Raw genomic sequence first — 144,179 nt, 5'->3', positions numbered from 1 at the left:
TTGGTGTTGATTTTATGGAATACATCGTACGAAGTATTATCAATATCAATGAAGAGACCCATACATTTATCTACATTCATGTATTCTTTTGGTGGTCTCCTCAACCAACAACACCCTTTTTGGACCATAGACATTCCGACTATTTTCCTAGCACTTAGGAGTCTAATCTCTCACATGATATCCTCTAATGCATTTCAAAAAAATAATAATAGGTAAAACAATTTTTTTTATTAATAAAATAAATGTTGATTTTCTTATAAATATTTACATTTTACTTTTTGGTGTTTACAAGGGGTATTATATAATTAACATTGAAATATTTTATTTATGATTCACACTCTCTACATTAAAATGTTATTATATGTCTATTATATTCTCTCTTTGTATATATTTATATTTATATTAAGAGATTTTATTCAATACACATTTTTTTAAAATTTAAATTATTTTATTTTGTATATATAAAGTTGATATAAAACTATGTTATTTAGTTATTTAATATGGGCATTTTCTAAATATTACATGTGCACTGAAATTAGAATGAATTACACTTAATGTAACTTCAATTATGTCATTTTTCAACTTAATATTTAAAGGAGATACATATTTTCTTTAAACTGATTTTTATTTTAAAATTTTTTATCTCTTTATATAAAGTTGTTTTAGAATTAAGTTAACTTGAATATTTTATTTATAACAACATTAATATCAATAATAAGCATCAAAACATTTATGTCATCATACATCTCAAGTTGTTATAATTGAAATAATAATAAGAATTAACTAAATTATAGATTTATTTAAAATAATAATAAATATTATTATTAAGGACAATAAAATAAAATAATTAATATATATACATATATTTAAAAAAACTTCTCAATCACTAGATTTTATCATGAAATTTCTTAGTTTATAAATAGGCCGTGTTACAATATTATAGGCCAATACTAAGGCTCGGTAAGACCGTAACTCAATTAATGTAATACTTGTTAATATGACATTTTCATTAATTAATAAATTTAATAAATATAAAAACAAAAAAAAAATTATTTTCTAAATAAATATATTTTTATTTGTATATTTACAAATATTCTATAAAAATTAAATCACTATCATTCACATAATAATTACCGATAATTAAATTAAAACTATAAAAAAATCTATTCATAAGAAAATAATCATTTTATCATTTTCATATATTATTTTAAGAAAATTAAAATTATTTAATATTGTTAAAGCACTTTATTAATTAAATCATTAAGAAAATTAAAGATTTCACTTTGGTCCACTGTCTTGCACCGTGCCAGCTTGCATGGCTCCGGAGATGATCAGTATCATGAAAGCAGTAGTGCACATTCTTTGCATTATTAGTCCTGGGTGGTATGACAAGCAATCATGTACATTTTCTGAGTGGGGAAATTGTATATTCAAGTACCCAGTAGCAGGACACTGCCTTCCCCAAAGGATATGGAGTTCCATGTGATAATCAGCAGGTTATTGATGACAGTTTCAATTATTTAGCCAATAGTTATTAAAAAAAGGATACATCAAATATATAAATAAAGCAATGAAACCGACTTTAAAGTAATGAAACTGATTCTAAACGATTGCAAATTTTTGAAATTTCACATTCAGAAGAGAAAAGCTTTATCGATTACAGTTTCAATTATTTAGCCAATAGTTATTAAAAAAAATACATCAAATATATAAATAAAACAGTGGAACAGACTTTAAAGTAATGAAACTGATTCAAAACGATTGCAAAATTTTTAATTCTACATTCGGAAAGGAAAAGCTTAATGGTTAGACTCTCATTCAATTTTTTCTCTTTTAACCATCAAATTCCAAAATATCGTTAAATCTACATAAAGTTATGACTTAGAGAAAGCTATGTAAACCACACCATTAATATATGTTAAGATCAAAACCAATCAACCGACGATAGTAAGGAGTAGGGCCTGACGATAAGATGCACTCTGGTTTTTCTGAGAAATTCAGTTTTCACGTCGATAACTGTTCGGATTTATGTTATTCTCTCCTCACAGGTTTTTCTGCCCCGTCCCTCCGTGACTTGCAACTTGCAAAGACTTTTTGAGGAGCTTTTCAATTAATGGGTTTAGTTGTATCTATCTAACTTCACAGTGTACTCTTTATTTTATTGGAAGCTCATCTTTTTTCTGACAATTGACATGCGCTTGATTCAGAATGATTCACCTGTCTTTCACTGAAATGTGGGCGCCAGCAGTGGAGAGAAATATGCTGCGATTTCATGCCGAAAGCTGCAGGAATATTGGTGGCAGGTGATCAAAGTGTTTGTGATCAGTAATGATTACAGAGAGTTTTTATATTTTTTTGCTGAAAATATGGAGAAGTACAATGAGATGGTGACCGTCAAATAAAAATTAAAAGAATATTAGCCACCTCTACAATTTTTTTAACAACAAAACTCATTAAATTGCCAAAATAATATATATATATATATATAATAATAATAATTTTTAAATTTAATTGTTATGTATATAAATTTTATACGTTAAATCCGGCCATGCATTTACCCACAACATTGAAGTTCGGCCGTGATAATATGATATCATTACTTGCAATTGTAAACGAAGGTGGGATATTTCTGAATAGCTTTGAATTTGGTCTTTTACTCAATATATTGATGCTCCACCCATGAGTTGTGGGATGAGATTTTTGCTGTGAATTCTCCAATTCACCCCCTCAACATTGCTATTTAAGGAATTGCTTAGCACTTTGTTGTTAATGAAACATCAACAATTAGGACAATGGAAGTGCTTGAAGCTCCACCCATGAGTTGTGGGATGAGATTTTTGTATTGAATTTTCCAAGTCACCCAATCAACATTGCTCTTTAAGGAATTGCATAGACCTTTGTTTTTAATGAAACCACAATACTTAATTGATTAGCACTTTGTTGTTAATGAAACATTAATACTTAAGTCAATGGAAGTGCTTGAAGTTTGGGGTTTAGGTATGGTAGAGCATATTTGTGATTTTTATATATTGAGTGGTATATTTATTCAATATATATATTAAGTTTACAGTGAATTATAAGGTGGTATTAAAATTTAGTTTTAAATAGTTTCATTATAATTTTATTAATTATATTAGTTAGTTTTAAGAGTAAAAGATAATTATTAGTTAAGGATATTGAAAATTGTTTTTGAAATTTATTGATGATATTAATTAGTTCTATGAGTACAAGATAATTTTTAATTATGAATATTGAATTATTTTTTTTTAACAAAGGAAATAAATTATAAAATTTGTAAAATAATGTAACAAATGAAAATAGTAATAAATTGATTCCCATAGTGGTGCATTGGTAGGAGGGTGAAAAACGACAAGAAGGAGTAGAGACGGTGCAGAGAATAGCAGAGACAGACTCCAATGGAGGGCGGTAGAGGAGGGAGCTTTACTCCCTCCTACAAGGATGTGGTTTCCACCAAGAGCAAAGCAACGGTGATAAACAATAACGGCGTGGCTGGGGAAAAAATCAGTGATAATGATAAGGGGATAGAGGGAACTAAGACCAAGGTTAACAGTAACACAAAGGACAAGGAGGAAGAAGACAAAAATCATGGATCACGGGACCATTAACAAAAGAGACCTTGCAAGCCTAGAGCTGAAATCACTCCCAGAGTAATATTAAATGACTCTGCTCTACAAGCGCACAGACAACACATGGGGAACTATGCCATTATCTGTAAATTCATGGGACTATGGCCCACTAAAAAATCTTTACAAACGTGGATCAAGTATCATTGAAAACCCAAAGGAAGCATTGACCTACATCTTGGGTCAAAGGGATTCTTCACAATAGTGTTCTCAAACATTGAAGACAAAGACAGAATATTCGAAGGACGACCCTAATTTTATGCAGGAGCTGGTCTCTATATGAGGCCTTGGATGATGAACTTTGTCCCAGAGCGGGAGACCTTCACCTCAGTTCTAGTATGGGTAAGGCTATATTCTCTTCCTCTTGATTATTGGCAAAATGAATCGCTAGCATCTATTGGTAATAAACTATGGCATTTTGTCAAAGTTTCTGAAGCCACAAGAAGAGGGAAATATACTTCATTTTCAAGGATAGTGTGGAAATGGATCTTTCAGAAGATCTTCCAGATGAAGTTATTTTGGAAGTTTTTGATGAGGAGTGGGTGCAAACAGTGGACTACGAGCACATCCCATTCAGATGCCATAGATGTCATGAGCATGGAAATCTATTCAGAGATTGCCCTCTTAGTAAAACAGACAACAAAGGGTACCTTAATACTTCGAAGGAGACAAAGAGCTTTCAGAAAGTGGTAAGAAGAGGTAAAGGAGGAAAAAAAGGAATAAAGCAACAACAGAACAAAAGCCAGAAGGCTAGTCAGAACAAGTTTCAAGTGCTCGAAGAGAATGAAGAAAACATGAAGGAAGACAACTCTCAGGGGAAAGTTCCTAATGAAAGAGAAAAGGAAGAAAACATTAAACAATCTCAAGATATGGGTCATCAAAATGAAACTATTACGAATGAGACAGAAATGGAGATGGACTAGGAAATGACAGAAAGCGACATAGATCTGGAAGATCATGAATTACAGGAAATTCTAGACAAGGAAAATCCTGATCTAGAATGATTCCTGAGGTAGGGAACCAAGGGAGGAATAGAATCAATACCTCCTGAAGAATGCTCTAGAATACAACAGTTATTTTTGTGGAAAACCCAAGAAAGAGGGTCGGATAAAGGTAAAAGTATCCACTCCAGGATTAGTAGCTAAAAATCTAGGAAATAGAAGGGGCAGGAAAAAGCAAAATGAGCTCGTGATGGAATGTGGAAAGCTAATGATAGATTAAGGTAAGATGAAAGACCTAACCAGTTACTCTTTCACAAATCTTTAATTATGAAGTTCATATTTTGGAATATCGGAGGTCTAGGCAATAAAAGAAAACAAAGAATGTTAAGTAATAGAATGAAAATAACAACACCAGATATAATCTTTATTCAGGAAACTAAATGTTCAATACAAAAATTAAAGCAAATCCACAGCAAATAGATGGACAAATTTGAGTTTCTCAAATTGAAAGTAGAAAACACAGCAGGAGGCATCCTCACTCTATGGAACCCCCAAAAAATTAGCATATTAGATGTGGAGGCTTCAAGAAATTATTTATATGTAATTCTTCAACTAGTGGGAGCTGTGGATACCTTCCTTGTTACAAATGTTATGGTCCACAAAGAATAGATGAGAAACTAAGACTATTAAACTCCTTGGCAGAGCTCAGAAGCAAACATGACGAAATACCGTGGGTCCTAGGAGGAGATTTTAATATGATCAAATCACTTTCGGAAAAAAAAAAGGAGGCTCCAGATTGCTTAATAAAGACTCAGAATTGTTCCAAACCTTTACAGATGATATGAATCTGGTTGAGTCGGCAATGCATAGTGGCCTTTTTACTTGGAACAATAAAAGAGAAGGTGAGGCTCAGGTCGCCTCCAAGTTAGACAGGTTTTTGATCTCAGAGGAGCTTATGCTAGCAAATAGAGAAATAACAACTAAAGTTCTCCCCTTTGGAGGTTCTGACCACTGGCCAATCCAATTAGAACTCAAGGGGTTTGATTCTCCCAGGAATATACCCTTTAGGTTTGAGAAGATCTGGCTCTCCAACCCAGAATTCATCAGCAACATTGAAAAATGGTGGGTAGAAGATCTGCAGATCCAGGGAACTAATATGTTCACCCTACACAAAAGACTTTAGCACATTAAATTCAGACTCATAGAATGGAACAAAAAGGTTTTTAGCAACATTTTTGTGGACAAAAAGGCAGTGGAAGCCAAACTATAGGAACTCAATCAAGCATTGATCACAGAGGGTTTTGATAAAGTTAAAAGTCAACAAGCTGATAAATACCATCAAGAATGGGAGAAATTATGCATACAAGAGGAAATCTTTTGGAGACAAATGTATTGAATTCAATGGCTCAAAGAAGGTGAACGTAATACTAAATTTTTTCATAGATCAACCATAGCCAATAGAGCTCACAATAGAATCTCTTCAATTTTGAATGATAATGGGCAGCTCTAGGCCTCTCATAAGAACATCGAAGATGTGTTGGTTCAACATTTCTGAAGTATCACTAAGGAAAACAATCCAGAGAGAGAGAAATGTACCAAAGAAATTACCAAACATATCCCAAAGCTGGTGTCAAGAGAGGACAATTTTAACCTGAACAAACCAGTTACCGAAGAGGAAGTCAGTGAGGTTATCAAGGACATGCAAAATGGCAAAGCTCCAGGTCCAGATGGTTTCAATGTTGATTTTTTTAAGACCTACTGGAACATTGTCAAGCAGGACATCCTGAATGTAATGGAGGATTCCAAAATAAGCAAGACTATTCTGAAAGCCCTCAACACCTCCTTCATCTCTATGATCTGCAAACAGGATTCTGCCCTGACTGCTGACAAGTTTAGACCCATTGCTTTATGTAATGTGGTTTACAACATCATATCCAAGGTATTGGCTAGTAGACTCAAACCTCTTCTTTCTTCTTTAATTTCAGGTGAACAATCTGGTTATGTGGAAGGCAGACAAATCCTTAACAATATCATTCTAGCCCATGAGACAGTTCACTTTTTAACTAGAAAAAAATAGGCCAGTATGATCATGCAGTTAGACATTTCCAAAGCCTATGACAAGGTAAATTGGATCTATATCAAGAGAATCCTTGTTTCTTTTGGGTTTGATCACAGCTGGGTTAGATGGGTTATGGCTTTGGTTACGTCTTCCAGCTTTTCTATTCTGGTGAATGGATCTCCCACAGATATCTTCACTCCTTCCAGAGGTCTCAGGCAGGGCGACCCTCTCTCTCCCTTTCTCTATATCCTCATGATGGAATCTTTGGGTAGAGCCATTAAGCAGGCTAAAGCCTTGGGAAAAATTAAGGGCCTTCAATTAATGGAGAATGGTCAGACAATGACTCACCAACAATTTGTGGATGATACAATGCTGCATGGAGTTCCTACAGTCAAAGAAGCTTCAGCGTACAAACAAATCCTAAATAACTTTTCCTTGGCCACAGGTATGGAAGTCAATTTCTCCAAATCAATTTTTTTTTCTTAAATACTAACATTGCAATTCAAAGAAATGTCGCAAGAATTCTAGGTTTTCAAAGGAATTCCCTCCATTCAAAGTATTTGGGAATTCCCCTTACAGCCAGGCCCCTGCACATAAGTATTTTGGAACTGGTACTCAACAATATGCAAGATATAGTTAAAAAATGGACTATCAGATCTTTGAACTTGGCAGGTAGGTTGATACTGACAAAAGTCATTCTGCAGTCAATCCCGGTTTTCTTTTTATCAGCTCTCCCAGCTCCCAAAGGGGTCTTACAACAATTCAGGAATATCTAGAGAGACTTCCTCTGGGGCAAGGAGGAAATAAGGAAGAAATGGGCCCTTGTTTCTTGGGACAAAATCTGCAAACCCAAGAGTCACGGGGGCCTAGGATTAGATGATCAGGAAATTTTAAGTAATGTTCAAGGTGCCAAACTCTGGTGGAGATGGGTTAAAGAACCAAAAGGTCAATGGATCAAAACCTGGAAGGAAAAATATGCAAGTTCATGGCAAACTAGTGATCTTATTAGAATGACTGGAAACATAAAGGGCTCTTACATCTGGAATAAAGCCTGGGAAAAGAGAAGCCTAGTACAAGACCACAGTTTCTGGGAAATCAAAGCAGGAGATCTTGCTCTCTTTTGGGAGGACAAATGGCAGCAAGAACCAATGTTGTTAAAAGAGGATTATATAAACCTCATGTAGGAAACAAATTCCCAGGGACTAACCAATGTTAAAGATTTCTGGAATCTTCCTCACAACTCTGGAAAATGGAGAAATTGGAGGAGAATAGACTGTAGAGATGATAACACTCTAAAAATAAAAGTTGAGGAAATCATGAGCATGCTAAGACAAAGGAAAATCTTGGTAACAGAGTGGTAGTATCAGTTAAGATGGGGCCTCAATAAATAAGGCTCCTTTAATCTTAAGGAAGCTAAGAGGATTATCGTAAACCTATATTCCAACAATGTAATGAATTCTTGGCAACAACTTTGGAGCCACCAAGGGTGGATGAAGATCAAGCTATTCATGTGGTTAGTCCACCACAAAAAAACCTTTACTTGGGACAACATCAGGAAAATAGGAGTTATTGGGCCTTCTAGATGTCAGCTATGTGAAGCTCAAGAGGAAACAATGGAGCATATTCTTAACAATTTCACCTTTACCACCTGGTTGTGGGATTCTTTTGCCACCTTTTTTCAACACACAGACAAAGATAGAGGAAGTGTCACTAACACCCTGAGCAAGTGGAGAAGGAACTTTTCAGAGAATGAGATTCTCAATTTGGCCTGGCCCTTTGCGCTAAGCTTCATTATCTAGAATGTTTGGAAAGAATGGAATAAAATAATTTTCAAGGATGAAAAAACTAGTCCTTTGTGCTTGATGGATCTGATCTTGAAATAGATTAGGGAGACAGTTAGCACCACTGTTCGCAATTATCCTAAAAACCCTCCCACAAAAAATGAGATGAGAATTCTCAGGAAACTAAAAATACAAGAGATCAGTATCTATGGACTAAGTAGAAGAGATGGAAATTTGGGAAAGGACAGGGATTTCTAACAACCTCCTCCAGAAAGATACTTGAAATGCAATATTGATGGTGCTTCAAAAGGCCACCCAGGGATAGCCATATACAGAGGGGTGTTAAGAGTGGAAGTATAAGATTCATTTTCCACTGCCACTTAGGTAAAGCCACAAATAACATGTCCTGATTAATGGCCTTAGAACAATGTCTAGAACTACTGAAACTAAATGAAAGCTCAAATATCATCATGGAGGCAGACTCAGAGATCTCTATAAATGCTGTCAAAAGAATAGGTTGTGGAGAAAAATCGGAGAAAGTCTCAAATCATTGGAGACTAATACAAGTGTATCAAAAAATACAAAAGCATCTCCTGAGTCTTAGAACTGTTAGTTTCAGACATGTTAGACGTGAAGCCAACAAACTAGCAGACACTTTAGCCAACCAAGGAGTGATGAATTCAGAGAGCAGATTTGAAATGAAGTGGCAGGAGATGACTTAGGGTTGAGTTAAAGATCTTTGCGAGGAACAAGCAGCAGAAGATAGAGGAATATTTTATCATTGGGTGAGAATCAAAGATACGGTTTAATGTTGTCTAAACAAGTTAATTCTCAACTCTCAGGGTGGCTCCTGGTAGATAGACATGCACAAAGTAGTCCTTTAACACCCTGGTGGAAAGCAACCAGGTCCCTATCCCTTAAGATCACTCTTCAGGGTTCTATACACAATCAACGGTGGTTCTTGTGGCATACATAGGGTTATTGTTTCCCAGTGCAAGCGGTTACACTTCTTTCCTCTAACTCGTCGGAAAATCAAACTCAAATGGTTTTCAGGTGTTCGCACAACTTTGGTATGGTAAGTGGTTTAACTCTTTTGGGAGCGATTCCATTAGGCTCCTGACACGTGGATAGGGAGGGGCAATTAAACCACCATCCATCGCGCATTAAGTATCGCACATATTATGTGGTGCGATATTCTGTTGTGCTATCTGATTTCGTGGGTTGATCTAACGGTTAGTGTTGCAAGTACTTTTGTGGGGCCATGGGTCTTTTTGGGCTTGTCGGGTTTAAGACGTGGATGGTTAGTGTAGCCGCGGATTAGGTTTTTTTCTTTTTTTGTTCCACATAAAGTTTGATTTGAGAGATTAATAGTGTTTGTTGTAGAAGGGTGGTGCTACACTATGGCAGCACACCCTTGGTTTTCCTGAATCCATTCAGAAGTCTTAGTTTTTTGTACATTCTGTAAATTTATTTGTGGTTTAAGGAAATAGAAGGAACTACTCTTGCTTAAGAAAAAAAGAAAATAGTAATAAATTGGTCATGTGTTTAACATGAAGTTCATAATTCTAAATAGCAATTGCTCTATAATTGAGGATGTTAAGAAAGATGGCTTTATTTCTCCATGAGAGAAAGGGAATGTTTATACACAATAAAAACATAGTGAGGCAAATGGTAACCATATATAGAATTTTTTAATATATTTTTTTTATTATAATTTCAAGATAATTATTATTCATAGCATAATAAAATTATATATTTTTAATATATATATTTTTTAATTTTATTTTATATATATATATGTATATATATATATATATATATATATATATATATATATATATATATATATATATATATATATATATATATATATATATATATAATTAAAATAATATGAAAAATAATATTTTAAAATATATATAAATATGATTTAATTTTTATCTATTTAATATATGAAGTGTTTATTAAATATCTCTATTTTAATAAAAATAAAATATAATTTAAACATATTATTATTAAACAAACAATAAGCTGGTTTTGATGTGTGTTGTAGTGTTGCAAATGTGTTGATGGTTGACATTGATGTGAACATGGTAGCATGGGTTCCAGGACCGTGGGTTAGCTCTTGCATGTTTAGTTACATGTGGCTTGTACATGGTTGATGTGTTGCATTCATTTTGACATGTCTACTAGTATGAATATGTGAGGATCGAGATGTGATTTCCCGGTACTGCATAAAGAGTGTCGCAGAGGTGACAGTAGCTTCCAGATTTCCTACAGAGACTTGTCAAGCTTTGTAAGAACTTTGGGAAGGATCTAAGGCAATTTCATTTGTTTTCTCCCATCCTCTGCCCCAACCGCATGGAGTTATGCTTGTGCATGCGGTTGAAGGGATCCAACTGCATTGAGATAGGCTTATCCATGTGGTTGCAATCGAGATTTGGCAATTTTGTGCATGCAGTTGAGAGTTTAGCTAGAATTTATTCGGATTCCTTGTGCATCTCAACTAATTTTGGTATTGTGGCGATGCTCTTGATCAAAAATTTCTTGTATATGGTCAAAAAAGGTAAGGGAACTTCTAGAGGTTGGTTAAACTTGAAAATATCCATCATTTAGTGGAGAGTGTGGCTTGTTCAAGTGAAGGAGTTGGATCTAATAAAATTTTGGTGTGTGAAAATAATTATTGATCACTCCATTACTAGTAGCATTTACTGAGTTAACTATCACACAAAAATGATAAATAGAGGAACATTTTGAGTTCATTTGTTCAGTCTTCTTGAGAGTGTGAGAGCATGCCGTTGAGAGGAAATAGAGAATGAGTATAGATTACAACATCTTCTGACACAGTTTTGCAGTGTTTTATTAGAATTGTGTATGCGGGATTCAAAGAATGATTTGAGGAGAATTTCAAAGTTTCTGTGTTGCATATCATAGTGTTTTAGAGAGGAGAATAAGTGGCATCTTATGGTATGCTAGAAAGAAGAGTTTATTTTGAGTAGAATAGAAGAAGTAACCCCATTCCGGGTAGAGTTTTTGATTCATATTATATGTACAGAATGATGCTATTGTTGGGTTTCTCATGTTGAGCAGATTGGAAAACCAGTCTGAAACATTTATGAAATGTGGTTCACATGGACGAAGTGAAGGCATGGAGGCTTTAGAGTAGAAAATAATTCAACATATTAAGTACAAGGAAAAAATTTCTCCATCCAATCGATGTTGTATAGTCCAATGGGTGTGGGGCAAGGATTGTTGATCATGGGTGCTTCCAATGGATAGATTTTTCTTAGATCTATGAGAGAAATAAACTTCCTAATTGATAGGTCCCTGCATACTGTAATGTAATCAAAGTCTTATGGCCTATTGGTGTAAGCTAATCTGTGTAAAATTTGGTTCCACAGATTAATAGAAAAAATGATCAGCATAGGAGCAGCAAAGTACTTTTCTCTCGAAAGTGTTTCCACGAGAAATACTTGTGTCTTCATGTGTTATTATTTGTGTTGGTGTTTTCCATGCCTATTATTCTTTGATTTTATTGTTTCTTACATGCTTTGATAAGATAATACTATGGATGTGTGTTGCAAATTCTTAATTCGGAAAAAAAAGTTATAAAATTGATATAAAGGCCATCACTATTGATTTACCCTCTGTCCCCGCGTGCCCCACTCAGTAGTGCTCCAGTTTCCAAAAATTGGTATCAAATTTGGTTCTCTTTAGTTAAGCTTGACCACTTAAAGAGTAGATCATGGATCATGGCAAAAAACAAGAAGAGGATGTCACAAAATATAAAGAACCCAAATCAGGAAGAGAAATAGTTCATTGCAAGAGGAGTAGCAAATTGGGAAATCTCAGAAAAATGGATGAGTTATGAGGTAACATGTTGAAGGAAATTTTTAATTATGATTCTTATGGTTCTATTGAGTTACGTAGTGAAGAGGATAATGATGTTTCTCTTGTTAAGGATGAATATGAATCAACAATCGTTGTAATCAAAGAATTAGTTGTTGAAGTGGATAGACTAAAAACTGCATGTAGGGATCATGAGAAGCTATTGTGGATTTGTGATGAAAAGGAGAAAAATATCAAGGAGGAGATCACTACCTTGAGGACCCAGCTGGAAGAATAAAAAGAAATGAAGAAGTAATGTGCAATAAGAAAAAGGGAAATAAAGACAATGTAGAAGAACTCAAATGTAATAGACAAATTGAGAAAGAAACTTGAAGGTAATGAGAAACAACTGGAAATATTTAAGAGCAACATAATAGTGAACAGATCTAACCCTATCCTTCGAATAGGAGAGAAAAGTTCACATGAAGGAAAGATCTACAAAATATAACCAAATATGCTTGCAATGAAGGTTGTGAGTAGCCATGACAATATTCAGGAAAGGAGGCAACAAATTCATCACGAGCAACAAAGAAGTGAACTAATAGGAACTTTTATGTCAAGAAAATAATAGGCTCCAAGAGTTGATGGTAATAGAGTTCAAAGGAGTCATAATTCATTTTCCCCCTTGATGAATGAGATTAAGTGTTTCAAATCATAATTTTGGACATGTGGCAGCAATTTGTAGGAGTAAATTTGACACATCTACGCGACATCTTGGACAACAAGGAAGAGGATTATCTTTAAGGTATAAAATTTTTTCTAATGGTTTATGTTATGCTTTTAAATTATTTTTCCAAATGCCCATTGATTGCAGATATAGTACATGAATATGGATATCTAGCATCAACGACAAAAGATCACATCATTTGGCTTCATATCTTGGTCATATAGTGTTATATGTGTCACGATTTTGGGCACATGGAAAAAAATGATAAGACACAAAGATATCTTATGCCATTTGGTCAAAATTAATAAACATAAGATAGATCTCAACTAGGGAACCAACCAAGAACTATATGGAAGAAAAGGGAGGAACTGTTAGGAAAGTGTGTTATTTATCTTTACTCACATGATGATGATGATAAATGGTATATTGATAGCAGATGTTCACACCATACTTTAGGAGATAGGAGAAAATTTGAGTTCTTAAAAAAAATCAAGGGTGGTCATGTTGTTTTCTAAGGGAGTGAATCAACAACAGTGTTGGGAATTGGTAAGGCCAACCTTGGTGAAAAGAGGACCAATGCAGAAGATGTATGGCTCATTTAGGGTATAGAGCACAATATTCTAAGTGTGGGCCAAATGGGGTATGAAGGTAAGGAAGTGGCCTTCAATTCAAAATGTTTTTTCATATGGAACAAAAGTATTAAAGAGTGTGACTGCTAAAGGATTCAAGACACGAGACAATGCTTATGTGTTGAAGGTAAGAGTACACAAAGAAATCAAATCAAAGAAGTATTGTTCATCATCATATTATAAGTAGAAGAGATCAACACATATTGCATTCCACTCTTACATGATAGATTATTTTGACTACAAAATGAATGTGAGGCCTTCATAGGCATAGGGGGAGTATATGGAGCATCTTGTTTTGCATGTAGTTAGGATGTGATGTTAATGATGCTTATCTCTTTTATTATGATTTCTTGATGATGCATTTTTTATACCAATGTTATTTTTGCTTAGGTTATTGTGATCAGGGAGAAGGTTGACAAAGTGTGATGGCACATGCTCAGAGGGAGAATATGATATGCTTGCAATGTTTTTTAGTGATATTTATGGAATCATGGTTCCTTGGAGGAGCTTACTATATGTTCCATGCTATGTGCTTATCTAACATGAGGTTGTTGTAGGAGATTGTAATTTGGTTTTGCATCGATTATATGTTATCTATATGAGTTGACATGCAATTGGCACGTATTAAGCATCTTGGCTTGATGATATTATGCATGTGATGCTACTACGAAGATTAGTATGATGGTGAACGATGTTTATATTTCTAAGAATGGTTGCTGATGTGATATTGTTGTTGTCACTACATCTTGTTGTTGCTACTAGTTCAATTTATATTGCAGATGGTCATGTTCCATATGATGATTATTGTTGCTACTATGTTTTTCTATAGAGAGCTAATATATTCTATTAATTGGTGTGCTATATTTTTTATTTATGATGCTGATATATGTTGTTGGTTATTGATGTTGCTACTATAAAGTGTTACATGTTGGAAAGAGGTTTCATGATGTTGTTGATATATGCTTTTTGTTAGGCCACTATGCGTTGTTATAAGTTGTTGAATGCTACTAATGAGATGTTGATTTGTGGGTGGTTAATTGGAGAGGCTCACACATGTATCTATAAGATATATATTGTCATTATCTTACTACTATGAAGAGGACATGTTGTTGATCATATGCTCTATGTACATGTATTGTGACATCTTAGTAGACATACATTGATGGGAGTATTTTATGACATTCATAGTCTCATTTTTGTAGGTGTCATGCATAGAATTGTGAGCCATGATTGACATGTCTATAGTGACTTATGATAGTTATTCCAGCTATGTATGTGTTATTAGTAGTGTTGGTACAACCATGTATTTCATGTATTATTCATATACACTCTCATACTTATCATAGTGGGGCATTGAGAGAGAATCATGTGATTCATGGTTCAACCATATGTATAGGATTATTGATGTCATATTATAATCATGTATCACATTTTATAGCCATGTAATAAGTATATGAATCCATGTACTCTATTGCATATCATTTGGCCATAGTCATTGGTCCACATGAAGTAGCCTCTTGCATATGAAAAGGAGGCATTGGCAACGATATATATATCAGTACACATTCATCCATGGAGATGTTTTTATTTAATGGAGTGTGGATGCTTACGTTGTTGTGACTGTATCATCATGTATCTACTACCATTAAGTTTTCCTCAAAGGACGATATAGCTAGTCATTGAGATAGGCATCAGAGATGTTGTTTCTAGATAGTCATTGTTGTTGTTAACATATGAGTTTTGCACTACTTAATAGTATAGTGTCGAGATGTAGATATAAGATGGAGAAACTATCTATGTGTCTTTTAAAGAGTTCATCAGAGTTGTTTCTGCTAGTTGGTCATATTATCTTGTTTTTGCTATGTGTTGGTGTTTTGATCTGCTGCTACTATATGACATGGATTTTGTTTTTGATAAGTTATGTATACTATTGCTTTAATGTATTGTTGATCATGCATGGCTTGTGTCTAAGGGTATTTTATTATGCATCTTTTTCACTTATGTGGAGGAGTGTTGTTATTATTCTCATCTTCTAGTATTGTATTTCATTGTTAATTATTTGCATATTATATTGAGTGGAGTTTCTATTTTTATTGACCAAGCTCATTGCATGGAGAGGAACATATAGAATTTTTCCTTGATATGTTTATCTCTTTTTCATTGATTTCAAAGGGGGAGAATGAGAGAATGGATATAAGTTTTTAGAGGAGAGTTTCAGATGGTCATTTTAGTTGGGGTTGCCATTAATGCCAAAGGGGAAGATTCTTGGCATTGATGTGTGTTACAATGTTGTAGATGTGTTATTGGTTGGTATTAATGTCAACCTGGCAGCATGGGTTGCAAGAGAGTCAGTTAGTTCTTGTATGTTTGGTTACATGTGCCTTGTACATGGTTGATGTGATACATTGGTTTTGGCATGTCTATCAGCATGGAGATGTGATTTGGAGGTGTTGCATATAGAGTGTGAGTAGAGAATTTCATGTTCCTTATGACCATGTTGGTTTTTTCAATGGAAAATTTAAGGGGCTAATATTCTTAGGCAGACTAACATTCCATGGTTTTTCCAAAAAACGATTCGCCAAATTCCATTTTTCTAAAAATAATTCACCCAAGTTTTATAATATAAAATTATTTTAACTTAAATACCACCAAAATTATATACAGAGTATATATAAAAACATAATCAATTTTAATATATTGAAAGTATATATAAAAACATAATAAATTTGAATATTTTTACAAATATATCACCAAATATTTTATAATTTTCATATTAGAGATTAGAAATATTTGCTCACGTTTCTAAACTTTAAGATAAATTTCCACCCTTAAAATGTTCTTTTGTTTTCCATGTATACTAGCATGGGGATGTGAGGATGTAAATGTGATTTGTAGGTGTTGCATATATAGTGTTGCAGACGTGACAATGGCTTCTAGAGGTCCTATAGAGGCTTGTTAAGCTCTGGAAGAAGTCTGTGTTGGACCAGACGTGATTTCATTAGTTTTATCCCATGGTGTGCCCAACCACATGGAGATAAGCTTGTGCATGTAGTTGAATGGTTCCAACCACATGGAGACATGCTTATCCATGTGGTTGCAACCGATATCAAGCAATTTTGTGCATGCAATTTAGATTTTAACTAGAATTTCTTGTGATTCTTACGGTATATCAACTAATTTTGGTATTTTGGTGATGTTAATGATTGAAAATTTCCAGTATATGATCGAAAAAGGTAAGGGAACTTCTAGAAGTTGGTTAAACTTGAAAATATCTATCAACTGACCTCCACGACCTGGTGAAAACAGGGGTTTGTAGTTCACGGACTCATCAAATCTAGGGTTCGAAACTGGAAAAGAACAACGTCAGAGTGGAAAATCTATATAGAAGAGGATAGATCCTGACCCGACAGATGGAAAACGAGGGGTCCATAGGGACCCCATCTTATAAACAAATAATGATGCACAAACAGATAGCACAGGAAGGTGTGCAAATAGCTGGGTATGAAAGGTCACAGAAAGAGGACATGACCAGCAAGGGAAGGAAAAGATATGAAGGCAATGAGGATCACAATACTCAAAAGCTGAAAGGAAAGGAGGATGGTAGTCGTACAGAAAACAGAGGCAGGGAGAAGCCAATGCAAGCACATCCCGCCCATGAAAATAAGCAAGAAAAGAAGCAGACAGAAGAAGAAGAAGGGGCTCTGAATAAAGAGAAGGAGGAACAAGGAGACAAAACAGGAACATTCAACGGTAAAAAGACTCAAGGCCCATGTAAACCTAAGGTGGCAGAAACCCTAAGGGTGGTGATAACAGACCCAAACATTCAAGCCTACCGGGATCACATGATCGAACATGCAGTGATCTGCAAGTTCATGGGACTCTGGCTAACAGAAAGGGTGCTATGCCAATGGATAAAGCAACAATGGAAACCCAAAGGAGATGTTAGACTGCACTTAGGAGCCAAAGTTTTTTTCATTGTTGTTTTCTCAAAGCTAGAGGATAAGCATAGAATATTTGATGGCAGACCTTACTTCTTCACTTCTGCGGGCCTATACATTAGGCCTTGGAAGCCCAATTTTGTGCCGGAAAAAGAAACCTTCAAGTAGGTGCCTGTCTGGATACGCCTCTTCTCCCTGCTAATAGACTATTGGGGATATGCAGCTCTAAAACAAATAGGTGATAAATTAGGGACCTTCATCAAAGCTTCAGAAGCTACTTTGCAGAGAAGATACACCTCCTGTGCCAGAATTTGCGTGGAAATGGATGTGTCGGGGGCACTGCATGAGGGACTGTGGCTGGAATATAGGGATGAAGACTATTTCCAAGCCATTGATTATGAGCAAATTCCATTCCGATGCAGAAAATGTCATGAGCATGGACATTTAATCAGAGAATGCCCATTAAATAAAACAGCGGAAGACCTTAAGGTAGACAAGGCAGAGAAGAACAGGGAATTCTTTACTCGACCAAGAGCAAGACAAAGAGCTAACAGGAAACGCCCGACCAAAGCAAGCACATCACAAGGTAATACTAGCAATGCTTTCGAAGTTCTGGAAACTGAAACCGAATCAGAGGACAACAATAAGGAACAAAACACCTCGGAAGTAAAAAAAATTACAACAGAGCCTGAAACTAAAACAATGGATAAAAATCCTCCATGCATTATACTACAGAATCAAGAGGTAACAGAAGGGGTAGATGAAGACTCATAAATGCTCATAAGTGACATCGGAAGTGATGAGATTGAACTTAATGAAATACTAGAGCAAGAAGGAGTTAATTTACCAGACATGGTGGAAAACTGGAAAAAGAAGGGGATGGAACACATATCGGAAGAGGAAGTCAGGAGAATTAATGATATACTAATAGCACGACAAAGAGCAGAAATAGAAATGCAAAGCAAGAACCTGGGCGTAGCCAAAGGAATGGGACTCCGAACAAAAGGACTACTTCAAACCTCCACAAGTTCCAAACAAAGGAAAAAGAGAGGACGTAGAACCAATAATGAGGCACTGCAGGAATTGGGACAAATGCTCTTAAACTCTGGTAAGATGAAAGCTCTAGAAGCCTTTTCTCTAAACTACTAAATCTTGTTTTAAAATGAAAGTCATCTCTTGGAATGCTAGAGGGCTTAATAGCCAAATAAAACAACGACTTTTAAAGAAGAAGGTCCAAAAGGAAAAACCAGACATTATATTTGTGCAAGAAACCAAATGTGCAAGTAGTACTATTCATAATGTAAGCAAAAAATTAGGCAAACACATGGAATACCTGGAAACTACCAGCAATGGATGGGAGGGAGGCTTAATCACCCTGTGGGATCCGCAAGTAATCAAAATCCTCTCCTCTGAAGCGACCAGATCTTTCATAGCTGTAGAAGCTCAGGTGGTAGGAAATTCGGAAACCTATTTGTGTACTAATGTCTACGGGCCTCAGAAGCTAGAAGAGAAGTTTCTTTTTCTGAGAACTCTGTTGAATCTGAAGCTAAGATATCCCAGAGCAAAGGCAGTCATAGGAGGGGATTTCAATATGATAACTACCCTCATGGAAAAGAAAGGAGGGATAAGGAAACTCAACAAAGATTCTGAAGCTTTCTTAGATTTCATCAAAACAGCTAATCTAGTGGATGTCCACCCCAAGAGCAGGGCTTATAGATGGAATAACAAAAGGGGAGGTGAAAGACAAATTGCTTCTCGACTAGACAAATTTCTAATCTTCGAAAGTGTTTTGTTGGAGGGAGTTATAGTAGAATTAGATATACTCCCTAGTGGAGGGTCAGACCATTGGCCCATTTCTCTGATTGCTGCTATCCAGGGCACTCCAAGAAACAAGCCGTTTAGATTTGAGAAATTTTGGCTTACCCATCCAGACTTCATTCAACTTATTGAAAAATGGTGGAATGAACCAATGGGCATCAGAGGTACCAAAATGTACAGATTACAAGGCAAACTGAGATATATCAAAGACAAGATCAAAATTTGGAACAAAATAGTCTTTGGAAACATATTCAAAGAAAAATCCAAATTAGAGGAGCAATTAGAGCAGATACACAAAGGTTGGATCACTGGGGATATTAATCCAGAAACAATAAACAAAGAAAAATGATGATGCAGCAATGGCAGCTTCGTTGCCAACAAGAGGAAACCCTATGGAAACAAAAGTCCCGTATTTAGTGGCTTAAGGAAGGGGAACATAATACAAAATTCTTCCATAGATCAGCAATGGACCACAGGGGAGCTAACAAAATCCTTAGTCTAAAAAATGAACAGGGAGCCATTCTACAGACACATCAAGAAATTTCAACCCTTCTTACTACGCATTTCAGCAGCATAGCTCAAGAGCCAGAGGTTGATAGAACAGAAGCAATTGATGAACTCATCAACTCCATCCCCAAGATAATCACTAATGAGCAAAACCTGGCACTGACTCGAGAAATTTCTTTGGAAGAGGTGGAAGAAGCGGTGAAGGATATGCCTAATGATAAAGCTCCTGGGCCTGACGGTTTTACCATCAACTTCTACAAGGCTTGCTGGGACATTGTTAAAATAGAGGTCTGGGAAGTTGTGGAAGACTCTCGGCGTTCTGCCTCAATCCTCAAGTCCCTCAACTCTACATTCCTTGCCCTGATTCCAAAAGAAGAGGAAGCCAACACCCCTGCAAAATTTCGGCCTATAGCTCTGTGCAATGTTATATATAAAATTATCTCTAAAGTCATAGCTAACAGAATGAAACCCATTCTTCCAGGCCTCATCTCTGAAGAGCAATCTGGATATGTTGAGGGGAGACAAATTCTAGACAATATTTTACTAGCTCAAGAAATGATTCATACTCTTCAATCCAGAAAGATTGCAGGTATGATGATGCAACTTGATTTGTCAAAGGCTTATGACAAGGTCAACTGGAATTACCTGGAAGCAATTTTAAAAGCTTTCGGCTTTGCTAGTCAATGGATAGTGTGGATTTTAGCTCTGATCAAATCTACTAAATTTTCTATTCTAGTAAACGGTGCCCCTTCTGATCAATTCTCCCCCTCACGAGGGCTCAGGCAAGGTGACCCATTATCACCATTCCTTTTTGTAATCCTGATGGAAGGTTTAAGTAGACTCATTCGCAGCGCTAAAGAGGAAGGAAATATCAAAGGATTGCAGCCCCTGCCTTCCATTCCAGTGACCACTCACCAACAATTTGTTGATGATACGATGTTACATGGTACTCCCACAGTCAAAGAAGCCTTGGGTTACAAAAGGATCCTCAATCTTTTCAGCAAAGCTTCAGGTATGGAAGTTAATCTATCTAAATCCACCATCTTCTTTTTCAATACTCATTTAGCAGTGCAAAAAAATCTTTCTACTATCCTAGGCTTCCGGAGAAGCAGCCTGCCCTCTAGGTACCTAGGAGCTCCTCTAACAGATAAACCCTGGCAAAAAATCCATTGGGAAAAGATCCTAGCAAACCTGGAGAAAAGATGCCATCACTGGACCCATAGGGCCCTCAATTTTGCTGGTAGGCTAGTCTTAACCAAAGCTGTCCTTCAAGCTATTCCTCAATATATGCTCTCCATAATTCCTGCTCCCAAAGGAGTCCTTCAGCAAATGAGGATAATTCAGAGAACTTTCTTATGGTCAGGGAATTCAGAGAAGAAAAAGTGGGCACTAGTGGCATGGAATAAAATGTGTAAGCCCAAACAACTGGGAGGGTTAAACTTGCAAGACCCCTCCACCATCAATAGGGCTTGTGGTGCTAAGTTGTGGTGGAAATGGCTGAAGGAACCCAAACTTCCTTGGGCTAGACATTGGAAGGAAAAATACGCTCCAATGCATAGTATACAGTACCTGATCAGAATGCAAGAGAACCCAGAAGGCTCACCGATCTGGAACCTAGCAAGAAAAAACCGACACATTATACAGGAGAATAGCTTATGGGAAATTCGCAATGGAGATGCTGCCCTTTTTTGGCAGGATTCCTGATAACAACTCTCTAAGTTGGAAAGGCCTGAGTTTGCAGGTCTTCAAAGAAATTACCAGGAGCTTGGGAGAATGACGGTGAATCACTATTGGAATCCTAATAATAGGGACCAGGAGTGGAGAACTTGGGTATTCAATGAAATAGAGCACATGACCGAAGCAAACAATGACATTAGGAACTTACAAACTTTGTTAAACAAAAGAAGGATTAGAATTGCGGAAGACAATGACCAGCTAAGATGGGGAAAGCAAGGAGGGGGCAATTTTACACTCAAAGAAGCCAGAAACTTCATTGAAGATTCAGAGCAAGAAGAAAAAGTTAAATGGAGCAACAAGGTTTGGGATTCACAGTTCTGGCCAAAAATTAAAACCTTCCTTTGGCTCCTAATGCACAGGAAAACTCTCACTTGGGAGAATCTCCAAAAGAAAGGATTCGGTGGCCCATCTAGATGCCCCATGTGTGGAAAGGAAGAAGAAACAATGAATCATCTCTTCAACACATGTGATTTGGCAGACCTTCTGTGGAATTGGGCGGAAACCACTTTGCAGCAAACGGACAGAAGAAGAGATTCCATTCAAGAAACCATCGAGAATTGGCGAGGCAATTTCTCCAGCAATCAATTGGTCAACATCATTTGGAAAACCATGCCAGGATTCATTACATGGTCAATCTGGAAGGAAAGGAATAGAAGAGTATTCTTAAACGAAACCAGAAATATAAATCATTCTATAGATATTATTATACAAAATATCAGGCAATTGGTTCTTGTCAAAGGAAGACCAAAACAAGATACTAAAGCATCAACTGGGGACTTACGAATCTTGAAAGCTTTCAACCTAGATAAAGGAACCTTCACGACCACCATGAATCACCAATATGAGATAAATACCACCTTAAGCATCTAGAAACTGCCACCTTTGGGCTTCCTTGAACTAAATTTTTATGGTGCTTCTCGGGGTAATCCAGGTCTGGCCGGCGTCGGAGGCATTCTCAAGGACAGTGAAGGAGAAATTCAGTACATCTATAGCAGAGCCTTAGGGGAAGGAACCAATAATGAGATGGAGTTCGCAGCATTGGAAAAGGGTCTGAGAATTCTTCGGAAATTACAGGCGGGCGCAGCAGTGGTAGAAGGGGACTCTCAGCTCGCAATCACAACAGCGAAAAGGATGTATGAGGGAGCCAAAGCAAGCAAAGTCACTCAGCATTGGAGACTGGCCAAGGTGACAGAGAGTATTGCCGAACATCTTGCGCGTTTGAATGGTTTAATCTTTCAGGCAGTTCGCCGCAAAGCTAACACCGTAGCGGATCATCTGGCAAATTATGGTATAGAGAACCCCACTATCATCATGGACAGCTGTTGGCAGGACGTCACCTGCCCGGAAGTAAGAAACAAGTGTACTCTGCTCTCGAGGCAGGACATGGTTAATGAAAGATAGGCCAGAGGGACGACGCTCTTTGCAGATATTGGGATATGATTATTATCAATCGTACTGCTGGGAGAATTAAGGGTCGGCAGAAGAATGAAGGACAGGCAGGAAATGGGCATTCAATGTACAAGCAGGCGGGAGGTACTCCCTTCAGCTCCATGAATGAAAAGTATGAGTTCCGCCGGCACCCATTTAAAAGTATGGACACTTGGCACTCATCGAAGAGGTTCAAGCGGGGAAAACTTAAGAGCAAAAATCTGATACATCATCGAAAGTGTGAACCACGAAGCAAGGATAATTATGAAAGGATTTGCGGTCAGCAGGTGACAAGATGGAATGCAGCAAGTGACCCACCCGCTCTCTCCTCTATATCTTCGGTCCCCAATAACAGTAGCACCACTGTGGATTCTGTTAGTCTGCAGAAACTCATTTTCTTGGCCCTTAGAATACGATGTTGTTCGGTGCTAAATTTTAAGACAATGGCGGGCAAGGGCAACAGAAATGCTTCTGCCAACCGAGATCTCAAATGAGCTCAGGATACTTATGAAACAAGGACCTCTCAGAAGGAAAAATGTAAGATTGAGGAGTTGGAGGCTATAGTGGCTGAGGAAGACAAGAACTTGGAGGAGCATGAACTGGAAAAGGATATGGAGTGGGTCCAGGACCTTGAAACATCTACAACTCGAGCCACCCACTATGTCCGCACGGAAGCGGAAATGTGGTAGATGAAGATGATGCTGGCAAAATCCATAAGCATGCAAGGTGATTATATCAGCCAGGCACGATAGGCTCAACATACTATTTCTGTAACTAATGAATAGCATGTGGCGATCTTGGAAACCTTGGAATTTAAAATCAGTGGTCTGGAGCAGCAATTCAATATAATTTCTAGAAAGATAACAATCTTGATCATCCTTCTATGTCATTCCATTTGTCAGGAAGCTGTGAGTTCTGGGGAAAGGGCGGAGGAGAAAACGGGCACCAGTCAGGGCACACGCTCATCACTACCTCAGGTGGGCAGAGCCAAGGCTCCGACTGGTCAGGAATCCTCCAAGAATTATGTGGTTCTCGAGATGTAATGGGTCTTTGCTGCAAGCACTGGGTGAGTTCCTGGGGCATGGGTCTGTACACTCGATCACTGACCTTGGAACTTATCCGTTTTGTCAGTTTTCTGGTTTTTTTCTCTCAGTAGTTATCTAAGGCTCTATGTGGGTCTCAGTGAGCCTCGGATTTGGATATACTATGGTTTTGTTGTTATTCTGCTGGTTCACTGTTTGTTTTTGTCAACCCCTGACTTTCTCTGCCGCCCTGCGTGGTGTGCCCTGGGGTTCTTTAGGAGGTCATTTTGGTCATGATTGGGTGTATTTGGACTAGGAAAGTAGTCTCATGTATGCACGAATAGACCTTTTGTAAATATGTATTATTGTCTTAATATAAAATGCTGATTTGCACAAAAAAAAACTTGAAAATATCTATCATTCAATGAAGAGTGTGGCTTGTTCAAGTCAAGGAGTTAGATCTGAGAAAATTCAAATGTCTGAAAAGAATTGTTGAGCACTCCATCACTTGTAGCATTTACTGAGTTAACCATCACCGAAAAATGATACGTAGAGGAAGGTTTTCAGTTTATTTGGTTGGTGCTCTTGAGAGTGTGAGAGCATGCCATTGTGAGGGAATTGAGAGTGAGTAGAGATTCCAAATTTTCTCACATAGTTTTGCATTGTTTTATCAGGATTGTGCATGCATAGCTTAGAGAATGATTTAAAGAGAATTTCAATGTTTTTGTGTTGCATATGGCAGTTTTTTTAGAGAGGAGAAGAATTGGTAGCTTATGGTGTGTTAAAGAGTAAATTTTTTTGTGAGTAGAAGAGAAGAAGTAAACTCCTTTGGATAGAGTTTTTGATTCAAATTTTATGCCTAGAACAATGGGATTGATGGGTTGCTCATTTTGAGCAGATTGGGAACCCATTCTAAAACATTTATGAAACATGGTTCGCATGGAGGCTTCATAGTAGAGTGATTCGACGTATTTAGCAGAAGGAATAGATTTCTCCATCCAATCAGTGTTGGATAGTCCAGTAGGTGTTGGGAAACGATTGTTGGTCATGGGTTCTTCCAACAGATAGATTTCCGTAGACCCGTGAGAGAAACAAATTTTCTAACAGATAGGTGCCAACACACTATAATGTAAGCCAAGTCTTGCATCTTATGGGTGTAAGTTAATCCATGTTAAATCTTTTTCTACAGAATAATAGAAGAATTAAGTAGAACAATAACATGGTGGTTTTCTCCCAAAAAGATTTCCAAAAGAAATAGTTGTGTCTTCTTATATGCTTATTTTTGTTGATACTTTCCATAATTATTATGCTTTGAATTCATTTTTTCTTTCAAATTTTGATAAGATAATATTGTGAATATCTATTGCAAATTATTAATCTTGCAAAAAATTATAAAATTAATATAAAAACCATGAATACCAATTCACCCCAATAGTAATCAATTTTCTAACCCAATATTATTTTTGAAATATTTTTTTTAATATCATTTCAAAAATAAAATAAAATAAAACAAACTAATTATTTTTTATAATCATACATCCAGCATCATACCAGGTTCCTACAAAATCAATTTTTCCACGGTTTTCATATAGAATCATACATAAAATGAAGGCATTATATCTCAGATATCAAATACGAAGAAACAATAATAATAGTTATAATTGAACAATGCTTCGTCATGTTCACTTGAGTTTCTGTTTGCAAGTGCATTCTTTAACATATTCTTGAAAGACTCTATTTATAAATATGTATTATAATGTGTTTATAAAATTTTTGTATTTTAAAATTTGATATCCGGAAAAATTCGACAGTTATATATATATATATATATATATATATATAATTAATTTTAAAAAACAAAATCAAATGAGTTTTTTACTAGTTTTTTAAAAACTTATTTAATAAATTATATATTGTAAATTGAATATTTTAAATTGCATTTGGGTTGTTTTTCTATCAATAAAAATTCACATAATTTAAATAATTCTCCATGTGATTTCTGGAAAATCTTATTCATGATATTATGAATTACAAAAGCATCTAATCTGAAAATTTGAATAGTTAGATTATGTTTATACCAGAAGAAGAGTGCCAAAGTTAAAAAGAATTCACCACTGAAGGAGTAGACAAGCACGTTTTTTTATGAGGATGGTGGGCAAGTGATTTCAAAATTTGGTTCTGGTTGCAAATTATAAGTGAGTCCAACCCGAATGATTTATGATTCGGATGTAGATCTTGATCCATAATTTTCTTATCCTTAATAAACTTTAGTGGGGACCACACTGAATACCTTCGTGTATGCCTTAAAAAGTTGTATTTGGTTATAATGTTATCTAAGGATCATCTTTATCACTTAAAAGTTTGTTGGACCAAATCTATTTTATACCCAAATTCCTTCTCTGATTCAAACGAAGGAATCCACGATGGAATTCTAATTTCATGTCTATCAATTGATTGACATTTTTAGATTACTGTAGCCAAATACCTATGCCACAAACGTAAGATTCAAGTTATAAATTTTGATCTTAGACTTAGAACCGTTCAGATGGAATAATCAATTCTTCTTGCAATAAATAAAGAAAATAATATGTCTATGTTTAAGAAACTCAAATTCACTTACATGGAGATAGACACAATTTGGTGCATGTGGATGTATAAATTCAATAATCGAGGAAGGATTACGAATTTGCAGAATTGTGTACATACTTCCTCTATTCGAACATGCACTCACTCTTCCACCTTAAAAGAACTCTCATCCCCTCTCTCTAACTCTTAATTACATGAAATTTCAATTACATAGGCTTCTCATACAAATTAACATTTTGAATCTATTTTGTTACATAATCTAAAAAACTCTTAATTTAGCTAAGTTTATTCTTTTACATATAAACTAGGTGACACTCATATAACTTCCAAACAACATAGGTTCTTCTAGATTACAAATAGGGAAATATTACAAATTAAGTAAGATAAGGAAACCAACTTCCTTTGGTATATGGGTTTCTACTTAATAAGGTCAAAAGTCAATTTCATTTGTAGATGCTCCTACCTCAGGCTTGAGAGGAAGAAAAAAATTAGTCATGAGTTGTTTAATGCTTGTGACATACTTTTAAGTCTTTGTTGTTTTTATCCCAGTACCATGTTATGTTGGTTGGTGCTTCCATTAGACCAAATATTGAAATTATTCTTTACCTTTGGTTCTTTTAACTTGATCCAATATTAATTCAATCTCTTTCTAAACTACTTATGGTAGTTGTTTCTTCCATCCGTTGGTCTAATTTTCATCACTTACAAGATGATCTCTTGTAACGCCCTTTGTCTCCTTAAAGGGATACAAATATTCAACATTGAAAATTGAAGAAATCTGAAATAATTTGGGAGTTCTAAATTGTAAGCATTAGAAGAAATTTTCTGAAAATCTTACATCGACCTATTTTCCTAAATTTTAGTTTATTGTATCTCCCCCATGAATCCTTTCCTTTCTGAGATATGCCATCACTATGTCACCAATATTAATGTCCAACTTTCTTCTTTTCATATCTTCTCTTTGCTTTTCGTTTTCTTGCAACTATTGTTTGACTCTCTCTTGTAACTCCTACATTCTTATTGCAAAATCTTCACCATCAACACTCATTTCATGCTTTCCCAAATTTCTCAACTCATAAATTCCTCTCGGATGCATTACATATACAATCTGAAGTGGGGGTATCATTTTTCTTCTATTAGGTAAATCGTTATATGAAAATGCAGTCTGAGGAGATACTTTATCCCACTCTTTGGGATTCTCACGCACTAAGCTTCTCAAAATATTTCCTAGGCTCTTGTTTACCACCTCTCTTTGTCCCTGAGCCCATGAGTGATATGTTGAAATTAAATTCAAGTTAATATCTAGTTTTTTCCCCATATTTTTCTAAAAATGGCCTAAAAATATGGTATCTCTATTTGAAACAATACTTCTGGGAAAAACATGTAAAATAACAATTTCTATAAATATTAGTACAAATTTACTACCTAAGATATAAATAGACTTTGCCAACTAAGAGAGAAATATACTTTTGTATAGAGTTAATACTAAGAGTAGCACACATGTTAACGGGACCTTAGTGGATGAGTGTATTGGAATTAATGGAGTTTAAAATGTAGATACAAGAACTATTAAACAAAGGGTGCATTAGGCCTAGTGTGTCACCATGGGGTGCACCAGTTCTATTTATCAAGAAAAAAGACAAAACATTTAGGTTGTTTATTGACTACCAGAAACTAAATAGCTTCTCTATTAAAAATAATTCTCTCCTTCTTGGAATAGATGATTTATTTTACCAAATAAGGGGAGGAACTATGTTTTCTAGAATATATCTCAAATCTAGTTATCACTAGCTAGGATTAAAGAAGAATATATTCCAAAAATATATTTTTGAACTTGTTATCGACACTATGAGTTTACAATGCTTCTTTTCAGGCTTATGAATGCACCTTGTGCCTTTATGTGCTTAAATTCATAACATGTTTAGTATGTTTTTGGAAAATTTTGTGTTAATATTATAGATGATATTCTAATTTATTCAAGAATACTAGAAGAGAACAAATAGCATTTCGAAATATTGCTATAGAATTTATTTGAACATCATTTATATGTTAATTTCAACAAATATGAATTTTACCATAATAATATATTGTATCTCGGGTAGATATTTAAATATGGGATATAATTATATCCCAAAAGGGTAAAGGTCATTCTTAATTGGCCAATTCCCAATCATGTGGTAGATGTGAGATCATTCATGGGTATCACTAGATACAATCATAGATTAATAGAGGTATTTTATAAGTTACCATACCTTATAACTTCTATGTAGAAAAACAGGGTAAAAATTTAAATGGACACAAAAATATCAGTAATTGTTTGAGCAATTAAAGAATTTAGTTATTGTTGCACATGTGCTAAAAATAATAGACCCAATAAGGATTTTTTATTGTTTACAAACACTTGTTTGGAAGGTATAGGAGGTGTGATCATGCATGAAGATCTTGTGGTTTCTTATGAATCATCCACACTAAAAGAGCATGAAACAAATTATGTAATCTACAAACTTGACTGAGTAATGGTTGTCTACGTGCTTAAAATGTGGAGACGTTGCTTCTTTGGTAAGAAATTTACCTTACTTAGTGATCATGTAAGCTTAAAATTTTTTTATAACCAACCTGACAGGAATGCTAGGAAAGCTAGATGGATGGCCTCCCTGAGTGAATACAACCTTGACATCAAGTACATAGCGAAAATGAAAACAAGGTAGTGGATGTGCTAAGTCAAATATTAAAAAACATTTTTGAAGTAACAATAAGTAAATTTGAAGTGGATTTTATTGAACTGATTAAAATGGAAACAATAGAAGGATAAGATTTGTATTCAGATTAGTGAAAATATGAGAATTATCACTAATCAAAGAAAATGGCCAAATTATGGAATTAATGAATGTGGATAATTAAAAAATTAACATAGTATTTATGTTGCAGATGTGGCCAAAATTAAATTATTAATATTGGATGCACACCACAGAAGACCCTTTTTAGCTCACCCAGGTTATGAGAAAATGATTATCTCTCTCGAAAAAGAATATTTCTGGCCTGGAATGAAGAAGGAAGTAGTCGAATACATGGCCAAGCGCCAAGAATGTCAACATGTGATAGTTGAATAGTAACACCCAAGTGGATTATTGAACCCCTTGCCTATACCAAAATGGAAATGGGAGGTGATCTCATTAGACTTTCTTACTAGATTACCCAAGACTCTAAGAAAACATGATTCTATTATGGTTGTGGTTGGAAAGTTGTCTAAGAATGCTTAGTTCATACATGTTTAGTCTACTTATAGAGTTGTGCATGTAACATAAGTTTGTATGAAGGAGAATTTCCGACTTCATGGAAGACACAAGTCATTGATAGCAAACAAAGATGTAAAATTTACTTCAAACTTTTGGAAAGAATTCTTTATCGGGATGGGTACATAGCTAAGTTTCAATACTGCACGCCATCCTCAAACTAATGGGAAAATGGAAGGGGTTAATCAGGTCCTTGAAGACATGTTACACATGTATGCAATGAACCATCCCATAAAATGGGAGGACTATTTGCATTTGGTGGAATTTTCATATAACAATAGCTATCATGCACCACTCTAGATGATTCCTTTAAAAGTTTTGTATGGAATGAAGTGCCATATTCTTATAAGTTGAAGTCAGCCTAAAGACAGGAATATGCTAAGATCACATCTACTACAAGAAATGGAGTATATGGTGACAAATTTAGATAAAATATAAAAGCAGCACGGGACAAGAAATAAAATGTTACACAAACTTAAAAGGACACATAAAGAATTTCAAGTGGGTGAATGTGTCTATATTAAAGTATGACAAGATACGAGTTCCTTAAGGTTATTAATTCTTCTAATCTAGCCCCTTCATTCTAGAGTCCATTTTAGATACTAGTCAGGGTAGGGCTAGTGGCTACCAGCTAGCACTACCAACCGACATTAAGGTTCATAATGTATTTCATGTGTCTCTTTTTAGAAAGTATATTCATGATTCTACTCATGTTTTATTAGAATGTTGTATAGGTCAAACGAGAAGATGAGTTCGTATCGAGCCTCTAAAAAAATTGGAATGAAGGGAAACCACACTCTAGAATCAAGCAATTGCCTAGGTTAAATTGTAATGGAAGAAATTTAGGCCTAAAAAGGCCACCTAGGATATTGAAGATGAAATGAAAGCACATTTTCCTATGTTTTTCCAAGGAAAATGGAAGCATGAAAACACCAGAGACAATGTTCCCTTTTAAGGGGAGGGGAGATGTTATATCCCTTGGTAAATTTATCCTCTAACTTTTTATACTGAGCATGTGATTGAAAAGTCCAAAAGGGACAAGACATTATCTAACTATGTAAACATTTATTTTAATTAATAAATTAGAAAAACTATTTTTGTGTGTTATCATTGTTGAAAATTTATTAAAGGATATCATGTGAAATTAGACACTTAACATCCAAAAAAAAGTTAGAATCAATTATGCTAAAGAAGTGGTAGGAACAAAAGAATAAAAATCTTCCTTTTTTCCAAATTTGAACTGTTGGTTGTGAATACCACCAACAAAACATATGACTAGAGATAAATGTCATGGGTGGCACTGACTAAGAAGGGCTATAGGAGATAAAGGTAGTTAGATAAAAAGAAAAAGGGACAGTGGGAGAGAAAGACCGTACCTATACCAAAAAATTAGTAGGATGCTACTAAGGTCCAAGGAGGTGTCAAATATAAAAAGAAATACTAATTTATTCCGCTAGAAGGAGTTAGAGCTCGAGGGGAACTACTAAGAGCATAATTCATGTTTGGGAGGAACGTGGTAGCATTTAATTTATTTCCAAGAAGAAAATATTAGATGAGTCTATGATTATCATGGTAAGTTGGTGTTATTTATGTTGATATAATCTCTCAGATTTAAGAATGTATATATTGAATCTTTTATGACCCTAATTTTTTTGAGTATTATCTAGAAATGATTGGATAATTTTACCAACATTATGTGAGAAATTATGTAAATGAATGTAGGGATTCCTTGTACTTGGTTTTGTTTTGTGTTGTAGGAAAAAAATAAAAAAAACTAAGTTACAGGTGAAAAATAATCCTTTCACACTACTGAAGGTGTTGGGCAAGATAATTTTTAGTTGTAAACCAATTCTTGTAAATACATGCCAAGGGGATCCAATTATTAATTGAAAAAAGTGTTGCTATAGTTAGTATGTCTCAAGTCAAAGACAAGGATGAGAACCCTATTGGCTAGCAAAAGGACATTTAGTTTGTGGACATAAAAATTTATAGGGCCGAAATAAAATGTTAGGTGGTCTCCCAAGGCAGGAGTCCACAGGGGTTTATGGACTATTTGGTTTTTCGAGAAAGAAAGGAATATACTTAAAATGTATGCAGAAATGAAAAAGGACATCATATAGTAAATTATGCTTTAGTATATATATATATATATATATATATATATATATATATATATATATATATATATATATTTATATATATATAACACACAATAATTGTCATTCACATGTAGAAATATAAGTTACTAAGTTACTATACGTCTTTCTAGAAAAGAACCATTACAAGAATAAAAATAAATTTAAACCCACGTTAGCTTTCCATAGGCCAAAGGGTTGGAATTGTGTCAATTGGCCACGTAACAAGTAGTAATGGGAAAAGTAATAATAGGGCCTAGAAGAGAACCTTCGTAAAATCCCATGATAGGAGCTCAAAAAGCCCATGGCCTAAATTATGTATCTTATTTTTGAAAACAAATGATAGTAATAATAATTATATAAAATGATTATGCATAAAACAAAATATAAATATTTTCACAGAGATAATCGACATGTATGCATAGAGAACATATAGAAGACATATAATAGTATTGTAAACATTTGATGGAATTAATCATTTTACACATTAAATAATAAATGAAATTATATATAAATTGTTCTTAGGAATAAAGGAAAGAATTGCATTGTTGGGGTTGTAATATGGTTGAAATCATTCTTCCATATCATAAGAATTTCGACAATGAAATAAAGGTAAAACCCTTAAATACCAATTATATACATGGCATATTTGAATATTAGGCTTGCAACCAAAGTCTTTAATTGAAAAACCTAAATAACTACATCATAAATTAGATTTGGGGAAAAACTCCAGCTAATGAGGGTTTTTTCTTTAAACATAACTAACAATAAATTATTTTGTCACTAGGAACAAGTGAAGCTAAAATTTGAATTGAACCCTATAAAGAAGAAGTCGTGGATAAGTACCTTAAGTTCATAGCAAATTCAAGAAAAATGTGCATAATTTATGGGCCCAAAACCACGTTGCAGGATAACCCAAGCTAGCCATAGACAATTTGCAGTAATTTTTTTATGCACTTAAAAATTGAACCCCTTAGTTTGTATTGGATTTGTGTTAAAATTAATCTTGTAAAGAACATTATGAAGGGATTGAGTAAATAGAGTCTCACCTTAATAAGATAATTGATGACCTCCAGTCTGATGTCCATTTTAAAAAGGAACAATATTGTTAATGTAAATATATGTTGATACAAATAAAACCATATGAGGATGAGAATCAAGTTAGGGTTTAAACTATGACTGAATATTTTTGGAAGGAATGGTTACATAAGAGAGACTCCATGCATGAAGGATATTTTTGTCATGAAATTATGGAGGAAAACATATTATACATCGAAACCCTATAAGCGAAACATAGCCAACTTGTGACATATCACCAGCATGAAATTAGAAGTTGAAGCTTACAACAAATACTGAAAATGAAAGAATGTGTATACAATAACAAATAGAAGTGAATGTAAAAGTTGAAAAAGGGTTGAATTCAATAACATATATACAAAATTATGTTCCAACTGAAGGGCAATCCTTGTCTTCAAAAAAAAAAACATAACGATTGTGCCATAGCAGTAAATATTTGAAGGAAGAACATCAAAACTCTAAAGTTGCGGAGCTAGAATCTCAACTTGAGCCAAATTTAAATGAGATTGATTTGGTAAGGGACTAGGTTAGGTATTTTCCCCAATGGCATAATACCACCCCAATGTTCATTTAAGGTAAGTAAATGACCATTGTTCAAGCATGAAACCTGGATAGGGATTTTCAGACCTTGTTTACCCCTTTCCACGTACTAAATTTATGTGAACAAAGTTCCGTATCACTCCAAGTGTTTGTAAATTCCATGAGGGTCTCAAGGTCCCAAAACTTCAATAGAATTCAACACATATATGACCATAGAAGTTAACTTGCTAAGATATATATGTGGGTGTGCGTTATACATGTTGATCCAGGATATTTTGTTCACCGATGTTAAACACAATTTCTTAGAGATGATGAAAATACCATAAATAAAAAATCCTTGAAGAAACGACACAAAATGGAGACAACTTAGACAATGCACCAAGATTTTTTCATGGATTTCACTCTCAATGTCTGAGCTACATCTATGGGCCCAACTTCAAAATCAAGATGCCTCTATATTATCTCAACAAAATAATGGAAATTCCATGGAAAAATACATGGAAATGCCTCACTTCTAGGAGTGACCTAAAAAACCATTTCTTAAATCCAAATTATTATTGCACTAGTCGATTCCTCATGAAATTTCGAGAAAAATAAGTATAAAACTAACCAATTTTTTGTACTATCACCTTCTCAAAATTCATGCCAAAACAAATCAAAATAAACTTGGAATATTCCCCAAGAATACTCAATGGAATATATTGCAAAATATTCTCAGAATTTTCCTCAAGATTTGTGCATATGCGGGACCCCTTCTTAATTTGCCACCCGTGTGAATGTATATTCCTTCCTCTTTTCCATCACAACCTCTTTCTCATAGGAAAATGAAACGGGTTTAAATAGACCTGCATGAGAATACCTTTCAACGTTAATTGGCTGAAAATATTGGTTAGCAAAGGTTTAATATAGGAATTTGTTGATTGGGTGTACTTGGGCCAAAAACAATAGCCTCATTTTCGGTTTGAAACAAAATAAAGTGTACAATTATATGCGCATTGGATATAATTAAAAATTCTTATGGTTGGGTGTAATGGTTAGTCTATGGATTTCTTTCCATTGAGGTTAGGGATTCGATCCTCGATAGTTGCAACCAATTTTTGTTTTAGTAGGTAGACATGGTGACCAATCATCATATGCCGTGTGGTCACCGCATGTTGATTGACCACACTGCCATGGTGCGCTTGCATGTCCAAACAAATCTTTTCCATGTGAGTGTATCATGTCACCCACTTATTGATTGTACTTCCTCATTGGTTTTCCACATAATATCCTATGGGAGTGCCACATGGAACCCTTCGGGTCCAACCTGCATAATATTTTTCTTGCTTATGTCAAACTCAATTGGACATACTTTTTTCATGTAGACTTAGATTGAGGTGTCAGTCACACCATTGGAATCATCTCAACGATATATACGACTTTGTGTTGGTTATGCTTAGATTTGATAACTTCAAATTTTGAGCCTTTTTGCATCCTCCCGAATCATTCCTCCCCATTGAGAAGCTTTTGGTCGTATAAAATTATTATCAATTAGTAGGTTGGTGAAGTAATTTCTCCCTCATTCTCTCCTTTTAAATCCATCATGCCTTTCTAGCATGCATTCCTTTGAAACCCACCTGAAGGTACTCCACATATCTCCATCACGAGGTCCTGGTTCTTCTCTCTAGGATGATGTCTTCGGGTAACTTGTCCAAGTACTCTAGAGAGAAATCATGCACTTATGGAACTCGTCCACTCTCCTTTATATACATGATCATGGGAGGTTCATAAAGTTTCATGTTCTTAATGTTGACTACGAAATACATCTACATATAGGTTGGTAAATGAAGGCAGTAGGCATTTGTTCCAATCTTTCCTAGGATGGTGAATGGACCAAATATTATTGGTTTCAACTTCTTGACTTACCCCTTAACTCGTCCTTGCTAATGTGAAGCCATACTCGGTCTCCAACCTGGAACTAATGATCAACCCTCTATTTTTCATGTCAGACCTTATATTGCACCTGACTCTTCTCCAAATGTTCCTACACTACTTGATAAATCATCTAGATCCTCCAAATAAACTTGTGAGCCTTGTCTTCATCACTTTATTCATTAGAATCCTTATCGTTCCAAAATATCAATTCTAAACGTTAATTTGGCAGGTACTCAAAGCACGTCTCAAATGATGAAATTTGAGTAGAAGAGTGAAAAGCCTAGTTGTATGCATGTTGAACAAAATGTATTTGTTCATCCCACAAATTAGGATGATTGTTGCAATTACCTCAAAGAAAATGGACCAATGTTCTATTGACTACCTTTATTTATCCATCAGTATGTGGATGGAAATTTATACTCCTCTTTATCTTGGCTTCCATCATCTTCCATAAGCTTTTCCAAAACTCTCGAAGGAATCGAGAATGGCGATCCAACACAATGGATGTTGGTAATCCAATATGGACCCATACATGCTGAGAGAAAAGTTGAGAATCTTGTTCAATAGTAATGTTTTTATACATGGCATAAAGATACACATCATGTTAATCCTATCCACTACTACATACAAGTTGCCATGACCCTTTTTTGACAAAGGAAACTGCCCTACAAAATCCATAGAGATACTCTCCCAAGGATGAGAATGAACAAGGAGTGGTGTGTACAACCTCAATATTCTATTAGTCAGCTTAAAAATAGATCACATCACACACCCATTGACATTATTGGTTTTAATTTCTTTCATCTAAGGCCAATAACAAAATCTTTGCAAATGAGTCGAGGTTTTTCCTACCCCAAAGTTACCAGACACAAGAGATGTGTGAGATTCTTGAATTACATGGACTCTTTCACTTGTAGGAATACATAATGTTCCAAGATGGTAGGGTAACTTGTCCTACAAATGATAGCTATCCAACTATGATCCATGGGTTACCCTCTTATAAACATATTTAAAATATTCATCAGTAGCATATTGTTCAACACAACTATCATCACATAAATGGACATAATTTAAAACAATAGATGTAGAAACATGAAGTCTAGTAAACATATCTACCACTTTGTTACTTGTACCCTTCTTGTACTTAATTACCAAATGAAACTATTAAAGGAATCCCATAAAGTGACAAGCTTGTTCCAACTTTGTCTATGACTGGAGATACTATCTAGGATGAGGTTTGTATGTATGATAGCCTCCTTCCCATTAATTAATTCTTCCATTTATTCACACTTTGAACCAAGGCATACAACTCTTTTCGATAAATGGGATACTTTACAACAACTTGAGAGAAATTATTTGAATGGTAACAAACTGGCTGATGTTGTTGCATGAATAGTGCACCCATGGCATATCCACTAGAATTTGTCTTGATCTTGAATGGATGTTGAATGTATGGGAAGGCTAGTAGTGGTGTTGTGTTGATATTTTCCTTTAAGATGTTGAAATCCTTCTACTACATTCATTTCCATTGAAATATTTACTTTACACTAGTTAGGGTATGCAAAGGAGATGCAATGATAGAGAAGTTAGCTATGAATCTTCTCCAGTACTGAACTGCTCTCAAGAAGATTCTCACTTCTGCTACATTTGCAGGTTCATGTCATTTGATAATTACGTCAACTTTAGGAGGATCAGTCTTCAGTTGACCTCCTCCAAAATTATGACCCAAATACACAAAATAAGTTTTTCCAAATTCACGTTTAGACAATTTTACATACAATTTATTCTTTTGTAAAGTATTCAATACCTGTTTGACATGTTTTACATGATTATCCCATGTTTTTCTAAATACAAGTATATCATCTAAGTATACAAGTAGAAACTCATCCAAGAATGGTCAAAATACATCATTCATTACCCTCATGAATGTAGTTGGGGCATTTAAAACCCAAATTGAATTACCAACCACTCAAATAGTCATTTTTTTTGTTTTGAAAGTAGTTTTCCACACATATTTTTCTCCAATCCTTACTTGATGGTAACCACTACAAAAATACAACATAGTAAAATAAACAAAATTCTTCAATTCATCAAGAAAATCATATATGATATGGAGAGGATATCTCTTTTTTACCGTAATCTAGTTGAGAGCCTGATAATCCACGCACATTCTCCACATGTCATATTTCTTCGGAACCAACATAATTAGTGAACACATCAAGATAAGTTAGCTATAATGACTCCTTGATCCAATAAGTCTTACACCAGCTTCTTGATTTCTTCCATTTCAATAGTGGACATCATATACATGGATACATTTTATAGAGGGAAATCTTCTTGAGGACGAGTTTCATGTTGAATTTCCCTCTTAATACCAACCCACCTGGTTCATGAAAAATATCATCACAATTAGAGACAATATCAAACATTTATTTCCTATGAAAAATACTACAACCATTAAAAGCATCTGATGCTTTAACATTTTCTTGCTTCACAACCGTAATTATACACTTCTGTTTGAGTTGATCAGTCCCTTCATCTATGTTTTACTAACAAGGGTTGCATTGAATTTCATGCAGTGAGCTCTGATAATATATTACACCCCATATTTGGTGAGATGTTACTTGTTCTCATGTTTGAAAAAAAGATTGCTTTCCTATCATACAAGTATTCGCTTCCCAACATTATGTGACAAATTTCAAGTGGGAAAACATCTAAATCAACCTTATATATTAATTTTGAAGTAATAATAAACCTAACCTTACACTACTTGGTGACATTGAGTTTTTCATTGTCATGGACCCAAGCAAGAGTATATTGTTTTGGATGAGGTCTCGTTTCCAAAACCAACCTATTAGCAATTGAATCTAAGACCAAATTAACTTGAAAGCCATGATAAAAGAAATTTATTTATTTTTTGTGTGTTCAAATACAACTATTATATGGAACAATTAACTTACTTTTCTTTCATTGATATGAGCTTTACTTTCAGAACTTGAACTAGCATGAAACGAAGTTTTACTTTGTATCACAATGGTTGTGATCCACCTCTCATAACTAGAATCAGAACCAAATTCTTGTTGTATTGTAGAAATTATCTTCTACTTTCCTTTTTCCAACAAACTTCTTGGGCTTTGATTCTAGATGTACCTTCCAACAATGCTCCTTATCATGTCCAACTTCTTTTACAGTGAGTACTAGAGGGATTCTCTTCTTCTTTCTTTCTTTCTTGTTTCCCTTTCCTTTCCCTTTGAACGTTTTGTTATAAGGCTTGGGTGAAGGCTTCTTTAGATCATCATCTTGTTCATGCTTTCCCTCGCTTTCAATATGAATTTCTTTCACACTAGTTTCATTACTGGGATCAAACAAAAAAAATGAACGATGAAGATAATTGTGTAAAGCACCAATGTATTTCATTAAAAAAATGGTGAGTCTAAAGGTATATTAAATGTCAATGATTTCTTCCTAAACTCTATAAAAAAATGAACATTCTAACCTTTAACCCATCTCAAGTTTTTCCATTCCATCATGGACTTTTTCTCCTAACCTAACGGATAAAATGTCCCTCATAATTCAGAAACAGACTCAGATCATGAAGAAAGGATTTTACCATTATACTGACTACCTTTCTCAAGCTTACTCTCCCACCATACAAGAGTTTTTTCACCCAGTCGAAGAGATTCCAACTGGCTCTTTTCTTCATCCTCTTTGATCTATTGTATATGGAAATACACATTGAATTCTCTAATCTAATTGTTTATATTTGATGCATTAGATTCTCCATTAAGCATGGTAAAATCAAATTTCACATGTAACTTTAAAAATGGCTTTTTATAGGCATTTCTTTCATGACTATTTGAATGAAGAAAATTAGGCGAAGAGGAAGAGTTTAGGAGGTTCTACTCCACCTCCTCGATGTACTAACACATTATCATCTACTAGAGATCCCTCTTTATTGCCCTCTTTTTCCAGTCTCCTTTCATAATCTACAAACTAATTTTCTACTCGATGTGCCATCTAGTAGAAGGCCTTGTGAAAATCCCACTCATTCCATGTGGGCATGTCATCATCCTCCATTTTCATTATTTGAGTTGTATGTCCAATCTTGGAGTTAAAATACTTGAGTTTTCCTTCACCCTTTTTGACATGGGCCCTGGTAAGCATCCAAACTCACAATTCACATCGAAGAAGACTGCTTTGATACCAAAATGATTTGATATATTTTCTTCGATGATGTTAAACAAAATTGCTTAAATATCATTCAAATACCATAAATACAACATCCATGAACAAATAACACAAACTGAATAGAACACAGATAATGCACCAAGATTTGTTAACAAAGTTCACTGATAATGTGTAAGCTATTTCTTCAAACACAACTTTAAAGTAGAGAGGCCTCTATATTTTCTCAACAAAATAACGGAAACTACATGGCAAAGTACGTGGAAATAGCTCACATATGGGAGTGGTATGAAATCCACTGCTCAAATCCCATTTCTGACTGCACCAATGAATTCCTTGTGAAATTTCAAGAAAAATGAGTGTAAACTTGACTAGGTTTTGCTACAATCATCTCCTCCTCAATTCGTGCCATGAAAAATTATAATATACCTATATGTTCCCTTAGAATATTCTTTAGAAGATACTATACAATATATTTAAAATCCACCATAGGATTTGTGCATGTGTTGGACCCCTTCTCAACCTACCACTCATCCCAATGTATATGTCTCCCTCCCTGTTATCGTGGCCTCTTCATCATAAGAATATGATACAAGTTTAAATTGATTTTCATGGGCAGACGTTTCAATGTTGGTTGGTTGGAACTCTTGGTTGGAAATGGTTTTATATAGGCATTTGCTGAATGGGGGTCTTGGGATCAAGCCTCATGGACCCTCTGTTTTGAGATTTAAACACAAACATGTCTATAAGTATATATGTGTAAGATATAATTAACAATTCTTATGATTAGGCATAATGGTTGGTCTATTGACTTTGTTCCATCGAGGTAATGGTTTGACCCCTCGCAATTGTAACATTTTTTTTATAGGTAGGCATGGTGGGAAATTGTGGAGCGCCACATGGTGAACACGAGTTGGTCCACAACCCTGTCATGGTGTACCCGCATGTTCAACCATCTCTTTGCCATGCGAACATGCCACGTGACCCACTTCTTGACTATGTTTATTCATTAGGCTGCCACTTGGTAGCTTGCTAAACCTACACAATCTTTTTTATATTTGTTCCAAATTTCGTATAGGCATAACTTTTTTCATACATAGTTAAATTGAGGTTTCACTTACATGATTGGAATTGTCTCAGTGGCATTTACAACTTGGTGTTGGCTTTTCTGAGCTTTGAGGACTTCAAATTTAGAGTCTTTTTGGATTGTCTTGGATCACGTTGGGCTTGGTATAGCCAAGGTAGATATATATATATATATATATATATATATATATATATATATATATATATATATATATATATATATATATATATATATATATCACCAAATCCTCTTTGAATACATATGGTGAACAACTCTACTGGTCCCTAGATGGAGAGGGGAATGGTAGTAAACTAACAATATTAAATCAAACTTGAAAAGATTTTTTGGTATATTACCAGAATTTTGAGTCGAGATCATGAGGACAAAAAAAATAGAAAGAGGAAATATCAATACCATGTTGCAAAGGAAAAGGGGAGGTGGCCTACTTATGCATCTAAACCTTAAAAAAAAAAAACTAAGGTCATCATCTTGGTATCGCTATAAAGTACATTATTAAATAAAAGAAATCTAGTGATTTTGTGTTAATTATTAGTTATTTTCTTAGTAAACATAAAAGAATGTTGCAATGCATAACTCATTTAAAAATAAAAATATTTTTTAAATATTTTATTTTATAACATTTTTTAAATTAAATGTAAAGGAAAAAAAAATTGCGCAGATGTTGTAGTGTTGTAAATATTTGTAAATATGTATGTGTCTGCTCAATTAAAAAAAATAAAAGATTAAAAATATTTTCTCAGAGAATCACTCTCCACCTCAAGCGCAATATGTAGAGATCCTATAATGTACCCTAAATGATAAAAATAGAATAAAAATAGAATTAATGAATATATAAATCAATAATGATAATTCAATCAAACGTTTGATCTTGGTGAAATTACATAAAGCTTAAAATAAAATATAAATATAAATACAGTTAATACTTAGATTTATATTTATAATTATAGTTAATAACAAAACTAGTTTAAATGAGAAATATATCAAGTCCCTTGAGATGATTTTTTTTAGTTTGAAAAGAGAATTGATCCCTCTTGATGCTTGGTAAATCCGGAGTTAAAATAGATCTAAACTGGTATTTAATCTCAACTCATATTTCAAGTGAAACTTTCTCTCACATTGACTAAAATTTCCAAAACTAAAATAGAAAATGAACATGGTTAGAAAAAACCCAACTAGCAACATTATACATAAAATATGTTTGTTTGGTTTTCAAAAAGCCATTCAATATCGTGGATGATTGTACAATATATTTATGCATCTTTTAAAATGTAAAGTATTTTACACGCACTTTGGACGTTGTATACATATATTTTATTATTATCAATATTTTAATATATACTTACCACTAGAGCACACTCACACTAAATGTAAAGTGAGTGATCTTCTCCGACTTTACAAAATAATAAAACAATCTGGCAGTATGTGTTGTAAAGTGTAACTCAAATTTTATTGGATGATTCATATGTTTCTTATGTTATACTCAAAAGATGTACATTTGCTTGAAAGATGCCCGGTGAAGTAGGCTCATGACATGGAAGTTTCGTTACATTTGGTTCCTCTGTGGTTTGCCTTTTTCTTAGAAATACGAGGCCACAATTTCCTTTATATCAATCCAAACCGACCAACAACATACTCAGAAGTATGGAGATCATAACAAATTCATGACGATGAAAGACCATAGATCATAGAAGAATTTGCGAATGGCATCTGTTGAGATTTCATATTGCTATTATTATTGCCTGTTTTGTTTAGACATATGCATCATCAAACATTACATTTCTCTTTCAACATAGCATTGAATAATTCTACTCTGCGATTGTATGGTTTATCATCTTCATCCTTACCTTTGTTATTTGTAGTAATGACAATACGCAGCAACATAAAAGAATAAAAAGAAAAGGTGAATTTATCTGGGCAATCATTCCTGTGTAGAGATGAGAGGAATTGCAAAAATAAGACGTTTAGGGTTATGAAAAGATGGTATTGTATAGCTTTTTATAACAATATAATAACGACGATAGAGGACCGCACAAAAAGTACGAATATTTTCTTTCGGAAAATTATGTGTGACAAGAGATCGCAACTAATCTTTATACCGACACAACATTCAAGGTTCATAATTGGAAATAAACACAAGAAAATCCATTTATGGTCCAAGTGGATTGAGTTGAACTATGGATTGAGTTGCATAGGCGTGTTTCTGTAATAAGTGGTCAGTCCTTTTGTGGTCTATTAGTCCCCTCTACGGGAAGACATCCCACCGGCTGGTCACGGGGACGTCGCAGAAAAGATAGCAAAATCACAAGCGTTGCTTTTGAAAGATGTCGTCTTGTATTAGGATGTCGTGGACACGTGTTGTGAGGGTGTATGCAGTGCCCTCACCAAATTACCATTTGAGAAGATAGAGGTTTATCAATCACATGCATAACTAAAATGCGTATGAAAATGATTTAATATTAATATTAATTAGTATATACTTATAATAATAATAAATATAATGGTAATTATGATATTATAATATTAATTTTAAGATTTAATTTATTAAATCTGTTATAAATCTTAATATATTATTATACATATAACTTTAATGAAATAATAATGTGAATTTTTACGACTTAATATTATAATATCCTAATGATTATATATTTATTAATATTATTATATTATAATTATTATATATTAATATTATTATATTAGTATTATAATATTCATATTATTTAATAAATAATTAGAATATAGTTATCGGGTTTTAGTATTTGGTATTAAAATTGGGTGTTAACATAACGATAAATTAAGTATTTAATTAAGTAGTTTCAAATTAGCATTCAAACACTATTATAAAGTTAATATTATAAACCTAATATTATACATTTTAGTATTAAACTTTAATATTAAACTTGATATTATAATCTTTAATATTAAAACGAATATTTTAAACTCTAATATTGAATAAATTGCAATGTAATCTATGATTTTCTAATTGAAGGTCACTTAGGAACAATGTTTGTTACAATGTAACGTTGGATAAATTTCCGTACCATTCCAACTCACAATATTAAACCCTAATATTAAACCAAATTTTGTAAACCCAATATTAAACTTAGTATTGTAAACTGTAATATTAAACGCAATATTGTAAACCATAATAATAAACCAAATATTATAAGCTATAATATTAAATGCAATATTATAAATCCAAGATTATAAACCTTCATATAATAAACCCAATATTAAAAACTTTAATATTAGACAATAATTTTGTAATGTCACAATTTGATGTCGAACAAATTACAACATAATGTAACATTGGGATAATGTTCATTATTATAAACCATAATATTAAATATAATATTATAAGTTCAATATTAAACTTTAATAATAAGTACAATATTATAAACACAAGAGTAAAGTCAATACTATAAACCCTAATATTAAGCTGAATATTATAAACTCAATTCTAAACTCTAATATTGAATAAATTGCAATGTAATGTAATAGTATGACAATGATTGTCAAATTGATCGTCACTTTGCAACAATGTTTGTCACAATGCAATACTCGATAGATTTCTATACCATTCCTACGTCACAATTTAAACCCTAATATTAAAATCAACATTATAGACCCAATACTAAACCATATATTGTAAATCGAATATTAAACTCAATATTATAAACACTAATATTCAACCCAATATTATAAACCTTAATATTAAACATTAATTTTGCAATGCCACAATGCAACATAGAATAAATTGCAATGTAATGTAACATTGTGGCAATCATTGTCAATTGATTATGACTTTGCAATAATGATTATAACAATGTGACATTGGATAGATTTATGTACCATTCTAGCATCATGATATTAAAGCCTAATAAACAAAATATTAGAAACCCTAACATTAAACCCAATATTAAACTTAATATTATAAAATCTCATATTAAATCAAATATTCTTAAATCCTATGTTATAACTGTAATATAAACAGTAATGTTTGTCACAGTACGATGTTTGAAAGATTTATATACCATTCTAACATCAAAATATTAAACATTAATACTAAACCAAATATTATAAATCCTAACGTTATAAAATCTGACATTATAAACCCTAATATTAAACCTAATTCTATAAACTCTAATATCAAACCTTATTTTTGAAATGTTGCAATAATACATTAAATAAATTGCAATGTAATTTAATGTTGTAACAATGATTGTCACATTGATTACAATAATTCATGTCACACTATGACGTTGGATAGATCTTTGTACCATTCAAATGTGATGATATTAAACCCTAATATCAAACTAAATATCATAAATCCTAACATTATAAAACCCAATATTGTAAACTCTAATATTAATATTATAAACCATAATATTAATATTACAAACTCTATCACTAATATAAAACCTTGGAATTAATATTATAAACATACGATTATAAACTCTCAAAATTATATTATAAACTAAATATTAAACCCTGATATTATAAACCCTAATATTAAACCCCAATTTCAAAATGTCGCAATGTGATGTTGAATAAATTGCAATATAATGTAACGTAACATTACAACGATGATTTGCAAATTGTCTATCACATCGACACAATGTTTGTCACAATGCGATGTTGGATATATTCATATACCATTCAAATGTCACAATATTAAACTTTAAAATTAAACCAAATATTATAAACTCTAAATTAATATATTAAACCCTTATATTAATATTATAAACCCTAAGAATAATATTAAACCCTAGTATTAATATTATAAACCATAGAGCTACAAACCCTAGGATTATAAACCTTAGTATTAATATTAGAAACCCTAATATAAACTAATATTAGATGCTAGGATTAATATTGCAAACCCTAATATTAATATATTGATATTGTAAAATCACATCATTTTAAAACCAAATATCATGAACCTTAGGATTAATATTATAAAACCCTAGAATTATAAACCCTTATATTAACATTAAATCCTAAAAATAATACTATAAACCCTAGAATTAATATTATGATATCATTGATTAATATTATGAATTGTGGGATTAATATTATGTAATATTCAAACTAGGAAATAACAATGAAAATCAAGAACATGCATTAAAATACAATAATTAAAATTTAAACATGTATGTACTATCGGTAACTCAATAAACTGAGTCATTTTATTAATATTTGGAAACTCAATACATATTATAGAAAGGGAGATCGAACCTGGGCTTGCTACTGCAAGTTATGAGAAACGCGAGTTAGAAAGTGATGGCTCAGGTGCTAGAAATGTTTCCCTCAAATATCTATGAATTACCCATTAAATACTCCTACTACTATGTGATAAGAACGAGAATTTTTTCCCTTGAAACTGCTCAAAAAATTCTGGAGATTTAGCGTGGAGCTCCTCACACCAAACCCATAGACTCAGAAAAATATAGGGATAATTCTAGTTGACCAAGAAAGCCCCAAAAAATGCAAATTGTCGAGAAAATATTATTGCTCCTGATGGACAAGAACTTGAATTCTTTCCCTCAAAACTGCTTAGAAAATTCTGAAAAAATAACCCTGAGCTCCTCACACCCAACCCACAAAGTCAAAAATAAATATTTGACTAATTCTAGTTCACCCGAAAAGCCCTAAAATGTGTAAATTACCCAGTAAATATAACAATTCGACCCAACAAACAACCTCCACTTCAGCCTTGCAAAATGGTACTAATCTCTGCTTTCAATCAAGGGAAATACTCCTATAAATTCCCAAATTCTCTAAGCAAAGGAAACTACTCTAATAAACTAATATGAACTACCTTTTACACCCAAAAGAACACACATAAATGAGTGTAACTTCCTTAATTCAGCTCAACGAAAGCCCTAAATTGGACTCCCAAATTCCTGACTCGAGACACACTCGAATTTCTTTGAAATGAGGGTGGAATTTCCATTTGGAATTCCTATTGCTAAGCAGCATTTCTCTCATTGTGCTCACCAACTCCAAGAGAGTTCAAGTTTTGAAGATAGATAGAAAAAAATGATGAAAAATGAGTCCATCCTCCTCTTATAATTTCTCCCCTTGCTTCTAGATTCCTTATTTAATATTATTTTATTGGTGGAAGTCATTTTCCACTTAGTTACTTTTGTCATCATTTTAATAAAACAATCATTTTCGTCCCTTTATACCAAAAAATGGCAAAACTCCTTAGTGGTTTTTCACTCACAAGATTGGGAACATTACATATTATAAACCATTGGCTTATAAACATTAGGGTTAATATTATAAACCCTTATATTAATATTAAACCATAAAACATATTAAACTCTATAATGAATATTATCGACCCCGTGATTAATACTATAAACCTTGAGATTAATATTATCCTTAAGATTATAAACCCTAGGATTAATCTTATAAACCATAACATTGAATTATATATATCAACAAATTACATAGAGGCTTATAATATAATACAAGGGATTATATGGATGTGATAGTGTGAAATTCAACATAGAATATTCATCATTGACATAATTGAATATAGAACTTTCAAGAAACCCTAGGTTTGATATATTAAACCCTAACATTATAAATCCTAAGATTAAATTATAGACCATTGTATTAACATTAAACCCTAAAACTAATATTATAAATTCTAGGAGTAATGTTATAAACCATGAGATTAATATCATAAACACTTCGATTAATATTAAAACTGTAGGATTATTATTATAATTTGTAGGCTTATAAAACATAGGCTTAGGGTTATATATATGAATATGATTAATCTTATATATATAAACATATAATGTATACACTTATAATATAATTCCATAGATGGTATGAATGTCATAGAGTGAAATTAAACAAGAATCATCGTCATTGACATAACTGAATATAGAAGTTTATCAAACCCTAAGTTTAATATATTAAACTCTTGCATTATAAGACCTAATATTAATATTATAAATCCTTAGATTAATAGAAAACCCTAAAAAAAAATATTATAAACCCTAGGATTAATATTTAACCCTAATTTGAAAAGGTTGCATTGTGACATTGAACAAATTACAATGTAATGTAATACTATGACAATGATTGTCACATTGCAACAATGTTTGTCACGCTCTAATATTGGATAGATCTCTATAGCATTCTGTTAGGCCCCTATACTACTAGTGTAACCCCTTATTGTTACTAGTATAACCCACTTATTATATTGACGTACCCATGTAGTGCCCATATTGTTACTATTGTGCCCCATAGAAGCCCACTATTGTTATTATTATGCCCTTACATTATTATTGTTATGTCGGGTCTGATTATGTTATAACCCCTTAAACTCTTATATATAGAAAGGAGGCCTTTTCATTTGTATAATCCAAGAATTGTTCATTTATGTAATGTAAATGAGGTTGCCCCCTTGAAGAGGCTGAATTCTAAGGCATTGATCTATCTTTTCTATCTTTTCTTGAGTTGGTTTCATAACATTTGGTATAAGAGCTTTGGATTCTAGGGTTTCGCTGCTCCAAACAAGTCATCATGGCATTTTCGCTATAACTTTTTTTCTGTGACATTTCAGAATTCGCAAAACAAAACCCATTTGAGAAGAATTGACGCTGAACCTTGGGTCCGAATTTCAGAGATTTTTACGTGATATTTTTTGAGATATGATCTGAGGAAGTTGGTATTTTTGCAGACTCCTGAATTACACTCAAAATAGGTGACCTGGGGAAAATCGTCATAACTTTATTTCTGAGAATCGGATTGAAATTTCGTAAGAAGGTACATAAAGAGGATGGATTGTAGTTTCTGTTTATATATTTTTCAGAGTCAAAGGTTGAAACAGTGACACGTGGCATTTCATACAAGTTCGCTCTACTGAACTAGTCTATAATCAGGTCACTGCGGGAGATTGTGCATAACTCTTTCTTGGAGAATCCAATTTGGATTAGACTTGTGGCATTGGAAAGACGACACAGAGGGCTACTACAGGTCACAATTTCAAAAGTTAAAGATCTGAAAGTACACAGTTACAGTCGTTGCAATATAGAGCTCCTAAAATCAAGAAAAAGCAAGATGAGGAAGTTTGATGGCAAGGATCCGGTAAATTGGATACTTCAGATGGAGCAATATTTTGATATACATGGTGTACAACTGTTACAAAAGGTATGTATTGCATCTTCATATTTAGAACCAGATCAATTTTTATGGTACAAAGGGCTTTGTTCTCGTAAAAAACTTGTTACGTGGTCGATTTTCACGGAGGAAATGATAGCACATTATGAGGATACAAAGAGCAACACCTTCTTTAGAGCAACACCACAACAATTGGAAAGAGTAAAAGGGCTTTGTGACATAATGGAAAGCAAAATTATGGAAACCATGAAGCATACCCCTCACAACTATAAACATGGAAGTGTTGTTTCTCCCAGCCTTCCACAACCTACAAGGGTTACACCACAACAATTGGAAGAAAAAAGAGAAAAAGGGCTTTGTTACAATTGTGATAAAAAATGCACTAAAGGTCATAGGTGTGCTGAGAAGAAATTATTTTACATAGAATATGAAGAGGAGGAAGAAAAGGATCAAGAAACATCAAAAGAAAAGGATATACGTCAGGACACCACCCCAGAGAAAGAAGAAATGAATCAGACCATATCTTGCAAAGCATTGGCAAGAATTACCACTCCTCAAACTCTCAAGATAGAAGGACATATCAAGAAGAAAAAGTTGCAAGAAGTGAAAGATCGCATCGAGAAAGAAGAAATGAATCCAACCATATCTTGTAATTCAATGGATGAAATTACCACTCCTCAAACTATCAAGATAGAAGGACACATCAAGAAGAAAAATGTTCAAGAAGTGAAAGATCACATTGAGCATCAAGAAATGAATCTGACCATATCTTGTAAAGGATTGGAAGAAATTACCACTCCTCAAAAGATAGAAGGACATATCAAGAAGAAAAAGGTTCAAGCAGAGAAAGATCGTATCGAGCATCAATAGCAAGTTCTCCAACTTTTAAAGGATAACGCCACTTCGGTGCAAAATCAAATGAAACAACAGGATGAGGATGTGGAAGCATTGTTTTGTGCTATTTATATTATCCAACCAAATTGGATAAACGAAGCAACAGATGAATGTAAGAAGAACGAAGAAGTATGGCCACTTATTCAAAAGTTGCAAAAGATCCCAATTCAAGCAATATTGCCAGAAATTTAAGAGGAAGGAAAATTCATATTGGAACTTGGAGCAGTCACAGAAACAAGAACCCGACAGCTACAAAATCGATCAATTTTAGAGTATCTCATCAAGTGGAAGAACTTACCCGCTGAATATTCCACATGGGAGGACAAGAATTTTATATGGAAGCATCAAGAACTACTGAAGCGTTGAGGACAACGCTTTTTGAAGGAGAGGGGCATGTTAGGCCCCTATACTACTAGTGTAACCCCTTATTGTTATTAGTATAACCCACTTATTATATTGACGTACCCATGTAGTGCCCATATTGTTACTATTGTGCCCCATAGAAGCCCACTATTGTTATTATTATGCCCTTACATTATTATTGTTATGTCGGCTCTGATTATGTTATAACCCCTTAGACTCCTATATATAGAAAGGAGGTCTTTTCATTTGTATAATCCAAGAATTGTTCATTTATGTAATGTAAAGGAGGTTGCCCCCTCGAAGAGGCTGAATTCTAAGGCGTTGATCTATCTTTTCTATCTTTTCTTGAGCTGGTTTCATAACACATTCTAACATCACAATGTTAAACCCTAATATCAAGCCAACTATTATAAATCCCCAAAACCCTAAAATTAATATATATATATATATATATATATATATATATAAACTTATAATATAATGTTAAAAATTATATATAATGATATTATAAACATGAAATTAATACAAAACCATAAAATTAGTATTATATATATGTAAAGTTATAATATAATGTTAAAAGTTATATAAGGTGAAATTAAACATAAAAATTTCATGATTGACTTAATTGAATATAGAACTTTCATCACTTAGCTAATTTTACAAATAATGTATTTTATTGAATAAAGAATTTTCATCACTTACTTGATTGTATATATAATTTACTTCAAACTACCAAATGCTGGTTTGATTATTTACTAGATAAAACTCTTTAAACTACGTATTATTTGTTATTAATATGTAAATTTCACTTCAAAATTTAAAAGCATAATGTTTTGTCTAAAAAATTGTGTATATGTTATATCAAGTGAAGAGATTCTATTGTACATTTCATGTTCATCGTATTCATCTATTTTATATAAATAAGATTCGATTTCTATTAGCTTAAGTTTTCCATGAAACGATATCTGTGTTATCATTTTTGTTTAGTAAGGCACACCAATTTATACTCTCTTTCACAACTCACGTATCCTCGCTAAGTTTTATTGCATAAGTGACGTATCATAGTAAAATCGAAGTAGCTAAATCTTAGAGATGCTACAAATTTGCGATATCATTTCCGGCGTTACATAAGAACAATCAATATAAAATTACCAAAATCCACGAGTACTATCTATATTCATTTTAATCTTAAACGGAGAAACCTTAATTTGAATAGAATTAAAATATCTTTGTTTTTTTTTTTTTTAGCTTTGGTAAGGCCTTCTTTCATTTTACAATTTTTTTTTTTTTACAACCTCGCAGGATTCGAACTTGGATGGGGTGTGAAAGCCATCCACCCCAGCCATTACATCATGCCTATCTTTGTTTTAATCCAAGTACATTAGTCAAATTAAGTATAAATACATGAAATTTTCCGTTTAGTTTAATCTGATTGTAGGTAATTTTATTACACAGTCCAAAATATTTGGAAACTTTATCAATATGAGTAAAACAATTTTCTTTTCACTTAAATTTTAAATATATTCCAAAATTTACGAGAACCAAACTCTCTTTCATATTACAATACATAGGGTGTGAATTTTTGTATAGGGAATTTGTTAACTAAAATTCATTATAAAATTTTTGAAAGATGTTTAAAATTTTATGAAAGCAAAGTTTTGTAGATGTCGCCCATTGTATTAGATAATTAAAATTCCTCGTGACACTTAGCATGTAATTTTATGTTGGAATTAGATAATTAAACACTTCCAGTGTTTCATGACATGTGTTTAACCACCTCTCTAGAATTAGATAATTCTCATGATGTATATGTTTACTAACACTTTTATGTTTTGGTTTAATGGAAAATGTGATTCTAACAAGTGGTATTAGAACTAAAGGTCTCGAGTTCAAATCACACCTCCTCGTACTTAGGGCAGATTGTTGGCCATTGGGGAATCCAAGACTCCCCATGTGTTTCATGGCATGTGCTTAACCGCCTCTCAAGGATCCATTAACTCTAGTGATGTTTCCATTTTACTAACACCCGCAGCTCTTAGGTTAATGGAAATCCCTATTCCAACAATCTATTGAATCGATTTCATCATTCAAACCATATAAAAACAAAATTTAATCAAATTCCAACCAAATAATGAGAATGACAAGATTTCAATAAAGGAAGACTAGAAGGTAGGAAAGAACAAGGCCAAATTTTGTTAGCAAATCTATGGTTTTGGTGTAATGGAAATCCTGATTCCAACAATCTATTGAATTGATTTCATCATTCAAACCATATAAAAAAAATTTAATCAAATTCCAACCAAATAATGACAATGACGAGAATGCAATAAGGGATGACTAGAAGGTAGGAAAGAAGAATGTCAAATTTTGTTACCAAAACTATCATTTTCAGATTAGAAATAATTGAATCCCATTATCCTCCATTATATTAATTGTATAAGACGTTATTAGAAGCCGAAATGGTATTATGTAATATAGTGATGCACTGAACTATTATCTTCGAATTCAAATTTTTATTTATCTTGTATATCAATTCTTTCCTATAATAAAGGGTGCTTCATTATTCTCTGAAATCAACTTTAATGTGGCCACGGATTTCTTCTAAAATAAACGCAATGAATTTTATTGTCAGAACCCCTATGCGAAGAGTTTCCATGTTACAAGAAACAAAACTAGTCATTTTTAGAGATTGACAAAAAATTTAAATATGTCACTAACCTCACAAATAACATATCTCCAACTACTTTCTAGTTATAATTTCATTGAATCAGGTTAACCAAACTAAATACATTATTCTTTTTGTTAGAAAAATAGAGAAAACAAGAGAAAGATTGTTCACACAACATAAAACACACAATATCTGATTGATTTCATGGCCATTACATGGTCTTTCTAGATTCTAAAATGGTGGATCTAGATTACTAAAAATAGCTAGTACACATATTAATCTAGGAACTCACACAATGCAACTCAGGACAACTTGGAAGTCATGGAATCATTACTTCCAACACCCTCCCTTAATGCTTACATGTAGAAAATATTAAAAAACCACATTATAACAATAAATAAACCTTTATCAGATTTTTCTGATATGGTCATCATCAGCACCCACATCCACTCTATAATCTGGAAAACATTGCTCTTTCACCACCACATATTCGAGCTATCACTTGACCTCCATTTAAAATGTAACCACCTCTAACTTGCAGAATTGATGCATCTCAACCACCCAGAGTGTAATGGGTCAGTATTGATATTGAACCATCCTATGGAATTGCCACCATCTGTGAATCCATGTTCCTTCGCAACCTTCATCAGTTATCTAAGATAACATTCCAGGTATAGAATGTCTTTAGAAGGCAATTCTACAACTTGACCTTGTATGAATAACCTGTACTGAGGCTTTCAGAGCACAATGGGTCACACCAGCTTGACCTTATTAAGAACTATGTGTGACTAATGCTCCAGGAGCACGACAAGACACATTAATTTGTTGAATAATTGGCCTGTTCTTTGTGGTTATGTATCATTTGATTTTTACCAAAAAAAAAAATTGTTACGTACCAACTAATCACCACAACTTTATTTCACGCAACATAAAAAAAAGTTTTTCACCACAAAAAAAATTTACCATAAAAAAAATTTAATCTTTAATCCCTTATGTCTCCTTAAACCATGCACACATTTGTCTTCATAAACAAAAAAGAAGGCTATCGTGCATGCCTTTACAAATTTAGGCTATAACAAACTTAGACAAAGCACCCTTCTACCTGTAAAGAAGCTATTACCCACACCAATTTGTTTAGTTCTTTATTTATAACACTGAAATCCATACACTAAGTGTCACACCCCCAAGCCAGCGGTAGTCTTTCAACTGCTCTTAGCGAGGTGCGGCACCACCGAACACTTTCTTTTCACCAATACTTATGTTCGTGGACTACGCCTAATTCACTTTCTCTTACTTAGTTTGTGTTTCGCAACCAAGTATTATTATGTTTAGCCTCTATAGCAATGAACACTCATACTCATTCATTATCAACAACAATTATAATAAGAACACAATTGCACAGTATAAAGGGAGGGGAAACTCCCTGAACAATGAGTCTGCCTAAATCAATATATTATATAATCTTCACCTTTACAATGTACAAGATAAATCTTGGGAAACCCCAAATTTACACTTAGTCAATTTTACAATCAAGGTGAACCTCCGTTCACCTTCATGCACACCTTGCACGATGGGCGTGTGTTCACTCGAGCCACCAAGACACCCACGCCAAGTCTTGGCACAAACCGGCACTTTGCATGACTGTCGTGCACACCTCAACTGATCACCGGGCACACCTTACCCAACACCTTCACCCAACTCCAAGTACGACACTTCTCTACTGTGCGGCTAAACCAAGAACCAGCACATGAGATATGCGCCCTCCTTCCTTGTCTTCTGCGCACTTAGACCTGCACCCTTCTTCTTGTGCGAAGATGCGTGTGTTGAATCAATGGTTGAATGCTCTCAAAACGCATCAATATATATACACTTCGTAAGTGTGGGTGGGGCTGCCCAGCCGACCACCTAATACTCCATTTACACACCCCTTAAACGCCTTGCAAATAGGTCGGCCCACCCTACATGTGTGTCGGTCCTCAAACACCATCGCTAAATGTTCCACCGTGTATAAACTTCCCATCGCAATTCATTTGTCATATTGTTTCATCGCAAGTGTCATCGAAAATTGTCGCACCTCCGTGTGCCTTAACTCGCTGTGTGGCCGCATCCGCGCCCGTGTGCAGCCCAACTCGCCTACGCGCCTGCGCCCTCACCCGTGTGCATCCCAGCTCGCCTGCACGCCCGTGTGCAGCCCAACTCGCCCGCGCGCCCGTAGTGTGGCTCGACTCGCCCGTGCGCCCGTCATGCGGCCCGACTCGCCCACGCGCCTGTCGTGCTGCCCAACTTGCCAGTGCCTACGCCTGGCTCGCCCGACGCCCAACCGTGTGTGCGCCCAAGGACATTACATCCTCCTCCACCTGAAATCATTGTCGTCCTTGACAACATACCATCTCGGTAGCCATCCACCAAGATCATCAATATCTATGATGTCAACTCCTCCACATACTGCAAACATCCTTGCAACATATGTAGAACCATCGTCTCCATCATGTGTCGCCCCGGTAACCATCTGTCACCAAGATTACCATACCAAGGCATACACCTCATCAGTATGTCATACATCAGAGATCATCTCAATCCATGATCATCGATCACCTTGTCACAATCTCCACATGCTGCTCTCCACCAAGGAAGGTTGGTCCTCCCAACTCGAGCTACATGCCCACTGCAACATCTCGTGTTGACCTCATCATGTGTCATCATGTGAACTGCTACCATGATACTCCAACACAATGTTAACACATCTCTGCACAATGTTAACCCCCATGTCTGAACTAGTTGGGTGATCAGTCCAACTGTCACACTCAAACCATGAGAATGCACATCCTCATGTCACCATCAGTCGTTTCTCAAAGCATCCTATCACATCCTCAACTCGATCAAAAATCCATCTCCATATAAGTATAAGCCATGCTCAGGTCCATGAAGTAGTCCTCATATCAACTGCAACATGTTGTCCATGATGTTTGGTGTCAGTGTGCTACATGAAATAAACCACATCTATCCCAACATCATCCATGTGTGTATCTCTTCCATATGAAGAGATAATCTCATCAATCTCCAACTCTCGGTGTGCCACATCCAGGTCCATGAAGCAACCTCCATCATATCCGCAATCTGTCATCCCTCAAGTCTTCCATAGAAACAAGTATACACCTGTTTCATCTATCCATGTGCTGCCCATGATCATAGATCAATCAGCTCCCATGTCAAAATATGGTTGAGTCTCGGCTCAACCCATGCCCAAGTGTTGCCACCAAGTCATCATCATCGTTGTAACTCCATCACTTCAAAGTGTCTCATATCGATCCTCCACATCAGTCACTCTTTCAAGCCATACCCATGCATGTACTTGAAAGTATGCACCTGCATCAAAGTCCCTGACCTCAGCTCCTCAATGCATTAGATCCTCCATGTCCACCATATATGAAGTCTCATAAAAGTCACAACAATCTCATGTCATCATGAGCTCCATAAACCATCCCCAACCAACACCCTAGCAAGCATACAAGTCTCGGCCCAAAGCTCTCTGCAAGATGCCTCAGCTCTCCATGTAGTATGAATGCTCCGCAGTCTACTCACAACTCCATCCGAGTCCATGGCCTTGTTTTAAATAAGTGCAAAACCTCTCCAACGCTCATAAATAATAAGTCTCCATGTCACACTAGCAAATCCATGTGCACAACATCCTTGCCTTGGCACTCCTCATTGGATGTCCATAAGTGACACCTCTACAAGTGCTCCTGCATAATGTCCCTGCATAAGACTGCCATGCTCCATGTCTTCAACCTGATGTCCATGACTAAGTTTCCAATGTAGCCCAACCAAGTAGACCCACCACAACATTCGGTCATCCTCATCCAAGTCTGCAATCTTTGGTCTAGTGAACTCGGTCACCCAACCATATCATCATCCTCACGAGTCCCTTCCATCATAGCTCCCCCACTGAAGGTTCCACCAAGACTATCTCTTAGTCTCGGCCATGAGAAGTCCACCCAAGCAACTCAAGTGTGTGCCCTTCAATCTACCATGAGTCATGCCAGGCACTTAGCCAAAGTGGCTAAAGCATGACCCAATCCTCCACAACGATCATCATGTGCCTCCCTTGTCACGGGCCTTTGTACCTTCTACCATAAGGTCACAAACAACCCCAACAAGTCCTGCAACAATCAACACTCCTTGCTTCTCCATACAAGGTCTCATCATAGACATCCATGGTAAGATCCTCCCTAGCATCGGCAAACTGATTTTACCCTTCCCTGCATACGGTCCATCTACCAAATGCTCAAATGAAACACAAGTATCAATAGTACTTGCATCATCATCATGAGGCTCCTCCATGTGAGTCTCCTCAACCATCCATGTCTGCAAACTACATGATCCTGGTTCCACTTGATCATCCTCAAGTTCATCCTCCATCGTCGTCACATCTGCAACATCCTCAATCATCACGGCTTCCTCTTCCTTGATAGCACAATCTGCAACTTCATCTTGCTGCATTGTCCATCCAAGTTGAAGAAGTTCATCTTCAACATTTTTTTCTGATATTTCAAGTTCCTTTCGAATCCGGGGATTCTCTTCTTTCAACCTCTTCAACCTGTATAAGGTCAGCAAGAGCTTCCCTTCGCATTCTTCCAAACCTGCCATGTCTTGTCGTTCAGCTTGGCCCAAGCACTAAGCTTCACCCCTGCTAACCTTGTTTCACCATTCACCAGCTTCACCAAGTTCCCTGCAACCATGAACCAGCCCTTGTTCCACTTGTATGTGAAACTAGCTTCCTTCACCTGCAAGTACCTGCTTCCACTGTCACTTCGTGATGAGAAACCTTGCTCTAACAACTCCAACCGAGCTCTGATACCACCTGTCATGATAACGCAGTGGGATCAGCACTTCATTGTCAATCCGGTCATCAGCCTGCTCTGATACCAACTTCACTTCGATGAATTTGTGTAGCAGCTTCAACCTTCAATGCCCGAATCAACTGCTCTGATACCAACTGTCACGATAGTGCAGTGGGATCAACACTTCATCCTCAACCCGATCATCACCCAGCTCTGATACCAGCTGTCACACCCCCAAGCCGGCGGTAGTCTTTGAACCGCTCTTAGCGAGCTGTGGCACCACCAAACACTTTCTTTTCGCCAATACTTATGTTCGTGGACTATGCCTAATTCACTTTCTCTTACTTAGTTTGTGTTTCGCAACGAAGTATTATTATGTTTATCCTTTATACCAATGAACATTCATACTCATTCATTATCAACAACAATTATAACAAGAACACAATTGCATAGTATAAAGGGAGGGGCAACTCCCTGAACAATGAGTCTACCCGAATCAATATATTATATAATCTTCACTTTTACAATGTACAAGCAATCTTGGGAAACCCCAAATTTAAACTTAGTCAATTTTACAATCAAGGTGAACCTCTGTTCACCTTCGTGCACACCTTGCACGATGGGCGGGTGCTCACCCGAGCCACCAAGACACCCACGCCAAGTCTTCGCACAAACCGACACTTTGCATGACCGTTGTGCACACCTCAACTAATCACCGAGCACACCTTGCCCAACACCTTCACCCAACTCCAAGTACGACACTTCTCTACCGTGTGGCTAAACCAAGAACTAGCGCATGAGATATGCGCCTTCCTTCCTTGTCTTCTGCGCACTTACACCTTTAATTTTACGAAGATGTGTGTGTTGAATCGATGGTTGAATGCTCTCAAAACGCATCAATATATATACACTTCGTAAGTGTGGGTGGGGTTGCCCAGCCGACCACCCAATACTCCATTTACACACCCCTTGAACGCCTTGCAAATAGGTCGGCCCGCCCTCCATGTGAGTTGGTCCTCAAACAACATCGCTAAATGTTCCACCGTGTATAAACTTCCCATCACAATTCACTTGTCATATCGTTTTGTCGCAAGTGTCGTCACAAATCGTCGCACCTCCGTGTGCCTTAACTCGCCGTGTGCCCACATCCGCGCCTGCGTGCAGTCCAACTCGCCCGTGCACCCACGCCCTCGCCCACGTGCAGCCCAACTTGCCCGCGCGCCCGCGCCCTCGCCTGCGTGTAGCCCAAATCACTCTCGTGCCCTTCGTGTGGCCCGACTTCCCCGTGCGCCCGTCGTGTAGCCCAACTCACCCGCGCGCCCGTCGTGCGGCCCAACTCGCCCGCGCCCACGCCCGGCGCCCAACCGTGTCTGCGGTTGAGGACCCTACACTAAGGGTTCTGACTTTGAAAAATTGTTGCGAAACATGAAACTTCATATTAGATTACCAATTGTATTGCGTGCATCGAGTGATGGCAGGTGCTATCTCATGGTTGTTTAGAGATCGTTGGCTTGAATAAGGAAACATATGTTGTTCCTCCTCTAATATTCAATTGGAAATGCTTTAGTTCTGTTCGAAAATTATATCTAGATCTAAAGCATATGGACTTCTGATCTAATGGTGCACTCAATACAAAACTCCTCTCGGCGGGCTCCTTCACACAAAAATACTTTGTAGCACTTGGTGAGTTTTCTTCTCCAAATCCGCAGCTCTGATTTGGGATCAATCTCTTCAACTAGATACGATGAGCAGAGATGAAGAGTAACCAAAATGACCGCGATGAAAGACTTTATGCCACATAGAGCAACAGAGCAAACATATGTATAAATCCATACAAACACTTCACACAACATAATCTCCTACCTTAATTTATTTACAAAGGAATAAAATTTAAGGATCTCTCATCTTCCTCGCTCTCCCTTGAGGGAGTCAAGCCAAAACAAGGTCTGGTACCATGTTAGAAAAATAGAGAGAGTGAGAGAAAGATTGTTCACACAACAAAAAACACACAATATCTTATTGATACCATGGACATCACATGATTTTTCTAAATCTGAAAATGGTGGATCTAGATTACTAAAAATAGCTAGTACACCTATTAACCTAAGAACTCACACAATACAACTGAAGACAACTTGAAAGTCATGGAAGCATTACTTACAACACTTTTAATGATGAGAAATTTGGATCTGAATTTTTGGTTGTTTGAGTTACACTCGAAAGAGTACATACAACAATGAACACAAAAGCCACTATCCGTAAAAAAAAATGATGGTGTGTAAAACCGCCAGAAATTATAAACCATAGTCGAGAGTAATATCCAACAGAGAAAATCAATGCATGCATGTATTGACAATTTTGAACAATGTATTTAGGAATATCACAGTATTGAGTAATATTTTCAAGCATTTCATTATCACATACAATAAGCGGCAATCCATGGCATATGTATTTGAATCATGTTTTTTAAAATTTGACAAACAATCAATGTGCCCATTGAAATACCTATTCTTAATAGTCTGCAATACGGAGTTGAATGAGCAATACATAACCAGATGAACGTTAATGTCCAGAACTTCACCTTTTTTTCGTGCTACCAATGCAATGGAAATGGATTAATATCTGAAAGGCCCATGAAATCGTAATGAATTTCGTAACGTGGACACCTTGGGTAGTCGAGAGGCCACCCTGTTTGTTGATTCAAAATTATTATTTAAATATTTATTAAACTCTTTGTAACGTGCAAGAGGTAACTGAGTGAGGGAAATCACAGGTAGGGAAAGGTTTGATGAAGAATATTCCACTCACATGCAATTGTTCATTCATTTAAAAAGGAAAAAGAAAATATCAAACACACATCTATTCGTTTAAGTTGAAATAGTTATGCCTATAGGTGTAATAATCCACGGAAAGGTGGCTTTCTTAGCATACCTATCATAATTGACTATTACTTCATCCAACAATTATCACATCAACTAGTCCATTTGTGCCATGCAAAGGGAAATTGTGGGAGCTAGATCTCGCGGGAGGATGTGATGCACATAAATATAATGCAATCGCCTGAAGGTATGAATTTAGAGACTCATTGTTAGCGCATTCGTTCTGCAAATTGTGGTTAAGTTGTTTCCTTTGTGTACTCCACTTTCGTTTGGAAAGTCTATGCTAGCTGTTTTTTCATTACTTTCATAGTTTAGGGAAGAAGAAGAAGAGGGTGGAGTGTGGTCCCTCTCTGCTGGTTCTCAGTAATGGAAAACACTATGTTTGCGACGTATTAGTTAATCGAGGCCTTTGAACTTGGCCATCCCCATGCGTCATAAACGTGCTCATTATGGACCAGGGGCAACGTACTACATCGATTTGCTCATTGTGGACAAGAGCCAGCGTACTACAAAGTATAGATGGGTTTCAGAGCTTAGTATCGGGTTGAATCATCCAGACGTATAGGGGGTTTTAGAGGATAGTATCGGGCTGAATCATTCGCTTTTATTTTGATCACACTCCATCCGGCATTCAACGAGAAATATGGGATAGGGAGGAGACGATGGTAGAGGAATGTGATATACGTAATATGCATAACCAATTAATATTTGTATGATAAATTTATATCGGAAAATGAAATTTTTATTGGCCAAGATGTTGTTGGAGCAACATAAATGCAACGTATGAAATTTGGTAACCAAACAAATTCCTCTCCAAAGGACTAGCAAACCATAAATTTTTAACTTGAATTAATTATATATATATATATATATATTAATTGATTTAGAAATCATATTTTATGTCTAATTTGTACATATTCAAAGAAAAATGATGATTAAATGATAACATTCATTTTTACAAATTATAAATTATATCAAATTTGGGTAAATTTAAATAGTGATGACTAAATGATAGTACAGGTTAATTGATTTAGAACCTTCGTGAATGTTTTCGAATTCCATGGATATGCATGTAAGATATACTACGTTAGATGTGTTTTCGGGTTTATGTAGTCTGTATGACTGAGTGCTTTGACATGGAAATAACTCCGTTATTAAATTAAATATTATATGTTTTTAATAAAAAATAATAATTATTTAATAAAATATAAAATTAATAAATAATATTAAAAATTATCGAAGTTGTAAAAATATATAGTTATAAAATTGATGATATTAATATTATCATTAATTTTAAAAGCTATTTAAGAAATTAAATAGCTATGGATTGGTAATTTGGAAAGGAGTATTAAAAAATATCTATAAATTATTTAAGATTATATTTTTATTTATTTATTTTTGTTTTTTTGGTTATAAAGTTGAAAATTGTATATTAATTAAGGAAGTTGAAATATATAGATAGATTTATATAAGTAGAAGGAATTTTAGTGGAACACCTCCACTTGTGCCATATATACTAATTTGAACTAAATGCATACATAGTGAAATTAATAAAAGATTGCAGTGTTAGATTTTCATATTAGACATCGTTGACAACAAAAACATTTATTTATAGTATTTATTATGAAATTTTTAAAAGTTAAAAAGTATAATCATTTATTTGCAAAATATTGAATAAAAAATATATTAAAATATGTATTTCAAGGTAAATATGAGAAATTTAAACAAGGAATAATACTTGCATCAAAATTGTGTAATATAGATTTTCTAAAATTTTTATACTTTTTTGTAAAAATATATATTGCAAACAATGAGAATAGATTTTTTGGGTTTAGTCGAGTATTGCCCATTTTCCTTAGGAGCTTGAAGAGTAACACATAATTTTAATTTTTCAATGGAGTTTTATATAGCATATTTTTCAAGGCATCAAAGAACTACTAAGAACTTAAAATTCCCAATGCTTTTTAATAAAAGTAGTAATGTTTCATAGATCTAACCATTATTGGAAGTGGTTGAGATTATATATATTCAAAGAAGTGACAGTGAACAAATAATTGAATGACAAATCCATATTTTCAAAAGCTTAAGGAATATTATTATTCATGGGCATATTTCGAGTCTAACATTCATTACACAACAAAATGATTCTTCTTTTGTGCAATTTTTTTGAAATAGTTATATGAAAAGCATATGTCTCCACATGGTTGTGATCAAAATATAATAGAGTCATTGTTTTGGGATTTAGGGGGGAATACCTTGGAGAAAAATATGATTTTGGTTAATAATTTATGGTTTTAACCCTAACATTTTATGCCCCTTGTTTTTTTTATTTTGATTAAATAATTAGGTTTTCAATATAATCCAAGTTAATGTATACACTTTTTGGATTCCATATAATCCTATATATTGTATTGTAAATGGTGAGACCTAAAACTTTATTGCTTTTCACGACTAATGGTTTCATTGGTAAATTTCTACGTATTGTGTGTAAATGTCATTGTTTTCTCCTTGTTTTATAAAAAATCCAAGCCAACAGGCTTGATTGGGCCCAACCCCTTTAGCACAATTCATCAACTTCCTTTGTTATCTAGGTTATTACAAAATATGGTGCATTCCCAAAATTCAAAATTTTAAATTGGTTAGATTCCTAGACTCTTGGATACATCCGCCAGACGACATCTTATCTGACTCTACTACAAGTGGGCCCCACACTAGATTTCACCCTTTCTCACATTCCCTGCAGAATATCCTCATTGATTAAAACTAGGTGCATTCCATAAGATGCATAAGTGTAACCTCACAATATTCTCAGACTCTCAGGCATATATGTTAGGTACTACATACATCCAGCTTGGATACACTGTCAACAAATGATAAGGGATTTGGTCCTAGATACAACTATGGATTCCTATAGTAATTAAACTTAGAATGTTTGAGGATTTCAAGGGCTTATCCAAAACTTTTCCTTGAAGCTTAATGTTACTTAGAACACCAATCCTATGAGAATGACACATTTATTCACACACCAACATTTTAGAAATTTCAATGGAAAAAATGCACTCAAAGGACCTATTGACATGCCCACTAATAGGCACTAAAATTAACCATGCTATGGCTAACATTGCACTATAAATTAACATAGAGTAGCATCAGATCCCTCCATAGATGGGATCCCAAGAATTCTACGAGGCCCACTGATACATCATACTTTATGATATTAATAGTTCCTTGCTAGAGAAGATAATCAATGGCCTCAATGTTACTCATGCACTATAAATAGTTTTATTAAGCACATCAAGAATCCATACATAGCCATATAAATAGATTTCCAAATTAGGAAACTAACAATAATCACAAGAATTTGTGAACCCCTGAAAACCATGAGAGCATTAACATAAGATTTTCATTGTAACATAACCAAGAATAACCCCTCTATCAACAATGCTTCTACATACATTGTTTTAATACATAACAACATTTTTCATTATTTATAGTGAAACACAAGAAAATACACTTATCGTATTAGTTTAAAAGACTCAAAAATAAGGGAGGGACTTCAACTCTCCACCCTACCGTAAGCCAACTACATTGCAATATTTATTGAATTTGACCTCCCGCTAGATGGATTTACTTTCTTAGAAGTAAAGTGTTAAAGGGAATTCACACCAATGACAATCATTGCAATCACACAAAACTCCATAACTCATAGTGACTCCACCCACTTATAGGGAATATGGCACCTATAATGTCTACACTTACTAATTTCTATAGAAAACCATATCCCCTATGTATCCATCCCCTAAACAGGGATCTAAATCACACAAAACATCCATTTTCAAACCCTTGCAGGTATCCAAATTCACAGAGTCTCCACTTTTCCAAACAGGAATATAAAGAACCTAATTTTCCACCTGCTAACCCACATATATATGGAAACAAAGTGTCTACACCTATATAATTTTCTCTCACACTCATGTGGCTCATTGAGTTTCTTCCTTTTGCAAGTTTAATTCATAAATCTTGTATGCCAATCCCCACATACTCCCTATAAGTGAACTTCCCTTCTCTAGTTGGACCTATGTCATTATGTCTATGATTCCTTGTCTTTTTCAGAGTACACCAACCTTTTATCTTCTTTTTTTCCATTTGTTTCCATCCACTACTATGTGTAGTTTATATGCCTCCACCCATATAGCTTGCATATTCCACCCCCTCACACGTGGACTTCCACAACAAGTCTCGTGAGATCGGAAGGTTGCATGGGCTTTTGTTTTTTATTTTCAGCTACCCATACACCCTCCAATTCTTACATAAGAAATCACATGAATTCATTGGAGGGATAGGTGATAAAATAAATGTGGTGGCTTGGTTTTACAACCAACTCCTCATTAGATCACTAAATCCGTGTCCACTGCTGATCTAGTCATTAATTGTAGCTTTTCTACATTATTTAATAATTTTACAATTCATAATGGCAATAACAACCTCAATAGCAAAATGGGTTATAAAAAACAAATTATGTTGGTGTGTATATCTTATATTTTCTTTTATGTTTAGGAGAGGGCAATAATGTCCATTTATCTTGTATATGGAAGTGGGTTGACATTACTAGAAAGAATGGGATGAATTATTTTCTTCGTCCTTTTTTTTTTTAAAGATTAAGCGTACATAGCCATTAGTTGATGTCATTAAGTGAGTATATAAAGTTTTTGTGTTGAGGTAGATGTTTTATAGTTTTAGTGAGAGGTAGATGTATATACTTCTGAATTCATAGTTCTAGTAGAGTTAATATATGATGATATGTATATACTTGTGAATTAAAGTGAGAGTTAATCTATGATGGTATGTATATAATTATGAATTAATTTCTTGTTATAATAAAAGGATAACCATTGATTTTATTTATAGAGAGAGAACATCTCACTATTAGCTCAATATCTATTTGTTTTTTCTACTGCAAGAAACATTTTAATGTGTCTCCATTCTCGAGTCTTGCTGAAAACCCAAAACTAAGATTTGATATTGTATATACGCTATTATCACCCACTCCTTAGTTCTCAAATTATTTTCAACGCTATCTTCTTAGACTCAAGGTCATGGCTATGCAAAGGCATTGACATTGCACAAGTTTAAAAATATGGTCTAAGGGTAATTATTGTTATATTTTTTTTTATTTAATATACTTCATATATATATACTCAATATGGTGACCTTATATTAATTATGTCATTGTGCACCATATATCATTGTATTCGACTTATATGAAATATTATGTCGAACACAATATTGTTACTAAGTTTACATTGTTTCCATATTGCAATCGTTTATATACATATATGAAATGTATTAAATAGTATAACATTGGAAGTGCCCTCATGGAACTTTGGCCCTTAAGTGGAGCTTACAGGGTGATCAATCCATGTGATGGATCCAAGTTGTAAAAGTTTGCATGTCGGACCACGTCCAACCATGTGCTCTTTCCCTATCAACAATGGTGATTGACTTGAATTAATCAATCGAAGGGATGAGACTTCGTACTATTGGGCTCGCTGTCTACCCTCTGCCCCTCCACCACATTGTGCCATTTTCATTTTGGCTTGTTTGAGAGTAGAGATCTACAACAATGAGGGGAAACATGGAAAATAGAAGGTATGGTCATGCATGTACAAGGTTGTCTCCATGGGTTGTTTTTCTTCGAAGGCATTTTTCCAAGGACAATGTTTATGTCTGTCGATAGACCCATGGATCTTCAATCCAAGTTAAAAACTAACTTTATCCTCTCCTTATTTACCTTAAGGTATAGATATTTTTGCTTGTTTCTTACATGATTGTCATGCAGAGAAAATTTCTAATTCCCATTGGATAAATTTCTTGAAGAGAAAAATGTAGACTTCTTTCAAATATTTAGTTGTGACATCCAAAACCTTTTTCAACATTTTTGGCTCAACCTTCTTTCCCATGGCTTCATGGCATGTAACATTCTTGGCTGGAAACACTGACTTAAAACCAAATTTTATTTCCCTTACAAGTAGGATTTTTCTCTATAATTTAATATGTTAATTGAGTGTAAAACCTATTCCTTTTTTCATAGCAATGTAGAGAATTTTTGCTTACCCTTCTCCAAGGTAAGGCATTAGTCTGAACCATAGTTTAATTTATAATTATTCTAGTATATATTTCTTCATGACCCAAAGTATAACAAAAGGTTTGTGTGCTTACAAGTTATCCCTCGATCCTAATTTAGGCTTTCATGTGAAAATCATGTTTAGGGTTTATTTGCTTACACATTTTCTCCTTTCTGTCTTACCTCTTCTAGGTACTCATCTTTCTTGGTGCCTCTCGTAGGTACCAAATCCATTATGTGTAGTCCTGTGAGTTGTGTCAATTTTATAAGGGTTTATAAAATGAAATTCCTTACCAAGCGAAGGTTTTTTCTTATTTAATTTGGGTAGCTTAATTGAGGGTTCTGCTTGGATGTAGGGAAGAGAGCCCAACTGATGAAAACGAATTCTGGGGTCTCTTCGTTTTCAATATTTTTACGGGCTCGATCTTGGGACCTATGGGTTATGGGTCCACAAAGCCTTTCAACATCAATAACAGATCCTTCTGTATGCACTGAATTAGCCTCCAAATTGGAAACCAGAACTTCCGCAGGCTTCACAACTTGAAAATTCCGCTTGTCTGCAATATTAGTAACAGTAAGCGATATATTCTGACCACTCTCCATGAAGCATTTTTCTGCTCTCTGCAGGGAAATCTCTGCGTCACTTATACGCTGAGCAATCTCGACTTCCAAAGCAACTGCCTCCTCTGCCAAAGCCGTTACATTTGCAACATCTTCATCTACTTGTGCCCCCTTCATTTCTGCCATTATTGTATTTCCATTCAGAAACTCTGCCCTTGCTTGCTCCTCCAGCTTTGACTTTTGGATGTGTAGCAAATCTGCCTCGCAATTTGCAAGCATAGCTTCGCATTTCCTCAACTCCTGCCGGGCTTCTGCGACCTTGTCCCTTGCCACAATCGTTGTCTCGGAAATATTTTGGGCCTTTTCCTCAAACATGGAGCTGTTATGTCGCGCTTCTTCTAGGTCCTTAGAAGCATTTTGCAGGAACTCTCGCATTGCCTCCAGAGAAGGGCCCTTGCCTTTACAATCAAACTTACTCCCTTCCAAATCCTCATCTGACACTTCAACATCTCTTCCAAAACCCTTGATATCAGAACCCATTAAATTTAAATCCGATGGCTTCACTGTGTTCGATGAGCTAACGTTTTCAATCAACTCTATGCCGAAGCCGTCTCCGGAAGAACTTTCACCACTTCCTTCCCCGGATTTCTCTCTGGAACTTTCACAGCATTGGCCGACATCACAAAACGCCAACAATTCAAACAAAAATAAAATACAGAAACACATAGAGTTAAATTCTCAAACACTCGTTCCGGTATAAATTCACAAAAACACATTTTCATTATTTACAACTCAGATTACAATTTTAAGGTAGTTCAACCTTAACCAAGATTTCCCCAGCAACTACATTTTGCCCTCTCTCACACGCACAATTTTTATTTTTCCTCTCCTTCCTGATTCTCTCATGAATCCTTCATTTCTTATTACACATACATTCAGTTTTAACTGATTTTTTAACTAAAATTAGTTCATTAACTGAATCTTGTTCAAGGTTGGCCTGGCTGTCCATGTGGTTGTCCACCTGTCCTCTTTCTCTAATTTTTTTTTCATTGAGGTGTCCGGATGCTCCTGCATCAGACTCCCGAGGTACAAAAGTTATGACCTCCTAGTCATATTCGCCCGAGGTACAAAATTATGACCTCCTGGTCATATGCTCCCGAGGTACAAAATTATGACCTCCTGGTCATATGTGTTTCCTTCGCAATTCGCAATTTTACCCACTGTTTCACTTCGTCAGTGGAACTGCCTTCTGTGAGCTACAACCAAACCTCTGCCATAGCAAGTCCTCCCTGCTACCAGATGCCCTACCAAGCTTCTCTGTTGAGCTTAGTCCTCTCGGCATCTCCGCGGTTCTCTCGTCTCGAACCCATTGAGCACTCCTCCTGGTTTGCTGCAATCTTCTCACGTTCACAAACAAACTGTACCTCTTTTTTCTTCGTACCTCCTTTCTTTTCATGCAAAAAAAACTTCCCTCCATAGGAAATCTTTTCCCGCTCTGATACCACTTGATGAAAACGAATTCTGGGGTCTCTTCGTTTTCAATATTTTTACGGGCTCGATCTTGGGACTTGTGGGTTATGGGCCCACGAAGCCTTTCAGCATCAATAACAGATCCTTCTGTATGCACTGGATCAGCCTCCAAATTGGAAACTAGAACTTTCGCAGGCTTCACAGCTTGAAAATTCTGCTTGTCTGCAATATTAGTAATAGTAAGCAATATATTCTGACCACTCTCCACGAAGCATTTTTCTACTCTCTGCAGGGAAATCTCTGTGTCACTTATACGCTGAGCAATGTCGACTTCCAAAGCAACTGCCTCCTCTACCAAAGCCATTACATTTGCAACATCTTCATCTGCTTGTGCCGCCTTGATTTCTGCCATTATTGCATTTCCATTCAGAAACTGTGCCCTTGCTTTTTCCTCTAGCTTTGACTTCTGGATGTGTAGCAAATCTGCCTCGCAATTTGCAAGCATAGCTTCTCATTTCCTCAACTCGTTCCGTGCTTCTACGGCCTTATCCCTTGCCGCAATCTCTGCCTCAAAAATCTTTTGGGCCTTTTCCTCAAACATGGAGCTGTTATGTCGCACTTCTTCCAGGTCCTTAGAAGCATTTTGCATCAACTCTCGTATTGCCTCCAGAGAAGGGCCCTCGCCTTTACAATCAAACTTACTCCCTTCCAAATCCTCATCTGACACTTCAACATCTCTTCCAAAACCCTTGATATTAGAACCCATTAAATTTAAATCCGATGGCTTCACTTTGTTCAATGAGCTAACATTTTCAGTCAACTCTATGCCGAAGCCGTCTCCGGAAGAACTTTCGCCACTGCCTTCCCCAGATTTCTCTCTGGAACTTTCATAGCATTGGCTGACATCACAAAACGCCAACAATTCAAACAAAAATAAAATACAGAAACACATAGAGTTAAATTCTCAAACACTCGTTCTGGTATAAATTCACAAAAACACATTTTCATTACTTACAACTCAGATTACAATTTTAAGGCATTTCAACCTTAACCAAGATTTCCCCAGCAACTACATTTTGCCCTCTCTCACACACAAAATTTTTCTTTTTCCACTCCTTGATTCTCTCATGAATCCTTCAGTTCTTATTACACATACATTCAGTTTTAACTGATTTTTTAACTAAAATTAGTTCATTAACCGAATCTTGTTCAAGGTTGGCCTGGCTATCCATGTGGTTGTCCACCTGTCCTCTTTCTCTAATTTTTTTTCATTAAGGTGTCGGGATGCTCCATATTGAGGTACAAAAATTAAGACCTCATGGTCATATGCTCTCGAGGTACAAAATTATAACCTCCTGGTCATATGTGTTTCCTTCGCAATTCGCAATTCTACCCACTGTTTCACTTCGTTAGTGGAACTGCCTTCTGTGAGCTGCAACCAAACCTCTGCTACCAGATGCCCTACCAAGATTCTCTGCTGAGCTTAGTGGTGGGCTCCAGTATTGTTGCAATAATGCTACAACTCCTGGAGCTTCCTATCTCTAATTTTATCAACCCGGTAGTTCGTAACAAACTTGGAAGCGACGGTGCTGTATGCACAAGTACTAGCTCTTGTCGCAGCTGTCACTTGGTCAGCTGGCACAAGTCCACTAGGGCTCAAGCCAACTTCTATATGCTCTCAGAAGAAGCTTTCTAAATGATGGATGAAGGCTATCTCAAAGGAAATTAACCTACTTTGCAATAATGAACTGAAAGCCAACAAAACAGGGAAACCCTAGTAAACCCTAATCTGGCTAGTCTAATCTCTATGATGCAAAGGTGAGAGTGCAAACTTCTAGAAATGATGCCATTACTTCTGGTGATATGAGATGCATGAAACTAAGCTACTTCTACTGAAAAGAACATTGTTTTTGTATTTTTGCTTAAGTGGTTTGGAGTTATTATGATTTTGTTTCTTATTAGGGTTTGACTGCGCAGGGGTAGTTCGAAGGGAAGGAAAGCTTGGGAAAGGTCAGGAGGGCTAGGAGAGGTTCCAGGGGATCCAAAACATCATTCCGCAGAAGCCCACAACGTTCAGGTGCTCGGTAACCGAGGTTACAGGTTTCTATAGGATGTCTACAGGGGATCCTACAGGAAGCTTGGGATTTCTACAGGAAGTCTGCTAACTTCTACAGGATGTTCTGTGGTTGGAGTTTTGGGTGATGGAGGAGTGGAGGAGTTGTATGGGTGGATAGGTAGCATGGAAAGGGAGCTTATGATGGCTCAAGGACAGAGATATGAGATGAGGAAAGAGTGCTTGCAGCTTGTTGGTGAATGAAAGGGTGGAAGCAATGAAAAGTCCAAAAATATGGAGCTACGTGAACAGTAGAAGTGTTGGAAGGAAAACGATCTGAACAGAGGTTGGGTAGGTGGATTTAGACGTGGTTGAGAAGAAGAAGAAGATAACAGAGTGATGCAACACAGTGTAAAGGAAACAAATCTGCACAAAACCGAGAATTCATCAACCTATCCTAACTGTGTTATTAAATCAACGAACAACAATGTATACTTCAGAGAAAAATCGTGCATGGAGTTGGAATGAAGAAGTACTGCTCAAGATTAGAACGCATGGATGGATCTACAATTGAAATGACTGTGTTGTAGCTTGAATGAAAGTATAAGACTGCGTTTTTTTGGTAGTTGGTACGGTCTTCACCCCCAATCTCTAAACAGAGATGGTAGTGAGTGCATTGTCAACCTTTTCTTGGAGCTCTAATGAATGTTGATCCTCCTACTCTAATCTAAGCAATTAAAAGCACTTGAACTGTAAACTAATCCTATTCAATCACATAAAAGAAATCAAATCAGCAGACTGTAATTTCTAAATGCATGTCAAAACAGAGGAATAAAGTGCTGAAAGGAAAGACAAGTAACAATACAAGGAAGAGGAGGTCTATTGCTCTCAGGTTGGGCCCTAACCTGAGAGCTATAGCTCCATTAAAAACTCAGAATTGAATCCAAAGCTTCCTCCCTTTATTGAATAATCATGAGTCTAATATCATGACAAAACTGAGTTACAAAAAGCAAAAACCGAGCTGTAGCTCGTGCTTAGAAATTGCAATAGTAGTTCAAAAGTTTAAAAAGCTCCTATCAAAGGCTACGGCCTTAATATTTATACATGATGAGGATCCAGCTGGCTTCCTCAATACGTGGAGCTTGGCTGTCCAACTGAAAGTTAAACTGCTGTAAACTGTTGTTCCTGTAGAACCCGTTGGTTGCCTTTAAGCTCGGTGGGGAGAGTTGTTGGAGCTCGGAGTTAGGGTGGAGATCACGAGGGAGGTCATTTAAGGCTGTAGAAAACCTCCCTATAAACCTGCAATGCCACCTTTGTTGTCTCCTTGTCTCCTTCTACGTGGTCTTTGCTCCCTTTAATGCCAAAAAACCTGAAATCATCATGTATTAGCCACATAGATATAATTCCTGCCCTTCTTCCTACAAATAACACGAATATACCAAGAAATGAATGCATAAGTGATAAAAGATGAAGGGTTGAGCAAGGTCAGTAGGCCAAATGAGCCCAAATTGTTACCAAAAATTGGGGCTCATCATCACCCCCCAGCTAAAATATTTGCTCATCCTTGAGCAATTTTGCCCCAGCTCCTTGTCCTTGGCCGAGAACTAGGCTCCGGAATACGCTCTTTCTTTCCTACTCTTGGTGGTTCTGCCTGTTCTGCCCTTGCTGGCGATGAGGGTGCCGCTCCTTCCATCTTCTCTATTTCCTTGACCTGGAGCCGAGCTTTTGAAGCTGATTGTTCTATCCTTCTTTTCCATGTAGTTGTTTTTGGGCTCCCCTTCTTGTAGGTGACCGATATCTTCGAGGGGGACCTCTCACTGGGTGAAGTAGGGGCATCCCCTATAGTGACTTGGCTGCTGGATGGGGGTTGTGGCTTGCCCGTCTTTATTCTCGAACTTCTTCGAACTTCAAAGTATAGAGGGGTCTCCCTCTTTCTCTTTTCTTTTGGCTTAGGTGGCGTGCTGAGTCCAGCCAGTACAGCTGCTGCCTCCCTTTCACGAATATCAGCTTTCTTCTCCTTGGGTTTCACCTTTTCAGGGATTCCTGTAGAAGACCATGTTTTAGCCAATTTCAGGCTTCCTGTAGAAGACCTTGTTTTGGTAATTTTCGGGCTTCCTGTAGAAGACCCTGTTTTGGTAATTTTCGGGCTTCCTGTAGAAGACCCTTTTTCTGTTTTCGGGCTTCCTGTAGAAGCCTGTTTCTGCTTTCCTCTAGACACAGGTGTCACCACCTTGGCTTGCTTTGCTGCATGGGTTTTTCTTTTTGGTTTGGTTGCAGGTGCTGATGAGGTACTTGTGCTAATGTGGACCTTCTCAGCTTTGTCCATTCTGCTCTGCAACCTTTTCTCTCTTGCTGACAAGATGGGTGTGTCACCTTTTTCTTTGTCATCTTTTTTCTCGTGCTTCCTCCTCTGTTCTTTCTTCTGCACTGTGGTCGGGGTCTTCTGGCCTGTTTCTTTCTTTCCCGCGGCCACTGCTTCTTTTTCCTCACTGCTGGAGGAACCATTTTCTTCAGTCAACATCCTTATGTCTCCATCTCTTGTCAGATTTCTGAATGCTTCCCATGAGAGGGGATCCTTAAATTAATGAAGCACATCCTCCATAAGAAGTTTGATCAATCCATGGTGGGCTACCTGATCTGGTATGCCTTCTTTTAACTTTGTGGCACACTCAATTAGAGAATGTAGCAGGAAATAAGGAATGCTCAGTTTATTTTGTACAGGAAGATCAATCTGGTGTCTCAATTCAGTGAGCAACCTGAAGTGATACCCGTACACAATGCTGAAATGGCCTTCACAGGTTATATACTTCATGATCTGTAGGCTAACTTCATTCCATGGTGGCAGCAAACTGGTTCTACGCACCCCATTTTTGTCCTCCGTGAATTCCTCCTCAGGTGGAAAGAATTCTTTCTTTGCCTGCTGGCTCAACTTCCTTTCTTCCTTATCCCATGGCAAACCCATCGGAAGTTCAGTAATTCGACTGATATATTGCGGGGTGAGCTTGAGGCTTAGGCCCCTGAAGTTCACGGTGGCCAGTGTTTTGGATTTCGGCCTCAAGGCTTGTAAAAATTCTTCTGCCACTTCGTCGTCATAACCCTGCAACTTGTCACAAAAGGATATCCATTGCGCCCGTGTGAAGAGCTCCACCACCTCCTGGTTTTCTCTTAATTTTGATGAATCAGTGGGTTCTCGTCTAATAAACCCACCCGGCATGATAAAAACTGTTGCAAGAGGTGGCGAATGTGGAAGAAGTTTAGCTTATTGGGACAGAGAGTAGAATTATGCTTCCGTCGTGCAAATAATCCACAAAACTTATCCCTGAGGACCTTAACACAGTTTAATTCACTGACATCCTGTAGAACGACAGTCTATGCACAGCAGACAACACTTGCAACAACTTTCTACAATCAGACTGTAGACGACGATCCTGCCACCTTTAAAAACCAATTGCATGGAGAGTTCAGTGTTACCTTTTTATCTGCCACCTTTTTACGTGAGGAACCCGCCTTCCTGTAGAAACAGCTTTCCTGTAGGAGCAGCTTTCCTGTAGGAGCAGCGCATGATCCTGGGGAAGGCTGTAGTTGGTTTGCGCTCTCGGTGTTGCTTCACAGCCGTTCTGATAGCCAAAGGCTCGGAGTTTCGAACTACAGAGGGATCTGAATGTTCGCTCGAGGTTCAAATGGTGAATGATAAATGCATGCAGGCAATCTAGCCGATTAGATTTGAATCGGCGGAATCCGTGGTGCGGGGGTGAGCTGTCCCTGCCGGACCGTTGGATGACATCATTCCATCATTTGTCTGCGAGTTCACTTACTACCGCATCATCCCTCCAGCAGATCCGCCGCCGTTTCTTCTGCTAAATCCGTTTTTCCCGACGAGGATTGTTCTCACGTGTGTGCTGCCCATTCCTTTATTCACAGCCGCCACCCAAACATCTGACTGGACCATTAATCGGTCGACGTGGCCAGTCAACTAGCCATACAGCCGCTCAACCCATTCACTTCACACTTTGCAAACAATTCAAAGTAAAATTCATGCAATCTGACGGAAGAAAGGGTCGAGACACTTACCTGCGCGGCTGCAACACGATTTTTCGGGTTTTGGACAATGATGAATGGATCTATCTGCGTCTAGTGAATTTTCACAGGCCCGGAGGTTCACGTTTACAGGCTCCCGACGATGGAGTTGATGCTTGGCTACATGCATCCGCGTTCATTGCATATGGCCAGCGCTGTGAATAGTATACACTCTAGCGGGCTCAACTGTTACAGGACTCCCGCGGGATGTCTTGTAACAGTTCTTCCTCCCTGGGTGCATGTTGCACGATGAAGGATCTGGCCTCCCGATCATGCTCCCAGGGCTTCTGGATGACTGGGATGGATATGGTATGAGATCTCAACGTTTTTTCATTAAAAATTGCTTTTTCTTGATAACTCATTGATCTGCTTTGCTGGTGCAGGTAACTTCGTTGCATGTCAACAAGGATGGCAGGACGAGGTGACAACAATGTGCAAGGGAGATAACAATAGCTTGCATGTGTCCAAACCAATCCTTAGTCGTTAAATCTCCTCATAAAATGGATTCTGGGCCATTCTGAACTTCTATAGGAAGTTCCCTGTAGAAATACAGAGCTTCCTGTAGAAAGGTTGCGTTTCCTGTAGAGAGTCTGCACCTTCCTGTAGAAAATCTGCATCTTCATGTAGAAAATCTGCGTCTTCCTGCAAAAGACTCAAGCCATGATAAAATTCCACATACCTTGGAGAAAAGGAGTATTATTGGAGGAGGTGCTGGTGATGTCTCCTGACAGCATGATAAGGACCCTTAGCTTTGAGTTGAGAGGCTTCCTCTCCTCCATAGAACACCTGCAACCTGCATGCAACTTTACATTATGAATTTGCTGACCTTGTTTTTTTTCTTATTGTTTTTTTCTTTTTTCTTCTTTTTTTTTTTTTTTTTTTTGAAAGATAACAGGGGCGCCTCAATGAGGTTTTCACCCTTGCCATCTGCCATAAGCGCCTCAGAGAGGTTTTCACTCAAGGATCTTTTTTCAAATCTTTTTTTTTTGAAAGACAATAGGGGCGCCTCAATGAGGTTTTCACCCCTACCACCTGCCTTGGGCACCTCAGAAAGGTTTTCACCCAAGGATCTTTATTATCTTTTTTTTTTTTTTAGATCTTTCAGGGTATGCCCAAAGGAGAGGCAGAACCCTTCTCTATGACCATCACTGATTTCTCCATAGTTTTGAGGAACTCTTGTCTTGAGAGAGACTTCCTGTAGATATTCAATCGATGCCCATTGACAAGCATGGGGATGGCTTCCTCATCAATGGTCCGAATAAGAACATATCCATTGTCATGACATTTTTCCACTGCATATGGTCCTAGCCATTTGGTTCTCAGCTTCCCCTTGAAATCTTTGTATCTGGAGTCATACAACAAGGCCCAATCTCTCGGCTGAAATTGCTTGTCATGGATATGTTGGTCATGCCACACCTTTCTCTGAAGTTGAACCACTTCCGAGTGAAGGAGGGCCTGCATCCGGTGCTCGTCCAGTCCATTCAGTTGCAATAACCTTTCTTGATGTGCATGGCTGAGATCTAGATGTAGCTGAGCTGCCATCCTCAAAGTGTTCTACTCGAACTCAATGGACAACAAAGCTTTCTTCCCATAGACCAACTCATAAGGTGTGAAGCCGGTGGTGGTCTTCCAGGTTGTGTTGTAAGCCCATGTGGCCTCAACTAGGCAATCTGCCCAGTCTTTTCTGCTGCTGCTCACCACCTTAGTCAAGATCCCTTCTAATGCTCTATTGGTGACTTCCACCTGCCCATTTGCTTGAGGGTGATAGGGGGTGGAAGTCCTATGCTTGATCTTGTGGTGAGCTAGTAAGTCTTCAACCAGGTTGGATGTGAACTGGCTCCCTTGATCGGTGACCAGCTCTCTTGGGTAGCCAAACTTGTAGAAGATGTTTTCTCTTAAGAACTCGGCCACCTTTTCTTCTTTTGCTGCTTTGATTGCTTTAGTCTCTGCCCACTTTGTCAGGTAATCAGTACACACAATGATGTAGGACCTTTGCCTCGAAGGAGGGTTGATTGGACCCACAAATTCCATACCCCACTTCTCAAATGGCTCAAGAGTCACTTGAGGTTGGAGAGGCATCTCATCCCTTTGAGTTGGTTTCCCCATTCTTTGGCATTGGTCACATTGGCTGATATATCTTCTCACATCTTGATGAAGTGTGGGCCAATAGTAGCCTGCCTGCAGGATCTTGAAGGCAGTTCTCTTTGCTGCAAAATGTCCTCCACAAGGCCCATCATGACAGGTGAGGAGGATATCAAAGACTTCCTCCTCCCTTACACAACGCCTTAAGATCTGATCAGGGCCAAGCTTGAACAGATTGCCCCCGATCCAAGTAAATGAGGCACTTTTTATGATGATTCTTCTCTTCTCTCTTGAAGATAGGTGCGGAGGGAACTGTGCTGAAACAAGGTAGTTTGCTATATCAACAAACCATGGAGAGAGTGATGAGATAGCAGACAGATGTTCATCGGGCATCTGGTCATCCACTGTTCCATCCTCATCTGCAGACAAATCCAATCTAGATAAAAAGTCAGCAACAACATTTTCTTTACCTGGTTTGTCAACAATGGTCAAATCAAACTGCTGCAACAAAAGTAACCATCTAATAATATGAGCATTCGCATCTGTTTTATTCATTAAATATCTAATTGCAGCATGGTCAGTATGTACAAATGTTTGATAGCCAGTGATATAATGTCGGAACTTGTTCAGTGCATGGACCACAACCAAAAACTCTTTCTCAGTTACAGTGTAATTCAGCTCAGCTTTGGACAAGTTTTTACTAACAAAGTAAATGGCATATGGAAGTTTTTGTTCAACTTGTCCTAAAGCTGCACCTATGGCTTTGTTCGAGGCATCAGTGTGGATGTGGAAAGGTAGGGCCCAGTTTGGACCTCTCAGGATTGGGGCTGACACCAACTTGTCCTTTAATTCATTCAAAGCCCTCTGACAATCATCAGTCCACTTAAACTCCACGTCTTTTGCCAACAGGCCAAACAATGGTGAGGCTAGCTTGCTGAAGTCCTTAATGAATCTCCTGTAATACCCTGCTAATCCTAAGAAGCTCCGAACATCCCTTACCTTTTGAGGAGGTGGAACCTTCTTGATGAGAGCAATTTTGTTAGGATCCACCTGTAACCCTTGGCAAGAAATGGTATGGCCTAGCACGGTCCCTTCAGTCATCAGGAATTCACATTTTTCAGGGCTAAGGGACAGGTTCATCTCAACGCATTTGGTTAGGACTTTTCCCAGATTGGACAATGCTTCTTGGAAATTGGCCCCATAAGGAGTGAAGTCATCCATATAGATTTCCACTGCATCATGGACCAGCTCCGAGAAGATGCTCAAGACAACTCTCTGGAAGGTAGCAGGAGCATTGCATAGCCCAAAGGGAAGAACTCGGTAGGCAAAGGTACCCCAAGGACAAGTGAAGGTGGTCTTATCTTGGTCTTCCGGGCTGATTTGGATTTGGTTGTACCCGCTAAACCCATCCAGGAAAGAGAAGAACTTCTTTCCTGCCAGTCCATCCAACACTTGATCTATGAAAGGTAGAGGGAAATGGTCTTTCTTGGTAGCTTTGTTCAGTTCTCGGTAGTCCACACAGATTCTCCACTTCCCATTCTTCTTGGGAACCAACACAAGAGGGGACACCCATTCACTATCTGAGATGGGGTAAATGAATCCGGCATCCAACAGTTTTTGCAATTCTTCCTTGACAATGTCCTTAAGGGCTGGATTAATTCTCCTCTGAGGTTGCCTAACCGGTTTACAACCCTCTTTGATGTATATGTGATGGGTACAGACCGAGGGATGGACTCCTTTCATCTCCTTATAGCTCCAAGCAAAAGCATCTAGGTGACTGGCCAACAGGCTACACAGCTCCTTTTCCTGGGAAGGAGATAGGGAGGAGCTGATCTTTAACGCTCTCTCAGGGCCGAACTCCACATTCTTGACTCTGGGAGTTACAAGGTTGGTCATACAAAGATCCACTAAGGTGCTGGCTTGGGCATCCTCCACCAATTTTTCTAAGGATAGTGCACTGGAAGGTGGATTCTGGATCAGGGTCTCAATCAAGTCATCCTCGGTTGGGGGGTCTCTTCTAGTGGTATCTAGGGTGCACAAAGGTGCTGAGTACACTTCATCCTCTTCTCCTTCCTCCAACCAAAGTGGTAAGTCATGCTCTAAGGAAGGTTGGGCAGGAGGATATAGGACTAGCTGCTTGGACATAGGACCATTCTTGATGGTCATGTTTCCTGCACGACAACTTATGTAAGCATCTGAAGTGGCTAACCAAGGCCTTCCCAAAATAAGAGGATATCCAGTAAGCTTTGCCTTGGGTTGCAGAACCAAGAAATCTGCAGGGTATTCCCAAGAGTCGACAGAGACCAAGACATCCTCCACAATCCCTTCGGGAGTCACAGTGGAGCGATCTGCAAGTTGCAGAACTGTCGAGGTCTTCCTCAAGGAACCCTGAAGATTGAGTTTGAGCATGGTATCCCTGGTCATCGCATTAATGGCGGCCCCCAAATCAATCAAAGTGTGAGGTATGATGATGCCATTGATGTGGACATCTACTACAGGACTCCCAGGATCTAGATACTTTGGGCAGATGACTTGTCCTAACATAAGATCAGATAGTTGTCCTAAGACATTGATGGTTGAAGCATCTCTCTTTCGCCTGCTTGGGTGTTTGAAACACTTTTCCTTAACCAGTTTGTTGTATATTGGCACATCCTTGATGGCTTAGAGAAGTGGTATTTTCACACACAACTACTTGAGCTCACCCAGGAGCTCATCCTCCTCTGGGTTGGGTTGTGTGGTGGTTGTTAGTCTCTCAGGAAAGGGTGGAATAGCCTTTGGTTCACTTTCCTGTTTATCTTCCTCATCCTCTGGGGGAGGAGGTTGGCGATCCGGAAGAGTCTTTCCAAATCGAAGATTGATCTCCTGGATCTCCACAGCATAAGTAGGGCATGATGTTTCCCCAGTGTATACCTGCTGGGCCTGTCTATTGTTGGGGTTCGGGTTCGGTTGAGCAGGTATTTGAGGTTGCCTTGGAGGAGCAGGAGGTAATGGTTGAGGTTGAACTGGTGGTGGAGGAAAAATGGAAGGAGGAGTGTTGTACTGGGGCCTCCACCCTGACTGAGGTGCATTCCACTGAGGCTGTGGCTGGGCATGTGAGTGATAGGAATGAGTAGAGGGTTGAGTAGGGTACTGAGGTGGGTAAGACCATGGAGGAGGCATAGACCAAGAAGGCTGAGCAGGGGGACCCCAGGAAGGCATAGGAGTCGATTGGTTGGGGCTGTAATAAGCTTGAGGTGTCCCTTGCATCCCCTGCTGGTAAGGTCTAGATCCTTGTGGCCTCCTTTGGTTGAGGTAATAGAGAGGTTCAGTGGGAGTTTTTGTCCCTTGGTACATGGCTTTAAATCCAAGTAAGGTTGGACATTGGTTTGTGGGATGGTCCTCCTCACAAACGAAACACACTTCAACCGAATGCAATGGACATTCGTTCTTAGGGTGTCTCCTGGTACATCTAGGGCAGAAGATAGCCAAGGCTCTCTCAGCTTCTTCCTTCTTCTGCTGGATCCTGAATGTTTCTAGCTGCATGGCAATGGTCTGTCTCACCTCACTCTTAAGATCTTCTAATTGATTTGCAAACTCATGTTTGGAGAAAGGGACACCAGCTGAGAGGAGGTTTCCTCTACCTCGTTTCCGAGCTACCCTGGAGTGGTTTCTAAACACAGTCTTGATGTCCTCATAAGGCAGTTTGTAATTGTCCCCCCCAGCTAACATGTGAAGGGTGTCTAAGAGGCCTTCAGGGACTCCTCGGAGCAAGACCAACTTGAGGGATTCAGGGTCAAGTGTGCACCTGGCCCGCTTATAGCTAAGTTGGAACCTCTCCTCATAATCCTCTAAGGATTCATCACTTCCCATGGTCATCCGAAAGATTTCTCCCTTGGTTTCCTTGGACCTACAGTAATTCCGGTACTTGGTATTGAAAGCTTGTTGCATCTGAGCCCAAGTGGTAATACTATTCCCAGGTAAGCCCATGAACCAGCGTAATGCTGCATCCTTAAGAGTGGAAGGGAAGAGTTTCAGCTTCTGCTCATCTTTAGTATAGTCATAGGTTCTACAAAGGACAACAAACTCAAACAGGAAGGTATCAGGATCTTCAGTAGTCAGTCCATGGAAGTGAGGTAAAGCGGAGGGGCTAATGTTCTTCATTTTCATCTCTCCATTGGTCTCTCAGATGGGGAAGGCACCTTCTATTCTCTCATCTTCTCTTCTGTTGTCAGCCATAGCTCCAGATGGGATGGTCTCTAATTCTTCTTCTACTATAGGATCTTCGTATATCTCAGGAGGTTCACCTATAGGTTCTTCTGGATCACTGTCACCGAAGAAGAGAGAAGGGTGACTCAGTGATGTGGTGGGGCTGTTGGGTAAGAATTTGCCTGTTTTATCTCGATTCCTACGAGGCATGAAATGGAAAGACTTTTTTGATTGCTTTTTTTTTTTTTCTGTGGTACCTGCAAACTGAAACAGATTGATCTACAACTAACTATAAAGATGTAGAATTAAATTGAAAGCAGGAAATAACTAATCTACTTTGCTCAAATGAAATTGCTGGAATGGAAATGCTAGTCTACACTTGCAGAATTGAAACACTAATCTACGCTTGCAGAAATGAAATGGCAGAATGGAAATGCTAATCTATGAAAGAAGGAAATGCTAATCTATGAAAGCAGGAAATGCTAATCTATGAAAGCAGGAAATGCTAATCTATGAAAGCAGGAAATGTCTATGCTATTTTTGCAGAATGGAAATGAAATAAACTACTTAGCAGAAGGCAAGAGTAGGAAAATAGAAGAAAAGCAACAATTACTAATACTCTGACGCTTCCCTGGCAACGACGCCAAAAAGATGGTGGGGTCCAGAATTGTAGCAATAATGCTACAACTCCTGGAGCTTCCTATCTCTAATTTTATCAACCCGGTAGTTCGTAACAAACTTGGAAGCGACGGTGCTGTATGCACAAGTACTAGCTCTTGTCGCAGCTGTCACTTGGTCAGCTGGCACAAGTCCGCTAGGGCTCAAGCCAACTTCTATATGTTCTCAGAAGAAGCTTTCTAAATGATGGACGAAGGCTATCTCAAAGGAAATTAACCTACTTTGCAATAATGAACTGAAAGCCAACAAAACAGGGAAACCCTAGTAAACCTTAATCTGGCTAGTCTAATCTCTGTGATGCAAAGGTGGGAGTGAAAACTTCTAGAAATGATGCCATTACTTCTGGTGATATGCGATGCATGAAACTAAGCTACTTCTACTGAAAAGAACATTGTTTTTGTATTTTTTCTTAGGTGGTTTGGAGTTATTATGATTTTGTTTCTTATTAGGGTTTGACTGCGCAGGGGTAGTTCGAAGGGAAAGAAAGCTTGGGAAAGGTCAGGAGGGCTAGGAGTGGTTCCAGGGGATCCAAAAAATCATTCCGCAGAAGTCCACAACGTTCAGTTGCTTGGCAACCGAGGTTACAGGTTTCTACAGGATGTCTGCAGGGGATCCTACAGGAAGCTTGGGATTTCTACAGGAAGTCTGCTAACTTCTACAAGATGTTCTGTGGTTGGAGTTTTGGGTGATGGAGGAGTGGAGGAGTTGTATGGGTGGATAGGTAGGATGGAAAGGGAGCTTATGATGGCTCAGGGACAGAGATATGAGATGAGGAAAGAGTGCTTGTAGCTGGTTGGTGAATGGAAGGGTGGAAGCAATGAAAGGTCCAAAAAGATGGAGCTACGCGAACAGTAGAAGTGTTGGAAGGAAAACGATCTGAACAGAGGTTGGGTAGGTGGCTTTAGACGCGGTTGAGAAGAAGAAGAAGATAATAGAGTGATGCAACGCAGTGTAAAGGAAACAAATCTGCACAAAACTGAGAATTCATCAACCTATCCTAACTGTGTTATTAAATCAACGAACATCAACGTATACTTCAGAGAAAAATCGTGCATGGAGTTGGAATGAAGAAGTACTGCTCAAGATCAGAACGCATGGTTGGATCTACAATTGAAATGACTGTGTTGCAGCTTGAATGAAAGTATAAGACTGTGTTTTTTTGGTAGTTGGTACGGTCTTCACCCCCAATCTCTAAACAGAGATGGCACTGAGTGCACTGTCAACCTTTTCTTGGAGCTCTAATGAATGCTGATCCTCCTACTCTAATCTAAGCAATTAAAAGCACTTGAACTGTAAACTAATCCTATTCAATCACATAAAAGAAATCAAATCAGCAGACTGTAATTTCTAAATGTATGTCAAAACAGAGGAATAAAGTGCTGAAAGGAAAGACAAGTAACAATACAAGGAAGAGGAGGTCTATTGCTCTCAGGTTGGGCCCTAACCTGAGAGCTATATCTCCCTTAAAAACTAGGAATTGAATCCAAAACTGCCTGCCTTTATTGAATAATCATGAGTCTAATATCATGCCAAAACTGGCTTACAAAAAGCAAAAACCGAGCTATAGCTCGTGCTTAGAAATTGCAACAGTAGTTCGAAAGTTCAAAAAGCTCCTATCAAAGGCTAGAACCTTAATATTTATACATGATGAGGATCCAGCTAGCTTCCTCAAGACGTGGAGCTTGGTTGTCCAACTGAAAGTTAAACTGCTGTAAACTATTGTTCCTGTAGAACCCGTTGGCTTCCTTTAATCTCGGTGGGGAGAGCTGTTGGAGCTCGGAGTTAGGGTGGAGATCACGAGGGAGGTCATTTAAGGCTGTAGACAACCTCCCTATAAACCTGCAATGCCACCTTTGCTGTCTCCTTGTCTCCTTCTGCGTGGTCCTTGCTCCCTTTAATGCCAAAAAACCTGAAATCATCATGTATTAGCCACATAGATATAATGCCCGCCCTTCTTCCTACAAATAACACGAATATACCAAGAAATGAATGCATAAGTGATAAAATATGAAGGGTTGAGCAAGGTCAGTAGGCCAAATGAGCCCAAATTGTTACAAAAAATTGGGGCTCATCACTTAGTCCTGTCGGCATCTCCGCGGTTCTCTCCTCTCGAACCCATTGAGAACTCCTACTCCAGGTTCGCTACAATCTTCTCACCTTCACAAACAAACTGTACATCTTTTTTCTTTGTACCTCCTTTCTTCACATGCAAAAAAAACTTCCCTCCACAGGAAATCTTTTCCTGCTCTGATACCACTTGATGAAAACGAATTCTGGGGTCTCTCAATTTTCAATATTTTTATGGGCTCGATCTTGGGACCTGTGGGTTATGGGCCCTGTTAGCTACCTATACCAATAGGTTTCATATTTCATGATTGGCTATAGAAGTTCCAAATATGCTCTGCTTTGATCATGCAAAGATCACATATTTCCAAAGGAGTACAAGGTGTGTAAATAGCTTAATGCGTCCCAATTTTGATGGATGGTCCAACAGTCTAATCTGGATCATTCCATGGTTTAAATTTGCAGTTGTAGATTAGAGAAAGAAGTCTGTCCAAACTGTTTAATCTTGGCAGACAAGTAGTTTAGGTAGAGAAAAAAAAAGGCTCCCAACAGCTTAATCTGGGACCTTGGAAGAAATAAGGGTAGAAGTAGATAGAAAAAACAAAAGAAAAAGCCAAAGAAAAGAAAGGGCAGGTAAGGGTCTGCAAGTCCAAGTGCACCCTCCAAGAAGAAATAAAAAATGCTAGGCAAGTAGCTGGGTAAGTAGTTGGGGTTGCAGAAAGGTTATCTTTACCTTTGCAGGTGTGTTAACTTTGTTTACCAAAGCAAAGCAATCAATTGAGAAGGTGTTCTTCTTCATCAAGTTGCAGCAAGCGAAGGAGCATGTCTAACCTCCCTTATTCCCCTTCCACTCTTATTACTAACATCCCTTCATCCATGGAGATTAATGAGAAATTCCTAAGGTTTTATGATGGTTCTTGTTCATTTAAAAGCCACATTTCCTGTGTAAAATTCTTTTCATTTTGATCTACTCCCTAACTAAGTAAGTTTCAAATAAACTTAGTGATTTTCCCCTTCATTCTCATTTTTCCCATACTAACTCTAACTCTACTATCTAAATCCCCTATCTCCCCCTTTCCCTACTATAATAACACTATGGTGTATAAATCTCAGCACTATGTACATATCCTCCTCTTGGAACTATAGCCAAATAAATGGTCAAGGGAGACTTTAGTCCATCTGGGATTGTGGTCAACCCTATCTTAGAGCTGCTCTAACCTTTGGTTATGAGCAGCAACCTCTTCCCTCAGCCCTCACCGTCCCTTTGCTAAAAAACACAAAAAACCCCTTTTTCCCTTGCTAAAATCACTCCTATAAACCCCTTTCTCTTATAAAAACCCTTGACAAACCCTTGAAAACCCGAAAAATCCCCAAAACATATGAAAAACCCCCTTTCCTATAGTTCTCCGCCCAAATATTTAATTGAATATTTTAATGGGTCGGCGGGACCCGCCCAACCTGCACGATCCGTCGGAGGACCCGCCAGCCGTCCGATCTCCGCCGCCCAGATCTAACGGTGGGCGGTCATTTTCGTCCCCCGACCTGCCGACCTTTAGCGTCTGGGGAAAGTGGTTTCCCGCTCCGTACCCTAGACGCGTGTCAAACGCCGGGGTTGTTCAGAGCCCCCCTCCCCAATACCACTCACCAGCAAAGGCGGTGCGGGGAACCCACTTACCACTAATCCAATACCGTTGTCCCTTATGTCATCGTTGTGTCATCCTGACGTAGAACCTTTTGCACACCCCCGCGCCATGTGATCCTCCACGTACTCCTGCAACCTTATTCACCCACCACCGTGTCCTGCCACCCTGGCTCACACCTCAGCAGCCACGTCACCTCCGTACCCGGGCCCCGCCATGACATCATGCTGACGTCATCGGCGGAAAAGCGCCAAATGCATACTTTTTCCAAATTTAACGTTATAAACATCTAAATGAGCTGTTTTGGGTCATTTTCACGCGCAAAAGAAGTAGCCGTTGTCAACCAGCTGCCGCAAAATTTGTCCCCAGCCATCAAATTCAACATTTCGACCGCTACAAGTCCAGAATTCGACGGCATTAAACCTCCACAGCCCGGCCCGCAAGCTTCCAAGCTAGTTTTTCCAGGTATTTCACCAGTTTTCCCCACTTTTGCCCATGCATTCCAATTCTCTGTAAATTCAACTCTGCTTGTTACCTAAAGTAAGCCCAAGCATCCTGCACCACCCCTGAACTATAATTCGACATTAGAGCGGTCATTCCACGGGCTGAAACCATAAAATTGTCCTCGGGGTGCTCGACATTGTTCCCTTTTGCCGAGTACAGGCCAGCTTGCATTTTCACTGAGAAAAACACTTCAGACTTGGTCTGTATTGGTCCTATTACTCAAGCTTTTAAAAAGACTTTGTAAACAAATTGCCAGCACCTTATTTCAAATCAAGTTTTACAATGGCTGCTTCTGCATCGTCATCCCTCAGTGTAGCTCCATTGAATCCAACAAATAGAGAGCTGGAGGCCTTGCCATTGGTTGACAAGGACTGTCTTATTGAAGACTTTGAGGGCAACAGGGACTTCTTGCAAACTTTCAGTCAGTTGAGAGAGGACTATAAGGATGGTCATGGCACACATGGGATATGGGAGTCAAACCTACCACATTATTGTCTCCCAGCTGTAAATGTCTTCCCTGAAATCATTCACCTATGTGCTGAAAACTATAATGTGCAGCACAGAACTGTTAGCACTCCATCTGGAAGGATCCTTTTCTACATTAATGCTGAGTCTATCAACAAAATGTTACATTTTGATCAGACAGAATTGCTAATCCCAGAGACTGGTGAAAAGATGACCAGTGAGGAGATTCAAAAGGTCACCAGAGATTTCATGAGACCTGAGTGCCAGCCTACAGAGCCACCCCCCTACTTGGGTATCCATTTCAATGATATAGGCAGGCTTTTACTGGACATGATTGCCTATGAGATGGGATACAAAAACAGTGAGCATGTGGACAAAACAATGCTGGTATTGCTATCTGCATATAGCCCACGCCAACCCCCTGCCAGGAAGTATAACTTTGCTAAATTCATTGCCAATAAGATTCATGATCAGCTAAGCAAGGTGGACAGGCAGGGGGTCTTCAGGTACTCAGCCTATATTTACCACTTATTCATGTACTACCACTCTGAAGCCTTCCCATGCTACATCAGAAGGCTGGATCACAAAGGGGAAAGAAGATATGTTATCTTCTGGACCTCTGTCTTTCATAAGGTCACAAACTCACCCTATACTTACTGTGAATTTGTTGACCAATTTGTATACCCAGTCTCTTGCCTGTTGATGAAGTCCCCTCCTCCCAGAGTATCAAATGAGATAAAGAAAGCCCTGCAGCTTTCTAGAAAATATAAAATAGGTGACTGGTACCTATATGAGAACCATACTGCCATTAGGATCTATGGCTGTGAGCTCTGTCCATACAGGCTCCCAAAATATGTACCTATGAGGTTATTTGCCTTGGAATATTACATGCAGTTGATTCAGTCAGACCTCACCCATTTCCACAGCGCCAAAAGGAAGGCCCACCTCAAGTTCAAACACGAGTTGGGCCCCTTCATCATGAACAAAAAAGAAGGGTGGGAAGAGGCAGACCTAATCCTCAAGCATAAATACAAGTTATCCTATAGTTTTCGGTGGGTCCATTATGACCCTCAAGGTTTCATCACTGCTAGAAGAAACAAGTATAGGCTGATAGGCATTAAACATTGCCAGTACTCTCACATTGAAAAATATGCCAACCTGCAAGAATGGCAGATGGACACTCTAGTTGAAAATCTAACTGAGGAAGAGAGAATGCTAAAGAGTAGGAGGGAGCTTGAAAAGACTATTGACCTAGACTATGTGTAGCAGGTACCTTTCAGACCGCCTTATTCAATAGGAGAAGGGACCTCGGCTACAAAGACTGCACCACAGGCACCTTCTACATCAGCACCAGTGTTAGATAAAGGCAAGGGTATAATGGGTACATAAGAGGAGGTAACAAAAGAAAAGCCTGCCCCTGAAGCAGAGCAGCAAACAGGGCAGTAACAAGAACAGCAGCAAGGGCAAAATGTCCCTCCACAGACTCAGCTACCAGCAGCTCCAACACTGCAAATTCCACCTCCACAAAAAGAGCCAGTAACTGCCCCAATCTTACAGACCCCAGCACATGAGGAAAGGGGAACTAAAAGAGATAGAGAAGAGTCCACTCCTCTCAGTGGATCCTCCCACCAGCCAGAAGCCAAAAGGCAAAGAGCAGACTCCCCAGAGGTAGAAGACATCACTGATGATGTCTTGGAGAGTGAAAGAAAAGACAAGGAGGGCAGTCAACACACAGGTACAAGCTCCTTTCAGCAGGAGCAAACTTTACAACACGGCTTAGAGGTGTCCTCCTCTTCCCAGCTGACCAAGAAGCCCAAAAGCACCAAGGCTTCTTTCAAACAGATAAAAGCTCATAATGAGCTGCTAAGGGCCGAGGTCTACAAGCAATTCGTAGATGCAACACCAGCCCAACAAGAGAGACTATTGTCGGTATATGACATTCAGGAGGAGAGACTGCTCCTGAGCCATTTCAAGCCAATGGGGCCGGAGCCTAAGACACCTGCAGATTTCATAAAGACAAGGGTGGAGGTCCTAGCCAAGGATATACATCCCATGGACCAGATCGAACTCCACAAGAAAACTGGAGAGATGGTCTATGCAACCGTAATAGAGAAGGCCACCTTGGCCCATGAGCTGAAGGATTCCCTAAAAAACACCAACACCCAGTTGGATTTTGAGAGATTGTCATCCCAAGCCAAAGACAACAGAATAAAGTCCCTGTAGGAGATCATCATCGATCTAGGACATGATCCTAGTGATCCAACGGGTGTAAAAGCCCTCATGAAGAAAAAGGATGATGACTTGAACGCATTAAAGAAGAGGTTGAAGCTGCAGCCTACAGAGCACCCTCAAACAACAGAACTTCAAAAGCAAAAACGGGCTGAGGACCAGCTAGACCTCCTAATGCAGCAAGACCAAAGGATTAGGGAACTGGAGAAAGAGCTGGAAGGAATATTACAGGAAAAACAAGCAGATTCCACTTCCCAAGCTCCTCCAACTACATCAACAACAACAACAACTTCAGGGGCAGCAGTACCCCCTACAACAGAAGCAGCAGGAACAGCAGCAGCCCAGATGCTAGTCCAAGTGTAGAAGAATTGACCAAGGCCGTCAAAGCAATGGATCTCCAAGCAGACGAAATAAAGAAGGCCAAGGAAAAATTGGCAGAACTGGACTCCAAGTATACCAACTCCAAAATGACTGTAGCAGAACAGGGCAGAGAAATAAAGACCCAAAGAGACAAGATAAAGGCCTTATAAAAGGAGCTGAATCTAGAGACAGCTATGGCTGACATAAAGAGAATCCTATGGGCTAAAATTGGCCAATCCATCAAACAGTAGTGGAGGTCAATAAAAATAATACATGAGCAGATGGATTTGATGGGCCAAGCACAAGCGGAAATTAAGAAGGCCAAGACAGTACTAGGAAACAAAACAGAACAGGCAAACAAGATGATAGACTTCCTAAATAGACAGGAAAGGGAAGAATTGGCAGCCATAGGCATTCCCAACAGAACAGAAGCTGTCCTCTCTGCCAAGAAGGCACTAACTCTAAGAAACTATATACAAACAATAGAGAGGAAAGTTTTTGAAATGCAAGCAGATGTGGAGGAATGCAAGGCCAAAATGGGAGTGCTGCAAGCAAAAGGCCTGCCCAGCTTGCTAAGTGGTGCAGGAAAGCTGATCTCCCTAGATCAAATGGCCAACAGAATGGCAACCACTATTGAAAATCAGATTATTGCATCTGGCAGTACATCTAAACCAGCAGGGCCTCCTACAGGACAGAGTTTATATGAAAAACTTGAAGGCATGTTCTACATTGAGAATGAGGTGAATCACCTGTTTGAGACCCCTCCTAATATTTACAAACATACAGAGGCAGAGGAAACATTGATAAAAATACGCAGGCATAAAATGCCTAAGGAGGATTGGTGGCAGTTTATGCTTCAGATTTTGCCACGGTAAATCTAGCTGTTTGGTCACTGCCAGCTCCAGGTCACTAGAAGACAAAACAGCGGAAAAGGGTTAGCATTTAAAAATAGCTAAGAAGTGACTCATCACATAGGACGATGACAGCTAGCCAAGTTTTGAACAACGCATCTCCAACCGACTCTAACAGCCATAAAGACCAAATATCTTCTGACTATTTGACAGCTGAAGCATAAAGGAATTTCGGCTGCATTCACTCCTTCAGCTACTGCATTCCGGAGATTAGCATATCATAAATGAGATATTAACTCATTTCGTTGATATTTTTGATGTAAATTTTGTATATAAACTCCCCTGAGTAACTCATAAGGGGTTGGTAATTTTCTCTATGAGAACACTTGTATTGTACACTTTCAGAATTATCTAATACAAAGGGCTGGATGAGCTCAGTGATTTCCTGAAATTGTTTGATGTCTGGAGGATGCTCCCTGTGTTGATGCAGAATTCCTGTGTTGTCTGACGAAATAACAAGTTTTCTTCAAAACTCTGTTATTGTTTTTCTTATGTTTATCAAATCATACTTATCTCATACTAAGCTGGCAGTGAAGAAAAAGAATAGTACAAGATCTGTTTTATTACACCTTGTGCTCAATTTTTGCTGCTGTAAATGTTTGTCTTCAGGGTTAAATATGTACATGAATTCTTAATTGCTCATGTGTCTGTTAATTCTATATGTATGAATATCACCTAGAAATTCTTAAATGCTCCTAAGTCAATATTCTCACTGTCTTACTCCAACAGTTAAACTGTAAGATTCTTAATTGCCTTGCACTAACTGGATACACTCCATTCCATCACTATTACAAACGTTGTTTCTCAGATACTAATCTGGCTCTGCAGCATCATTACAGTATCACAACAGCACATCAAGCATCTAAAGGACCACTGACTCCATAGCCCAATGGACTAGAACTCTTTGGAAAATACATAAGCACCTTGATTGAAATTATCATCCAAGCAAAAAAATCAAAACAGACCTGAACTTATAGCTAGCCTAAAAATCATTACAAACAGAGATAAATTATAAAGAGAGAGCTCTCTCTGACTACAGTTTGGCTAGAAACTGTCGTCCAAAGATTGGTTAGTGGTTACCCCGGCCGTATTCCCTTGGGAGTCATAGGGAACAACCTGGGTGTTAACATAATTGGCGACTCCACTGGGGAATGCTTGAGATTTTTCAATTACTATATATCGTCCATAGCTACTATCAAGCCTGAAATCAGTCAAGAGGCCTTTAATCTGTTTCTGTATCACATTAACAGCTTTAGGGAGGAGCTTGTTTAGGGAATCTTCATCTTAGCTCTCAAAATATATAGCCATTCCAAAATCTTCATCCAGTCCTTGCAGATATAAAAATTTCCTGCAAAATCCTAAAAAACAGTTAGAAGCCGGCTCCCAAGAAAAATCCACGGCATACTAGGGCAAATTCTGACCCTAATCCACCCATCATTGTTGATAATCCAAATACCATCCCAAGAAACATTAGGAGGCAGCAAAAGCAGGAGCAGCCTGCTGATTTAACCTCAGATTCAGATCATCCTAGCCTTATCTCTACCCCATGCAAGGTCCTTTTCCGGTCTACCCCTAATTCCCCTAGTTCACCATCCACATCTCAAAGTCCTCCTCTCACATCTTCATCCACTGCACATATCCCCTTGACCAATACTCTAGGTTCACCCCTACTTGTTACCCCTGTGGTACCCACTGTTCCTATTATCCCAGCTTCCCTTGTTAATCCTCTAAATCCTGTAAGTATGGCTAACAGATATGCACCTTTGCAGATACCAGCTAATGCTACAGCTCTACCCCAAGATTACCAAACCAAAATTTCATATTTTGACTCCAATGGCCCTCTGACAGCTGTTCAGCATGCTAAGAGGATGCAAGACCATTTTGAGACCTATGAAATAGATGATGACAATGTCAGAATGAGGATGTTTGTTCAAAGCCTAACTGGGGATGTTAGAACATGGTTTAGATCCCTGAATGCAAACTCCATCACAACTCCTGCTGAACTATATCAAGCCTTTACTAGTAGATGGGAGAAGAAGAAAGATCCTTTGCACATACTTGGGGAATATGACACTATCAAAAGAGGTCCCCAAGAGACTGTTTTGGAGTATTGTGCCAGATTTAACAATGTATATAATGCAATTCCACAAAATTTAAGACCTCCTCCTGATTTAGCCTTGTACAAATTCTCTGATGGTTTTGACCCTGTCATGGCCTATCAATTGAAGGAAAGAGATCCTCAATCCCTTGCAGAGGCCCAAAGGGTTGCTGTCACAGTGGAAGCCAACCTAATTGCCAAAAGGAACAGGGCAAGGTTGGAAAAGAGGACTGCTTTCAAAGAGGAACCCTCTGCCTTTGATCAGAAGCTGGATGCAATACTCAATGGAATGAAAAGATTAGGTGATAGAGTGGAATCGGTTGAAAGAAAGTCATCATGGGAAGCACCGAAAAATAACCCTCCTAGGAATCCAAATTTTAGGAGAACTCAAAACCCAAATGTTGGCAAGACCAGTGCTGACCAAGACATAATACCCCCTTTCCAAGAAAATTATGCAGAAACTTCCACATCAATAGAGCCCAATGAAGATCCTGAGATTAATTTATTGGGTCTAGATGGTGAAAGTCAAATTTTCTTAACACAAGAAGATCATGAGGATGATGAAATCAAACTGTTCCAAACAAAATCGGGGGAATCCTCTGACTTCAAACAAGGCTATGACACTGCTGTTTATGAAGTCCATAAACAATACAAGCTAAGGAGCAGAACTGTGAATGTAAACCAGCCTGAAAAGATAAAGGACAATCAGCAGCCTGAAAGAGTCATAGTCACAGAACCTAATGACAAAATAAATTCACCTACAGAAGAAGTTATTGTTGAAGAGATCACTGAACCACTGTCCTTAAGACAGTAGCCTCTGGCCACTTCATCTTCTCATCCTAATTTAAATGTTACTCCCCAAGAGATGAGTAAAAGAGGCAAGTCCCAAAGTCAAGATAAAAATCAAGAAAAAGATTTAATGAACAAGGAAAGGACTGTTATCTATAACCCCAAAACCCAATCTAAAAAACCTTTTGACCTAGAAACTGAAATCGGCAAACTAAAGATAGCAATCCCTCTCTCAGAACTAGCCAAGCATGACATCTACAAACTACAAATTAAGAAGTCCTTGCAACTCACTAGCAACAAAGATGATGTCAATGTGCTGGATGACACCCCAGAACTCCTGTTTGGCCCAGAAGTGGATGGAAAAACAGTAATCACATGGGTATTACCTTTCTATGTCATTTTACATATTCATGATAAAATATTACATAATGCAATGTTTGACTCAGGTGCCTCTCACAATCTCATGCCAAAAGCAGTCATGGAGAGATTGAATTTAGACATAACAAGACCATACAAGGACCTGTTTTCCTTTGACTCCAGCCAAGTCAAGTGTCTAGGTCTCATAAAAGACTTATGTGTGTCTCTGGTTCAATACCCAAACAAGACAATCCTAATGGATGTGGTAGTTGCTGATATCCCACCTAAGTATGGGATGTCGTTATCAAGATCATGGGGAGCTAAACTCCAAGGTTCCCTACAATTAGACATGTCATATGCCACCATCTCTGTTTTTGGGCAACCAAAAAGACTGTACAGAGAAACACTTATGAAATACATGGTCAGCAGTGAAGAAAAGCCTCAAAACTTTCCCATATATGTTGTCCATTCAGACATAGACTCATACATCCTCTTCAATAACACCACAACTCCCTTAAAAGGTGAGGTTGACACCAAGATACTCATACAAGAGGAAGACTCAAATGAAAGAATTATCACCTATGAGACAACAGTCAATCAAACACTAGATACTGCTGCTGTTCTAAATGTCAAGAACACCCAATCAAACGATGAGACTGTCCTAGAAGACGAGCTAAAGGAAAAACCACAACTTCTACTCACATTGCCAGCCCATGGATAGATCATTAAATCTCCTTCCCAACAGGATATTCTATGGTTCCTTGAATTTGATGGCTCAGTCAACAAATTAGGGGCAGGAGCTGGAGTTTGGGTACACAACAAAGAAAATAGTCATGCAGAAGGCAAAGCCTATAGATTAAACTTTAGATGTACTAACAACATGGCAGAATATGAAGCTCTTTTACTAGGCCTCAAGTTAGTAAAGTTCTTACAAGATGCCAGGGTTTCAATCATGGGTGATTCAGATTTAGTTATCCAACAAGTGAAGGGAAACTTTGTCACCAATGACAAAAGACTAAGGACTTATAGGTCTGCTGTTGCTGAGGTACTAAAGTTTTTCTCTGAATTCCAAATTACTAAAATTCCCAGAACCCACATTCTACATGCTCATAGTTTAGCCACCTTTGCAAGTACCTGCAAGTTTCCCTTTGAGCCCCATCATTGTTTTACAACTGAGGTAAAAAACAGACCCTCCATTCCAAACAATGTCAATGATTGGCAAGTATTTGAGGATGACAAGCAAATAAACCATTTTTTAACTCTGCAGCAAGAATTTGCAGGACTAAATATTGACACTGATACAGCAAGTCAATCACAAATACTTGAGACAGCAAGTCAATCACAAATACTTGAGACAGCAAGTCAATCACAAATATTTGATGGAGCAAGTCCATCACAAATACAGTTTCAACAGATTGCTCACCCAATATCACCTAGAACTGCAAAACAAATGCTGAATCCAACCATTTTCAACAAGGAAAACATTCAGCAAATTCAACCAATTAACTATGAAGAGGTGGCCAATGCTGAAACTGAAATCATAGAGCTGAAAGACAATTTTTTACCAACAGGCCTAACTCCACTAGAGGACATCTTTGATTCAAATGATATCCCCAGAAAACCAAAAATGCAGCCCTTAAATGCAGCCATTGAAGAATGCAACATAGGTACAATTGACAAGCCCAAGATAATTAAATTGTCTGCTTCCTTACCTCCTGACCAAAAGCCAAGATACATTGACCTCTTTAAAGAGTTCCAGGATGTTTTTGCATGGAGCTATGAGGACCTAAAGTCCTATGACACCTCTGTAATCCAGCACACTATCCCTCTCAAACCTGATCAAAAGCCCTTTAAACAAAAACTGAGGAGAATCAATCCTATGCTTCTCCCAGCAATGGAACAAGAGGTACAAAAAATGTTCAAGGCAGGCATCATAGCACCAATCAGATTCTCTGAATGGATCTCCAACCTAGTCCCTACAAGAAAGAAGACTGGTGAAATTTGGTTGTGTGTGGATTTGAGGAATCTGAACCAAGTATCCCTCAAAGACAATTACCCCTTACCCAAGATGGATCACATTTTGCAGAGAGTAGTGGGGGCTTCCAGAATTTCTCTACTTGATGGATTCTCAGGTTTCAACCAGATCTTAGTTCACCCTGATGATCAGGACAAAACAACATTTACAACCCCATGGGGAACTTTCAAATATGTAAAGATGCCTTTTGGATTGAAAAATGCAGGGGCAACTTTTCAAAGAGCCATGGATATTGCCTTTGCCAAAGAGATTCATGACTTTTTAGTCATTTACCTAGATGACCTTACACCTTTCTCAAAATCAGACCAAGAACATATAAAACATCTGAGACAGATCTTCCTAAAATGCAGAAAATATGGAATTTCCTTAAATCCCAAGAAATCCCTGTTTGGTTTAGAGGAAGGTAAGCTGTTGGGCCACATCATTTCTAAAAATGGCATTAGAATTGACCAAGATAGGATACAGGCTATCCTACAAATGCCCCACCCAAGAAATGTCAAAGAGTTGCAAGGATTCTTGGGAAAAATCAATTTCTTAAGAAGGTTTATCCCAAACTTAGCAGAACTAATCAGATTATTAAATAACATGCTAAAGAAAGATTCAAAAGTCAAATGGATTGTTGAAGCCAATCAAGCCTTTGAAGGTATAAAATTGGCCCTTACCCAAACCCCAGTGTTGACCAATTCTCAGTTTGACAGAGAGTTTGTCATTTTCTCTTTTGCCTCCCAGCATACTATTGCTGCTGTACTATTGCAAAAAGATGACCAAGGAAATGAGAAGCCAACTGCTTTTTTTAGCAAAGCTCTTAGAGATGCACCTTTAAAGTATCAAATCATGGAAAAACAAGCTTATGCTTTAGTCAAAGCCATTAAAGACTTTAGGATTTATATCCTTTATTCCCATGTTATAGCATATGTGCCAAGTCCTATTGTCAAAGACATTCTCACCCAAGAGAATTTAGAAGGCAGAAGAGGAAAATGGATTGCCAACATCTTGGAATTTGACATTGAGATAAAACCTACAAAACTAATAAAAGGGCAAGGCTTGGCCAAATTAATGACAGAAACAAATTTCCAAGCCTTAGACATTAACCAGCTGGACAGTGAACCGGAGCTGGCGACTCCAAAGATCAATGTAGCCTTTGAACAATCCCCTTGGTACTCTGATATATGTTATGTATTACAAAACCTGTGTGCTCCCCCAGGATTGTCCAGAACTAAATGTAGGTTCCTAAAAATGAAAGCTTCTAAATTTTGTGTTATGGAGGGGAATTTACTGTGGAAAAACCATGAAGGAATATTGCTGAACTGTTTAATTGAAAATGAAACTGACAATATCATAAAAGAATTTCATGCAGGTGACTGTGGTGGACACTTGTACTGGAAGTCCACTGTGGATAAAATACTAAGGGCTGGGTACTACTGGCCCACCATGTTCTCTGATGTCAAGAAATTCATCACCTCATGTCATAAATGTCAAGTGTTTGAGGGAAAGAGACAGTTGCTGCCACTTCCTTTAAGGCCTATTGCAACAGAGAGACCTTTTCAACAATGGGGATTGGACTTCATTGGGGAAATTCATCCCTCATCTTCAGGCCAACACAGATGGATCTTAACAGCCACAGACTACTTCACCAAGTGGATTGAAGCTGTTCCATGCAGACAAGCAAATGATTCCACTATCATTCAGTTCTTGGAGAACAACATATTGGCTAGATTTGGCTGTCCTGACAAAATAATAACAGACAATGCTGCTGCTTTCAGATCCAAGAAAATGGTGAACTCCTGCCATAAATTTCACATCACTCTGGGCCATTCTACTGCATACTATCCCCAAGGAAATGGCCTTGCTGAGTCATCAAATAAAAGTCTGGTAAATATCATAAAGAAAGTACTTGAAGAGAACAAAAAGAATTGGCATAAGAAGCTTGTGAATGCCCTATGGGCAGATAGACTAACAACCAAAAGATCAATTGGGACCAGCCCATATGAGTTGGTTTATGGATTAGAGGCCAAATTCCCCTCATCACTAGGAGTGCCTGTTATGAAGCTTCTTCAAGAAAGCCAAGCTGAACCAAATGATATGCAAAGAAGAATCAATCAAATCATATGTCTGCAGCAAACCAGAGATCAAGTTTTCAGCAGAGTTCAAGTGTTACAAGAAAAGCTAAAGAAGGCTTTTGACCGCAAAACTAAGGCAGAAGATTTCAGTGTGGGAGACAAAGTCCTCAAGTGGGATGCAAGAAGAGAAGACAAAGGAAAACATGGAAAATTTGATTCCTTATGGAGAGGACCATTTGCTGTTCAAGCAGTGAAAGGTAACAACACTTACTTCCTAAAAAGTTTTAATGAAACTGACTTGGATGAAGGTCCTGTGAATGGCAGGATGCTGAAGCATTATTTTGACTATTACCCATGAGTACAGCCTGAGGTTCCCTTGTATATATGCAGATGTATATATTATTTTCTGTTTAGATTGTAAAAATGCAGTTTTCCAAGTTTATTGACTGCCAGCAAAAGGCACATAGATTCAGAGATCTACTAAGAAGGAAAAGCACAAGTTTGGCATTTCAAAGCAGCACACTTCAAGTTTTGGGTAAACATGTCAAAGGCCAAGGCAATCTGACCTGTTGTTCTTGGTCTTTCAAATGAAAAACCATCCCCATGTGGAGCCACTGTTAGCTACCTATACCAATAGGTTTCATATTTCATGATTGGCTATAGAAGTTCCAAATATGCTCTGCTTTGATCATGCAAAGATCACATATTTCCAAAGGAGTACAAGATGTGTAAATAGCTTAATGCGTCCCAATTTTGATGGATGGTCCAACAGTCTAATCTGGATCATTCCATGGTTTAAATTTGCAGTTGTAGATTAGAGAAAGAAGTCTGTCCAAACTGTTTAATCTTGGCAGACAAGTAGTTTAGGTAGAGAAAAAAAGGCTCCCAACAGCTTAATCTGGGACCTTGGAAGAAATAAGGGTAGAAGTAGATAGAAAAAACAAAAGAAAAAGCCAAAGAAAAGAACGGGCAGGTAAGGGTCTGCAAGTCCAAGTGCACCATCCAAGAAGAAATAAAAAATGCTAGGCAAGTAGCTGGGTAAGTAGTTGGGGTTGCAGAAAGGTTATCTTTACCTTTGCAGGTGTGTTAACTTTGTTTACCAAAGCAAAGCAATCAATTGAGAAGGTGTTCTTCTTCATCAAGTTACAGCAAGCGAAGGAGCATGTCTAACCTCCCTTATTCCCCTTCCACTCTTATTACTAACATCCCTTCATCCATGGAGATTGATGAGAAATTTCTAAGGTTTTATGATGGTTCTTGTTCATTTAAAAGCCACATTTCCTGTGTAAAATTCTTTTCATTTTGATCTACTCCCTAACTAAGTACGTTTCAAATAAACTTAGTGATTTTCCCCTTCATTCTCATTTTTCCCATACTAACTCTAACTCTACTATCTAAATCCCCTATCTCCCCCTTTCCCTACTATAATAACACTATGGTGTATAAATCCCAGCACTATGTACATATCCTCCTCTTGGCACTATAGCCAAATAAATGGTCAAGGGAGACTTTAGTCCATCTGGGACTGTGGTCAACCCTATCTTAGAGCTGCTCTAACCTCTGGTTATGAGCAGCAACTTCTTCCCTCAGCCCTCACCGTCCCTTTGCTCAAAAACACAAAAAACCCCTTTTTCCCTTGCTAAAATCACTCCTATAAACCCCTTTCTCTTATAAAAACCCTTGACAAACCCTTGAAAACCCGAAAAATCCCCAAAACATACGAAAAACCCCCTTTCCTATAGTTCTCCGCCCAAAATATTTAATTGAATATTTTAATGGGCCGGCGGGACCCCCCCAACCTGCACGATCCGTCGGAGGACCCGCCAGCCGTCCGATCTCCGCCACCCAGATCTAACGGTGGGCGGTCATTTTCGTCCCCCGACCTGCCGACCTTTAGCATCTGGAGAAAGTGGTTTCCCGCTCCGTACCCTAGACGCGTGTCAAACGCCGGGGTTGTTCGGAGCCCCCCTCCCCAATACCACTCACCAGTAAAGGCGGTGCGGGGAACCCACTTACCACTAATCTGATACCGCTGTCCCTTATGTCATCGTTGCGTCATCCTGACGTAGCACCTTTCGCACACCCCCGCGCCATGTGATCCTCCACGTACTCCTGCAACCTTATTCACCTGCCATCGTGTCCTGCCACCCTGGCTCACACCTCAGCAGCCACGTCACCTCCATGCCCGGGCCCCGCCATGACGTCATGCTGACGTCATCGGCGGAAAAGCGCCAAATGCATACTTTTTCCAAATTTAACGTTATAAACGTCCAAATGAGCTGTTTTGGGTCATTTTCACGCGCAAAAGAAGTAGCCGTTGTCAACCAGCTGCCGCGAAATTTGTCCCCAGCCATCAAATTCAACATTTCGACCGCTACAAGTCCAGAATTCAACGGCATTAAACCTCCACAGCCCGGCCCGCAAGCTTCCAAGCTAGTTTTTCCAGGTATTTCACCAGTTTTCCCCACTTTTTCCCATGCATTCCAATTCTCTATAAATTCACCATTAAAAGACTGGTAAAAATCCTAAATTTAACTCTGCTTGTTACCTAAAGTAAGCCCAAGCAACTTGCACCACCCCTGAACTATAATTCGACATTAGAGCGGTCATTCCACGGGCTGAAACCATAAAATTGTCCTCGAGGTGCTCGGCATTGTTCCCTTTTGCCGAGTACAGGCCAGCTTGCATTTTCACTGAGAAAAACACTTCAGACTTGGTCTGTATTGGTCCTACTACTCAAGCTTTTAAAAAGACTTTGCAAACAAATTGCCAGCACCTTATTTCAAATCAAGTTTTACAATGGCTGCTTCTGCATCCTCATCCCTCAGTGTAGCTCCATTGAATCCAACAAATAGAGAGCTGGAGGCCTTGCCATTGGTTGACAAGGACTGTCTTATTGAAGACTTTGAGGGCAACAGGGACTTCTTGCAAACTTTCAGTCAGTTGAGAGAGGACTATAAGGATGGTCATGGCACACATGGGATATGGGAGTCAAACCTACCACATTATTGTCTCCCAGCTGTAAATGTCTTCCCTGAAATCATTCACCTATGTGCTGAAAACTATAATGTGCAGCACAAAACTGTTAGCACTCCATCTGGAAGGATCCTTTTCTACATTAATGCTGAGTCTATCAACAAAATGTTACATTTTGATCAGACAGAATTGCTGATCCCGTTTTCCATGAGCTATTTGATAGAGACTGGTGAAAAGATGATCAGTGAGGAGATTCAAAAGGTCACCAGAGATTTCATGAGACCTGAGTGCCAGCCTACAGAGCCACCCCCCTACTTGGGTATCCATTTCAATGATATAAGCAGGCTTTTACTGGACATGATTGCCTATGTGCTGGGATACAAAAAAAGTGAGCATGTGGACAAAACAATGCTGGTATTGCTATCTGCATATAGCCCACGCCAACCCCCTACCAGGAAGTATAACTTTGCTAAATTCATTGCCAATAAGATTCATGATCAGCTAAGCAACGTGGACAGGCAGGGGGTCTTCAGGTACTCAGCCTATATTTACAACTTATTCATGTACTACCACTCTGAAGCCTTCCCATGCTACATCAGAAGGCTGGATCACAAAGGGGAAAGAAGATATGTTATCTTCTGGACCTCTGTCTTTCATAAGGTCACAAACTCACCCTATACTTACTGTGAATTTGTTGACCAATTTGTATACCCAGTCTCTTGCCTGTTGATGAATTCCCCTCCTCCCAGAGTATCAAATGAGATAAAGAAAGCCCTGCAGCTTTCTAGAAAATATAAAATAGGTGACTGGTACCTATATGAGAACCATACTGTCATTAGGATCTATGGCTGTGAGCTCTGTCCATACAGGCTCCCAGAATATGTACCTATGAGGTTATTTTCCTTGGAATATTGCAGGCAGTTGATTCAGTCAGACCTCACCCATTTCCACAGCGCCAAAAAGAAGGCCCACCTCAAGTTCAAACACGAGTTGGGCCCCTTCATCATGAACAAAAAAGAAGGGTGGGAAGAGGCAGACCTAATCCTCAAGGATAAATACAAGTTATCCTATAGTTTTCGTTGGGTCCATTATGACCCTCAAGGTTTCATCACTGCTAGAAGAAACAAGTATAGGCTGATAGGCATTAAACATTGCCAGTACTCTCACATTGAAAAATATGCCAACCTGCAAGAATGGCAGATGGACACTCTAGTTGAAAATCTAACTGAGGAAGAGAGAATGCTAAAGAGTAGGAGGGAGATTGAAAGGACTATTGACCTAGACTATGTGCAGCACGTACCTTTCAGACCGCCTTATTCAATAGGAGAAGGGACCTCGGCTACAAAGACTGCACCAGAGGCACCTTCTACATCAGCACCAGTGTTAGATAAAGGCAAGGGTATAATGGGTACAGAAGAGGAGGTAACAAAAGAAAAGCCTGCCCCTGAAGCAGAGCAGCAAACAGGGCAGCAACAAGAACATCAGCAAGGGAAAAATGTCCCTCCACAGACTCAGCTACCAGCAGCTCCAACACTGCAAATTCCACCTCCACAAAAAGAACCAGTAACTGCCCCAATCGTACAGACCCCAGCACATGAGGAAAGGGGAACTAAAAGAGATAGAGAAGAGTCCACTCCTTTCAGTGGATCCTCCCACCAGCCAGAAGCCAAAAGGCAAAGAGCAGACTCCCCAGAGCTGGAAGACATCACTGATGATGTCTTGGAGAGTGAAAGAAAAGACCAGGAGGGCAGTCAACACACAGGTACAAGCTCCTTTCAGCAGGAGCAAACTTTACAACACGGCTTAGAGGTGTCCTCCTCTTCCCAGCTGACCAAGAAGCCCAAAAGCACCAAGGATTCTTTCAAACAGATAAAAGCTCAGAATGAGCTGCTAAGGGCCGAGGTCTACAAGCAATTCGTAGATGCAACACCAGCCCAGCAAGAGAGACTATTGTCGATATATGACATTCAGGAGGAGAGACTGCTCCTGAGCCATTTCAAGCCAATGGGGCCGGAGCCTAAGACACCTGCAGATTTCATAGAGACAAGGGTGGAGGTCCTAGCCAGGGATATACATCCCATGGACCAGATCGAACTCCACAAGCAAACTGGAGAGATGGTCTATGCAACCCTAATAGAGAAGGCCACCTTGGCCCATGAGCTGAAGGAGTCCCTAAAAAACACCAACACCCAGTTGGATTTTGAGAGATTGTCATCCCAAGCCAAAGACAATAGAATAAAGTCCCTAGAGGAGATCATCATCGATCTAGGACATGATCCTAGTGATCCAACGGGTGTAAAGGCCCTCATGAAGAAAAATGATGATGACTTGAATGCATTAAAGAAGAGGTTGAAGCTGCAGCCTACAGAGCACCCTCAAACAGCAGAACTTCAAAAGCAAAAACGGGCTGAGGACCAGCTAGACCTCCTAATGCAGCAAGACCAAAGGATTAGGGAACTGGAGAAAGAGCTGGAAGGAATATTACAGGAAAAACAAGCAGATTCCACTTCCCAAGCTCCTCCAACTACATCAACAACAGCAGCAACTTCAGGGGCAGCAGTACCCCCTACAACAGAAGCAACAGGAACAGCAGCAGCCCCAGATGCTAGTCCAAGTGTAGAAGAATTGACCAAGGCCGTCAAAGAAATGGAGCTCCAAGCAGACGAAATAAAGAAGGCCAAGGAAAAATTGGCAGAACTGGACTCCAAGTATACCAACTCCAAAATGACTGTAGCAGAACAGGGCAGAGAAATAAAGGCCCAAAGAGACAAGATAAAGGCCTTAGAAAAGGAGTTGAATCTAGAGACAGCTATGGCTGACATAAAGAGAATCCTATGGGCTAAAATTGGCCAATCCATCAAACAGTAGTGGAGGTCAATAAAAATAATACATGAGCAGATGGATTTGATGGGCCAAGCACAAGCGGAAATTCAGAAGGCCAAGACAGTACTAGGAAACAAAACAGAACAGGCAAACAGGATGATAGACTTCCTAAATAGACAGGAAAGGGAAGAATTGGCAGCCATAGGCATTCCCAACAGAACAGAAGCTGTCCTCTCTGCCAAGAAGGCACTAACTCTAAGAAACTATATACAAACAGTAGAGAGGAAATTTTTTGAAATGCAAGCAGATGTGGAGGAATACAAGGCCAAAATGGGAGTGCTGCAAGCAAAAAGCCTGCCCAGCTTGCTAAGTGGTGCAGGAAAGCTGATCTCCCTAGATCAAATGGCCAACAGAATGGCAACCACTATTGAAAATCAGATTATTGCATCTGGCAGTACATCTGAACCAGCAGGGCCTCCTACAGGACAGAGTTTATATGAAAAACTTGAAGGCATGTTCTACATTGAGAATGATGTGAATCACCTGTTTGAGACCCCTCCTAATCTTTACAAACATACAGAGGTAGAGGAAACATTGATAAAAATACGCAGGCATCAAATGCCTAAGGAGGATTGGTGGCAGTTTATGCTTCAGATTTTGCCACGGTAAATCCAGCTGTTTGGTCACTGCCAGCTCCATGTCACTAGAAGACAAAACAGCGAAAAAGGGTTAGCATTTAAAAACAGCTAAGAAGTGACTCATCACATAGGACGATGACAGCTTGCCATGTTTTGAACAGCGCATCTCCAACCGACTCTAACAGCCATAAAGACCAAATATCTTCTGACTATTTGACAGCTGAAGCATAAAGGAATTTCGGCTGCATTCACTCCTTCAGCTACTGCATTCCGGAGATTAGCATATCATAAATGAGATATTAACTCATTTCGTTGATATTTTGATGTAAATTTTGTATATAAACTCCCCTAAGTAACTCATAAGGGGTTGGTAATTTTCTCTATGAGAACACTTGTATTGTACACTTTCAAAATTATCTAATACAAAGGGCTGGATGAGCTCAGTGATTTCCTGAAATTGTTTGATGTCTGGAGAATGCTCCCTGTGTTGATGCAGAATTCCTGTGATGTTTGACGAAATAACAAGTTTTCTTCAAAACTCTGTTATTGTTTTTCTTATGTTTATCAAATCATACTTATCTCATACTAAGCTGGCAGTGAAGAAAAAGAATAGTACAAGATCTGTTTTATTACACCTTGTGCTCAATTTTTGCTGCTGTAAATGTTTGTCTTCAGGGTTAAATATGTACATGAATTCTTAATTGCTCATGTGTCTGTTAATTCTATATGTATGAATATCACCTAGAAATTCTTAAATGCTCCTAGGTCAATATTCTCACTGTCTTACTCCAACAGTTAAACTGTAAGATTCTTAATTGCCTTGCACTAACTGGATACACTCCATTCCATCACTATTACAAACGTTATTTCTCAGATACTAATCTGGCTCTGCAGCATCATTACAGTATCACAGAAGCACATCAAGCATCTAAAGGACCACTGACTCCATAGCCCAATGGACTAGAACTCTTTGGAAAATACATAAGCATCTTGATTGAAATTATCATCCAAGCAAAAAACTCAAAACAGACCTGAACTTATAGCTAGCCTAAAAATCATTGCAAACAGAGATAAATTATAAAGAGAGAGCCCTCTCTGACTACAGTTTGGCTAGAAACTGTCGTCCAAAGATTGGTTAGTGGTTACCCCGGCCGTATTCCCTTGGGAGTCATAGGGAACAACCTGGGTGTTAACAGGCCCACGAAGCCTTTCAACATCAATAACAGATCCTTCTGTATGCACTAGATCAGCCTCCAAATTGGAAACCAGAACTTCCGCAGGCTTCACAGCTTGAAAATTCTGCTTGTCTGCAATATTAGTAATAGTAAGCGATATATTCTAACCACTCTCCACAAAGAATTTTTCTGCTCTCTGCAGGGAAATCTCTGCGTCACTTATACGCTGAGCAATCTCGACTTCCAAAGCAACTGCCTCCTCTACCAAAGCCATTACATTTGCAACATCTTCATCTACTTGTGCCGCCTTCATTTCTGCCATTATTACATTTCCATTCAGAAACTCTGCCCTTGCTTGCTCCTCCAGCTTTGACTTTTGGATGTGTAGAAAATCTACCTCGCAATTTGCAAGCATAGCTTCACATTTCCTCAACTCGTGCCGGGATTCTATCGCCTTTTCCCTTGCCGCAATCGCTGCCTTGGAAATCTTCTGGGCCTTTTCCTCAAACATGGAGCTATTATGTCGCGCTTCTTCCAGGTCCTTAGAAGCATTTTGCATCAACTCTCATATTGCCTCCAGAGAAGGGCCCTCGCCTTTACAATCAAACTTACTCCCTTCCAAATCCTCATCTAACACTTCAACATCTCTTCCAAAACCCTTGATATCAGAACCCATTAAATTTAAATCTGATGGCTTCACTGTGTTCGATGAGTTATTATTTTCAGTCAACTCTATTCCGAAGCCGTCTCCGGAAGAACTTTCGCCACTGCCTTCCCCAGATTTCTCTCTGGAACTTTCATAGCATTGGCTGACATCACAAAACGCCAAGAATTCAAACAAAAATAAAATACAGAAACACATAGAGTTAAATTCTCAAACACTCGTTCTGGTATAAATTCATAAAAACACATTTTCATTATTTACAACTCAGATTACAATTTTAAGGTATTTCAGCCTTAAACAAGATTTCCCCAGCAACTACATTTTTCCCTCTCTCACACGCACAATTATTCTTTTTCCTCTCCTTCTTGATTCTCTCATGAATCCTTCAGTTCTTATTACACATACATTCAGTTTTAACTGATTTTTTAACTAAAATTAGTTCATTAACCAAATCTTGTTCAAGGTTGGCCTGGCTATCCATGTGGTTGTCCACCTATCCTCCTTCTCTAATTTTTTTTTCATTGAGGTGTTCGGATGCTCCTGCATCAGCAACCTATGTAGCTAAATTAATTATAAAGTTTTGAATAAGAGTTGATAACAAATTTATCTCATATATATTTGAATTTTGGTTATGGCCTAGACTCGTATAGTTGCATGTTGTGATTTCTTTTGCAAAAAATGACTATACTTTACATACTTATTTTACGCTATTGTAAATGTTATTATCGTAAAAACTAGAGTTTATGGAAATGTTCGAAATTTATTTTCTTTGTTTATACATGTGTAAATGATTTTCTAGAAATATCTTGGAACATGCACTACAATTTAGTTATGCCATTTTCTTCCATGTAAAATAATTACAATATTCTTATGCATACACTATTGTAATTTACGAACTTGAGTGAGTAACAATCATCTACACACTTAAAATGTGGAGACATTGCTTCTTTGGTAATAAATTTACCTTATTTATTGATCATGTAAGCTTAAAATACTTTTATAACCAACTTGACAAGAATGCTAGGCATGCTAAATGGATGGCCTCCTTGAGTGAATACAACCTTGACATCAAGTACATAGTGAAAAGGAAAACAAGGTAGTGGATGTTTTAATTCAAAGATTAAAAAATATTTTTGAAGTAATAATAAGTAAATTTGAAGTGGATTTTATTGAACTGATTAAAATGGAAACAATAGAATATAAGAGTTATATTCAGATTAGTGAAAATATGAGAATTAGAACTAATAAAGGAAAATGGCCAAATTATGGAATTAATGAATGTGGATCGTTAAAGAATTAAGATGGAATTTATGTTGCAGATGTGGCGAAAATTAAATTCTTAATATTTGATGCACACCACAAAAGACCCTTTTTACATCACCTAGGTTATGAGAAAATGATTATCTATCTTAAAAGGGAATATCTAGCCTGGAATGAAGAAGGAGGTAGTTGAATACTTGGCCAAGTGCCAAGAATGTCAACAGGTGATAGTTGAATAGTAACACCCAAGTCGATTATTGAACCCCTTGCCTATACCAAAATGGAAATCGAAGGTGATCTCATTAGACTTTCTTACTAGATTACCCAAGACTCGAAGACAACATGATTCTATTATTGTTGTTGTTGGAAAGTTGTCTAAGAATGCGCATTTCATACATGTTTAGTATACTTATAGAGTTGTGCATGTAACATAAGTTTGTATGAAGGAAATTTGCAAACTTCATGAAATACCCAAGTTAATTATATTAGACAGATGCAAAATTTACTTCCAACTTTTGGAAGACATTCTTTTTTGGGATGGGTATGGAGCTAGGTTTCAGTACTGCATACCATCGTGAAACTAATGTGAAAATAGAAGGGTTAATCAGGTCCTTGAAGACATGTTACACAGGTATGCAATGAACCATCCCATAAAATGGGAGGACTATCTGCATTTGGTGGACTATTCATATAACAATAGTTATCATGCATCACTCTAATCGATTCTTTTCAAGGTTTTGTATGAAATGAAGTGCCATATTCCCATAAGTTGGAGTCAGCCTAAAGACATGAATATGCTAACACCACATCTACTACAAGAAATAGAGTAGATGGTGACAAATTTAGATATAATCTAAAAGTAGCACATGAGAAGAAAAAAAATGTTACGCAAACTTAAAAAACACATAAATAATTTCAAATGGGTGAACGTGACTATATTAAAGTATGACAAAAAGTGAGTTCCTTAAAGTTTTGAATTTTTCTAATCTAGCCCCTTCATTCTGGAGTCCATTTTAGATACTAGTCAGGGTAGGGCTGGTGGCTACTAGCTAGCACTAGCAACCCACATTAAGGTTCATAATGTATTTCATGTGTCTCTTTTGAGAAAGTATATTCATGATTCTACTAATGTTTTATTAGAATGTTGTATAGGTCGAACAAGAAGGTGATTTCCAAGTCGAGCCTCTAAAAAATATCGAATGAAGGGAAACTACACTCTAGAATCGAGCCATTCCCTAGGTTAAAGTGCAATGGAAGCACTTTGGGCCTAAAATGGCCACCTAGGATATTGAAGATGAAATGAAAGAAACTTTTCCTATGTTTTTCCAAGGAAAATGGAAGCATGAAAACACCAGCGACAATGTTCCATTTTAAGGGGAGGGGAGATGTTATATCCATTGTTAAATTTATTTTCTGATATTTTTATACAGGACATTGATTGAAAAGTCAAAAAGGGACAAGTGACATGATGTAAATATGTAAATATTTATTTTAATTGATAAAATAGAAACCCTATTTTTGCGTGTTATCATTGTTGAAAATTTATTAAAGGCTATCATGTAAAATTAGACTCTTAACTGCCAGAAAAAATGTTAGAATCAATTATGCTAAATAAGGGGTAAGAACAAAAGAATAAAAATCTTCCTTTTTACCAAATTTAAATTGTTGGTTGTGCATACTACCAAGAAAACATATGAATGGAGATAAATGTCATGGGTGGAACTGACTAAGAAGAACTACGAGAGATAAAGGCAATTAGATAAAAGAAAAAGGGACAGTGGCAGAGAAAGATTGTACCTATACCCAAAAATTAGTAGGATGCTACTAAGGTCCAAGGAGGTGTAAACTAGAAAAATAACTACTAATTTGTTCCTCTAGGAGAAGGAGTTAGAGCTCGACAGGAACTACTAAGAACATAATTCATGTTTGGGAGGAATGTGGTAGCATTTAATTTATTTCCAAGAATAAAATATTAGATGATTCTGTGATTATCACGCTAACTTGGTGTTATTTATGTCGTTATAATTGCTCATATTTAAGAATGTATATATTGAATCTTTTAAGACCATAATTTTTTTTAGTATTATCTATAAATGATTGGACAATTTTACTAATATTATGTGAGAAATTATGTAAATGAATGTAGGTGTTCCTTGTACTTAGTTTTGCTTTTTGTTGTGGGAAAAAAATAAAAAAACTATGTTACAGGTGCAAAACAATTCTTTCACACTATTGAAGGTGCTCGGTAAGATAATTTTTAATTATAAACCAATTCTTGTAAATACAAGTCAAGGGGAACTAATTATGAATTGAAAACTGTGTTGCCCTAGTTAGTATGTCTCAGGTCAAAGACAATGATGAGAGCCTTCTTGGCTAACCAAAAGACATGCAATTTGTGGAGGTAAAAATTTATAGGGCCAAAATAAAACCTAAGGTGGTCTCCCAAGACAAGAGTCCACAGGGGTTTATGGACTATTTTGGTTTTTCGACGAAGAAAGGAATATACTTAGAATGTATGAAGAAATGAAAAAGGACATCATATATATATATATATATATATATATATATATATATATATATATATATATATATATATATATATATATATATATATATATATATAGATATATATATATATATATATATATATATATATATATATATATATATATATATATATATATATATATATATATATATATATATATATAACAAGAACAGCAACTTTCATTCACATGTAGAAATATAAGTTATTATAAGTTTTTGTAGAAAAGAACCATTACAAGAAGAAAAATAAATTTAAAACCAGGTTAGCTTTCCATAGGCCAAAGGCTTGGAATTGTGTCAATCATCCACAAAACAAGCAATCTTGGGAAAAGTAATAATAGGGCCTAGAAAATAACCTTCGTAAAATTCCTTGATAGGAGCTCAACAAGCCCATGGCCTAAATTAGGTATTTTCTTTTTGAAAAGAAATGATAGTAATAATAATTATATAAAATGATTATGCATAAAACAAAATATACATAGTTTCACAGAGACAATCGACATGTATGCATAGAGAAGAGATAAAACACATATAATAGTATTGTAAACATTGGATGCAATTAATCATTTTACATAATAAATAGTAAACAAAATTATATATATATATATATATATATATATATATATATATATATATATATATATATATATATATATATATATATATCTATATATATATTTCTTAGGAATAAGGGAAAGAGTTGCATTGTCGGGGTTGTAAGATGGTTGAAATCATCCTTCCATATCATAAGAATTTCGAAAACGATATAAAGGTAAAACACTTAAACACAAATTATATACATGGAATATTTGAGTATTAGGGCTCCGATGAAAGTCTTTAATTAAAAAACGTAAATAAGTACATCATAAATTAGATTTGGGGAAAAAATCTGGCTAATGAGGCTTTTTTCTTTAAACATAAGTAACACTAAATTATCTTGTCACTAGAAAAAAGTGAAGCTCAAATCGACATTGAACCCTATAAAGAAGAAGTCATGGATAAGTACCTTAAGGTCGTAGCACATACAAGAAAAAGTTGCATAATTTCTGGGCCCAAAACCATGTTGCAGGATAACACAAACCATCCATAGACAATTTTCAGTAATTTTTGTATGCACATAAAAATGGAATGCCTTATTTTGGCTTGGATTTTTGTTAAAATTAATCTTGTAAAGAACATTATGAAGGGATTGATTAAACAAAGTCTTACCTTAAGAAGATAATTGATGGCCTCCAGTCTGATGTCCATTTTATAAAGGAATAATATTTTTATTGTAAATATATGTTGATACAAATAAAACCTTATGCGGATGAGAATCGAGATAGGTTTTAAACTATGAGTGAAATTTTTTGGAAGGAATGGTTACATAATAGATACTCCATGCATGAAGGATAGTTTTGTCATGAAATTGTGGAGGAAAACATACTATACATTGAAACACTCTAAGGGAACCATGGCCAACTTGTGACATATCACCACCATGAAATTTGAAGTTGAAGCTCACAACAAATAATCAAAATGCAGGAAAGTGTATACAATAACAAATAGAAGTGAATGTAAAGGATGAAAAAGGGTTGAATTCAAAAACATATATGCAAAATTATGTTCCATCCGGAGGGTAATGCTTCTCTCTTCAAAAAAGGAAACATAAGGATTGTGGCATAGCGGTAAACATTTGAAGGAAGAACATCAAAATTCTAAAGTTGTAGAGCTCAACTCTCCACTTGAGCCAAATGTAAATGAGATCGATTTGGTAGGGGACTAGGGTAGGTATTTACCCTAATGGCATAATACGACCCCAGCGTTCATTTAAGGTAAGTAAATGACCAGCGTTCAAGAACGACACTTGGATAGGGATTTCCAGACCTTGTGTACCCCTTTCCATGTATTCAATTCATGTCAACAAAGTTCCATATCCCTCCAAGTGTTCGCAAGTTCCATGAGGGCCTCAAGGTCCCAAAACATCAATAGAATTCAACACATATATGAGCATAGAAATTAACTTGCTAAGATATATTTGTGTGTGTGTGTGTGTGAGTGTGTGTGTTATATACATGTTGATCTAGGATATTTTCTTTGGCGATGTAAAGCAAAATTTCTTAGAGATAATGAAAATACCATAAATAAAGATCCTTGAAGAAACAACACAAAATGAAGACAACATAGACAATACACCAAGATTTTTTCATGGATTTCACTGTCAATGTGTGAGCTACATCTTTGGGCTCAAATTCAAAATCGAGAGGCCTCTATATTATCTCAACAAAATAATTCCAATTCCAGGGAAAAATACATGGCAACGCCTCACTTCTAGGAGTGACCTAAAAATATGTTTCTTGAAAACCAATTCTTATTGCACTAATGGGTTCCTCACAAAATTTCTAGAAAAATAAGTATAAACCTAACCATGTTTTTGTACTATCACCTACTCAAAGTTCATGCCACAAAAAATCAAAATAAACCTAGAATATTCCCCTAGAATACTCCATGGAACATATTGCAAAATATTCTCAGAATTTTCCTCAAGATTTGTGCCTATCTTGGACCCCTTCTTAACCTGCCAGTCATGTGAATGTATATTCCTTCCTCTTTGCCATCAGGACCTCCCCCTCATAGGAAAATGATATGGGTTTAAATAGAATTGCATGAGAAGACATTTCAATGTCAATTGGTTGAAAATCTTGGTTAGCTAAGGTTTAATATAGGAATTTGTTGATTGGGTGCACCTGGGCCAAAAACCACAGACCCTCCATATTGAATTTGAAACAAAAACAAGTGTATAATTATATGCACATTGGATATAATTAAGAGGGTCTTATGGTTTGATGTAATGGTTAGTCTTTTTATTTTGTTCCATTGAAGTTGGGGATTTGACCCCCGATGGTTGCAACCAATTTTTTTTAATAGGTAGACATGGTGGCCAATCGTGGCATGCCACGTGGTGATCACATGTTGGTCAACCACCCTGCCATGGTGTGCCTGCATGTCCATACATATCTTTTCCATGTCAGTGTATCATGTCACCCACTTATTGATCTACTTTCTCATTGGTTTTCCACATAGTATCCTATGGGAGTGCTAGGTGGAACCCTCTCGGTCCAACATGCACAATATTTTTTTTGTTTGTGTCAAACTTCAATTGGACATAGTTTTTTCATTTAAACTCAGATTGAGGTGTAAGTCACACCATTGGAATCATCTCAATGATATCTATGACTTTGTGTTGGTTATGTTTAGATTTGGTAAATTCAAATTTTCAGCCTTCTTAGATCCTCCCGAATCATTCCTCCCCATTGAGAAGCTTTTGGGCCTCTAAGAGTATTATCAATTAGTAGGTTGGTGAAGTAATTTCTCCCTCATTTTCTCCTTTTAAATCCATCATGCCTTTCTTGGATGCATTCCTTTGAAACCCACTCGAAGGTACTCCACATTTCTCCATGATGAAGTCCTGGTTCTTCTGTCTAGGATGATGTCTTCGGGTAACTTGTCCAAGTACTCTAGAGGGAAAACATCCATTGATGGAACTCGACCACTCTCCTCTAGATCCATGATCATGGGTAGTTCATAAAGTTTCCTGTTCTTAATGTTGAATACGGAATACATCTACATATAGGTTGGTAAATGAAGGCGGTAGGCATTTATTCCAATCTTTTCTAGGATGGTGAATGAACCAAATATTATTGGTTTCAACTTCTTGACTCACCCCTTAACTCGTCCTTGATAATGTGAAGCCATACTCGGTCTCCAACCCGGAAATAATGATCAACTCTCTATTTTTCGTGTCAGACCTTATATTGTGCCTAACTCTTCTCCAAGCGTTCCTACACTACTTGATGAATCATCTAGATCCTCTAAATAGACTCATGAGCCTTGTATTCATCACTTTATTCATTAGAATCCTTATCCTTCCCAAATATCAATTCTAAAGGTTAATTTGGGAGGTACTGAAATCATGTCTGAAATGGTGAAATTTGAGTAGAAGAGTGAAAGTAATAGGTGTATGCATGTTGAACATAATGTATTTGTTCATCCCAAAAATTAGGATGATTGTTGCAATTACCTCAGAGAAAATGAACCAATGTTCTATTTATGACCTTTATTTATCCATCAATATGTGGATGGAAATTCATACTCCTATTTATCTTGGTTTCCATCTTCTTCCACAAGCTTTTCCAAAACTCTAGAAGGAATCGAGAATCGCGATCCAAGACAATGGATGTTGGTAATCCAATATGGACCCATACATGCCGAGAGAAAAGTTGAGAATCTTGTTGAATAGTAATATTTTTTTTACATGGCATAAAGGCACACATCATGTTAATCCTATCAATTTCTACATACAAGTTACCATGCCCATTTTGACAAAAGAAGCCCCCCTACAAAATCCAAAGAGATACTCTCCCAAGGATGAGAATGAACAAGGAGTGGTGTGTACAACCTCAATATTCTATTAGTGAGCTTACAAATAGATCACATCACATGCCCTTTCATATTCCTGTTTGCAATTCCTTTCATCGGAGGCTAATAAAAAATCTTTACAAATGAATCAAGGTTTCTCCTACCCCCAAAGTGACCGAACACAAAAGAATTTGATATTCTCGAATTACATGGACTCTTTCACTTGTAGGAATACATAAATTTCCAAGATGGTAGAGTAACCTGTCCTACAAATGATAGCAATCCACCTATGCTCCACGGGTTAGCACCTTATAAACATATTTCAAATATTCATCAATAGCATATTGTTCAACACAACTATAATGATATAAATAGACACTATTTAAAACAATAGATGTAGAAACATTAAGTCTAGTAAACATATCTACCAGCTTTTTACTTGTGCCCGTCTTGTACTTAATTACCGAATGAAACTATTAAAGGAATCCCATAAAGTGACGAGCTTGCTGCAACTTGGTCTATGAATGGATATTTTATAAGGAATGAAGGTTTGTATGTATGATAGTCTTCATCCCTATCAATTATTTCCTCGATTTATTCACACTTTGAACCAAAACATACAAGTTTTTGTCATATGTGGGATAGTTTACAACAACTTGAGAGAAATTATTTGGATGGTAACAAATTGGCTGACGATGTTGCATCAATAATGCACCCATGGCATATCCACTAGCATTGATCTTGATCTTGAATGGATGTTGAAGGTATGGTAAGGCTAGTAGTGGTGTTGTGTTGATATTTTCCTTTAAGATGTCAAAATCCTTCTACTACTTTCCTACCCATTGAAATATTTACTTTACACTAGTTAGGGTATGCAAAGGAGATGCTATGATAGAGAAGTTAGCTATGAATCTTCTCCAATTCTAAATAGCTCCCAAGAAGCTTCTCACTTCTACTACATTTACAGGTTCATGTCATTTGATAATCACGTCAACTTTAGAAGGATCAGTCGTCAGTTGACCTCCTCCAAAATTGTGACCTAAATACACCAAATAAGTTTTTCCAAATTCACATTTAGACAACTTTACATGCAATTTCTTCTTTTGTAAAGTATTCAATTTGACATGTTTTACATGATTATCCCATCTTTTTCTAAAGACAAGTATAACATCCAAGTATACAAGTATAAACTCATCCAAGAATGGTCGAAATACATCATTTGTTACCCTCATGAATGTAGTTGGGGCATTGAAAATCCCAAATGGAATTACCAACCACTCAAATAGTCATTTTTTTGTTTTGAAAGTAGTTTTCCACACATCATTTTCTGCAATCCTGACTTGATGGTAACCACTATGAGAAGTCAACATAGTAAAATAAACAAAATTCAACAATTCATTAAGAAAATCATCTATGAGATGGATAAGATATCTTTTTTTTACCATAATCTAGCTAAGAGCCTTACAATCCATGTACATTCTCCATATGTCATATTTCTTCAGCATCAACATAATTGGTGAACACATCGAGATAAGTTAGGTCTAATGAATCCTTGGTCCAATAAGTCTTACACCAAGTTATTGATTTATTCCATTTCCATAGTGGACATCGTGTACATGGATACCTTTTATAGAGGGACATCTTGTTGAGGATGAGTTTCATGTTGAATCTTCCTCTTGATATGCAACCCACTCGGTTCATGAAAAGTATCATCATAATTAGAGAGTATATCAAACATTTATTTCCTATGAAAAATATTACAACCATTAAAAGCATCTGATGCTTCAACATTTTTTGCTTCACAACCATAACCATTCACTTCTTGTTGGAGTTGATCAGTCTCTTCATCTATCTTGTATTGACAAGGGTTGCATTGACTTTCATGCAATGAGATCTAATAATACATTACACCCCATAATTGGTGAGATGTTACTTGTTCTCATGTCTGAAAAACATATTGCCTTCCTATCATACATGTATTTTCTTCCTAACATTATGCCACAAATTTCAAGTGGGACAACATCTAAATCAACCTTATATATTATTTTTGAAGCAATAACAAACCTAACCTTACACTACTTGGTGACATTGAGTTTTGAATTGTCACACACCCAACCAAGAGTATATTTTTTTGGATGAGGTCTCATTTCCAAAACCAACTTCTTAACAATTGGATCTAAAATCAAATTAACTTGAAAACCATGATAAAAAAATGTATCTATTTTTTGTGTGTTTAAATACAACTCTTATATGGAACAATTAACTTATTTTTCTTTCATCAACATGAGTTTTACTTTTAAAACTTGAACTAGCATGACAAGGACTTTTACTTTGTACCACAATGGTTGTTATCTACCTCTCATTGCTAGAATCAAAACCAAATTATTGTTGTGTTGTCAAAATTATCTTTTGCTTTCCTTCTTCCAACAAACTTCTTTGGCTTCAATTTTAGATGTACCTTCCAACAATGCTCCTCATCATGCCCATGTTTTTTGAAGTGAGTATCAGAGGGATTCTCTTATCCTTTCTTTGTTATCTATTCCTTCTTTCCCTTTCCTTTCCCTTTGAACGTTTTGTTATGAGGCTTGGGTGAAGGCTTCTTTAGACGATCATCTTGTTCATGATTTCCCTTGCTTTCAAGATGAATTGCTTTCACACTAGTTTCATTAGTATGATAAAAAAAATGAATTATGAAGATAATTGTGTAAAGCAACAACGCATTTCAATAAATTGGTGAACCTAAAGGTATATTAAATGTCAATGATTGCTTCCTAAACTTTGTAAAAAAATTGAACATTCTAACATTTTACCCATCTCAAGTTTTTCCATTCCATCATGGAATTTTTCTTCTAACCTAATGGATAAAATGGCCCTCTTAATGCAGAAACAAACTCAGATCATGAAGAAAGGAGTTTAGCATTATACTAACTACCTTTCTAAAGCTTACTCTCCCACCATACAAGAGTTGTTTCACCTAGTTGTAGAGATCCCAACTGGCTCTTTTATTCATCCTCTTCGATCTATTGTATATGGAAATACATTTTGATTTCTCTAATATAATTGTCTAGCTGTACTGCATTAGCGTCACCATTAAACATGGGAAAATCAAATTTCACATATAACTTTAAAAATGGCTTTTTAGAAGCATTTATTTCATGACTATTTGAATGATGAAAATGAGGGGAAGAGGAAGAGATTGAACTTGAAGTTGGAAATTTAAGAGGTTCTCCTCCACCTCCTCAATGTACTAACACATTATCATCTGCTAGAGCTCCCTCTTTATTGCCCTCTTTTTCCATTCTCCTTTCATAATCTACAAAACAATTTTCTACTCGATGTGCCATCTAGTAGAAGGCCTTGTGAAAAGCCTACTCATTCCATGTGCGCATTTCATCACCATCCCTTTCCATTCTTTGAGTTGCACATCCAATCTTGGGGTTAAAATACTTGAGTTTTCCTTCACCCTTTTTGACTTGGGCCCTGGTAAGCATCCAAACTCACAATTCACATCGAAGAAGATCGCTTTGATAGCAACATGATCTGATATATTTTATTCAATCATGTTAAACAAAGTTGCTTAAATATCATGAAAATAACATAAATATAACATCCATGAACAAATAACACAAAGTAAAGACAATGTAGACAATGCACCAAAATTTGTTAACAAAGTTCACAGATAATGTGTAAGCTATTTCTTCAGATACAACTTTAAACTAGAGAGGCATCTATATTATCTCAGCAAAATAATGGAAAATACTTGGCAAAATAAATGAAAATAGCTCACTTCTAGGAGTGGCTTCAAATCCACTACTCAAATCCGAATTCTGACTGCATCAATGAATTCCTTGCAAAATTTGTAGAAAAATTAGTACAAACTTGACTAGGTTCTGGCACGATCACCTCCTCCTCAAAATGCGTGAATTAGAATATTCTTTAGAATATACTTAAAATCCACCTTAGGATTTGTGCATGTGTCGGACCCCTTCTCCGCCTATCACTCATCCCAATGTATATGCCTCCCTCTCTGTCATCGTGGCTTATTCCTCATAGGAATATGATACGAGTTTAAATTGATTCACATGGGCAGACATTTCAATGTTGGTTGGTTGGAACTCTTGGTTGGAAATGGTTTTATATAGGCATTTGTTGAATGGAGGTCTTGGGATCAAGCCCCATGGACCCTCCATTTTTAGTTTTAAACACAAACATGCCTATAAGTATATATGTGTAAGATATAATTAACAATTCTTACAATTGGGCATAATGGTTGGTCTACTGAGTTTGTTCCACTGAGGTATCGGGTTCGACCCTTGGCAATTATAACAATTTTTTTTATAGGTAGACATGGTGGCCAATTGTGGGGTGCCACATGGAGAACATGGGTTGGTCCACATGCATGTCATGGTGTACCCACATGTCCAACCATCCCTTTTCCATGCCAACATGCCACGTGACCCACTTCTTCACTATGCTTATTGATTGGGCTGCCATGTGGTAGCCTACTAAACTTACACAATCTTTTTTCTATTTGTCGTATAGGCATAACGTTTTCATACATACGCAAATTGAGGTTTCACTTACACGATTGGAATTTTCTTGGCGACATCCACAACTTGGTGTTGGATTTGCTGAAATTTGAGGACTTCAAATTTTGAGTCTTTTTGGATCCTCTTGGATCACACTTGGCTTGGTATAGAGAATGTTTATATATATATATATATACATATATCACCAAACCCACTATGAATACATATAGTGAACCACTCTACCTATCCTCAGATGGAAAGGCGAATGGTGTCACTTACACCATTGGAATTCTCTCGATGACATCTACAACTTGGTGTTGGTTTTGTTGAGATTTGAAAACTTCAAATTTTGAGTCTTTTTGGATCCTCCTAGATCACACTGGGCTTGTTATAGCCAAGGTTGATATATCTATCTATCTATCTATCTATATCTATATATATATATATATATATATATATATATATATATATATATATATAACGAAATCCACTTTGAATACATATGGTGAACCACTCTAGTCATCCTTAGATAGAGAGGGGAATGGTAGTAAACTAAGAATATTAAATCAATCTTGGAAAGAGTTTTTGGTATATTAATTGATATTTGAGTCAAGATCATGAGGAAAAAAAACAAAAATAGCAAAGATCAATACCATGTTGCAAAGGAAAAGGGGAGGTGACCTACTTCTGCAGGTAAACCTTAAAAAAAGAAAAACTAAGGTCATCTTCTTGGTATAGCTATAAGGTACATTATTTAGATTAAAAAATCTAGTGATTTTATGTTAATTATTAGTTATTTTCTAAGTAAACATAAAAGGATGTTGCAAAGCATAAGTCATTTAAAAATAAAATTATTTTGTAAATATTTTATTTTATAACATTTTTTTAAATAAAATCTACATGAAAAAAGCTATGGGGAGATGTTGTACTGTTGTAAATATTTATGTATTAGTTCAATTAAAAAATAATAAAATATTAAAAATAATTTCTTAGAGAAACACTCTCTACCTCTAGCCCAATATGTAGAGATCTTGTAATGTACCGTAAATGATAAAAATAGAATAAAAATAGACTTAACGAATAAATAAATTAATAATGATAAATCAATAAAACATTTGATCTTGGTGAAATCACATAAAGCTAAAAATAAAATAAAATATAAATAAAATTAATACTTATGTTTATATTTATAATTATAATTAATAATAAAATCAGTTTAAATGAGAGATATATCAAGTCCCTTGAGATGAATTTTTTTAGATTGAAAAGAGATTTCATCCCTCTTCGTGTTTGGTAAATCCAGAGTTAAAATGGATCTAGACTGGTATTTAATCTCAATTCATATTTCAAGTGAAACTTTCTCTCACATTAACTAAAATTTCCAAAACTAAAATACAGTAAACATCGTTAGAAAAAACCCTAATACCCAATAAAATAACAATAATTTATTAAACATTATACATAAAAGATGTTTGTTTGGATTTCAAAAAGCCATTCAATATCATGGATGATTGTACAATATATTTATGCATCCTTTTAAAATGTAAAGTATTTTACACACACTTTACGCATTGTATACATATATTTTATTCTTATCAATATTTTAATATATACGTGCGACTAGAGCACACTCCCACTAAATGTAAAGTGAGTGATCTTCTCCGACTTTACAAAATTATAAAACAATCTGGCAATATGTGTTGTACAGTGTAACTTAAATTTTATTGGATGATTCATATGTTTCTTATATTTTACCAAAAGATGCCCGGTGAAGTAGGTTCATGACATGGAAGTTTCGTTACATTTGGCTCCTCTGTGGTTTGTCTTTTTGTTAAAAGTAAGAGGCCAAAATTTCCTTGATATCAATGCAAACCGACCAACAACATACTCAGAAATATGGAGATCATAACAAATTCCTGACGATGAAATACCATAGATCATAGAAGAATTTGCGAATGGCATCCGAGATTTCATATTGCTATCATTATTGCCTGTTTTGTTTAGACACATGCATCATCAAACATTTCTCCTTGAACATAGCATTGAATAATTCTACTCTGCTATTGTATGGTTTATCATCTTCATCCTTGCCTTACTTTGTTATTTGTAGTAGTGGCAATACGCAGCAACATAAAAGAACAAAAAGAAGAGATGAATTTATCTGTGCAATCATTCCTGAGTAGAGATGAGAGGAATCGCAAAAATAAGAGGTTTAGGGTTATGAATGGATGGTATTGTATAGTTCAGCAATCATCTTATCACGTAGCTGCTTTTTATAACAATATAATAATGACAATAGAGGCCCGCACAAGAAGTACGAATATTTTTTTTGGAAAATTATATGTGACAACGGATCGCAGCTAATCTTTATACCGACACAACATTCAAGGTTCATAATTGGAAACAAACACAGGAAAATCCATTCATGGTCCAAGTAGATTGAGTTGAACTACGCATTGAGTTGGATAGGCGTCTTTCTGTAATAAGTGGTCAGCCATTTTGTGGTCTATTATTCCCCTCGACCGGACGACATCCCACCGGCTGGTCACGGGGACGTGGCAGAAAAGCTAGCAAAATCATGAGCGTTGCTTTTGAAAGATATTAAAGAGGTTACCTAGCCATATATGTCGTCTTGTATTAGGATGTCGTGGACACGTGGTGTGAGGTGTATGGCAGTGCCCCCACCAAATTACCGTTTGAGAAGATAGAAGCTTATCAATTACATTCATAATTTAATATTGATATTAATTATCATATAATTATAATAATAATAAATATAATGATAATTATGATATTATAATATTGATTTTAAGATTTAATTTATTAATCTTAATTTTAATAAAATAATTATTTGAATCTTTAAGATATAATATTATACTATCATAATTATTATCTATTTATTAATATTATTATATTATAATTATTATATATTAATGTTATTATATTAATATTAGAACATTTATATTATTTAATATATAATTACAATATAGATATGAGATTTTAGTATTTGGCATTAATATTGGGTGTTAATATAACGATAAGTTAAGTATTTAATTAAGTAGTTTCAAATAGTTAATATTATAAACCTTAGTATTAAACCCAATATTAGAAACTTTAATATTGAAACCAATATTTTAAACTCTAATATTGAATAAGTTGCAGTGTAATCTATGATTCTCAAATTGATGGTCACTTAGGAACAATATTTTTCACAATGCAACATTGGATAAATTTTTGTATCATTCCAACGTCACAATAGTAAACACTAATATTAAACCAAATTTTATAAATCCAATATTAAACTTAATATTGTAAAATTTAATATTAAACACAATATTGTAAACCATAATACTAAACCAAATATTATAAGTTGTAATATTAGATGCAATATTATAAATCTTGATGGAATAAACCCAATATTAAAAACTTTAATATTAGATATTAATTTTGTAATGTCACAATGTGATGTTGAATAAATTACAACATAATGTAACATTGGGATAATGTTCGATATTATAAACCATAATATTAAATATAATATTATAAACTCAATATTAAACCTTAATAATAAACACAATAGTAAACTCAATACTATAAACCCTAATATTAAGCCCAATATTATAAACCCAATTTAAAACTCTAATATTGAATAACTTGCAATGTAATGTAATAGTATAACAATGATTGTCAAATTGATTGTCACTTTGCAATAATGTTGTGACAATGTGATACTAGATAGATTTCTATACCATTCCAACATCACAATATTAAACTCTAATATTAAATCAAATATTATAAACTAAAACATTAAATCAAATATTATAAACCCTAATATTAAAGTCAACATTATAAACCCAATAATAAACCATATATTACAAATCCAATATTAAACTCAATATTATAAACCCTAATATTGAACCCAATATTATAAACTCTAATATTAAACATTAATTTTGCATTGCCACAATGCGACATAGAATAAATTGCAATGTAATGTAACATTGTGACAATCATTGTCAAATTGATTATGACTTTGCAACAATGATTATAATGCAACATTGGATAGCTTTGTGTACCATTCTGGCATGAAGATATTAAACCCTAATATTAAACCAAATATTATAAACCCTACCATTAAACCCAATATTAAAATTAATATTATAAACCATGATATTAAACCCAATATTATAAACTCTCATATTAAATCAGATATTATTAAACCCTATGTTATAATTGTAATGTAATGTAACAATGTGACATGGATTGTGAGATTAATGTAATGTAACAATGTGACATGGATTGTGAGATTGATTATCACTTTACAACAATGTTTGTCACAATGTAGCGTTTGAAAGATTTATCTACCATTCTAACATCAAAATATTAAACATTGGTACTAAACCAAATATTATAAACCCTAACGTTATAAAATATAACATTATAAACCCTAATATTAAACCCAATATTAAACCTAATTCTATAAACCCTAATATCAAACCCTATTTTTGAAATTTTGCAATACTACATTGAATAAATTGCAATGTAATGTAACATTATAACAATGATTGTCACATTGATTGCCACATTGCAATAATTCTTGTCACACTATGACATTGGATGGATCTTTGTACCATTTAAATGTCACGATATTAAACCCTAATATCAAACTAAATATCATAAATCCTAACACTATAAAACCCAATATTGTAAACTCTAATATTAATATTATAAACCATAATATTAATATTACCAACTTTACGATTAATATAAAACCTTGAGATTAATATTATAAACATATGATTATAAACTGTGGGAATTATATTATAAACTAAATATTAAACCCTGATATTATAAACCCTAATATTAAACCCCAATTTCAAAATGTCGCAATGTGATGTTGAATAAATTGCAATATAATGTAACGTAACAATGATGATTGGCAAATTGTCTATCACATTGACATATGCTTATTACAATGTGATGTTGGATATATTTCTATACCATTCAAATGTCACAATATTAAACTTTAATATTAAACCAAATATTATAAACTCTAATATTAATATATTAAACCCTTATATTAATATTATAAACCCTAATATAAACTAATATTAGATGTTAGGATTAATATTACAAACCCTGGTATTATAAATCCTAATATTAATATATTGATATTGTAAAATCCTAGCATTATAAAACCAAATATCACAAACCATAGGATCAATATTAGAAAACCCTAGCATTATAAACCCTTATATTAACATTAAAGCCTAAAACTAATATTATAAACCCTAGAATTAATATTATGAATTCTTGGATTAATATTATGAACCTTTGGGATTAATATTATGTAATATTCAGTCCGTATGGGGTAGCTCAAGTGGCAATGGCCGTGGAAATGAAGTCTCACCGAACCAGAGATCTTGGGTTCGATTCTTGTGCTACCCTCCCTCGAAATGGGGTGAATAACGGACATGTAAAAACTCGAAAATGAGAAGGTCCCACCTAAGCTTACAAAAAAAACTATTATGTAATATTCAAACTAGGATATAACAATGAAAATCAAGAACATGCATTAAACTACAATAATTGAAATTTAAACATGTATGTACAACCAATAACTCAATAAACTAGACAAGAAAATTGAACCATTTTATTAATATTTGGAAACTCAATACATATTATAGCAAGATAGATGGAACCTCGGCTTCATGCTGCAAGTTATGAAAAAATCAAGTTAGAAAGTGATGGCTCAGGTGCTGGAAGTGTTTCCCTCAGATATCTGGAAATTAGCCATTAAATACTCCTAGTACTACATGATAAGAACGAGATTTTTTTTCCCTCGAAACTGCTCTGAAAATTCTGCAAATTTAGCTTGGAGCTCCTCACACCAAACCGACAAACCCAGAAAAATATAGGGCTAATTCTAGTTAACCAAAAAAGCCCCCAAAAATGCAAATTGCTCAGAAAATATTATTTCTACTGATGGAGAAGAACTTGAATTTTTTCCCTCGAAACTGCTGAGAAAATTCTAAAAAGTTAACCCTGAGCTCCTCACACCAAACCCACAAAATCCAAAATAAATATTCGACTAATTCTAGTTGGCCCAAAAAGCGCTAAAATGTGTAAATTACCCAGTAAATATAACAATTTAGCCCAACAAACAACATCCACTTCATCCTTGCAAAATGGTACTAATATTTGCTTTCAATCACGGGAAATACTCCTATAAATTCCCAAATTCTCTAATCAAAGGAAACTACTACAATCAACTAATATGAACTACCTTTTACACCCAAAAGAACACACATAACTAAGTGTAACTTCCTCAATTCAGCTCAAGGGAAGCCGTAAATTGGACTCCCAAATTCCCAACTCAGGAGACACTCAAAATTCTTTGAAATGAGGGTGGAATTTCCATTTGGAATTCGTATTGCTAAGCAGCGCTTCTCTTCTTGTGCTCACCGACTCCAAGAGAGTTCAGGCTCTGAAGAAAGATAGAAAAAATGATGAAAAATGAGTCCATCCTCCTTTTATAATTTATCCTCGTGCTTCTAGGCTCCTTATTTAATTTATTTTATTGGTGGAGGTCATTTTCCACTTAGTTGCTTTTGTCACCCTTTTAATAAAAGAACCATTTTCCTCCCTTTATACCAGAAATTGGAAAAACTCCTTAGTTGTTTCTGCACTCACAAAATTGGGAACATTACATATTATAAACCATAGGCTTATAAACATTAGGGTTAATATTATAAACCTGTATATTATTATTAAAGCCTAAAACCTATTAAACTCTATAATGAATATTATAAATCCTGTGATTAATACTATAAACCTTGATATTAATATTAACCTTAAGATAATAAACCCTATGATTAATATTATAAATTGTGTTCTTATAGCCCTAGGATTAATATTATAAACCATAAGATTAGAATTATATAGGCTTAAGACTAATAACATATATATATATATATATATATATATATATATATATATATATATATATATATATATATATATATATATATATATATATCAACGAATTACATAGCGGCTTATAATATAATACCTGAGATTATATGGATGTGATAGTATAAAATTCAACATAGAATATTCATCATTGACATAACTGAATATAGAACTTTCAACAAACCCTAGGTTTGATACATTAAACACAAAAACTAATATTATAAATTCTAGGAGTAACGTTATAAACCCTGAGACAAATATTATAAAACATATGTTTACAACCCCTTGGATTAATATTATAAACCGTAATATTCTAACTTTAGGATTAATATGGTAAACTATGAGATTAATATTATAAACACTTAATATTAAAACCCTAGGATTATTATTATAAATTGTATGCTTATAAACCATAGGCATAGGGTTATATATAGAAATGTGATTAATCTTATATATATAAACATATTATGTATAGACTTATAATATAATCCCGCAGATGGTATGAATGTGATATAGTGAAATTAAACAAAGAATTGTCATCATTGACATAATTGAATATATAAATTTCATCAAATCCTAAGTTTAATATATTAAACACTTGCATTATAAGACCTAATATTAATATTATAAATCCTTATATTAATCGTAGACCCTAAAACCAAAACTATAAACCCTAGGATTAATATTACTATAAACCCTTGGATTTAAACCCTAATTTGAAAAGGTTGCAATGTGATATTGAACAAATTACAATGTAATGTAATATTATGACAATGATTGTCACATTACAATAATGTTGGTCACACTGTGATATTGGATAGATGTCTATATCATTCTAACACCACAATGTTAAATCCTAATATCTAATCAAATATTATAAATCCCAACCATATAAAACTTAATATTATAAACCTTGAAAGTAATACAAAACCCTAAATTTAATATTATATATATATATATATATATATATATATAAATATAATTATAATTATAATGTTAAGACTGATATAAATGTTATAGGGTGAAATTGAACATAAAAGTTTCATGATTGACTTAATTGAATATAGAACTTTCATCACTTAACTAATTTTACAAATAAAGTACTTTATTGAATAAAGAATTTTCATCACTTACATGATTGTATATATAATTTACTTTAAACTACCAAATGCTGGTTTGATTATTTACTAGATAAAACTCTTTAAACTACCAATTATTTGTTATTAATGTGTAAATTTCACTTCAATAATGTTTTGTGTAAAAAATTATGTATATGTTATATCAAGGGAAGAGATTCTATTGTACATTTCATGTTCATCGTATTCATCTCTTTTACAAAAATAAGATTCGATTTCTATTAGCTTCAGTTTTCCATGATACAATATGTATTAGCTTCAGTTTTCCATGATACAATATGTGTTATCATTTTTTAGTAAGGCACACCAAATTATACCCTCTTGTTCACAACTCGCATATCGTTGCTAAGTTATATTGCATAAGTGACATATCATAGTGAAATCTAGGTAGCTAAATCTTAGAGATACTACAAATTTGCGATATCATCATTTTCCTGCATTACATAAGAACAATCCATATAAAATTACCAAAATCCACGAGTACTATCTATATTCATTTTAATCTTAAATGGAGAAACTTTAATTTGAATACAATTAAAACATATTTGTTTTAATCTAAATACATGAGTCAAATTAAGTATAAATACATTAAATTTTCAGTTTAGTTTAATCTGATTGTAGGTAATTTGATTACACAGTCTAAAATATCTTGGAAATTTTATCTATATAAGTAAAAAAAAAAATAGCTTATATTTTAAATATATTCCAAAGTTTACAAGAACCAAACTCTCTTCCATATTACAGTGTGACTTCCTATATAGGGAATTTGCTAACTAAAATCCATTATAAAACAAATATGTTAGGAGCCAAATTTTATAAGATATATAATTTTTTTGAAAGGGAAGTTTCTGAGATGTTGCACATTGTATCAGATAACTCAAATGTCTCGTGTGATATTTAGCATGTAATTTTATGTTGGGAATTAGATAATCTAACAATTCTAGTGTGTTTTATGACATGTGCTTAATTGTCTTTTGAGAATTAGTTAATTTTGGTAATGTGTATGTTTACTAACACTTTTATATGTTGGTTTAATGGAAAATGTGATTCTAAGAAGTGGTATTAGAACTAAATCACACCTACTAGTACTTAGGGCAGATTGTTGGTCATTGGATAATCCAACACTCCCTATATGTTTCATGGCATGTGCTGAACAACCTCTCAAAGATCCATTAACTCTAGTGATGTGTTTGTTTTACTAACACCCACAAGTTTTGGTGTAATGAAAATCCTGATTCCAACAACAATCTATTGAATCAATTTCATCATTCAAATCATATAAAAAAATTAATTAAATTCCAAACAAATAATGAGAAATGACCAGAATGCAATAAGGAATGACTAGAAAGTAGGAAAGAACAAAGTCAAATTTTGTTAGCAAATTTATGGTTTTAGTGTAATGTAAATCTTGATTCCAACAATCTATTGAATAGATTTCATCATTCAAACCATATAAAAACAAAATCTAATCAAATTCCAACCAAATGACGAGAATGCAGTAACGGATGACTAGAAGGTAGGAAAGAACAAGGTCATACTTTGCTAGCAAATCTATCATTTTCAGATTAGAAATAATCCTATCCCATTATCCTCCATTATATTAATTGTATAAAACTTTATTAGAAACCCAAATGGTATTATGTAATATAGCGATGCACTGAACTATTATCTTCAAACTCAAATTTTTATTTATCCTGTATATCAATTCTTTATTATAATAAAGGGTGCTTCGCAATTCTCTCAAATCAACTTTACTGTGGCCACGAGTTTCTTTTAAAATAAACGCGATGAGTTTTATTGTCAGAATCCCTCTGCAAAGAGTCTGATAAAAATTTTAAATATGTCACTAACCTCACAAATAACATATCTCCAACTACTTTCTAGTTATAATTTCATTGAATCAGGTTAACCAAACCAAATAAATTTCTCTTTTAATGATGGGAAATTTGGATTTGAATTTTTTGTTGTTTGAGTTACACTCGAAAGACGTAGAACAACGAACACAAAAGCCACTATTCATAAAAAATGATGGCCTGGAAAACCGCCAAAAATCAAAAACCATAGTGGAGAGTAATATCCGACAGAGAAAATCCATGCATGCATGTATTCACAATTTTGAACTATGTTTTTAGGAATTCCAGAGGATGTATCACAGTATTGAGTAATATGTTCAAGCATTTCATTATCATGTTTTAAAAAAATGACAAACAACCAATGTTCCCATTGAAATACCTATTCTTAATAGTCTGCAATACGGAGTTGAATGAGCAATACACAACCAGATGAACGTTAATGTCCAGAAGTTTACTCTTTTTTTTTGGTCCTACCAATGCAATGGAAATGGATTAATGTCCCAAAGGCCCATGAAATCGTAATGAATTTCGTAACGTGGATACCTTGGGTAGGCGAGAGGCCACCCTGTTTGTTGATTCAAATTTATTATTTAAATATTTATTAAGCTCTTTGTAACGTGCAGGATGGAACTGAGTGAGGGAAATCACAGGTATGGAAAGCTTCGATGATGAATATTCCGCTCACATGAAATTGTTCATTCGTTTAAAAAGAAAAAAAAAATCATGAAACCCATATCCATATGTTGAAATAGTTATGCCTATCGGCGTAATAATCCAATGAAAGATGGTTTTCTTAGCATACCTAATATAATTGGCTATTACTTCATCCAACAATCATCACATCAACTCGTCCGTTTGTGCCCTGCAAAGGGCAATTGTGGGAGCTAGATCTCGCCGGGGATGTGATGCACATAAATTTAATGCAATTGGTTATCTAAGTGATTATTTGTCTTTGGATTTTAGAATGGCCCTGAGGTATCAATTTAGAGACTCATTGTTAGCACATTCGTTCAGCAAATTGTGGTTAAGTTGTTTTCTCTGTGTACTCCACTTTCTCTTGGAAAGTCTATGCCAGCTGTTTTGATTCCTTTCATAGTTTAGGGAAGAAGAAGAGGGTGGAGTGTGATCCCTCTCTACTAGTTCTCAATAATGGAAAACACTATGTTTGAGTCGTATTAATTAATTGAGGCCTTTGAACTTGGCAATTCCCATGCGTCATCAAAGTGGTCATTATGGACAAGGGGCAACGTACTACATCGACGTGCTCATTGTGGACAAGAGGCAGCGTACTGCAAAGTACAGATGTGCTTCAGACCTTAGTATCGGGTTGAATCATCCAGACATATAGGGGGTTTTAGAGCTCAGTATCGGGCTGAATCATTCGCTTTTATTTCGATCACACTCCATGTGGCATTCAACGAGAACTATGGGATATGGAGGAGAAGATGGTAGAGGAATGTGATATAAGTAATATGCATAACCAATTAATATTTGTATGAAAGATTTATATTGGAAAATGATTTTTTTATTGGGCAGAATGTTGTTGGAGCATCATAATGCAACCTATCAAATTTGGTTCAACTAAACAAATTCCTCTCAAAAGGGCTAGCAAACCATAGATATGGAGCCATCTTTCTTCATAACTCTCAAGTTTGTTCTTTCCATGTCACATTTTTTTTTTTTAATTTCCTAATTTCAAATATATGCATACTAATTAGTTAGTCACTATTAGTAAAAGTGAATACATTTCCATTAATTTGGTTTTCCAAATAATATACCAGAATATGTACAAATGATTTATATCTACAACTATTTTGATACATTAATAAAATGTTAACTTAAATTATATTAAAAAAAATAATAAAATAAAAATTATTATAATTTATTTACCAATTATATTTTATGTCTAATTTGTACATATTCAAAGAGAAATGATGATTAAATGATAATATTCATCTTTACAAATTATAAGTTATATCAAATTTAGGTATATTTAAATAATGATGATTAACTGAGAGTACAAGTTAATTGATTTAGATCCTTTGTGAATGTTTTCGAATTCCATGGATATGCATGTAAGATATACTATGTTAGACGTGTTTTCGGGGTTATGTAGTCTCCATGAGTGAGTACTGTCATGGAAATAACTCAGTTATTAACTTAAATAGTATATGTTTTTAATAATAAATAATAATTATTTAATAAAATATAAAATTAATAAATAACATTAAAAAATATTAAAGTTCTAAAAATATATAGTTAAAAAGTTGATGATGTTAATATCACACATAATTTTAAAAGTTATTTAAAAAATTAAATAAATATGTATGGGTAATGTATTGGTAAGGTGCAAAGGAGCATCAAAACATATTTATAAATTATTTAATATTTTTATTTGTTTATTTTGTTTTTTAAAATTGAAAATTCCGTATTGATTAAGGAAGTTGAAATATATAGATAGATTTATACAAGTAGAAGAAATTTTAGTGGAAGATTTCCTCCAGAGTTATATATACCAATTTGAACTAAATACATACATATTGAAATTAATAAAAGTTTGTAGTGTTGGGCATACATATTTTCATATTAGACATCACTGACAACAAAAACATTTATTTATAGTTTTTATTATGAAATTTTTAAAAGTTAAAAGTATGATAATTTATTTGCAAAATATTGAATAAACAATATATTAAAAGATGTGTTTCAAGATAAATATGAAAAATTTAAACAAAGAATAATACTTGCATCAAAATTGTGTAATATAGTTTTTCTAAAATTTTTAGGTTTTTTTGTAAAAATATATATTGCAAACAATGAGAATCTATTCTTTGAATCTAGTGGAGTATTGCCCATTTTCCTTAGGAGCTTCAAGAATAACACATAATTTTAGTTTTTCAATGGAGTTTTATATACCATATTTTTCAAGGCATCAAAGAACTACTAAGACCTTAAAATTCCCAATGATTTTTAATAAAAGTAGTAATGTTTGATAGATCTAACCATTATTGGAAATGGTTGAGATTATCTATATTCAAATAAGTGATGATGAACAAATAATGGAAGGAAAAAACTATATTTTCAAAAGCTTAAGGAATATTATTGTTCATGGGCCTATTTTGAGTCTAACATTCATTACACAATAAAATGATTCTTCTTTTATGCAAATTTTTTGAAATAGTCATATGAATAGCATATGATTCCCCATGATTGTGATCAAAATAATATAAGTTAATTGATTAGTTTTTTGGATGCCATATAATCATATATATTGTATTGTAAATGGTGAGACCTAAACATTTATTGGTTTTCACGACTAATGGATTCATTGGTAACTTTCTAAGTATTGTGTTTGAATGTTATTCTTTTCTTTTTTGTTTTATAAAAAATCTAACCAATGGGCTTGATTAGGCCCAACCCCCTTAACACAATTCATCAACTTCCTTTGTTATCTAGGTTATTAAAAAATATGATGCATTTCCAAAATGCACAACTGTAAATGGGCTATATTCCTACACTCTTGGATACATCCACTAGATGACATCTTGTTTGACTCTACTCCAAGTGGGCCCCACACTATATTTCACTCTTTCTCACATTCCCTGTAGCATATCCTCATTGATTAAAACCGGGTGAATTCCATAAGATGCAAAAGAGTAACCTCACCATATTCTCGGACTCTTGGATATATATCTTAGGTACTACATACATCCAGCTTGGATACACTGTCAACAAATGATAAGGGATTTCATCCTCGATACAACTATGTCTTCCTTTAGTAGTTAAACTTAGAAAGTTTGAGGATTTCAAGGGATTATCCAAAACGTTTCCTTGAAGCGTAATGTTACTTATAACACCAACCCTACAAGAATGACACCTTCATTCCCACACCAACATTTCAGACATTTCAATGGAAAAAATGCACTCAAAGGACCTATTGACATGCCCACTAATAGGCACTAAACCAACCATGCTATGGCTAACATTGCACTGTAAATTAACATAGAGTAGCACCAGATCCTTCCATAGATGGGATCCTAAGAATTCTACTAGACCCACTGATGCATCATACTTTATTATATTAATAGTTCCTTACTAGAGAAGACAATAAATGGCCTCAATGCTATTCACATACTATAAATAGTTTTATTGAGCACATCCATAATCCATACTTGACCATGTAAATATATTTGTAAATTAGGAAACTAACAATAATCACAAGAGTTTGTGAGCCCTAAAAACCATCAGAGCATTAACATAAGATTTTCACTGTAACATAACCAAGAATAACCCATTCCTCTATCAACAATGCTTATACATACATCGTTATAATACATAACAACATCTTTAATTATTTATAGTGAAGCACAAGAAAATACACTTATTTGATTAGCTTGAATGCCTGGAAAATAAGTGAGGGACTTCAACTCTCCACCCAACCATAAGCCAACTACATTGCAATATTTATTGCAACTGACCACACCCTAGATGGATTTTCTTTCTGAGGAGTAAAGTGTTAAGTGGAGTTCACACCAATGCCAATCATTGCAATGACACAAGAATCCATAGTTCACAATGACTCCACCCACTTATGGGGAACCCAGATCCTAAAATATTTGCACTTGCTAATTTCTATAGAAAACCATATCCCCTATGTCTCCACCTCTTAAACAGGGATCTAAAACACACAAAACATCCATTTGAAAACCCTTGTAGGTATCCAAATTCACAGAGTCTCAACTTTGCCAAACCGGAATCTAAGAACATAATTTTCCACCTGCTAACCCACATATATATGGACACAAAGTGTCTTCACCTATAAAATTTTCTCTCACACTCATGTTGCTCATTGGGTTTCTTCCTTTTCTAGGTTCAATTCATAAATCTTGTATGCCAATCCCAACATACTCCCTATGGGTTAACTTCCCTTTTCTACTTGAACCTATGTCATTATGCCTATGATTCCTTCTCTTTTGAGAGTACACCAACCTTTTATTTTATTTTTTTTTCCATTTTTTTGCATCCACTACTATGTGTAGTTAATATGCCTCTACCCATATACCTTGCATATTCCCCCCGTTTACATGTGGACTTCCACAACATGTCTTGTGAGATTGGAAGGTTGCATGGGCTTTTGTTCTTTATTGCCAGCTACCCATACACCCTCCATTGCTTACATAGGCAATCACATCAATTCATTGGAGGGATAGGTGATAAAAAAAATGTCGTGGCTTGCGTTTACAACCAACTCCTCATTAGATCACTAAATCCATGTCCACTCTTGATCCAGTCATTTATTGTAGTTTTTCTATATTATTTAATAAAATTACAATTCATAATGGAAATAAGAACCTCGGTAGCAAAATGGGTTACCAAAAACAAATTATTTTTGTGTGTATATCTTATATTTTCTTTCATATTTAGGAGAGGGAAATGATGTCTTTTTACCTTGTTTATGGAAGTGGGTTGCCCTTACTAGAAAGGATGGGATGAAATATTTTCTTACTCTTTTTTTTTTTTAATATTAAGTGTACATAGTCATTAGTTGATGTTAATAATTGAGGATATAAAGTTTTTTGTGTTGAGGTAGATGTTTTATAGCTCTAGTGAGAAGTAGATATGTAGATGTTGCCATGTAATAATATATATATCTATATATATATATATATATATATATATATATATATATATATATATATATAAAATAGATTAATCAATGATCACAACTTTTTTAACATTAACCAGGATCACATTTCTTTATCATTTAATATAAATAGATTAATGAACTACATAGAATTAGATGATGGAAATATTAACCTAAAAAATCTATATTAATAATTTTATTTGATATATCTGTTTTGTTTTGATTTATAAATATTCAAATTTTTTTATTTTCCAAAATAGAATTAATTAAATTAGTTATAAAAAAAAAAATATTTCATATATTACTTTTCTTTTTTATATCATTTGTGATTTATATTATTAATCTTCATATTTATTTAAATATATTAAAGATAATATTATTATAAATCTAAATTCCAAATACACATATATATATTTATAATAAAAAAGTAAATTAAATAATAAATTGATCCTAATTTATAATTTTTTTATATATGTATATAAACCAACAATGATCAATTTTAACTTCTCACTTACCAAACACCAAAAGGAATCAAATCTCTTAAGATGCAAACATCCTTTTAAATGCAAAAAGTAAAGAAATGTTTGCACCTACAGAAACTTGATCTCTTTGAGAACCTGGTAGAGTTAATATGTATATATTGTTGGTTTTGAGAAACACTAATAAAATGTTTTTACCGAATGATTTTTTATTTTCACTTTTATTATATAATATATAAATAATTTGTAACATCTCCCCAAAATCATCCCATAACAATTACCAATTACAAAATATTTTTTTAAACTTAATATTTTCTTTTCTTGTTACAATAAAAAGGTAACCATTGATTTTATAGAGAGAGAACATCTCACTATTAGCTCAATATCTATTTGTTTTTTCTATTACAAGAAAAAATTTAATGTCTCTCCATTTTCGAGTCTCGCTCAAAACCCAAAACTAGGGTTGGATATTGTATATAAGTTATTCTCACCCATTCCTTAGTGCTCAAATCATTTTCATTGCTGTCTTCTTAGACTCAAGTTCATAGCTATTCTAGGACATTGACGTAGCACAAGTTCACAAATATGGTCTAATGGTAATTATTGTTATAATTTTTTTATTTCATATACTGCATATATACTCAATATGGCGACCTTATATTAATTCTGTCATTGTGCACCATATATCATTGTAATGGCCTTATATTAACTATGATGTCGAACACAATATTGCTACTAAGTTTTCTTTGTTTCCATATTGTAGTTGTTTATATACATATATAAAATGTATTAAATGGTATAACATTGGAAGTACCGTTATGGAACTATGGCCCTTAAGCGGAGCTTACAGGGTGATCAGTCCACGTGATGGAGTAAGAGTTTGTGTGTCTGACCAGGTCCAACCATGTGATCTTTCCCTACCAACAATGGTGATTGACTTGAATTAATTAATGGAAGGGATGAAACTTGGTACTATTAGGTGGACTCTCTACCCTCTACCCCTCTACCCTCTATCCCTCCACCACAGTGTGCCGTTTGCATTTTGGATTGTTTGAGAGTAGAGCACTACAACATTGAGGGAAAAAATGGAAAATAGAAGGTATGGTGATGCATGTACAAGGTTGTCTCCATGGGTTGTTTTGATTTGAAATCATTTTTCCAATGACAATGTTTATGTCAGTCGATAGACGCAGGGATTTTCAATCCAAGTTAAAAGCTAATGCTATCCTCTTCTTATTTACCTTAAGGTATAAATATTTTTGCTTTTTTCTTACATGATTTGCAGAATTTCTAATTCCCATTGTATAAATTTCTTGCAGTGTAAAAGGAAAACTTCTTTCAAAGATTTAGTTGTGACATCTGAAACCTTTTAAAACATTTTGGCCTCACCCTTATTTCCCATCACTTCTTGGCATGTAATTTTCTTCGCTGACAACTTCAACTTAAAAACCAAATTCTATTTGCCTAACAAGTAGGATTTTTTCTCTATGTGTAAACCCTGTTCTTTTTGTCATAGCAACGCAGGGAATTTTCACTTACCCTTCTCCAAGGTAAGACATTAGTTTGAACCATAATTTCATTTATAATTATTCTAGTATATATTTCTTCGTGACCCAAACTATAAAAAAAGGTTTGTGTGCTTACAAGTTATCCCTTGATCCTAATTTATGCTTTCACGTGAAAAAGCATGTTTAGGGTTTATTTTCTTACAAAGTTGCTCCTTTCCGTATTACCTCTTCTAGGTACTCATCTTTCTTGGTGACTCTGGTAGGTATCAAAGCCATTATGTGTCCTTCATCCTAGTCCCGTGAGTTGTGTCAATTTTATAAGGGCGTATTGTTAGGATATTCCGACACATAGGAAATAGTTAAGTTCAACTTGGTCAAGTATAGAGTTAGGTATAGAGTTAGGTAAAGTGTGTTTCTTTACCGTTGTACATTTTGTAACTTACAATCCGACGGTCACGATATGTAGTGATCCGACGGTTCATTCTCTCCTCGGTATTACCGACACTTGATCCGTGGCTTGACACCCGATTGGTCCATGAGTTCTATTTAAAGCGCATGGAGGGTCATTGTTCGGGTAATCCGTGCATGAGAGAAGCTTATGTAAATTTTCATTCTTTGATTAATAAATTGCCTGTAGTACCCACGTTGGGACAGGCCGTGGACTGTTTCCCTCTTTGAGGGTTTTAACCACATCAAAAATATTGGTGTATTAATTTGTGATCTGGTTGTGAGCGGTGTCCTTTTGGTATTCTTTCTGAGGAACTTACCCTGTAAATTCGTACATGGTATCAGAGCTATTTGAGGGCCGCGTCCGTTGGTGATCCAAATCTGAAGCCGGTAGAACTGCATGCGGCTGTCGTTTCCTAGATCTGCTGTTTCTGACTGCTTTCGGGCCGAGAGGACTGCTCTGTTGCGTTCGGAGCATCTGTTCCAGTGAGGAACCCCTTTCGTTTCACGCGAAAAGGTTTCTAGTAGCCCTAGCTGCATCATTTTTCAGATCGGGAGGTATACAGTGTTTTTTGCAGTTTACTGTTATTTTCTCTCTGCTTATTTCGGTTTCGGTTTATTTAGCCCTTTTTTTTAACCGGATCTATACCTTTCATTTCTGCGTATGCTCTTTGCCCTGCGACTCTGTGCGATCTGGGCAAATCAGAAACAGAAAGGAAGGATTTTTCTCATGCGTATGCTCTTTTCCCTGCACCTTAGTGTGATCTCGGAAAATCAGAAACATTGAGAAAAATATTTAGTTTTTTGGCTAAAGCTAACTTTGAGATTTTTTTTAAAAATTTCTAGTTTTTTGGCTAAAGCTAACTTCGAGCCGCAAGGTTCGTTTTTCTTTGCATATTCGTGTTGGGTTTTGTGTTTTGTGTTTTGTAGGGAAAAAGAGCTTTCTCAAGGCAAGCACGCAAACCAAGGCCCTCCCCCCTCTCTCTCTCTCTCTCTCTCTCTCTCAAATTTTTTGTATAGATCAATTGGTTCAAAGCTATTTTAAGAGAGTAGAGGTCTTGGGTTCAAGTCTCCATTTTGTGGGGGCGGATTTTTTCATTCCCGCACATTCGCGCACTTTGCCGGCAACGTCAACAATTTTTTTTCAAAAAGCCATAACTTCTTCATCCGGAAGCCTTTTTCAGAGCCGTTTTTTTTAAAACCGCCTATTTTTTCGAGATCTATCCATTGGAACACTTACTTTCAGCATCTTCAGCTTCAGTTTTTTTTTTTAAATGGAAAGTCCATGCCAAGTCATTCTTGACAGCACTAACTACTTCCAATGGGTAGCCTACATGGAAGATTTACTTAGAAGTAAAGGTCTCTTCAGAATAGCCACAGACCAAGAGAAGAAACCAAAAGATGAAGACAAGGCTGCAAAATGGGAAAATAGACAAGATCAAGCACGTGGTTTGATAGGGATGTCTATTTCTCCTGATCTTAGATTCCACATTGCAGAACTTGAGACTCCTCATGAAGCATTAGAAAAACTCGCTAAAGTTTTTGGGATTAAAAATGAAATTAGAGCCCATCAACTTGAAAATGAGTTGCTTACTTTGGATCCTAATAATTTTTCTTGCATTGAAGATTTCTTGTCCAAATTCAAGACCCTTAGATATCTCTTGGAAGGTGTTAAAGTTAAGAAAGAAGATGGTAACCTTATTTATTCCATCCTTACTAAGTTGGGACCAGCCTACTCTGTATTTGTTTCCACTTTCCATTCTACAAGGGAAGCTTTCATTTGTCAAGGAAAAGACTACAAGGCCCCTTCCTTTGACTCCTTTTGTGATTCCTTAATAAGAGAACAAGAAAAACTCTTACACCTTGGTCTTCTTAATCTTGGAAACTCTTCCACGAAAGCGTTAGCCGCCCAGCAGCAACCAAATTCAAAGAATCCTAAGAAGTCATATCCTCAAAAGAATGGTCCTAAACCAACTCAGCCTCAAAATGAAAGATCATTTCAGCAAAATGATAAGACCAATAAAAACAAATGGAAGAAGACTGATAGACATTGTAACTTTTGTAATCGAGATGGCCACTTAGAATCTAAATGCTTTAAGAAGATGGAAGCCTTGGAAGCCGCAATGAAGAAACATAACATCCATGTGGAGCCTACTTCAACTTCAACTTCCGGAATGGCACTTTCTGCATGTCGTTGTCAATCATCTCAGTCTGGTTATGCATTAAATGTATCTTCTTCTTCTTCTCATTCTCATGAGTGGCTCATTGATTCTGGAGCCTCTTATCACATGGCCAAAAACCAAGCCATGTTTTCTTCTTTAAATGATTGTAACACCAAAAATATATATGTTGGTGATGATAGATCTCTTAATGTTGTAGGGACTGGAACTGTTCATCTAGACAATGGTCAGTTTAATGATGTATTATGTGTTCCAACCTTATCCTGCAACCTTCTATCTGTCTATCAGATAACTCATTCAGGTGAAGGTAAAATTGTTGAATTTTCACCTCATGATGTTGTAATCAAGGATCTAAAAGATCCTAAACAGATTCTAGCTACTGGTCTTGCTGATGATTCCACAAGGTTGTATAAGTTTCACAACTTTGGGTCATCAAATCTTCCCTCAGTATTTGTTGCTCATAATGATGAAGTGAGCAAACTTTGGCATGAGCGATTTGGTCACTTAAACTATCGCTCCCTTCAGCATCTATGTAAAGAAAATATGGTGACAGGTCTTCCTATGGTATCTTGCAGAGATGGTGTTTGTTCCGGATGTGTACTCGGAAAACATCATCGGGACAGTTTTGACAAACGTGCCTCTTGGCACGCCTCAGCCCCTTTACAGCTTGTGCACAGTGATTTATGTGGTCCTCTTCCTGTTGCTTCATTCTCTGGCTGCAAGTACTTCTTAACTTTCATTGATGATTTCTCCAGACGCACTTGGGTATACTTCTTAAAACTCAAGAGCGAAGTATTTAACACTTTTTTGGCCTTCAAAGCCTTTGTTGAAAAACAATCTGGACATCAAATTCTTAAGCTAAGAACTGATAATGGTGGAGAATATGTTAAAAACACATTCATCAACTTTTGCACCGAAAATGGAATTCAAATGCAACATACTGTTCCATACACTCCACAACAAAATGGTGTAGCTGAAAGGAAAAATCGCACCTTAAAGGAAATGGCTAATTGTATGCTGCAATCTAAAGGACTCAGTCTTAGTTTTTGGGCCGAAGCAATTAATTGTGCAAATTATATAATCAATCGCACTCCTACTAAGGTTCTAGAGAATATCACTCCAGAAGAAGCTTGGAGTTCCATTAAACCAGATGTAAGTCACTTTCGTGTGTTTGGAAGTGAAGCATGGGCCCATATTCCAGATGAAAAGCATAAAGCTTTAGAACCTAAGAGTGAGAAATGTACTTTTGTTGGATATTCTGAAGATGTAAAAGGTTATAGACTTATTCCATTTAAGTCCAAAAATGTTATCATTAGAAGAGATGTAAAATTTGATGAAAATAAATCGGCCTGCGAGCCTAGTCCGGCGGATGTGCCACCTCTTCCTATCTCTTCTACTTTTGAAAACATTTCTTCTTCAGATGATGAAAGCGAGGATGATAATCCTCCCCCACCTTCTCAGGATCCTCAACTTCCAAGATGGGTCCGTGCTACTCGGGATGCAGCAGGTGATCTTGCCGGTGATCCTACAGATCAGCGACGTACACGTTCTCAGTTTGAAAGAGCCTCTTCTTTACTGGCTCAAGCTCCAGTAAATCATGATCCTGACACTTTTGCAGAAGCTTCAGGCCATCCACATTGGGAAGCAGCTATGAATGAAGAATATCATTCATTGATGACAAATGATACATGGGATCTTGTTCCTCTACCAAAGGGACGCAAACTTGTTAGATGTAAATGGGTTTACAGAACCAAGTATGGACCAGATGGGAAAGTTGATAAACATAAAGCTCGTCTCGTTGCTAAGGGCTTTTCACAGGTTGAAGGCATTGACTACACTGAAACCTTCTCCCCTGTTGCCAAAATGAACTCTATCCGCCTTGTTCTTTCCCTTGCTGCCTCTTTAAAATGGGAAGTCCATCAGATGGATGTTAAATCTGCCTTCTTGCATGGGGACTTGCAGGAAGAAATCTATATGGAACAACCCATTGGCTTCATACAAACAGACTCCAGCCTTGTTTGTCGACTTAAGAAATCCCTTTATGGCCTCAAGCAAGCTCCTCGGGCTTGGTATGCCAAAATGGATAGCTTTCTTTTAGAATCTGGCTTTTCTAGGTGTCATTCTGACAATACTGTCTACACCAAGAAAGTGGGCAACTCTCTTATCATCCTTGTTCTTTATGTTGATGATCTTATTCTTACTGGTAGTGATCCCAACCTTATAAACCATGTGAAGTCCAGCCTTAAAAAGAAATTTGAAATGACAGACTTAGGACACTTACACTATTTTCTCGGTCTTCAAGTCTTGCAATCCAAGGAGGGTATTTTCCTTTCCCAGTCCAAGTATGCTTGTGATATTCTTCGTCATTTTCACATGGAAGACTGTAAGCCAGCCCCTTCTCCCTTTCAGTCTGGAGTCAAACTTTCAGTCTCTTGTACTTCTCCTGAAGTTGATGCTACCTTATACCGTCAACTTGTAGGAAAACTCTTGTATTTAACCCATACTCGTCCTGATCTTTCCTTTGTTGTTGGCCTTGTTGCTCGTTTTATGCAAAACCCCCGTGAAAGTCATTGGAAAGCAGCTAAAAGAATACTTCGTTATGTTCGAGGTACAGTACAGTTTGGGATTCATTACAGTGCCAAAGCAGCTCCTCTGTTAGTTGGTTTCACTGATTCTGATTGGGCTGGTGACCCTGATGATCGGAAGTCTACTGCCGGTTATGTCTTCACTCTTGGTTCAGGACCTATTACATGGGCTTGTAAGAAACAGGCTGCCATTTCTCTTTCGTCAGCAGAAGCAGAGTATCGTGGTGCCGTGGAAGCTAGTAAGGAAGCCTTGTGGCTTCGTCAGATCCTATCAGAGTTTGGCTTTGAGCAGCAGCATCCAACCACACTTTGGTGTGATAATCAAAGTGCCATTCAGCTATGCAAAGATCCAGTCCAGCATCAGCGCAGCAAACACATTGAACTACACATGCACTTCATCAGAAAGCTCATTCATGACCATGTTCTTGAAGTGCAATATTGTTCAACAGATGATCAGGTTGCAGACATCTTCACAAAGGCTCTCACAGAGGCGAAGTTCACTAAACTTCGATATATGCTTGGAGTTCAGGAAGTTGTCACTAAGGGGGGATAGGCTCTAGTGCCTCCTTCCTTCTCCTATTGTGTCATATTTGTAAATCCTTCAATCCTATCCCAAGTTGTTCTTAAGGGGGGATGTTAGGATATTCCGACACATAGGATATAGTTAAGTTCAACTTGGTCTAGTATAGAGTTAGGTATAGAGTTAGGTAAAGTGTGTTTCTTTACCGTTGTACATTTTGTAACTTACAATCCGACGGTCACGATATGTAGTGATCCGACGGTTCACTCTCTCCTCGGTATTACCGACACTTGATCCGTGGCTTGACACCCGATTGGTCCATGAGTTCTATTTAAAGCGCATGGAGGGTCATTGTTCGGGTAATCCGTGCATGAGAGAAGCTTATGTAAATTTTCATTCTTTGATTAATAAATTGCCTGTAGTACCCACGTTGGGACAGGCCGTGGACTGTTTCCCTCTTTGAGGGTTTTAACCACGTCAAAAATACTGGTGTATTGATCTGTGATCTGGTTGTGAGCGGTGTCCTTTTGGTATTCTTTCTGAGGAACTTACCCTGTAAATTCCTACACGTATAAAATCAAATGCCTTACCAAGCCAAGGGTTTTCCTTGTTTAATTTCGGTAGCTTCCTTGAGGGTTCCATTTGGATGTAGGGAGGAGAGCTAGACCTATGTAGCTAAATTATTTATAAACTTTTGAATAAGGGTTGATAACAAATTTATCTCATATATTTGAATTTTGGTTACGGCCTAGACTTGTATAGTTGCATCTTCTCACTTATTTTGCAGAAAATGGCTATACTTTAATTACTTATTTTACTCTATTGTAAATGTTATTATCGTAAAACCTAGGAGTTTATGGAAATGTTAGATATTTAGTTTCTTTATTTATAGATGTGTAAATGATTTTCTGGAAAAATCTTGAAACATGCACTACAATTTAGTTATGCTGTCTTATTCCATGTAAACTAATTACACTCTTCTTATTTATACATTGTTGTGGAGATAGTATGGCCACTATTTTAGTTTAGAAGCAATTTTATTGTTTAGAAGGCCTAGTAGGCTCCTTTCATGGATTTCTACCTAAGGTCTTCTTTAAAGCCTTAGTATTATTACTGTCAAGGACATCATATTCTTAGTAGGTCAATGAGGTTTTACCTTCCTCATCTACCACCTATAATATGTTAACCTTGGCACCATCTCTATTCTTATTCAACTATATAATTTTTGTTTTGTAATATTTCCTTTTTTTTCTGCAAACTAGATATGCATATAAGTTCATAAAGAAGTGATATGTTAACCATTTATGGTTGTCTGTTCACATGATTTTTTTTATTTTTCTTCTTAGACATCTAATTTCGCCAACTTTCTTGTACTTTCCTATCTTTATGACCACCATTGACTTACTCTCTCTGTATAGTAGAAATCAGTGTTGGGCTCCTAGTTTGGGTTCCCTCACTCGACTTCTATCATAAGATGAATAGTAAGTTTTAAATTCCTAGATCTTTTGTTCGCAACTTCTAGTTCCCCTGTAGTGGATCTAACACTAAAATATGTGTTCTTTTTCACCAATGTCGTTAGTAAAAATTAACTATTCGGTCCCTTTAATACACACAATGTAACATATATTCATAACAAAATATTACCTTATACATTCACATTTATGAACTTCAAAAACAAATATAGTTAACACATATTTTAGAATATTTGAATATACTAATATATAATGCTTTGAAATGGATTAGAGGTTGCCATGTTCCTCCCAACTATTGAACTAAAGTTTCAGTAGTGCCCCACAAGTTGTAGCACCTTCTTGTGAGAAAAAATATCATTAATTATTTCACAACTTACACCTCCTTAACCCAAGCAACATCCTACTACTTCTGGGTTCAGGTATAGTCATTCTCTCTCACTTTACACCTTTATTTTTGTTCAAACTACCATTATTGTTTTCACCTCTTTTTACATACAATTCCCACCCATGGAATTTATCTGTTGTCATATAGTATTTTGGTGGTTTTCTTATCCAACAATAACCTTTGTGGCTATAATTTCGAATATTTTTTATTTATTGTGTTTCTTTCATGTCCCTTCTTATATCATAATTGACTCCAAGAGTATTCCTAGAAGTTAGGAGTCTAAGCTCTCACAATATAGACTATGATGTATTTCCAAAAATAATAATAATTTAAAAAATGTATTTTTATTAACAAAATAAATATTTTGCATTCTCATAAAATATTTACTTTTTACTATTTGGCTTTTCAGCCACACGTCCAATTTAAAATCACAAAATCCATTTAAAATTTGATATAATAGGGGTATTACATCTCCTCTCCCCTTAAAATGGAACATTGTTCTTCGTGTTTTAACACTTTCATTTTTCTTGGAATAACATATGAAAAATGTTTTTCTCATTCC

This window comes from Pinus tabuliformis, chromosome 4_1 (genome assembly GCF_031772625.1).
Source record: "Pinus tabuliformis cultivar Carrire ecotype Pingquan chromosome 4_1, CPIR1, whole genome shotgun sequence".
In the NCBI taxonomy this organism is placed as follows: Eukaryota; Viridiplantae; Streptophyta; class Pinopsida; order Pinales; family Pinaceae; genus Pinus; species Pinus tabuliformis.
This window is presented reverse-complemented; position numbering follows the sequence as displayed.